Source organism: Odontesthes bonariensis, chromosome 22 (genome assembly GCF_027942865.1).
Source record: "Odontesthes bonariensis isolate fOdoBon6 chromosome 22, fOdoBon6.hap1, whole genome shotgun sequence".
Taxonomy (NCBI): domain Eukaryota; kingdom Metazoa; phylum Chordata; class Actinopteri; order Atheriniformes; family Atherinopsidae; genus Odontesthes; species Odontesthes bonariensis.
This window is the reverse complement of record NC_134527.1, coordinates 27,893,695-28,037,873: the sequence shown is the minus strand read 5'-3', so window position 1 is coordinate 28,037,873 and position 144,179 is coordinate 27,893,695. Positions and strand designations below refer to the sequence as shown.

The window sequence follows — 144,179 nt, the reverse complement described above, 5'->3', positions numbered from 1 at the left end:
GAGGCTGGAATTAGTGAAGTTAGTGCCTGGTGAGGATCAGATTATTTTTATTATATCTCGATACATAAAACTTTCAGATTATTTTAAGCACTAAACTGAGAAACTCAAGTTCAAGTTATTTTTCTTGTTGTTTTGAATTGATTTCTTTATGAAGTGACAGCAGAGATGCAGAAACTCTTGGTTTAGGAAGATTGTCCTCATAGATAAATAATCTTGTAACGCACCTTTTCTAAGAAGTTCCACAGGCAGAAATACGAGCCTCTCTGCTTTTAATGTTAACCTGTTTAGTCTGATTTGACTGGTTAAATGAATATTTTGATTAGATTTAGGTTTGATACATTTTCAAAAGGCTCAGATTTCTGTCTGCAACACAGTCAGATTCTGTCCTCCTTCATAGATCTGAAAAATCCACTTAAATCAGACGGCAGGATGTTTTCACGTTGATGTCGTCCTGTCGCTGTTTGTGTGTCTGCAGTTACAGCAGCGGAGCCGTCGTGCTGATATCCATGAACCTGAGTAAGAAACCAGCAAGGATCTCGCTTCCTGCTCTGGCCTCCAGCAGCACAGTGGACGCTTTTGTCCTCCAGTCCGACCAGCCAGGGGAGGAGGGACTCTACTCCAGGTGCCTGAGCCGCCTCAATGAGCCGTTTATGTCTGAGTGAGACTGTGGAGTCACGGGGAAATCCCGTTTATCTCGTCTGTAGTGTGATGTGCATCTTAACTGTGACACTTTAAACCTTCCTGAGGTTATATTTGCATTGAAGCCGGTTCTTTTTGGGCTCTGAGGTTATCGTTGATGCTGTAAATCCACCTCAGCATGCAGAGCTTTGAAAAGTTTTCACAGTCGGGTTGGCGCATTGTTTTCCACCTGGTACAGATGTTGAGTTTCAGCAGTGTGTGTTTTCAGAACTGAATCAGGCCAACTGCAGCCGCCTGTCAGGAAGCGCAGCGTCCTCTTTCTATGAGATTGATGTCGTAGTTTTGGTCCGTGCTGAGCTGGTGATCATTTTCACGTTTAGCCTCACCCCCCATAAAACACTACCAATATACCTCTGTGTGTAACAGCAACGTCTCATCCTCATACAGATTTTTGATAATCCAGTAAATGTGTCATAATTTCCCAACACATCCTCCTCCCCAGACTCCGACTTTCTTCTGGTTTCATTGGGTTCAATTTAGTTTGTTCCACAACATTTACTCATTGCTTCTTTACTAACCAGACACACCTTATAGTTTATATCAGATTTGAAAGGATTTTGAAGGAATAATAAGTAGTTGTTTTTGTTCTTTTTTGCTTCCTTGCCTGTTTAGGTCACAACGCATCAACCAGGTTGTGACAGAATAGGGGCTCATCTGGGAGCTGAACCTCTTCCAGCCCGGTTCCAAGGTTTTGGCATAAACCAATAAAATGTACTGATTAAAATCTAAAATCATATAGAAACTGGCATGATCTCAGTACCCACCCTTGGCTCCAGGCCTCTGTTTTGTGGAGATATGGGGTCCTTTTTCTTTTAGGAATCATGGAGCCATTTAACGAAGGCATTGGAGGCCAAGGTTAGGATAATAAGATGACTTCTACTTCCTGATCTCCTAAGTGAACCTGATGGTTTGAGTGTGTTGAGTGCCAGCAGGGAATCATGGGGTTTGACCTGGAAGAATCTGTCAGTTTAAGCATCTCTGCAGATTTAGGTTAGTGACATCTGATGTGACAAACTGTAGTTTGAATGTTCACATCAGACCCCAGAATGGATGAAAGATGTGATCTGTGTATTTCCGAAGCTGTTGATCTGCTTGATGTTCATCACAAAAAGTCAGAGGTGATCGGAACAAAGTGAAAACATGAGATGAAGAAGCGGAGAGATCAGCAGCTGATGTGCTAAAATCTCAAAGGGAGGTTTCCAACGTCTTCATCGGAAGCCAGAAGCAGTGATTGAAATCCAGATAAACTGAACAGAAAATCGTTTTTTTCTTCTGAAGGTGGGTGAAACTGAACGGAGCCGTGCTGAAGTTGGTGGATGATAAAACCTTTCCTGACCTCGGTGGCGTGCGTCTACCTCCAGCTGAACACCTGCAGCTTCCTGCGTACTCTCTGGCCTTCTTCGTCCTCGTGGACGCCAAAGCGGCGGCCTGCCGCTGACACCTGGCGGCTCATCCCTCGTCTCTGACGGGACAGATTTGCTGCTGCGCTGTTTCTCTTGTTTATAGAGAAGTTCCATGATTCTATGACACTCAGGTGGGGACATTCGAGCCCTAAAACACTTTCGTGTCAAAATATTATTTGTAAGAAAATGTATTCTGTAATAAAGTCTTTCTACAGTCACATGCTCGTGGTTGTTGTAGCTGGGTTGAAACTGTATGAACACCTGAGTTAGAATGTTGTTACAAAGAGTAACAACCATTCCTACGGTACAACTTAAACTTAACAGATGTTATAAGCTATTGTGGATGATAACTCTGAGATGACTGAGCCAGAAAGGGGGGAAATAAGATGCAGTCAGAAATGTTCAGCCTCACCCAGGAGGTTCAGGGTAATCTCAAAAGTTAGCACCTCCATTTGAGGGCCATTTTCTGGGCTGAAATGTCTCCCCAAGATCTGTTTAGCTCCTTGTTCCTGTGATGGAAATGAACAGGCCAAGAAAGGGCCAATCAGCAGACTCTGGTTCTGTTGTGTAAAAAGATATCTGTCCAGTTTTGTTGGTGGACAATGCCTCCAATAACAGGGTTCCTTCTAAGTTTTTGGTGGATTCAGAAAAAGCGAGTCAAAAATCCAATGTAGTAGAGTTTATTCAGGAAAAAGGAATAAATCTGAGCCCCTTCCATAAAAAGACTGTTTTTACAGTTGCATTTTGCAGGCTTTTATTCACTCAGTTCCTGGTAAAGTCCTGCCTTTTCTTAAAAAAGAGAAAACTCTCTTTGACTGGAGTCTGGATGCACCTGCAGCCCTGCTTGGCCTTATCTTCGGGAAAATTCCCACTGCACCTTCTGAAACTTCCAATGCAGTGTTTTACTTCATAGTATAGTAACAATAAAGTGAATATTTTAACTTACTTCGGAGCGAGTACACACCATCTATAAAGACATATCTAGAAATCCCTTCTATATGTCCTGCAGTCAAAATCCAACTTTTAAAACCACTGCGAGTGCTGCAAACTCCTCTGGAGTTTGAAGTTTGAGCTGATTATCGGGGTCTTCTGGTAGTTTGAAATAACAAATCTGTCTTGCCTGCTTGTAAAAAGGAATTTTTCTTAAAGGGATATTCCAAGTTGTTTTAAGTGGGGTTGTGTGAAGTAGAGGGTTTTCTTGATAAGTGAGTCAAGCTAACAGCTGCACAGTTATCGCTATTTAAAACAAATTTTCTTAGTGATATTAGAAAATATGAAGTGTTTCTGCACTGTACTCCAACCTGGTTGACAAAAAAGTGACAAAGCATACAAAAGTTTACAGCTCTTGCAAAAGCCGGATCACCTTTCCGACAGCAGGTCCCCAGCTGAGGTTTGTGCATTTTAGAGGTCGAGCAAGTTGAAGTCTGTCCAGACACTTGAAGTTTTTAGATACAGCAGGGGTCTTCTGGGACCCTGCAAAGGTCCCCTGACACGGGCAGCAGGTTTGGTGAAAGCCTGGTTCTCCTGAGGTCCAGCAGCTGTGGCTGAGATCAGACCCACGTCGAATTAACAAATTAAGATGCTGCAAACAGGCATCATGAAACATCATCATCCTCACACTGGTTAGAATATCAACTCATCTTCTCATCTTTAACTCAATTTTATTCAAACAGTACATTTTTCTAAAGAAAAAAAAGTGGAATTCAAAGTGTTTTACATTGCAAGGACAATACTTAAAAGAAAGAAGAAGAACTAATTTAAAAAGGTGCTAAAATGTATAGCTAGCAATAAATGTTGTTTAAAAAAACCCCAAAGTGGTTAAATATACAAGCGATTTACAGGAGACAAAAGAAAATTAATTAAAATATGTATTAAAAGAAGTTGTAAGCTTAGTTTTAAAAGCAGAAAGTGCATCCACAAAAATTTTCATGGAGTTACAAAAATGTTTAATATGTGGAATAAAGATGACTCCAAGGTTTGTCACAGTGGAGCCAGGAGCCAAAGCAACTCCATCCAGAGTAATAAATGGTTGGATAATGACTGTCTATTTATTTATTATATTTTATTGTACAGCACTTTGGAAACCTTTGTGTTTATTTAAACTGTGCTTTATAAATAAAGTGGATTGGATTGGATTGGACTGTCTGAGGTTTTCATGGCTAAAAACAATGATCTCAGTTTTAGCTTGGTTCAAAAAGAGAAAATTATGGCTCACGCAAGCCTTTATGTCTTCAAGACAGGCTTGTAACTGATTAGTTTTGATAGATAAATAGAGCTGGAAATCATTGGCATAACACTGGAAATGTGTACAATGTTTCCTGATAATGTTATCCAGAGGGAGCATGTGTAGAGTGCACAGAATTGGCCCAAGTCCACAATCCTGCGGAAAACCATGGCTAACTCTGGCAAGTGTGGAGGACACACTGTTAATATGGACAAACAGGAAATTGATTGAATAAATATGACTGAAACCAATCCAAAGCAGTGCCTGTGACTACGAAGTCTTTGTAAAAGAGCAGAAAAAAGGCTAAAATGACTACAAAGAAATATGAAAGTAAGTTGAGGGCATTTGGAAACATTGAAGACGCTTCTTAAAATTCAGCCAAAGAAACCATCAAATGAGAGAATCTCTCCTGAAAACTGATCCACGAAAGAAAAAGCAAGAAGTTCATGAGAAAGCAGCTCCGGTGTCGTCCAAAGGTCCAGCAGCAGAATGACGTCAGCATCATGTTAGGGGGGGCTGTGAATCAGGTGTTCATGGTGGAACTGATGCGAAGAAACCACAGCTGAAGAACACCGAAATGAACAAGAAGAGACAGAAGGAATGGACTTAGACTCGAGGGGTTTCTGGTTGCTGCAGCCGCTTCCTGTGAGGCACAGAGAAGGTGAACCTCAGGTGTGACCGGTAACGTCTCAGTTCATCAGCACATCAGCAGCCACATGAGGGAGCTGTAGTCTCATTCTTCAGCTCTTTGTGTTTGCTCTCAGAGAAAATATGTAGCTGAAATGTAAGCTGAGTGCTGTATGGTGGCCCTGATGTCCAAAACACTGCAACAAAAGGAAACAACAACAAAAAGAAAACAGAAAGCACGTCTTCTTGCAGCCGAAAACACGAGTTTTAAGATGTTTCTTTATTTATTGTTTTTCATTTGTCTGTGTGTTACAGTTTGATCAGAGTGTTTAGTTGATTATATTTCTATTCCTTTCTTAAAAAATCATAATCAACAATTTGTTTGATTAGTTTTCCTTCTTCCATCCTTCTTTGCTAAAGCTTGGTAAAAAATAAATGCACAAAGTATATGAAACATTACCCTCCCCGAGTGCACCTGCAGTCAGACTGATCCTCAGTAAACTTAAAGTGTGGGAATGATCAACTTGTTTTGAGCTCAATTTATTTTAGTTGTAATTATCATATCAAACATTGGGCGAAAGGCAGGGTACACCCTGGATAGGCCGCCAGTACATCACGGGGGCACACAGACACAAACGAGACAAACAACCACACACACACACACTCCTGAGGACAATTTTAGAAACACTAATCAAACTAACATGCATGTTTTTTGGACAGTGGGAAGAAGCCGGAGTACCCGGAGAGAACCCACACATACACGGGGAGAACATGCAAACTCCACACAGAAAGGCCCCAGCCGGGAGTTGAACCTGGAACCCTCTTGCTGTGAGGCAATGGTGTGTAGCGATATTTGATCAAATATAAGGATTTATCAGACGTTCTCACTGTCTCAATAAACCTTAAACCTCGAATGTAGGCCACCACCTTCGAATGAAGGAAAAACACAAAATCTTACGATCCTGGTATGTTAAATTAATATTTCAATTAATAATCAGTCTCATATCTCGTTACTTTTGTGAATTCTTGTTTGGTTGGACAGACATTACGTAAAGAAAGCATACAACACAACCAGTGATTATACATTTATATAGATATATGAAATATTTATTAAAACGATATGACCAAAGACATGAACCTTAAAACAAACAGGAGATGCATTGAATATGGGTGATTACAATACAACACTAAGTGAATGGAAAATAAAATATGGGGAATGGAGAGATACTGGATTTATTCAAATAGTTTAGGTTGGTTCACTATTTGAAACTAAAGACTGACATCTTGGATAAACTTATCATTCTAATGGTGAAAGTCTCGAGACACATATCTTTTAACCGTCTGTAAGATGAAAACGCGTCTTTCTTACTTTACGTCCTTTTAGTCAGCTCAGAACACAGCAGGTAGTAGCCACGCGGGGTCCGAGGGGATTTCTCTTGGTTCCGCTCTCAGGGCCTTCCTTGTTGTGGATGACTTCAGCGGACTTCTCAGCAGTTGCCTGGGCGTTTCGCTTCTTTTCACCGGGAAACGGGAACGGGCCGGTATCGAGGACCTCATCGTGCAGGATGACAAAATCGTCCAAGTGTCAGAGTTGCTGGTTTCTGACCACTCTGATGAGGTGAACTGGAGTTCACAGAATGTTAACAAAAGTTGCTTGGCGTTGGCTTTCTTGGTAGGAAAAATTGTGATGTCTTTAGCAGCAGCGGAGGTTTAAAATGTGCGACGTAAAAAGGACATGGGTGACGATGGGCGAACAAAAACACAGAAAGCTTCTATCTTTAGACTACTTCATTCTGTCTCTATCTTTGTTCGGATTCTCTTCTTCTTCTTCCTATGAGTCTTTTCCATCTTCTTCCTCCATCCTGTCTTCTTCTGCATCGCTCATTCTCTCCGCATCATTCTATTGTCTCTCTCCCTGTTTCAAAGGGGATTATCCCATAAGATAAGACAAGAACTGCACTGGAACTGGAAACTCTCTCAACTCTCTGATACTCTCTGAAAACTCTGAAAACTCTGATTTTGGATCGCGGGTTCCGTGGTTTGACTCGCGGAGGCGGGGCATGACGTAGGCTTACGCTACTCTTTCAGCCAATGATATGCCTGAAACTGTGGTGACGTCTGCCTGGGTGTGTGTGTAAGGCGATCTGTTTTTCAACGTTTATATAGAGATTCCTGGATAAAACAAAGAAACTCTTATTTCTCCATTACTTCCGTCTCATAGAACATTTGTCTCGATGATTCTGAAAACACCACAACTTGTTAAGATATGCAGATTAAAGATATAACATAGTAGGCTTATGATATAAGGACATCAAATAACACATAACATGACATAGACGATTATGAGTCTCAAAATTCAGATGAATATCTCCAAAGTTGTGACATATGAATAGCGAACCACACAATGTTAATTTTCTGTGTTAACAATGGAGTACAAAAAAGATACGGAAGGGACATTGTTTAAGTTGCATTACTGCATATAATTTGTCCAGTTTACTGACTCTGTGTGGATTTAACTATTCAACACTACAGACCACTAGGAGGCAATGTGGTTCCATAGGTGGGTTGGTCACTTTTCAACAAGATCATTTCTTCGTCACACTTTAAGCCAGAATCGTGCAAATTGTCTCTATATGCATCTCATGACTTCGCTGGGAACCTGAAAGAACTTGTACAAAGTTATCAAACACATTTAATACAGTTTTAAGATTCGGCTGAAAGTGAATCTAGGTAACAGTCATTTCAGTCTTATTTAGGCATCTGGTTCTCTTATCTGGGGGAAATGAGGGTAGAAGGTCAACTTACATTTATTGGTCCAGATAAGATAGGGAATGGGTTAGTCTCCCATTTCTCCAAAAAGGGTTCTTTGTTTATTCAGTTTAAGTTGTCAATGCCTTCTCTTAACTTTTATGGCCAATGTCTGTTGCTAACTCCCCAAAAGCTTTCACAGGTTGAAGATTGACGTAAATTAGGCCATTTCTGTCCCTCTCCTTTGTGTAGACTTTCCACATCTGGTCCTTACCCAGAAAAACATCCCCCACAGGAATGCTTGTATCTTCCAGAGGTTTCCACACTGGAGCATGCTACAGGTGCTAACCACCACACCACCGTGCAGCCCTAGTTGTAATTGAATTGTAGAAAAGCAGAATTCAAAGTGTATTGTGTGTATGTAAATAAAACATTAATATGTTTGTATGTTATTATCAGTGTGCTCAATCATTACATTAATAACATCGAGTTCTTAATCGTAGCTTACAAACTTCTTACTTTATGGGTTTAAATACAGGTGTAAAAACTGCAGTTAAAATCACACTCAGATGTTTATTGTAAATATTCTAAAACTTTAGATGATAAAATACTAATTTCAGTTCAATGTTACAATAATAATTCTGTGAATACAATCTTAAATAACAGAAAAATATAAATATATTTGAATATGTTTGTTTAATTACAGCAACCTTAAAAGTCTGAGGTACATATCCTGTCAACAAAGAAAGATTGATCAAATCCAATATGGAAGTGTTGATTAAGGGGAAAACATCTGGTTGGGATTGGGTCTAAAATACAAGTTGGTGGTTTAGAAGAGACTATTGCTGTCGTTAGCTCAGAGAGATCAACTGGGCAGAAGCCGTCTAAATACAAATCAGGTTCTAAAGATACTTCTAAAGCTGCGTTACTTGATGATACATCAGTGATAATATTGGGAATTTTCTCTCTGATAGAAACAATTTTACTAGTAAAGAAGTTCATTAAATCATCACTGCTGATAAATTAAAGGAATACCTGGCTCAACAGAGCTCGGACTCTTAGTCAGACTGGCTACAGTGCTGAAAAGAAACCTGGGATTGTTCTTATTCTTTTCTATCAATGATCAGAATCAGAATCAGAATTACTTTATTAATCCCTTGCGGGAAATTCCTTTGTTGCAGTGCTCTCATTACAGGAAAAATGAGATGATGAATAATAAGCAGTTCTAGCTTTACGAAGGGCTTTCTTATACGTTATTAAACTATCTTTCTTGACTAATTGAGACTCTTCTAATTTAGAGGAACGCCATTTTCTTTCCAGCTTTCTTGCAGTCTGCTTTAAAGCACGCAGCTGTGAATTATACCAAGGAGCCAACCTCTTCTGACTGATTACCTTCATTTTCAGAGGGGCAACATTGTCCAATGTTGTACGCATTTACTATAATTGTTTAAAAATAGTTCAAAGTGTGACATCAGCATACTTCTCATATAGTTCACTTTTTGTTAGTACATTGGCTTCATATTGAAAATATAATTACAATTTATTTTTTAACCAGGGAAGACCATATCAGCACCGGTCAAAGTGCTCAGATCCTTTTTTAATTTTAATATCACACAATAAAGTGAATTCTCCCACTTTCGCAGCTCAGATTGACAACACTGAGGCGCTGATGTAAAAGCAGGAGATTGTTGCTATATATGTTCAACTGTTGGTTTTCCTCATCTGTTGTTTTGAGGTTTGGATGAAAAAAAAAAGAGTGGGAATGTGTTCATTTTGGACTCACTGTTGGATAATTATTTCTAGCAAACAAAGAAAATAATTTTCTCCAGGAAATCCTCACATCCAAGATATAAATGACCTGACTGATAATTTAAAGTGTTTGTTCCATCTTCAGATGTTGGATGAACAGATTTTAATTTTCAGTTCCTGACAGAAGACTGATGTAATCAGATCATATTCATATCGAGAGGCTGGAATCTGAGATGATTTCCTTTAATCCTGAAGAGAGTTTAGTTTTTATGTTTCTTTCCTAAAGCCAGATTGAATTATTTCCATTTATCCATGTATTTTAATGACAAATTTATGTAATTTTTGACTATTTATAGACTCAACTGGGCTTTTTTTCATGTAAATTATTAATTTTGGAGAGTTTTTAGATTGTAAATATCACCTTTTTGAGTGAGACTTGTATTTTCTAAGGGTAGATTTTGTATTTACTCATTTTGATTCAAATTAAACTTTACAGTAAGTAAAATAAAGCGCCTTGGCGTGTACTTGAGTAAATGTACTCGTTACTTTGCTGCTGGGTGTTCGCGGTTAACAATCTCATTAAAACTACACTACCCATAAATCCCAGCGTTGAGCCTTGTTGTAGGAAATCCGCTTGCGGCGGATTATTGTAATCCGACAGAGCGTCTGAACGACACATCGGATCACGACAAAAAAAAAAAAAACAAAGCGCAGCGGCCTGTAACAGATGCACCTCGTCCGAGAATAAAGGGATAAAGTCGGGATATGATCTGACGAGCCGCGCGGTGCTTCTGGAGCCTGTGATCGGCGCTGCCCGGGCCGCTTCCTGGACCATCGATTCATCCAACACAGTGACAGCGGCTCGGCGTCACTTCACCGCAGAGCGCAGCGCGGAGGAGCAGCTTGAATTCGCTGGATAAAGACACTCCCTCCCTCCCTGCTCCCTTCCCCGTCAGGGTTCAGTCCAGCTCAGCCTGGAAGCCGAGTCCGGTTGCCCTGTCTGCTGCCCCGAGCCACATCACTAGCTAGCGCGGCTAGCTCAGCCCAGCTAGCCTGCTAGCTAGGAAGGAATTTGTCAAGTTTGGTCCGGAATTTTGCTCCTTCTTCGCCTGCTGCCCAAAGGGAGGGAGAATGTCGGCCAAAGACCAAAACAAACTCTCCACCGTTGAACGACCCATCAAAGGTACGTGGCATTTATTTCTGTAATTTCCCCTCAGGGTCAGGAAGTCAGCGGGGGCTAACTGAGGAGCTAAGTGTAAGCGGAGCAGCGGGATGTTAAACTAGCCAGCCCCGCCAACGGCTCATTTACTCAGGGCTGTTGCATCAAGCTGACTGCCCACTCAGAGCGGAAAGAGGCCGCCAGGTTTATCAATCAGCCAGGTAATCAATCCAGCCGCAGCTAATGAGTTAGCCTTAGCTTAGCTGTCCAGAGCGCCAGATGTTTGACATCCTGCCTTGAAGGCACACAGGTTCAGGTTCACCCGGACAAATGGCTTCTGTTTTTGGAGCAAAACTGCAGGCATGTGGCTTCATGTGGCCGATAACCAAGCGCCTCGAGGGTGTAAATACTGCCTGCAGTTTTAGACTGAATGTGTGTTAAATTAGTCTGGATATAAAACACTTCACCTGCCAACAGCTGTTTGTGGAAATTACTTTAAACACTGTAATGGCTTGTAAGGCTGAAATACGGGGTCTGCATGTCTTAAAAATCCTTGAATTCTGGTCCATTAAAAGGCTTTGGAAAGCGTTAAATTTCCCCTAGGTTATGGGAATTTTGATGTGGATAAATACACAACTTAATCCATCACAATAAAGTAAATAAACCAATTTCAACTGGTTGATAAAACCATTCATTTTCCTTCACGTCTTTATTAGAAATCAGCCCCTTTGGACACAGATGGACTCTTAAAGAATCAAAACGCACAGTTCTTTATTAGTTTAAAAAAAAAACAAGTTAAAACTTCACTTGTCTCAAACCATTTGTCAGTTTTCTTGTAATTTCTTTGACATTTCACACACAACAAATTTGATTTAGGTGGTTACTTCAGTCTTGGAACTGGAAAATAAAATGGTTCTAATTTGTGGCGTCCAGAGAGGCAGCAGGTTGCGTGTCAGGGATGGTCAGGTATGATAGGCTCAGTGGGTTAGAAAGGCTTAAGAGAGCGTCTTATCATTAAATCTGCCATCTTAAGGCTGCAGGCGGCTCAGGAAGTCGATTGGCTTTACCTGCTCATTCAGCTGCAGCCTGTTTCTATAACAACAGACACTACAAGACAATTTCTACTTTTTTCTAACCTTTTATAGACAGAACAGTCAGTTGAAACTCAAAGAAAAATACCTGACAGGTTAAAATATTGATGAATATGAGATTTTTCTTAAAGACTTAAAATGCAGTGTATGAGTTAATGATTGTTGCCCACACCTTTTCCTATCACAGCAGCTGTCTAATCAATGAAATGTCTGACAATACAGATGATTACTCACATCTGCTTTCCAGAGCAGGCACCAAAGCAGTTTAAACCAGTTAAATAATTTCATGCTGGAGTTATATGCTCACATTATTTGAGTTTGATATCAAACTGATCATCTTTTAAACACCTGACGGAATCTGTTTACATATATTCCTGTTTTATTGCGCCTCTGATAGCTGGAGCTGTCCGTTTTCTGACATGTTTCGACATCTCAGCAGTTCGCAGCATTCTTTGTGTGTGTGAACACACTCATGGATCTGTTCTGGCTGCTTTGGTCTTTTGGCTTAGTTACAGATGGTAACTGAATCAGTTGGGCTGTTTGCATTGGCTTCCATGTGTAATGATTGTGTCTTCATTCATGATTGATGGAGCTGGACCTGAGGATGAGCAGGTTCAGTGTCCTGTTGTGGGTCACAGGACGGAGCTCCACGCCTACCTCAGCTCTGGGCTCCTGCTTGTTTTCATTCAGTGTTCACAAACCAAATGTTGAGTCACATGATTATAAAGTGATAGATGATGCTAACAGTTTTACAGAATCAGTCGTCCAGAATGTAGGAGCAACAGAAAAGTTTCTAAAATCCTTTTTACACGAGTAAAAAGGGGGGAAAAAACATTAACTCTTGAGGCTTTTGAGTACAAAGTGAAAGTGTTTGATCATCGTTCAGTCTCTTGTCTATTACATAGTAATTTGAATATTATATAACAGTCAAATTATGAGGATATTAATCACCACCAGTCTGATCAGCATATATGGGAATACAACATCCATACGTGCTAATTTTTACTGAGTGTTCTGCACACGAAGCTGAAAGGGTGATCACAGCTAAATTTTTCTGAGTTTTACAGGCTGTAAGGTTTCTAATGGAGGGTCTGAAACATAACAAATAACTCCAGTTTCATGTTTGCTGTGGCCCTCAGAGCTCTGAGGATCAACTCACTTCTCCGGATGATGGGTAAAGATTTAATCGTCTTGTTTTAGTGGGCATACTGTTTAAAGAGCCTGTTTAAACACATTACCTTTGGTGTGAATACACTGTAAGCGTTAGCTTAAGTGATACACCTCACTGAGATGTCAGTAAGGGTGGAGTGATGACTCAGTGGGAAAAGGGGATAGGGTTGAGGTGGTAGATTAATAACAGTACAAAGTTTTTTACACATTCCCGTCAAGCCTGGACATATATGAGGTTGTTGAGTCATGTGTGAAACTACAGGTTGAGGTTGATCCACAGCTTATCCACTTCTGAGGTTAGAGAAACCTTCTGTTTGGGTAAACTTTGCTGCTTTCACGAACGACGCTGTCATCATGCAGCTGATTATGTGACTCCGGCTTGATGTGTGTGAACACACACTGACGCTGGGCCGATCCACCTCATCTGGCATGTGTGAATCATAGAATTTTTCTACTGATAAGGACGGCTGCACAATTAATCAAATTTGAATTAAACGGACACGATTGTTTGATATTCAAAATGATCACAGCTGTTCTAGATGCTTCCTGGATGAAGTTTGGACTTGTAGCGACACAAGGACAGATCTACAGGAACAGAGAGAAGGGCGTGCAAGCAGAAACCAAAGAGCTGATCATCATCTGTTGTTTGATAATCCTTTGGATTTAGAGCGAGTGATGTTAACCAAGAACAGATCATCTGCAGAGAGAGCTGCAGAGTTACTGAAGCGTCTGAAAACAAACTGCATGAAGGCCAAGAAAAGCCGTCCAATGGTTGTTAACGTGAACGGTCCAACATCAACCAGCACCGACTCTGTTTTCTACAGGTTTGAGTTGTTTAAACACAAAGCGAAATCAGGGCCCCGTTTACAGAAAAGTGGAATAAAAACTTTTGTTTTCACTAAAATCGGTGAATAATCGTGATGTCCGTATTGATCCTGCACGATCCCTGCTCATAAACCACAAGGGGAATGTAGAAAAGGGTCAATAAACAGATTTACAGTTTGTTTTTTTTTTTTTTGTTTTTTTCTCCTTAAAGCAGGGCTCAGTAATACGGGGTTTGTTTACCATGCAATACACACCCCAAAGCTGTAGGGGGAGCTCCGTAGAAAATAGGCGACAGTCTAGCCAGACTGTCGTAAACCCACCAGAGGCAATTTACGGTTTATTTTTCAAGACACTGGCAGAGAGTTGGAGAAGACGACGGAGGTTCGCGATGTCTTCAAAGGTATGTAGTAAAAGTAATTATCAAAGCAGTATAAAAGCAAAGAATGAATTGTAAATTGTATCAGGCTACCTGGCTCGGCTCAGAGCCCTTTACGACCTGCCGTGAAGCAGTAGTTCTCGGCTCTCGTGTGTCGCGAGACTTCCAGAGCTAAACAAAGCACGCGGCGCCACAGGCAAAGTTGCAAGCGCTGTTTCGGGCTAGGGCCACCAGATGGAGATGGAAATGTCACTGTTTTCATCGGAACGGGTCAGCCAAGCAAACTGATAATTGCCAAGCAATTTTATGACTATGAAAAAGTTGCATAGCATGTCTTTAAAATGGCCCCTTTTTTTGATTGAAACTAAGTATTAACATCCATTAAAGAGTTCACGATCTAAACATGTAAAGAGACACTTTAACATGTCTGTTGGACCAATCCAACATGGTGTTGGATAAACAGTCAGTTAAACTGTGTATTTTTACCATAAAGTTTAAATACTTTACCATTATGCTGGTTTCACACTCACTGCATTGTGTGTGTGTTTCTGAACTGGTTTGTTGCCTGTGTGTGTGTGTGTGTTTATTCAACCTGGTCTCGTAAAAAAGGCGTGGTTATTGCACGCCAAGTCATTTAGCGTGTTATTTACGTGTCATTTTACGCTACGTATTTTGAGGAAATGACCTGCTGCCCTGTACCTTTGCACTAACCATTTGACATAACATTTGAACGGCGTAATATGACACGCCCAAAGCTTAAAATTAGTGTAAATGACCCGCAATGAGTGCCAAATGCGGTGTGCTGCTTAAATGCATTGCCATGAGAACTAACCACTAACATGAAAGTTACCCATAAACCTGCTTCATTTAGCACAGAAATTAAAATTAAATCCTCATCAAAACAGGTCAGTTTTACTCTGAATGTCTTTGAAACATGACAGAAACTCCAAAGCTTCTGGTTATAGGTGTGTTGTTGCTCATGTGTGGTCAGCATGATGAGTATTTTTTGCTTCGATCCAATTCCCTGATAGAAGAACAGGCAACAAGGCGAAACTTAAGATGTCATGCAGCTGTTCAAACCATGGCTTAAACTCTTAACACGGGAGCTGAGATGAAATCATGGTGCAACGCTCTCAACGCTCTCGCCGCGCAGCTTTTATTATTATTTTTTTGTTTTAAACTCCACCATGGCAACTAGCTGCTGAAGTCCTTCGGATTTTGCTGAAACCTCCCAACACAACCTCTTTGCCATCTGGGAATCACTGTGAAGGCTCATATACACACTGTGATGTCACTTTGTCGGACCTCAGTGACCAACAGCGAAGCTTTACACCGCGGCCTCTGCAGAGTTTATCAATGTGGAGCTGTATCTGTAGAGGTTGCATTGTGGTCAGAGTTTAAAAAAGAGGAAGTAACTGCTCTGACAGCAGCAGTGAATGTTACACACTAAACTCACAACCTAACTTCCTGGATCAATTCTAAAATGAGTAAAGTTGCTGGTGAAATGTTGCTAAAACACAGATGATACCTAGAAAAGAGGCTACAACCTAAATGAGCTGTCCTCTGTGCTGGCTGAATGACTGTGCAGGTATGCTTAAAAAAAGTCAATGACTTCAAGACTAAAATGAGCTTCCTGAACCACAGTCAGACACTTCAAACACCACCAGCTGAAACCAAAGCCAAGTTTCTGGATTCAGAGCTAGCCTCCGCCCGGGATGTGCTGCAGCGCAGGAGCTGTTGGACTGTTTGGAATTGCTGTGTTTGTGCAGAGCTGCAGATAAAGAAGTGAATCGGGCAGGAATCACACGTTGTTTTGCTTATATCTGACTGCGCTGCGTCCAACAGGGACAGAGTTCAACAACAAGTAAAGAGCCAAATTAAACAGCAGGATTAAATACTATCTCTCATTATTTACTCTGCAGGTGGAGGTTCATTATGAAGTGTTCTACTGGCTCTCGTGCCGTTGATTATTTGACTGCCTCTTCCTCCTGCGGTCGGTGAAGCCTTTTCCTCACAGCTGTGGTTTTCCTCATCAGAAGCTCGAGGCCTGCCTCACAGTTGTAGGGTTGATCGTGGCTGGTTTCCACTCTGCTGCTGATGATGAACCAGTTCAGCAGAGCTTTTGTGATTGGCTGAATGTGTGCGACCTGGTTTGGTTTCAGAGCAGCACACTAAAGTAGACCACTGTGTGTGTGTGTGTGTGTGTGCTAGACTGAAATGTTTTGTGTCAGGTTGTGACCACGTAGGACCCACAAAGGATTTTCTAGTTTGATGCACGTTTATCTGTCGGCTTTGAAAGCCTTTTTAGTGCTTTAATGAGGGAAATGTTTCTTAGTTTATGGTTTTCATCAGACTCTGAAAGGAAGAGCAGAACCCAACGGTTTCTGACCCGCTTTTCCCCACATCTGTTTTTGAGGACAGGAAACACTGTGACACTCGTCCTGTTGGGAAACTTTCTGGCACCGCTTCCTTCGTTACCGTCCACTGAGATTGGTGACTACTTTGAGTTTGGATTTATTACTGAACTGATAAGATTCTCACTAAAACGTGAAGGCTTTGTAGAACTATCCTGATTATTAGAACCCCCCTTTTCCCCCCAATAATTAGTTTTAGAGCAGGAATTAAGTAGGCTAAGTTTTCCTAAGAGCCTATTGAAGCAGGAGGATCAGCGTCCTCATCCTTTTCTCTGAGGTGAAACAGAAGATATCGTCACATTTGAAACCCTGGAGGTGGAGCTCGATTTTAATGTTAAAGCTAATTTTTCATCGCTGCCTCTTCCCGTCCGTTCTGCCTGACCATATCCTCAAGCTTAACACAAATTTAGATGTTAAACAAACAATATGTCATCATAAACTCTGCTTTGGTTACGGTTTTAATCTACGAGGTCGTCCAGTTTATCTTGTGAGACCTGTAAATGGTTTCCATCCGGTCTGCACGGCGAGGAGAACCAGCTGCAGGTCATTTGTTTTTTTTCTGCAGATCTCATGCAAGTTTAAAAAAAATTCAATTAAAACATAGGGCTTACATAGGCTTCGACATTTCGTTTCAATCGATTGTTTTTATTTGGACAATAAAATGAATGACAGCAAAGAGACTTTTTCCTCTGGGAGATTAACTGAGTTTCCCTTTGAGTTTAAACTGAAAACTTACTTTTCTGAACACATCTCAGAAAATACCACACATCCTGAATAGTGACACAGTGCACCTTCAAACTATCTTCAGAACGTAGGTAAAAGTGTCAGTTTTACGTAACTTTAACGTGCTCGATTGGATGATGTTTCAAAAACACGTTACGCTTGTACGGAAACACAACTACTTCCTCTAAATACTTCCTGCTTGGTAGCACATACCCGGGGTCCAAAGTGTTCATCCTGTGGATAAAGCCCAACTTGTCACAGTATAAATGTCCAACATACCTTTAGCAACATGCACGGAGACTGCATCTGTATTGTCTTCTCACCGGGTCCCCTCCCTGTCATACGGACACACTGAAAATGATTCCACTAACGTTACTTGCTTTGTAGCGGTGTTGGTGCTCGGAGGCGGTCTCTTGACATCCGTGGTTTGTTCCAGGTCTGACTCTGGAAAAACCAAACTGGTTCCAAACCACAGAAAAGACTGGGCCTTTCCCTACGGAAGCCCAGGGGGAGCAACAGCAGTAGAAGTTATAGAAAAAAATACTTTTTCTTTAAAAACCACAAAGTTGAATTATTTGATAAAATCTTTTTTTTTTTTGCCCAGCTCTGTGTTAAAGGATAAGACCGGTTTTTTGACATTGGGCCCTTGATTTCACATTATAACATGATGTTCTACTCACCCCTGCTTGTTGTTGGTCATTTGGAGCTGTTCCGAAGATATTCGAGAGGCGTCTGGCTGCTCTCTTGAGATATTCGGCCATGAAACGGTTTCCTATGGGCAAGCTTATACAGGCACAAACTATGCTGTTTATAATTTATTAATTACTGTACATTAGCACTGATAACGTGGAGGTGCGTCGCTTACTTAAAAAAATCCGGGTTACTGTAATTTTGATTTTTTTTTTTGTCGTAAAGTGGGTGTTACTGACGTCCTCGTCGTGCTACTGCCACAGACAGCCCACAGACCTGCTGCCTATTTATTCATTCGGCTAAAATTCAAAATTAGTAACCCGGATTTTTTTAAGTAAGCGACGCATCTCCACGTTATCAGTGCTAGTGTACAGTAATTAATAAATTATAAACAGCATAGTTTGTGCCTGTATAAGCTTGCCCATAGGAAACCGTTTCATGGCCGAATATCTCAAGAGAGCAGCCAGACGCCTCGCGAATATCTTCGGAACAGCTCCAAATTACCAACAACAAGCAGGGGTGAGTAGAACATCATGTTATAATGTGAAATCAAGGGCCCAATGTCAAAAAAACAGTCTTATCCTTTAAGCCAACAATGGTGTGACCACATACAAACTGCTTTGTTTCTGTCTGTAATCTACGTGGCCGTCCACTTCATCTGATTGAATCCTGTAAATAGATTAGCGCCACATTCTGCACAGCGTGGAGAACCAGCTGCAGGTGTCTCTTTGGTTTGATCTAAAGGAGCTTTAAGGTTTTTCTGCACATCTCACATTTAGTCAAAGTGGATTCCAGCATTTAAACAAAATGAGTGATGAGTGTCAGTGTGGGTCCACAGCATAATAAAGAGTGAGTGGCGTCTGCACGGCAGCCGGTTCACATCAGTGATTCCCTGGATGCTAACACAGCTAGCACAGCAACAACAACACACACGATAAAGACTGGTTGGGCGTCTTCGGGTTACACTCAGACCCCGATGGTTGTAAAATCCTCAGATTTGCTCCGCTGTGACGGTTCAGGTTTCAAAGCTGCTCGTGGCACACATCAGAGTGACGCTTCTTCTCTCTCTGAACCAAGCCGCCCATGAAAGTAAGGTGTGTCAGATTTCATATCTACAGTGTGTCGGGTCCATTCCTCAGTTTGGGCCTGATATTTGCAGACAAATCTGCTGGTCTGTACATTCATTCTCTCTCTCTCTCTCTCTCTCTCTCTCTCTCTCTCTCTCTCTCTCTCTCTCTCTCTTTCTCTCTCTTTCTCTTTCTTTTTCCATATAAAGAAAAATAAATGTTTTTCCTTTTTTTTTTTTTTTTTTTTTTTTTTTTTAAATTGGGCTGTGGCACTACCTCCTCCTGTTGGTCTCACAGATCTTTTGGTGAACCTGTGGATATTTCCAGGAGTTAAGGTGTTTGGTATTTACTCCAGGAGTTAGACTGCGCTCCTGAGGTGTCTGTTCAAGCCTCGACACACTGTCGTATCCTGAATTTTGAAAACTAACTCCTTGTAAATGGTCTTCGCTTTGGAAGCTGACTCAGAAATAGATCATCAGTGATACTAGATTTATTTTTAATTTAATGGACATTAACAGATCAGGGCCTACCGTGATCTGTTCTTCAGAGAAAACTGGTATATCTGTGATTTAACTTTATTGTAAAGTACCAATAAAAGTGGGGCGTAAATAACGGGATCGGAGTGGGTCAAATCTGAATCATTAATTTAATATAAAAGAAATAAACAACCTCAATTGTTTATTTCTTTTAAATTAAAAAGGGACCATGAAGAATATTCAATATAAATGCCACCATTTGATGCATTGTACCACAGTTGGCTTTAAGCTAATTTACATCTGCTGTCCCTTGGCAGGTTTCATTTAAAAAGTTACAGCAGTAAAATATCACAACACCACAGACGTGAATCAAATGAATACAGACATAAAATCAATAGACATTTGGTTTTTTCAGTCCAGCTCTTTGTGTCATCAGGCAAAGTCATGGATCAGTCTGTAGTGGAAGATGTTCTTGTGGATTTTATGGATTCCTCTGAGCAAAAGTTAATAAAGTGACACAGCGGAGGAGGAGCTGAGCCCTTTAAGATCTGAAACATTTATAAAAACTCATGAAACTCCGGTGACGGTGCTCCTCCAGCCTCCAAAGAGAGACGGCCGCTCGTGTCTGAAATCTGACAAGTTGGACTTGTTCTTATCCTGAATGATGCTCTCAAAGAGAAGATGTGATCCAAATTGGAAATTAACTCTTCAATAAGCCATTTAATTTGATGGCATCTTTCTGTAAAATGAAGGTTTCATGACTGCTGTGTCCACTTTTAAAAAGTTATTCAGTTTACAGTGATTAAACAACAGAAAATGAGACCAATATGTGCTCATTCTGTTTACCTAAAATGTCATTTAAACAATTTTTAGATTGTTTACAGATTTGAAGAAATAATCGTTTTCCATCCTGAAGGTTGGCTGTAACTGTTCTATTGTTCTGTTCGTATTTGGATCTGTTTCAATCTGAGTGCATCATCCAGCACTGTAAATACATTTGGTGACATCTGTATTTTCCTTTAATGGAAGATGCTGAATATTATTTATTTTGGGGTGTTATTGCCTCTTAAGTTGCTTGTTGCTTGCTTGTTTACATCTTTCTTGACACTTATTTATCATGTTTCAGTTATTTATCCAACAGATTTCCAGCTCCAGTTTTGCAAAAGGAGATATTAGAAAGTTAAAGCAGGAACGATGAAGGGGTCAAATTGGAAAACTATATTTTTGCTGCCTGACGGATGTTTGGTTTCCATCCAGCTTATTCACTTTTTTTTGTTTTTAGTTTTGTGTACAGTACAACATAAAAAAGAAAAGAGGAAATCAAAACCAGGAAAAACATTCAGAAATCAATATTAGACAAACGAAGGGCGTCTTGGTGCTTATATACGTTTTTTAAATTTAGCTCCTTGAAGCCTCAAAGAAAAGGTGATAAATGATATCCCACCAGTCCTCTGGTTTGAGACTTTTCTTCGTAAATGAAAAACAAGTATTTTATTTTATTATTTGCAGATGTTGAGTTTGGAGCCCCAAAAAGCTTTTCTGCTTTTTGAAACGTCGTTTTTATCCCAAATATAATTAATAGTTCTGTACAATGACTCCAGAGAGTTGGTGCTTTTGGGCGGACCCAAAATAAAGAAGAATAGGGCTGGGTATCACCGCCAAGTTCCTGGATCGATTCGATTTCGATTCTTAGGGCTTTAAATCGATTAATTTCGATTCGATCCGATTCGATTCGATCCGAATCGGTTCCATCTGCTTCTCTTGGCGCCAGGATTTAACCTCAAAATGTTGCATTTTGACATCAATATTTCAAAGGGCTGTGGCTTGACAGTGTTAACAGATTGTTACATTATATTAGTAACACCTGAAGCCACCCAGTGGAAAGAAGTATTAGCAAGATTTTACACTATATTCAACGTGACAGCCTACTTAATTAAATACATTTGTAGGAGCCATTTTAGTCTCACCTATAGGTAGGTTTTAGTGTAGTTTTAGATTTAGCCACTTGGGGGAGCACTTCTTTTATGGTAGCTAACTTAGTTCTAGGTATAATTACAGGTGCCCAGAATTAGTGGGTTGATGACTGCTTGGACTGGGGAACACATGGTTCTTACCGTAGCCGTGTGGATTGGAACCAGTAACTTCACGAAAAAAATCATTCATGAAAAAAAAAAAAAAAAAAAAAAAAAATCGATCTTATGCCCTACAAATCGATTATGCAAATTTTAAATGAAATCGATCCAAAATCGATTTAATCGATTTTTTTTTACCCAGCCCTAAAGAAGAATGATTGGCTACCTGAGATCTACAGACTCTTCTGGCCAAATGCTCTTTAAGAGATTGAATTTGGGATTTTCTTCCACATTATTTTGTCGTCCACTGTTCATTCGCCCATTTATGCCTCATGCAGGTTGTGCATGCACTTGTTTAATCTTTGACCCAGAATCGGCCGTACAGGCACTGTCTGCAGGGAGGACGCTGTGGTCGACTACTCTGTGTTCGTGTCCTTATTGAGAGCACTTTACTGATGAAATCTCCCCTGCAGAGCCGAGAATCAGACACGTTTCAGACATCTTAGTTCACCATGAAAACATGACAGAATGGAAGTCATTAAAAACTTATGTTGAATGTAGAAAATATATTAAATTAGCTCTATGTTTGAATCTGAATACCAGAAAAGATATTTTTTCAATAGCCTGCCTGATGTTTCAGATATCTGGTGTTGTGACAACCAAAAAAGGTAAAAACAGAAAGCCGTTTGGATAAAAGCTGCACAGCATCATTGTTCCTGCCTCTGTAAGGCAAAAACTTTGGAACAGGAAGTGGTCGTTCCTTTCTGTCCACGCAGTGAACCTCGGCTTTATCTCTGTGTTTGTGCTGGTGACGTCACATCTCACCCGCCTGTTTCCTCGTGTTTGCAGCGGTGCCATATCCTCCCGGTACTCGCCTGTCGGTCAAAGACCTGTATGTTGATGGGAGGCCCAGCTTGGAGGTGCTGAAGGCCCATTTGGTGAAGGAGGGTCGGCTGGAGGAGGAGACGGCCCTGCGGATCATCAACGAGGGCGCCAGCATCCTGCGCCAGGAGAAATGCATGCTGGAAGTGGAAGCTCCCATCACAGGTAAACCCCCAACCGTGGCGGTGGATTTCCCCGCCAGCTGAGGTCATTCGGAGGCAGTGTGAGTGAGTCGGGACTTTCTGGAAACAGATCCATCAGTCTATTTCCACAGCTGACCTTCCTGACATGTGGCTCAGCTTAGAGATCCATCCCTCCACACTCACACCCTCCAACTATTTTTATCTCCTTTTCCACTGTCCTCTGTTCTGTTTTAGTTCTTCAAACTTTGTCCAGTTAAAAGATCAACTCTGTTGGGATTATTTCCTTCTCTTTGTAAAATCTTGTTAAACTATCCAAGCAAACCATCATCAGATCCAGAGCTGCAGGGGCTTCACGCTCCTCCTTGTCATCATCACAGAAAACTTTGGGTTAAACTGAACAAACGAGACATTTCCAGACGTCATTAGCCATCGTTTAAATGTGACACTTTATGACAGGCACTTGAAAGACCAGGTGGTAAATTGGTGATTTCTAATATTGAAGACCCATATCAGGTAAAGGTCCCTGGCTAACGTTCCACTTTCTAACACTAAAAGTTTCCACGCCTGAAATCAACCAGGAAGAGTTTTTGTTGAACGGAAGTACCCACCTGATGACTAAAGCATCAAATAGCAAATGAAAGCATGCGTCGATTAAGTCATCCCACTAGACGCGTGTGTAGAAAGCTTCTTATAAGCCCCCGGATAACAACAACACGGCTGCTATGAGCTAACAGTGCAATAGTACGCGTTCATTCATTCATTCGTCTTAAAGTATTAGTGAAATAAAGACAGCTAATGCCTTTTTTTGGAGGCTGTGTTGTCTATGCCCCGTTCAGTCCTGTTATATGGATATATGCGGATCTCGAGTGATCTCGATATTTTCCGAAGGACGCCGACTTTCACCAAACTGTTATCGGTGAGTAGATGAAGGTATTTTATGCCAGAAATAAGATCCAGTCACTCTTCATAGATGTATATTATGGCGCTTTTCCACTAGCTCTACACGGCTCGCCACGGTTGTGTTTCCATTACACTTCGTGGCTCCTCGACGTGGGCGGGGTCGTCGTAACACAGCTGCGTGACCAGAACAACAACAACAACAACAACAACAACTTACGAGGAGGATAGCATTGAGGACATCGAGGCGCTCGTGTTGCTGCTCACCCTGTGGCTTTTTGTCGCACAGAAGGCAAGAGAAGAGAGCCAGAGAAGACTCCTGGCCCCCAGACAAAACAGTATTGAAAAGTACCGGAGAGTTTTGTTAGGAGCTTAAAAAAGAAGAGGTTTGGACGTAAGCTAACGGTTGCTAACGCTAGCTTTTATTATCCGCGTTATGACGCTTCCAGTGACGACACTCATCGCCCAATCAGTGGAAGGCAGTCGGCTGACGTCACGTTTTAGTAACGCTGCGGCCCGCTTGGAACCAGGGCTGAGGTGATACGAAAAATCGTCCCGGTTGCAGGTACGGCGTGCTAGTGGGAAACACGCCATTAGTGTTTTTATCGTCACCATCGCAGAGGTCGACTCCAGCGGATGTGTAAAACAACGTTTAAAAACTAGACTGGTGATTGTGTGTATATATATCAGAGCTAATAACAAGTCAAGCATATTTGTCTGCCACCATGTTGATAAGAGTATTAAAAAAATCTATTTATGGTGCATTTAGAACATATTAAGATGTATATTAAAACACATATTTTGTGATTAATCATGCCTTAACTATGGACAATCTATGGATTAATCGCGATTAAATATTTTAATTGATTGACAGCCCTAATAAATATATAAATATATATATATATATATATATATGTATATGTGTGTGTGTATATATTTATAACGATAGCATAGTGATAATGAATACTGCAGCAATATACTTTCCCTTTGAGGATTAATATAGTATTATTGAATTATTATTATTGTTGTTACAAACATTATTTGGATGATTATATGATAAATGGACTGTGCTTATGACCTCTCAAAGTACTTTTACATTGCAAGCCACATTCACACACTCTCACAGCACGTCTTAGGCTTCTATCACACACATTTGCACACTGATGGAGACATTAGAGGCAACGTGGGGTTCAGCTTCTTGCTGAAGGACACTTTGACATGCGGTCCTGGGATCCAGCTGTCTGATTTCCAGCTGCAGACTCCCAACTGTGGTTCTCTAAAGGCACATGTTAAAGGGATAGTTCGCCTCTTTTGACATGAAGCTGTATGACATCCCATATTAGCAATATCATTTATGACCATTTTCTTACCCCCTGCTGTGTCCTGTGAGCCTCGTTTTGGCGTTGACGAAGGTTGTCCGGCTAGTTGACTGGGGCCACAAAAAAAACACTATGTGTTCAAAAGACTAATACATTTGCATCACAAAATCTTTGTGTAGGAAAAAGTAAAGACCTCACAATCGCTTGGCGCTATTTTCTCTCCCTTCTCTCCCAAAACATTTTAACACTAAAGGCTGAGTTATACTTCTTTTAACTGCCCTTGCGCTTGCGTCTTGCACGTATGTTAATGGCTCGAGACGTTTATACTTCATTTAGCTTTGCCGGCGCTTGCGTGTGCTGCATGGCGATTCACTGCCAGGAGAGTAGGTGGAGTAGCGGGTTTTTTCAATGACAAGCCTACTATGATGAAAGGAAATTCACCGCCAGGACCTCTTCGAGTGATTCATGCTTCTTCTTCTTGTAACTAGCCGGTATTTTGTCAGATTTTCAACACCTTGGGGGTCTAAACGACTACTTTCTCGCCTGAAAATGTTTCAAATGTTGCTAAAGTTCTATATTTACAGAGTTTATAGCTTAAGGGAAATCAGCTTTTCAGGCTGGCTGATTTCGGCTCGGGCAGGAGTGAAGTGCACTGTGTGTAAACGCTCTGCATACTGTCTGATCGATGAGTATGTCGTTTTCAAGTAGTAGGCTTGCGTCTTTTCTTGCGTGAAGTTTAGAAAATTGAGGTGACACACGCAAGCTCGCAATGGGGGGCTTGCAACCGCGCAAGGGCTTGCGTTTCTTCTTGCGTCTTGCTTTGCGTCTTGCGTTACCGACTATAAACCAGGCTTTACACTAACCAATCAGAGGCAGGGGTACTCTGATTGGTTAGTGTTAGTGTTAAAGGAGAAAAAGAAAAAACAGTGCCAGTATTATCTTTGGAGTTTTTAAAATGTCTTAAAATCAAAGATTACGGCCATTTTACAAACCACTGGTCATAAAGATTTATTAATCCTTTAGGTTTACGGGATCTTCTGTAAAATTAACCAAAAAAAGAGCAAGGATTTCGTCTTTTATCACTTTCACTTTGGAGCAAAAACTGATTCTTCCACATTCTCTGCAGGTCCATTTTATGATGATGAAGTTTCCCCTTTACATATGCAGTTATATTTCCTCTCAAAGCAGCAATAAAACTAGGGTCTGTTCTTTCTTTAAAAGTAGATCTAGACCAGTTTTCTCCATGAGAGTAATAAATCTTAGGCTTAAAATGGCTTTGAAGTAACTTTACACCTTTACCTCAGCAGATAGAAATGGATCTGTGGATATGCAAATCAAACTCTTCCCCCTCTGGTTGGACTTTACTATCATGGAGCTACAAATGTGTTGTCAAAGCTTGTAATACATAAAAGTCTGAGGTGACAGGAATGGGATCCTTTGGTTTGTTAAAAAAGACATTAAATGGACACGTTAACGGGGAAAAACACTTAACAGGGATTTTTATTTACTTCCCTCTTTTGAGCACCTCTGATGATCTTTACTGACTGTCTGAAGGATCTGAACCAGCTTGTGTTTGTGTGTTCAGTGTGTGGAGACGTCCACGGCCAGTTCTTTGACCTGATGAAGCTTTTCGAGGTGGGCGGGTCCCCCAGCAACACCCGCTATCTGTTCCTCGGAGACTACGTGGACCGAGGTTACTTCAGCATCGAGGTAGGAGACGTATTCACTCATTTGTGGGGCTTCATCTGCTCATGTTTAGCTTAAGGAAGAAGAGTTAGTTTCTCTGAAATAAAACTCCAGCAGATGTTTGTTTTTATCTTTCAGCCACAAGGGGCTTGAGTCAGTTTTTGTACAAACTTGATGTAACAGAACTACTCTGACATCTTCCTTTTTCCAAGCTGAAACAGACACATCTCAGTGTTTCGAGCCTCTTTGTGGTTGATCTGTTTTTCACTACCTTCATGCACAGTCTCTGAGCCTTTAGGCCTTCTTGCCGTAAACTATACTCAGTTTACGCTCCTGTTGTTCACTAATCATCCGTTTTCGCTACTGAAGGTGGGACACGAGCTTTGTGTTGACTTGCTTTGCGTTAAAGGTGATTTTAAAAGTGTTTCTTTACTTTTGGGGAGCAGCGGAAACCTGCACAGAGTTGCAGAGGGTATTCATCAGAAATAAAAGACGTACTGTTGGCCTCCGCACCCTCCTGACTGCAACCACCCACACAAACACTGTTAACCACACACACACATGCCACGCTCGCAGCCTCCCCACTCAGGCTGAGTCTTTGACCGCTCTGCTGGCAGGGAGCCTTGTGAGCCTTGTGCTGAAGTTTTTATTGGCTGCTTCCTTGTTCAGGATTACTGGACATCCTGGAACTCTTCCTGGCTGTGGCTCAGAGACAAACATCACAAAACTTCACATTCAGACACAATTTGGAGCAGCTGATGCTTCTCTGAGTTGAGATAAAGTCACAGTTTGTCTTCAGGGTGACACGTTTTCCAGAGCCTGAGCGCGAAATGTCAAAGCCTTGAATCAGAGTTCAAGTTATTGCTTCATCAATCAATCAATCTTATTTGTATAGTACTTTTCATACAAAATACGTAGCACAAAGTGCTTTACATGAGCTATAAAAACAGCAAGATGGAGTCAAACAGCCACACCAGCCTCTCACATGGACACAAAAATCTACACATGCTCTTACAGTTGTGTAAAATTATTAAGTAAGAACTAAATACAAGTAAAATATTCTAAAGTATATAAATGAACAAGATTAAATTCAAAGCTTTACTAAAAAGTTACATCTTAAGTTAGCTTTTAAAATATCAACACCCCCAGCGGCTCTCAGGTCCTCCGGAAGGCTGTTTTATTCCTAACTGATGGAATGAATAAAAGACCAGCGTCTGAAGACCTGAGGGCTACAGGGGACTCGTAAACCAAAAGCAAAGCAGATAAATGGTTTTAACTAAGACCATTAAGTGCCTTAAAAACCAGTGAAAGAATCTTAAAACCGATCTGGAAACACACAGGTTATGACAGGGTTAAATGGGCAAATAGTAACTCAAGAGACAACAAGCATCATAACACCAGGCCAGTTGATGTTAATGACGGCTCTCTTATGTACATATCACATTATTGCTAAGAGAGCAGACGGAGGAGAGGTGCATCATGGGAGGTGCCCCAGCAGTGTCCTATAGCAGCATAACTATGGGATGTTTCAGGGTCACCTGAGCCATCCCTAACTATCTCTAACAGAATGAATGAATGAACGCGTACGATTGCACTGTTAGTTCAGAGCTGCCGTGTTGTTGTTATTGGGGGCTATCGGGGGCTTATTGGGGGCTTTCTACACACGCGTCTAGTGAGATGATGTCATCGCCGCGCACCGCTGGAGCACAGCTCATTCACTCCGTCGTCTGTGACAGTCGGCTAACTTCACACGGAGTTTGCTGCTGCTAGTTTTGTGCAACATTGGAGGATATTTATCAGATTTTGATGACGTTATCCCACTAGACGCGTGTGTAGAAAGCCCCGGATAACAACAACACGGCAGCTATGAGCTAACAGTGCAATGGTACGCATTCATTCATTCACTCGTCTTTTAGTATAGGTGTAATAAAGACAGCTAATGCCTTATTTAGAGGCTGTATGGTCTATGCTCCGTTCACTCCTGTTATATGGATAAATACGCGGATCTCGAGTGATCTAAATATCTTCCGAAGGACGTCGACTTTCACCAGACTATTATCGGTGAGTAGATGAACGTATTTTATGCCAGAAATAAGGTCCAGGTTTAAAAAAACCCGACCTTCCCCTTTAAGCGCTTTATATTCTATTCTGAATTTAACAGGGAGTCAATGATAAGAAGCTCCCAATAATAAAGTCTCACATTACACATTACAGTATGGTTTTATATTAATTTGTTGGTTATTCAAGGACAGCTGTGTGAGTGCATCCAGGTATTCAGAGCAGGTCTGTGTTTAATCCATCCTTCTATTTTCAGCTGATGTTGAAGCTGTCTTGTGTGTCTTTGTGGGTGTTGTGCATGTCTTTAATTTGATCTTAGATGGTAAATATCACAGTGTATCGTGGCTCAGTTTTCAACCTGGCAGAATGACAAAAAGACTCCATTTAATGTCATGACAAAGCCACAGCGTCTCAGAGATAAACCTCTGAGACGAGCTGTGGTCCGTGTTCAGTCCTGTAGAGTTTGATGGAGCAGTTCGTCAGATTTGACTCATTGTCAGCACCTTCAGAAAATAACAATTAAAGATTAAACGGGTGGTTCGATGCGGCACAGAAACACTGCGGCTGAAAAGAACTGTGGGCTTGTTTGGATATTCAGTCACTGAACAGCTGTTTTCCTGATGAAAAGAATGGTTTTAAGCTGGACAGGACTCTCATTCAGACTCTGACTGTTACAGAGCTCAGTTTGAGCTCCAGTGTTAATCAATCCTGAAGGTTCATTCAGCTCTGGTTACACCCTAGAGTCTGTTTTTTATCTCCAATCTTGTACCGATCAATGATCACATCGGCTCGATTAGATAATTACGCCGTCAGACTGGACTGCATACTGACCTGAAAACAGCCAGTGGTGCTTATCAGCATTAATTTTTTCACGGGACGTGTATTCCCCAAGTACAGCCTGCAAGACACCTGGGGCATTTGATTTTATGGAGGAAACCGGAGAAAACAACAAGGAGCAAAATTGGAGAAAAAGAGGAAAAATGTCTAAAGTTTTGGGAGCATTTTAAAGAAAAGAAAAGAGAAAATACAGTACAGTGTGTCTATTGTTAAAGCTTGTTAGCTTAGCACAATAGCACAACGTCAATGCTACAGCATCTCAGCAGAAAGCAGCCAGTTCACATATCGAGTCCACTGAGCGGAACAAACACCAAAGGGAACATTTCCCCGTTAGCATTTTAATGGAAATCTGTCGGCTTGTTAGCTGAGCAGGACGCTAGCAGAAAACAAGCTGAGGCTTGGGCTGGGTGGTAGAGACACCTTTTCAGCCTGTAAGCTGTTAATGTGAACTAATATTCTGACTCACATCAAAGTCCAACCAGAATAAAAACGACTCATTTTATCAGACCGTGTTGTATCTGTAAAATCAGCGACTGCTGGTTTAGGTGTCGGGTTAACTGCTGTTATCTCACTCTCTGTTTCTGAGTCACTGTGTTTTCTGATAACAGACAATAAAACAGGAAATAAGTGGCTTTATTAGGATTTCAGCTGCTTTAAAAAAACTGTTTATGAAAGCAGAGACAGTAGGAGAGAAGCTAACAGATGTTAACACAGCTGGATGTTAGCTAGAAAGCTAATAGCTTCTGTTGTTTAGTTCTGTTATCAATGGGAGGAGGAATGTTTGGAGAAAAATAAGTTTTTTGGGACATATCACCCAGAAACAACTGACTAAAAGCTGGTTCATGATGTAAATGTTTCTTTTTTGAATAGTTATTAACGCAGGAGAATTTCTTGTCTGATTACTCTTCGACTCGATGGAATAATTTTTAGAAGACTCAATTACCTTCTGCGGGCCTACGAGGCACCACGAGCACTTTGGTGCTCACAACGCTGCCTTCAACATAACAGTTATTACAGTTTAAGATCTTAAAGGCGGGGTAGGGGATCTTTTTCTGGAACTTTTTTTTTTACATATTGCTTGAAATACTCTTTACACCCCCATTGCAACCAATTAATTAAAAGTTTTGACACAAATATGAAACGTTTTAGTGGCCTCTAGAACGTACAATCTAGGAAAAACACTATCCAATCATACTGAACGGACCGTTAACAATGATTGGATTCTGATGCGGTCTATCAAACTGCAACCTGCTCCTCCCTCCCCCTCCTTCCCCCTGTGCACGTACCCTGATCCGTGAACGAATTACACGTCCAGAAGCTTGGCAGGAAGCTAAACTAGAGCCAGCTTGGCTAGCACTTAGCATTATTAAACGTATAGTTAGCATAAACTAAATACTAAATACTAAATACGGCAACGATCGATGCTTGCTGTCAGAACAGCGCTCGTGCACCTTCGTGCTCGGCCGCGTTCATGTACTCTAGAGGCGTGGCTTCGGGGGAAAGTGAAGAAAAGGGTTGGGACTTTTTACCTGTGTATTTTCAAAATGCAGCTTCGCTGGACTCAAAATCCAGGATCTCCTACCCTACCTTTAAAGGACTTTATTTCAGCTACATGACGATATATCCTCATTCTGAAAATGTCCTCTGAGATTTGTGTTGTATATTATTATGACTAAAGTGAGTTATTTCAGAGGAAATGTGGTTTTTGAGCTGCACAGGGGAACATTCAGCAGCTGAAGAGGCAGATAGTTCCCTCAGGAGTGACTGAATATTGAGCTTTGACCTCTCAGAAAGCTGCCTGTAACAGCTGGAGGTGTAGGACTAACCCTCTCTTGTGTTTTCAGTGTGTACTGTACCTGTGGGCTCTGAAGATCAACCACCCCAACACCCTGTTCCTCCTCAGAGGCAACCACGAGTGCCGACATCTCACAGAGTACTTCACCTTCAAGCAGGAGTGTGAGTGCCGCTCGGCTTCTGTTTGTCTTCTAACCGTTTAATCTCTCAGAGCAGCGGTGTTCAGTAATCTGACCTGTGTGTGTGTCCTCCAGGTAAAATAAAGTACTCTGAGCAGGTATACGACGCCTGCATGGAGGCGTTCGACTGCCTGCCTCTGGCTGCGCTCCTCAACCAGCAGTTCCTCTGTGTGCACGGAGGTCTGAGCCCTGAAATCACCTGTCTGGATGACATACGCAAGGTGAGAAGGAGACATGGAGGCATGTCTCTGCTGCTTCATATGAGAAGTGGCATGAATAGTAAACAGGTGACAAAGGAGAAGCTGCACACAGCTGGTTAAGCACAGGATGATGGGTTTGTTACTTACAAACAGTTGTTAAAACTGGGCCTCAAACACAGTTGAGCGGAGTGCCGGAATAAAATATCCTAAGATAGAAATATGGAACAGTAACGTCCCCTTCTCTGCTGCTGAAGTCCCTGAGTGTGTCTCACTGCTGATCCAGATGTTCAGTCGTGGCAAAAAGTTTTGAGGATGACACAATTGTTGTTTTTTCAATTTTTCTGTCAGATGTTTCTTTGGCAAACTGAAGTATAATTACAGACATTTCATAAGTTTCAAAGGCTTAGAGTTTAAGCAAAGAGTCAATATTTGTCCTGGCTGCTGTCAGTCGACTTTTGGGCCAAATCCTGACTGATGGCAGCCATCGCTGCATCATCAATGCTTGGAGTCAGAATTTGTGTGTTTTTGTTCGTCCACAAGTTCTCAGTGGTATTAAGGCCTGGGGGGCTTCCTGGCCATGGACCTAAGATGTGGATGTTTTGTTCCCCGAGCCTCTCAGGTCTCACTTTTCCTCATGGCACGGTGCTCCATCCTGCCGGAAAAGGCTTTTTTCTTGAAACTGTTCCTGGATGGTCAGGAGAAGCTGCTCTGAGGATGTTCTGGTACCATCTCAGGATGCTTTACTGTCTGCAGGACACAGGACGAACGTTCTCCACACTGTCATTTTTCTGAATGCTCAACACTTTGTGGACAACATCAGTCTGTCCTGATGTTTTTCTTGGAGAGAAACGGCTTCTGTGCGGTCCTTCTTGACACCAGGCCATCCTCCAAAGGTCTTCGCCTCACCGTTTCTGCGCCAGCTCCACCCTGGTGGCACCCCCATTCCACAGCTGGATCACCTTTAGGAGGCGGTCCTGGAGCTTGCTGGACTCTCTTGGGCGCCCTGAAGCCTTCTTACAACAAAACTGAAAAATTGTTATTTGGGTGGAGTATTCTCGCCTGTGAAGCTCTTTCTATGCAAAGCAGTGATGACTGCATGCGTTTCCCTGCTGGTAACCATGGTTACCAGAGGACAAACAATGATTTCAAGTACCACCCTCTTTGTAAAGCATCCAGTCTGCTGTGCTGACTCAGTCAGCAGGACAGAGGGACCTCTAGCCTGTCAGCGGGTCCTTTAGTTGCTGAAAGTCAGAAGAAATGGGTTTTTACTGGATTAAGTTCATTTTCATGGCAAAGAGGGACTCATCTGATCTGTTCCCATAAAGACTAAAGCAGCAGACTTTGTGGAGATTGATATTTGTGCGTTCCCAAAACTTTTGGCCATGACTGCATAAAAAATCACTTTAATTTCTCACATTTTAGTTTCAGAAAGATGGAAAACAGATGAGTTCAGATGCTCCTTCTGTTTGTGTGCAGTTGGACCGGTTTAAGGAACCTCCAGCGTTCGGGCCCATGTGTGACCTGCTGTGGTCGGACCCGGGGGAGGACTACGGCTCAGAAAAGACCCAGGAACACTTCTGCCACAACAGTGTCCGAGGCTGCTCTTTCTTCTACAGGTACGAGCCTCTGCTGCTGGGACAGCTGTTAATCTGAGCTGATTAAAGCTTTTCCAAACAATGGCTTATCTCTGGATAAGTGACCGCTGGTTTAATCCGCTGTCACGCTGATACTGAAAATAAATATTAGCGTTCTCTGCTCTGTCTTGATATTTGTTATGAGTTTGCAGTGTTGACACCACACGGAGGTCGGAGAGGAGAGAAATCTGCTCAGAAAGCTTCAGTGTGTTGGTGATTATAACCCTCTGACTTTAGTTTAGCTCACAGCTCCAAACAGCAGCCGCGATGGCAGGAAAGGTGAAACCGAACCACAGAAGCAGCAAAAAAATGTTGCTGTTTATTCTTAGAGATTTTACATTAAATTAATTAAATTTAACCTCAGAGAAGCACTGAAGCAAAAGTCAGATTTAGGGATGTAACAGTGCACAACATACATGGTTCTGTGCGCTTTCAGTACAGCAGAGGAAAGATGGACACTCCCTCGAAGAGTGTTTCTTACATTGGAAAGTAATTGCAGGGTATTTTTTGTGTGTAGAAGTAGCTGCGGTGTCGTGTGGGCTCTGAGTGTAAAAGGCATGCAGCGATAATCTTCTGAAGTGAGTCGACATCTTTGAGTGGATCAGATCGGCGCCTCCCCCACCTTCTGTGTCAAAGCCCCGACCTTAATTAAGCCCTAATTTTAGCACCATTTGCATCTCCTGTAACACTTTGGTTTGCATGGTTGCAGGTCTGAGCTTTGGGAAGCTTCATGTCCTCCTCATATGAATCCTGTTTGTGTTTTCAGTTACCCGGCAGTATGTGACTTCTTGATGAACAATAACCTGTTGTCTGTAATACGAGCACATGAAGCTCAGGATGCAGGGTGAGTCGGATCTCTCTCTGATTGGTCATAGCTTCTACTGTCTGCAGTCTGTTTCAGATGATGCTTTCGTCATGATTGAAGTGTTTGTGTCTGTCTTTCAGGTATCGAATGTACAGGAAAAGTCAGACAACAGGCTTCCCGTCTTTAATCACAATCTTTTCTGCTCCCAACTACCTGGACGTGTACAACAATAAAGGTATGAGAAGGGGAGGATGGAAACCTTGGCAACGGGTTAGAAAGTCCTTGGATGTGGAGATGTTGATGTGTTTGTTTTGTCCTCAGCGGCGGTGCTGAAATACGAGAACAATGTGATGAACATCCGGCAGTTTAACTGCTCCCCTCACCCTTACTGGCTGCCCAACTTCATGGACGTCTTCACCTGGTCTCTGCCCTTTGTCGGAGAGAAAGGTTGGAGCCATTTTTGTTTGAATTTAAAGTAAAATTCACTTCATAGATCAGTGTTCACAAATGTTTTCAGAGTGATTAGGTCTTATGGGGAGCTTTTTATCTGATCAAACCGGCTCTGGAGGTTCTGGAGTTTGAAAGTTTTCTGCACAGTGTTTTATTTGTGAAAGTTTGTGGTCTGATTTCACAGTGACTGAGATGCTGGTTAACGTGCTGAACATCTGCTCCGATGATGAGCTGATGTCTGAAGGCGATGACACGTGTGAAGGTAAGAAGGCCTCCCATCACCGACTCTTCCCACTTATTTCATATTCAATATTTAAAGACTCCCCGCTCTCTCTGAGTCTGTAAATCCGACACATTTCTGGTTTGGCAGCTTTGACATAGAAGCTCCTTTCTTTATTGGACTCCTGAAACTTCAGCGAATGCACACCTTTAATTTCTCTGCCTTCAAGTTGACTTGTGTTTATTGTTGCAACTGTGTGATCATCTTTTAGGCAGACCAGGAAATACTCTGTTACAGGAAGATATTGTTTTTGTTTAACTGAAGGAAACTCTGGATCATTCAGTTGTTTATTTGTTTAAGACACTTAATTAATGTTGGTAGGTGTGGTGATGTGGGTCATCTGCATAACGGTGGCAGCACATTTAGTTTTTTTAAATTTTTAACATTTAACATTAGTTATGTTCACGTCTTTAAAGGTTTGTATTGTGTCTCTGATGACTTTGCTGTGCTGGTTCAGAGGCAGCGATGCAGATAAAGAAGGAGGCATTTGTGTTCCACGCGCAGGTACCAACAGGTCATTTCATACAGTTTGGAACCTGTCTGAACAAAGAAAGTATTTCATCCAAGTGCGGATGTGAAGCAAGTCTGCTCTCTGTGCTCATCAGTTGATAAAAATCCACATATTTGGAGCGTTTGTGGCTGCAGGATGATGCATTTGTAACCACAGTGTGCCTCGCTGATGTGCGCTAACTGATTGCGGACATGTGCCCATATACCTCCGGTGAGCAGTCAGAGAAACCCTCAGTGTAAAGACTGTCATGTTTCCATGGTGACCTGCCGTGGGCGTTTAACACTGAATGCGATTAATCAAATGCAGTTAAGCCCGATGAGGAAGTGAAACCCTGAAGGAAGTCTAAGTGTTGCATAAGCTGCTAAAAGGGGTCGTATCTACAATCGTAGACAGCTCCACTGCCTTTTAGTCTTTAATCACGTGTGTGATTTCTGCCCCTTTTAGCATCAGCGGTCCTTCCTCTGTGTTAGTGACACCTCTAAAAAAGACTGATGGTATAATGATGCTACAGTTGCACGAAGATATGCATCACTTTGTGTTCTTGTTGAAACTGTTACATTTATTTAAAAATGAGTAATTCAGTAGTGCACAGGGAGCCATTCTCAGCTGATCAGAGAGCACTTTCTGCATACTTATAAATCAGTTGTGTGCACAAATGGACTGACAGAACGTTAACATGTTTTTCTATGACTTCGTAGTTCAGAACAGGTGAATGGTTTTATGGGTGGTGAATGACATATTAGATGTACCCAGCTGTAGCTGCAGACTTATAACATGAAGAGCCACCTTTCTCCTCTTGATGCAACCGACAGGCGAGTCGCTGCGTCTTTGTTTTCAGACAGTCTGTAACAGACACACCACCATTAGACGCTTCATTTGATTACATCCTGTCCCCTCCTTTCTGATGACATCATGCAGGTCGTAGAAGATTCTGACCAGAAACATCCGGCACAAGTTTTAAAAACGCATCTCCAGGAAGGAAATTGTGTTAAGTGGTTGCTGATTTGGTTTCGACTTTCCAAACCCTCGCGGCTCTGTTTATTCTGCTCTGCATTTAACCTGACTACAACAGTATGTGTGTACAACCAACTGACTGGACCTGACGAAACAACCTCCAATTTAATGTCAGAACACCATGAAAAAGTGCCACAGAGCAAAAATAATAATACGAGACAACAGTATGAAAGAGCTCTTATGATGGTTTGGAAGGCTTCTTCCTGCGTCTCGTCTCAGTTTATATGATCCACTTTTCTAGTCTCAGTGAGGACGGAACCAGTTGTCTGATAATCTTTCATTCTCCAGGTGATAGTCGCCTGACTTCATTACTGAGCTGATATGACTGTTGGAGTTCAGGTCTGAGTCCACAATAACACCCAGATTTCTGGCCTGGTTCGTGGTTTTAACATTACAAACTGAAGCTCCATTGGCTCCAAAGACAATGAGCTCTGTTTTGTTGTTTTCTAACTGAAGGAAATTCTGGATCATCCAGTGGTTTATTTGTGTAAGGCACTTAATAAATGTTGGTCGACGTTGTGATGGAGATCTGTGTGTCGTCAGGGATTAAGATTAGTTATGTTAAAGCCTTTAAAAGTCTGCGTTTTTATTCTGGTGACTCTTCTGTGCCGGTGCAGTGGTATCGATGCATTTTAAGCATCCTTAACAACGTACGATGATCATTGTATTTGTAGTTCATCCTCCAGCCAGAAGGGGGAGACAATGCTCCAGCACTTCACGTTAAATATTAAAAAAAACGATAAACAGAATCATGGGCATACAGATTTAGAAACACAATATTTCAATATTTTACATACTTGATTCACATTTGTACAAGAAAATGATTCACTTCTAAAATTACTTTTATAATTAACAAATTTTTAAATATTACTTGTATTGAAAAGTTTATCATTTCCTGAGCTGTGGGAAATAATGCAGTTAATAAAACGGATTCATGAGTTTAAATGTTTTAAACCGGAGTAAATTGAATAATTTGTTTGTGAAACTCGTGCTTGATTGTCATGTTTTTTCCTCACATTTTATTTCCTGTCCTCTCATTTCGCTCTCCAGGCGGCACTCCAGCCGTCAGGAAGGAGGTGATCCGGAATAAGATCCGGGCCATTGGAAAGATGGCCCGCGTCTTCTCTGTGCTCAGGTGTGTGTTGTGTTTCTGACTGTCGAGGTCAATTTTGATTGGAAAATTCCATTTTTATGTTTAACGTGAGGAGTAATAAGGATTGAATTGTTCAGACTCTTTAATTTTGAGTAATTTTACTATTCGATTGTTCCAATGAATGACTTTAAAGGACTGATTTGTCTTTAAAAGTCAAATGAATTAGGTTATTAGACAGAAAATACAGTTGTGTCCTTTTTCCAGCCTTTGCTCTACTTTAGTATAAGGCTAATGACTTCTTACTTGATTTACATGTGTCCTCCTTTAATCTTGCAGAAGTGTGTCAGAATAATTTGTCCTTAAACTGTGAGTGTTCCTGTTCTGAAATGAGTTATTTCAGGGCTCAGAACAGCATTTCAGACACGTTATTGTTGGATTGATCACTGTCACAGAGTGGCAGGAGCTGGCTGATTAAACAGTCTGTCTCAGCATCGCTTCATAAACCAGTGACTGGTTTTAAGGTCATTACACTCAAACGCCACTTTGTTTTATACCATACAAGAACTTCTGTTTCATTACACATAAGAACTGAAGTGCAGTCACATAAAAAAGTGGATTAAAAAAAAAGGAAAGCGCCACCCACACACTTGACACTGGCAGAGAAGCCACCTCCAGGATTTCAGACACCAACCGCAGACATAAACACGTGCAGTATCTAATCAGAAACCTGAGTTTTTCAGAACTGGTTTCGAACATTTGAGATGTTTTTATGTGATAAATGGTTTAAACTAGATAAACAGCAGCTTTCTGACCTCATCTTTGCTGGCAGCGGCTCGGGGTGAGGTGTTATTTTTTTTTTTTACCTATAACTGTGACATCAGAGGCATCACAGTGACGCACCTGGAGCAGACCTGTTTAAGACTTAGGTTAAACATCCAAACCTGGACGGTCTTTGTCTTAACGTGTGGACACCTCAAAAACACACATGGAAATTATTTCAGGGCTAAACGATTTACGGTAAACAAGTGTTCTGTCGATTAGTCGAGTAATCTGATAAGAAACATTTTCAATAGGGCTGGGCGCGTTAACTCGTTATTATCGCGTTAACTTGTTAATTATTTTACGCTGATAAATATTTTATTTACGCAGGTTTTATTATTGTAAAAGTCTGAATGCATCACATTCACACAGTTGCAGCAAACACCACGAAGCATGGAGTTATAAGATAAAAATAAATAAACTAGCAGGTAACATCACCGTTACAGGTGCTCCTCGGTCTCTGTGACTCACGGCGCTAACCGGCGCTACTTCCTGTTTTACTTGTTTCAACATAAAAGCACGTATTTCAAAATAAAAACTCCTGCGTTTACAGCCAAGTTGAATTGTCTTAGCACCGTAGTAGTTCCAGTCTAAAATATCACTTCAAGGCAAAACACACAACTGATAGCAGCAAGTCATTCAAGGAAACAGACAGTGGAGCGAGGCTTCTACATAAAAACTACAGAAAGATGCTGATGTTAAAAGTGTGTTTGCACAACAAATGTTATGGCACTTTCATTTATATGGCTGCACATTTCAAATAAAACTAAATGCTATGCACTACTTTTGAATTAATTTTTGGATTTTGCGTACAAATGCGATTAATCGTGATTAATCAGGGAAATCATGTGATTAATTAGATTAAAAAGTGTAATCGTTGCCCAGCCCTAATTTTCAATAAATGTTCAATAATAACTATTTAAAAGAGAAAAGCTTACATTATGAACTATCTTCTACCTACAGCTACTGTTAGGGCTGGATGATATGGATGTTGTTTTGGTTCGTTTGAATTAGTTTTCTCATGAGGTTTTGCATTAGAAAAGTACTTTAATTTAAAAAAAGAAAAGAAAAATTGATTTAAAGACTCATTCAAATTCAATTTGAAAATGCATCTGAAAGACGTCTGGAGGCCTTTTTGGAAAAGCTTTGTTTTGGTTTCAGTCTGGACGGCGTCTGCTCAGCTTAACTTTGTGTTGTTTTTGTGTTTTCAGAGAGGAGAATGAGAGCGTGCTGCAGCTGAAGGGTCTGACCCCGACGGGAACGCTGCCCATGGGAGTTTTATCCGGAGGTCGACAAACCCTTCAGAGCGGTGAGCACGAACGCAGCTGACCATCCCACCAAACACTAACCAGAGTCCAGCTAACACTAACTGCCCCTGCCTGCACTCACACCCCGAAACTAACCGCTGACAAACCGGCCCCCTCCACATCATCAACACTGCAGCACACACACAGGAACACACATGTCAGGTGGTGTTCAGAGAGCTCCACCATGCTGCCATAAAAAGACCCCCAGAGAGCGCGAAGGCACTTCCTGCTACTTCCAAACCTCACTGGCACTTTCCCCCTTACACAGCTCAGGTTTTACACATTTACACACGTTTTTTAACTCAGAATTAAAATATTTATCACAATCAACGTGGATTAAAAGAAAAAGTAGAAAACTTTCAGGAAGTTTTAAACTTGTCGATTCATGATGAGAAAAACCTCTCACTAGTGAAGTGGATGAAGTCATGTCAAATAATGCATTTAACAGCAGGGAACATGTGACTTTAGCTCAGAATCAAACATCCAGACTTAGAGGAAACATTAAGGTCGGGTCTCTTGGTAATTACATCATCATCATCTGTATGCAGAACTGTCAGCTGGTGTCTTCTGTGAGTGAAACAGATTTGACTTGAGATGCTTATCTTCTTACATTCACACAAATTTGTGCATGTTTTTCTTCAAAAACCAGATGGAACATAACAATAAATGAGTGTCTGAATAGGAATGTGACCGCATCAGATGAGGCTTTTTGATGGATGGTCTGTTAAAGTTTGAGCTGAGTGAATAGCAGAGATTTCCAGAGACAACACACTGAAACATCCAGCTCTGTTCAGATGACTCAAATCCTCAGCTGAATAAAGATGGCAGCGGGTTTTGAGGAGAACCGCTCTTCCTTGTCCTTTAACCCACTTTAGCGATATATGTGACCTGGAGCAGGAGCTAAACGAAAGCAACAATTAACCGTCCCAGTAGTTTGAATGATTAATAGATGGAGGATTTCAGATCCACATGAAAACATTTTAAACTGATCTCTTTGTTTAGAGACTATCATGATGATGAAACTTTATCAGATAGATCTGAAATGCGTTTATCACAAACTGACAGTAACTCCTCTTGAGGTGCGTTGGAATCGAAAGATGCACAAATGATCGTTTCAGTCTGATCCTCCTGATCACTATTAAGGACCTGATGGAGATCAGAAATAATGTTGTTTCCCAACAAGCTGATTCATAAAGTTTCTGTGATGGCTGACATTTGATTTAGTTTTAGGTTTTGTTGGAATAATCTCGACCAACACTTGCACCAAAAAGTACAATCGCAGAAATAAAACAGAAGAAGAATCTGATTAATTGCCCCAAAAGACCTCAGCTGGTGAATAAAATCTGTGATTTTGTCTTATTGCAGACAATTTTATAATGTCTCTGTCCAGGATAACAGATGGTCTGTCATTACACAGAAATACCTTCATCATGAATACAATATCCTCAGTTTGTGTTAATCTGAAGAACATTTTCTAATCATTCAACTGCTTTATTCTCACTACGTTGGTACAGCTCATGTCCGCTAGAGTTCCTCAAAGACATTAAATCTGTATCATGTGATTACTTCAGGATTTATTGAGTCGGTTTATCCGATTAACAGTCAAACAGCCCCGAGGTTCCTCAGTTCATCTTTACAAACCTGACTCTGTTGGTAACATACCGACCAATCACCAACACTCAAACGGCTGAGGAAAAGTCTAAAAACAGAGTAGGTGTCAGGTTTATGTAAAGAAATTGATATGAACCAAGGTGGCCCTGCTTTAAAAGCAACATATGAGGCAAATATAGACATCTTCACCCTCTTTAGGATGTTGAGTTTTGGATTTATGTGTCAAGTTTTCTATAAAATCTGTACTTCCTGCTGTAGTTTGTCTTTTCAGGGCAGCATGGTGTCGACACATCCTCCTGTTTTTGTTAACCATGATGACGATGACGATGATTGTTGTTGCACCTCCTCTGTGAATCATGTAGCTCTAACCTCTGAGATCAGGATGGTTGGAGGGAGGGATGGTGGGAGGTGGGGTGAGGGGTTGTATGATGATTGACTCCATGTTAACGTGACTGACTGAATGCATTGATATTTAACGTTCCCACTTTCTCTCCATTGGTTTTGGGCATGGCACTTCTACTCACGCTTACACAGCCACCGTAGAGGCAGAAGAAGCACGAGGTATGCAACCCTTTCTGTCTGTCTGTCTCCATCTTTGTGTGTCTGTCTGTGACTCTGGAAGCTTCTGTGTTCAGACAGAAAACTATTCAGATGTGTTGGAATAGACAGAGAGTCCACTCTGGAGCACCAGAAACGAATTGCTGCTGATCTGGAACCAGTTTTTCTGCAGCGAGTCAAAGTTTAAGGGCTTAAAATCATGTAAATACAGCTTCAGATAAATTTGCCATGTTTGTAAATGACTGGATGGATATAGCTGTCACAGCGTGACTCGCTGTAGTTTGTTGTCAGGTTCCTATGGAGGATTGAAACTGTCATAATTCACAAATAAATACAGAAAAAAAAAAAATATATATATATATATATAAAAAAATATGTAGCAAAATAAGTAAGTTTATATGATAATAAATACTACTAAAATAGATGCATAATTTAATCTTGTGTCAATGTTTATTCACTTAATTTTCAATTTTACTTTTTAAAACGTTTTAATTGGAATTTATTTAATTTCTTTCTTTGTTTATTTATTAGTCCGGTATTTATTTCTGTAATCATTTTCCTTTAAATCTCATCTATCATTTAGTCTCTCCAAATAATTAATTCCTTTATTTTAATGTAATTTCATCTTACATTTTTAAATAAAATTTTGGTAAATTTTATTTAAAATCTAACGCTGCTAGCCTTTCCACTTCCGGTGGCTGTGATGTGAAACGGGCCTCCTTGACATATGTGTACAGGAATGTTAAAACTAAAGAAGTAAAAAATGACAGAAGTAAATCTGTCTATAAATAAAAGAAATTACAAAAAAAAAATTCAAAATAATTTAGAGAAAATGAATAGATGTAAATGAAAATGATACCGAATTAAATACAAATAAAGAAAATAAATGTAATATATTCTAAATGAAATAAAGAATAGAATTGAAAACGGTGACAAAGTAAATTAATAACAACATTAACATAATATTAAATGAATGCAGTTTAAAATGAAAACATTTGTTTCACTTTGTATATGACTATAAATTAATTTATCGTTTTAGTTTAGTAGCATTTCTCATTATATAAAGTTATTCATATAGCCATTTATAGCATGTTAGTTAATCCAGAGGTGTGTAATATTTCCAGCAGGAGTTTTACAAACTGTTTCTTTAATAAAACAGAGCTGTTTTTTTCTGTCCAGTGTGAGCAGGGAAGTAGTAAAACCTGCAGTGAGTTCACACATCGTTACTCTGCCATCAGCTGAAACGGGACATCATGTTCTGTGTGGATCCGAACACAAGTTTCCACAGAACCAAATGTTCTGTTTCACCCAACAAATCACACTTAAACAAAGTAATGTAACAGCTGATTTAGAAACAGAAACTTTAACAGTAAATGGTGAGAAAAGGATGCAGTTTTTCCCCTCTGTGACATAAAAATGTGATCAGCTGTAATAACAGTGAAATAACTCGTCTGTTTCTTTGTCTTCATGCTGTCTTTGTCCTATTCTGAAGTAAGTTTCCTCTCTTGGTTCACTCAGTCACCCTCGTGCTGTGTTCTGTTTAATTCATGTATATTTAATAAGGATGATAATAATATTGATGCGAGCAGCAGAGTCAGAAATCAGCCAGTTGTCTGAAAATTGGTAATAAAAGAATATCATGAAAAATGTCTAAATGGTAATGATCAGATGATTATTACATTTCTTGATACATACAAATATAAAATATTTTAAAAGTAAATAATGATGGTAATAAATATCAACAATTATTATATATTTATAATTTTTTATTATACATTATACTCAAATGAAATTCTTAAGAGATTAATTGAATGAATAAAAAGTAAATGAACAAAAGCAGTTTTATTTATTTAGTTTTTACCTGTAATGTTTATGATGTATTATTTATTGTTTTTGTGCACTTTCGTCAAACTTCAGTTGTTTTTAAATGTGCTTGAATAAAAGATGACGTGACAATGATAATATATATATATATATATATATATATATACATACACACACACACACACACACACATATAGAGAGAGAGAGAGCCTAGAAATCTAGACACCCCTAGCGGCCGCAAATGGAATTTGCTCCGGGGCTATGTACAGCTTTTTGCTGTACGGGTCTGGCTTGCTAGGCTAATTAATATATATATATATATATATATATATATATATAATTAAAACAAATCCTATTGGAAATTTCTAAATTATGGATTAAATATGTAGATTCTTAAAAATAAGATTCTCATAGATGTGATTTAGGAGAAAATTTTACTGTATCAGAAAAATTATTAATATAATTTGTTTTGAAAAGGTTCCTTAGAAAATTAGAAAATCAAATTTGTTAGAATATTATTAAAATTTCCAAATAGACATATCTCTTGACTGGGTAAATCAATATTGATTTGAAAATATATTGAAAAGTCAAACATTATTGAGTAAAAATGACAGTAATAGTGATTCAGAAAAAATACATCAAAAAGTTACCATAGAGAAATCTGAAAATTACAGAGGATTAAGTAGGATGATAAAATAGTTTTAACAATTTTCAATAAAAATAAATGTATAAATAAGAATTGATTATTTTAAAGCTAACATTAATTTTCATTTAAAAGAAAATTTTGTTAACATTTGTAAAAACATTGAATCGTACATTGTTAAAGCTGCGGTCGGCAACTTTTTTTTAGTCATATTAGCTTGAACTGTCATGGGATTCTGGAAGTAGAATATTAAATAGGCTGTTTAGTAAAAATAACGAATTCTGTAGCTCCCTCTGAAGCCTGTAATCATGCTTGCAAAAATCGAGCGCTCCCGGCTGTTTTTAACCAATCAAGTTAGGGCGATTCGGAGCTTGTTAGAGGTTGGGGGAGGGACCTGAAAGTTGTATCAGTTCGAATTTTCCGACTTTAGACTCGCAATTTTGAAAACCTGCCGACTGCAGCTTTAAAATCTTACATTTAAGATTTTTTCATCTGAAAAAATATTAATACAATTAATTTATTCAATAATGATTCAGAAAATATAAGCAATTTAAAAAAACATTCATTATAAAATTTGAAGAAAAATATTAAGGAAACAAGTTTGAAATAATAAAATTTGAAACAACGTGACTAAAAAAAGAGAAAATAACAGAAATGTCCCAGCAGATGGTTCTGTTTGTACTAAACTTACACTAAGGATGTGCTTCTGGATGGGTTTGTGAACCGGGTCAGACCCGTTAAAGTCGCCTCCGTGCACTCTCTGACTCTGCTGTTAGCGTCCGCTCCTGGTTTTGGTCTCTCTGACGGTCTCCCGTGTCCTCACAGCCATCCAAGGCTTCAATCCGCAGCACAAGATCCAGAGCTTCGAGGAGGCCCGCGGTCTGGACCGGATCAACGAGCGGATGCCCCCCCGCCGCGACAGCAAGCAGCAGGAGGCTCCCCTCAACAACCTGCCGGCCAGCACCGGACCCCCGGACAAGAACGGCACCAACGCCCAGGCCTAGTTCCTCCTCACCTCGCCTCCTCTTCCTCTCCTCCTACTCCCCCTCCTGTCCTCCCCCGTCCTCTCAGAGCCGAGGGGACGCGGCGTTTCAGTCCGAGCGCTTATTTATTTTATCATCGAGTAAATATCATCGTTTGAGACTGAACAGAGACTCCAGGGCGCCGGTACTCCACCCACACCTGTGTGCCGGCCTCCTGTCTTCTTCTTTGTTTTTGTTTTTGATTGGGGAGGAAGTGACGCTCATTCAACGCTGTGTTTGTGCCCACACACACACACACACACACGCACACCTACCCACACACACACGCACGCGCGCACACACACACACACACACACACACACACACACACACACACACACACACACATCCTTTCTTATGCCAACGATAGTGTGACTGAGCTCCGCCGAGCGAGTATTGACATTTATACTATATATGTATATTTTAATTGTTCCCGCTTTTCGATGTGATGTTATTTTTGTTTGTTTTTCTTCTCTTTTTTTTTTGTTTGTTTTTCTTTTTTTTTTTTTTTTTTTTTTACAACACATAGATTTATTTACCCAAAGCTGAGGGGAGGAGGGGGAGGAGAGTTGAAGGGTCATTCCGCTTCATTACGACTCTGAAACAAATCTTATAGAAGCTGACGATGAGGGAAGACGACAGGATGTGGCTGAAAGCTTCGGGTCCGGCTGAATGTGGAGGGAGTGGCTGTAATTTCAACGTCATACTCGCTGAGTTCAGCTGCAGCACGATGGGGCGATAAAACAGACGCAGAGAAAAAGGGAAACAAAATCGAAAAGCTCGTAAAGCAACAACAGGATGTGAGAAAATCTTAAAATAAGTCGTGTTTTGGTTCTAAGATGTGACACAAGATTATCCAAAAAAATCAAGGAAATGTTCGATGCAACAAAACTAGAAAAAGTAAATATCATGTAGTTATCCAGAAAATATAAAACAAACGGAACAAAAATGTAAAAAAAAATAATTTTTTAAAATTTCATTAAAATTAGTAAAAAGTGTCATGAAAGTTTTGATTAAGTAACAAGAAAATATTCAAACTTATTCTGGGATTTTTTTTAGTTTAATAAAGACATTTTCTCTGAAAAATTATATTTAAATACAAAACTCAGAATTAAATTTAAGGAAAATGTAATTTGTTCATAAATTATTACAAAAATGTATCAGTTAATCAGAAAAAACCCCGTAAAATATCAAAACTTTATTAAAATCATTGTTTGTTTTTTTTTTCCATCTTATCCTGAAAAAGTAAGATGAAATCACAGAAATGGGAATTAGATCAATTTTAGCTTCTTAAAAAGTGTGAAAAGTCCCAGAAAAGATCAAAATTATTATCAAATTAAAGATCATTATTAAGATGTTAAATATATATTAAATCTCAGATTTTTGAAAAAGTTCTGAATATTTTCTTCATAAAGTTGAAAAATATTTTCTGAAACATTTCTGAAAACCTTCAAAGTGAACCTGTAATTTTAGGAGAAAAAAGAAGTTGAGCAACAAGCCTGCGATGCTCCGTGACGTTCGGACCTCTGCTGAAAGTCGAGTATTTTGTTATAATTACTGAAAATAAGTGTCTGAACATGAAGACGAAGCAGGTGGAGGTGTTTCTGGTGTGTTTCCGGTGTGATGGGGACCTGGGTGGGGTTGATCTGATCATGTGTTGTTTGATTTCGGGGTGGGTGGAGACTGCCGGGCCTCGTTTCTCAGAACATATCTCACAGAATGTACAGAACCAGTTTTTCTTTACAACTTCATCTGAAACTTTTGTGGAATTCATGTACTGCGAGGCCTCATTTATGTAGACGTTTCACTCCATTCAAATAAAAAATTGAAAAGTAGCCCGTTGTCAGTCTCTTTCAATGCTGCCAAGGACGCCGCCAGGCAGCCAATCAGAGGCTGGCGTGGGAGCTGCTGCTGCTCTCTTGTCGCTTAGCAACACGGGCCTCCTCATGGTTACCTGAAGGTCAGAGATGATGAGAACTCCGGCGGCAGGGGGCGTCTGAATGCAGCACAGCGGAGGCGATGAGCGTCGCCACGGAAACACGGAGGCGTGTAAGCGTGGCGTGTCGAGGAGCACACACACACTTTGTGTGTGAGGTCAAAGGTCAGAGCATACAAGAGCCCTCTGGAAAAAGGATGGAGGGAAAGCAGGATGAAGTGGAGATTAAGTGGTGAACCTTTCTGCCTCTGTGTTTGTTTTGTGCATCTTTGTGTGCTGGTTTTGTGTCAGATTGTGCTTCCCGTGTGTTTCTCTGTTTGTGCAGGTAAAACTGACTCTTGGGTTGCTGCTGGTTGAAGGCTCATTAAAAACTTCCAGGTTTTGGATGGTCGTGTTAAAAAAAAACGCAACAACCAAAAGTTTTTTACCAGGTTTATTTGAGTTGTACGACAGAAACGGAGGATGATGAGGTTGAAAGATGGACGGATGTCATCCACCTGTACAGGTGTCAGAGAGCCAGGTGAGGACAAACAACGGTGCTCAATATTAAGACAATGTTTTCCAGATAAATCAGCTCACAGTAAAAACACAATAAATAAAAGCTGCACACAATAAATAAAAACAATCAGCTGCTGAACGACTCGAGTAGAAGAGCAGAAATCAGCAGTCGGATCATGAAGAGAGTTCTGACTGTTACCACGAAGCTGCTGGCAGCTTACCGCCTCAGGTGAGTCCTCGGGTGTCTGCAATTTGCTTCTTTCAAGCCTCAGTATGTTGACAGTTGATCTGAGAGCGCCCTCTGCTGGACCGAGAGGAAAACTAAATCTTTAACACTTAAATAAATGTATTTCATTCGTCCAACATGAAACTTTCAGATTCAGACTTTTCAGCCCATACGGCTAATTAAATCAGTGAGATCATACAACCCTCAGCTTTTCTGAGTCTTTGATATGAACATTTCATGTTTCTGTATCTTCATATCTTAATATGTTACATGTAAATCAAATTAAGAGAATCTGAAGACATGCTGTTGCACAGAGCGCCCCCTGCTGTGTGTCCACACTTTGTTTCCATCACTGCTGTCACAGGCTCCAAAAACCAACAATTGAGTGTTAACTAGTTAAAATAATAAAAATAATGCTTTTCATTCGCGTCCTTTAGCGTCTGCATGTTTATCCCTGCTTTCCCTGCACTTTCTAAACTGTTTTTGACCTAAATGGATAAAGTTAATGTGAGTTGAATTGTTTAATAACAACTTTGCAGTCATTCTGTGTAAAATTTGTTCCTAAAAAATCTGAAAGCGGCTCGTCTGTTCATGTCAACATGACTCTGTAGGTTATTTCAGGAATAAACTTGCTTTTTAATTAGAGATATTTATTTATTTATCATGGCTGCCTCGTGTATCCTGTGTTTGTTTCGAGTGTTGTTTGTTAATTTAGGTAGTGTAGGGTCATACGGCTGACAGCGGTAATAAAGGCGGGAAGTTTTAAGGACAAGCTTGTAAAGAAAGTCCGTAATTACACGATTCTTTTTTTTCTGGTGTGGCCTCTAGTGGATTCCCACGTTAACGGACGTACCGCAACAGAGGAATTTGTTTACATGATTAAAAAGCAAATATATTCCTGGTCTTAAGTCTACAGGATCCCTGTAAACAAGATGGCCGAGATCTGCAAAATTTGGTGCACAAACACACCAAAAGTCACCAAAAATACAACACTGCATAACGCCAGCTTCACATTCTTTGTAACAGCCAATCAGATGACTGTAAACAACCGATGTTCTGTGGCGGTGGGCGAACATGTAAGTCATCAGTTTTGTTATCAATTCAGAGAAAGACAGAAGCTTTGTTTAAAAAAAAAACAAACAAAAAAAAACCCTGATCCTTGTTCGTCACTTTATCAAGAGCAGTTTAAAGTATGAAACAGCTTACAGCAACACTTTTTTCTAATGTGAAACATCTGAAAATGTTCATGTCTGCAGATTGAAAACATCTCACGAGGCTGCTCATTTCCCCAAAACTACTATCTGTATCATTTAATTATTAACAACTTGGTATTAACAATGAGGTTTCCACCTGTTTTCAGTTCACGAGTGGAAAAGTGAGTTAAGCTACAGTTTAAAATTTACCAGAAAACAATAAAAATATTGGTTAAAAAGAAATCTGTATTTCAAGTGTCACAAATCTGCATGCAGATAAATAGTTAACGGGATTTATGTGTGGAAATGTATTGGAACAAGCGAGTGTTTTAGCTGAAGCCATGATGCAAGGCAGAGTGATGTTTTTGGTTCGTTATGTGAAAATGGCTGCTGCAGGGGACGTTACAGTTCTTAGATACGAGTCGAGACAAACTAAGAAATAATCGACACGATCGCAAATCGTCTCAGGAGTGAAAGCCAAGAATTTGTGTGCAAAAAAAACAACAAATCAGTGGATGTATTTCAGGCGCTGGTCAGCGTAAACTGTGACTCTGTATTTTTGTTCCTGTCAGGATCCTGTAGGAAGTTCGTATAAAGAGCCAAATACCGGATCTCAGCTTTGCGTTGGATACGGTCGACCACAATTTACTGGGCGGGACCTTCTGCCACAGAACTTAACTGGTTTGAATCTGCATTAGAATGCAGAAAATACTTTGTGTCTGTAGGTGATCACACATCTGATCGGACAAACATGGCATGTGGAGATCCTCAGGGTTCTATCCTGGGGCCTCTTTTATTCAATGTTTACATGCTCCCACAGACTCAGATTATGTAAGCAACTAAATATGATGCCATAGTTATGAGGACCACACAGATCTACATCACCTGGGGATTATAATCCCTCACAAACACTCCTCAAGTGTCTCGAACAAGTAAACAACTGGATGATCCAGAATTTCCTTCAGTTAAAACAAAAAATAAATTGGAGCTCATCGTCTTTGGTCACGATTAATCTCAGGAAGTTGTGTGCAAACACAAACGACTCAATGGACGTATGTCAGGTGCTGGTCAACGTAAATTGTGACTCGGTGTTTTTGTTCCTATCAGAATCCTGTAGAAACTTCGTATAAATGGCCAAATACCTCTTAGATGAGCGCCCTCTGTGGCAGGTGAGCCATGTAACATAGGTTACCGCGGTTATCCTACCCCTGTTGCCATGACGACCAGCCCAACACCAAGTCCATCCCAAAGATAACCGCCAACATGCAGACCTCTCTTCAAGATGTCGACCTCTGGAGGTGTAACATCTGTGAGACTAAATGTCACATGGACTGTGATGATGATGATGATGATGATGATGATGATGATGATGATGATGTGGTGGTGGGGGGTGGGTGGGTGGATATATCATAGTGACGACTTGCAAGCAGTAGTGGTTATAAGTGCAGCACAGGTAATATGTCAGTGCATCAGTTAAGGTTAGTCGGAGTGGATCAGAACCGGCCGTCATCAAACGCTCCACGAGGGCCGGCGCTCATCCAGGGACGTGATCGGTTAGTACGATGGAGATGAATCGCTTGTCTGCTGATTGGATATCTGAAGTAATGGCCTGTTTTCGGTTTTCTCCTCTTTTTAAAGCAGGAGCTTCGTCAAGTATTTGTTGAGAATGAGGTCACTTCCTGTTAGAAAAGTTGGGCTTTCTTCTTCAGTTCATTTCGTCTCCATAATGACAGGCGGTCGAACTCAGCCATGGGCATCCCGAACAGCTGCTGGAAGTCCTCCGGAGAGAGATGTCTCTGACGGGACAGAAGAAGACCAAATCAGACCTGAATCAGTAGTTTGTTAAAGGAGCTGGAAGTGAAACCAAAACTAAAGCACTGTGTGCTTTCTACCATTTACTAGACAGAGATTGAACAGATTTGATCTAAATTGGACTTCCTGGTAAAATAACTAAACTAATCAAGTCAAACAAATGTATAAATTATATTTAAAACTAGAAAATTTCTGAAGAAATTTTGATGGGTGCCAAGCCGGACACATGCTGCTTGGCTCAATGGCATAAATAAGCAGTGGGAGAAAAGCAGAGGTAATAGTATACTTACTATTCTATCAGAGGTTAAATCCCCAGACAGAGGCTGTCATGATACAGTCAAATTATCATGAGTGGCTGGCATAAACCTGTTATAACACATAAAGCCTCGTTGATGTGTTCAGAATAGTGGGAAAATGTGAGTAAGTGCGCACTGTCGCGCGCATTTGTGTCGTGAGGGGCTGGCATAAACCTGTTATAACAGGTCAACCATGTTGTCTGTGTTGCTTAGTTGCCATGGGAGACAGTGTCTGTTAAAGGGTTAGTTCGCCATTTTAAGCCCTGTTTTTAGGTAGTCTGGGGTGAATTATAGATGTTCTGATCACAATTTGGACATTTGGTGCTGAACGGAGCATTTAGGTATCCACTGCTGCAGTCCCCCCACCTTTGCATTGAGTCAATGACCACTCAAGCAAACAATCATAAAACGGCATTAAACTTTCGTTTGAAAAGACATGGAACTCACCGTGTGGTCAGTGATGGACAGCGATAAATTGACCCGAAAATCGCAGCGAAATGTGCCTTCTAACAGTTGTTTTAGCATTTGGTGGACCTATTTTTCCGGACACCGTTGAATAGCAGCAGCAAGACATCCAGACATGAAGACGGACAATAATGGTAATATAACTTCTCTGGAAGCGTATTTCGCGGTGATTTTCGAGCCAACGTATCGCTGTCCACCACAGACCACACGGTGAGTTTCATGTCTCTGCAAACAAAAGTTTAATGCCGTTTTATGATTGTTTGCTTGAGTGGTCATTGACTCAATGCAAAGGTGGGGGGGCTGCAGCAGTGGATACCTAAATTCTCCGTTCAGCACCAAATGTCCAAATTGTGATCAGAACATCTCTAACTCATGCCAGAATACCCCCAAACAGGGCTTAATGTGCAAAATGGCGAATTAACAAGCTTGTTTTACAGTTGACTTGTCGCTCACAACGTGTGGTGTCAAAATGACGTATTTCTGCTTGGCGCGCGCCATGACAAGGCAACGCGGTACGTAGTCGTGCACCAGTCAAAATTTCTAACTTGCCGTGCGCGGAGAACGACAAACCGGATGGACCCATTCGAAAACGGGCTCAGCAAGGAAGTGCGTCTGTACAGGCAGCTGAACGACACTGCACTGAAACAGCATAATCAAGTCAAACAGCAAATCGATCTATTATTATTATTGTTGCATCCTGAAAGGCAACGATAATTCCCAAGTCTGTCCATTGAAGCACACTATTTCATAACAAACAAAAAAGAAAAGGTAACACAATACACTTAAAAGTCCTACAGTCCTCCTGTCTTTAAGATACTTTATTCCTTTATATTAGGTGGACACTTACAGAGCTCATGCTTTCAGGGGAGACTTTCTATATTATTTCAGTTTGTGCCTTGGGTTTGGGGTTGTTGTGTGTTTGTATAAAAGAACAAAACCTTAATAAAGAAATGTTTAAAAAAAAAAAAAGTCCTACAACAATATTCTAAGTACTATGTCAGACTATAATGGTGATAACACACCTATTGAATTTTCAACTTCTGCAGGCTGCAGACTTCTCAGCTATTATGTAAGTAGAGGTGAGAATGCTGATCATTGATGACAGTGCTACTCTTCCTGCTCTTGACGGGGGCATTGTTTTTCCACTTTCGTCGTTGTAGAGTAGTTACCAGTAGCCTTCACAAAGCAGCAACACCTATGATGGAGAAGATTGCAACTACTGGCACATCGACTTGCGCCACTTTATATGGCTGGCGCGACACGGTGACGTCATCAACCCCGCTTGCGCGACCATTGCAGCAACCATGCTGGGCCCTTAAGAAAGACAGGAGCCAACTAATAGACGCGGCCTCACTATGACCAACTGACAGTTGACCTTGGAGTTTAATACTGACTCGTATGTCTCGAACAAATGGTTGCTGTTCGAAAACTATAAGTCATATCTCATAAATTCTTGAACCGTGAGCGCTAGAAGGGATGGCAGAAGCCACCGGTGTAATCTTTATTCTGCTCCTATGTACGGTTAGTGTTTTATGGCAGTTTTAAAATCATCATTTGATAAGGAGATGAGTCGGCCTGTTTATAATGGCCAGGCATGGGAACTCGAGTGGTCGCTCTCTGCACACAGAGGTGATTTGAGAGAAAACTGTGAGGCCAAGCTCAATGAGGGTGACTTTGGGTGAAAGAGGACAAAAATGCCTACGTTTTGAAGTAAAACTTGTCTAGGTGAGGCAGATATTTTCGATGTGAGAGGCGTTTGTTCGAATTTTTTGGTTATTAATTTCAAGCTGGTCAAATTACAGTGTGAGAGGAGTTTGAGAGGAGTCCTGATTTTTTTCTAAAACTTAAACTGCCATTGTGTCAAAGCAATATATCAACAAAACTTTAGTTCAGTTAAAGTTGAGTCTTTCCTATCCCGTTTAAACTTTGAATGATGTCTCTGTGATGCCGTAAGGCTGAGATATGAGGCCTCCAAATAGGGCTGCTTTTGTCCCATTACTTATGAATTTCAATGCATTTACAAAATTCCCAGTTTTTCATCATTTTCCGGGATTCACTTCGAGTAATGAGAGAGAAAAATACAAGCACAATATTCTCTATCGCTGGACATGCGGGGATATACTTTTTATTACGGAACTAGTAGCATGCCGAAATTTGTGACGGAAACGGAAGAATACTAAGTATGCACAATAGTAATATGTGTGCTCTAATGCCTTTGGCATTGACACCCATAACAACTAGAAGATGCAGTATCATCTGCTATTAATAGAAACACAAACCCGTATTAAAAGTTACAAGTATGTAAAAACACAAAAGAAATGTATGTTTAAATAAATAAAATGCTAAGATATTGAGAGCAGTTAAAAGCCACGGGGAAAATAAATGTCCTTAGAAAGTGCCCTTGTTCAAACACGTTAGCGGTAACTGGATCTCAGCGCTGCGTTTGATACAGTACACAACATATTTACTGAAAAACTGGGCGGGACCTTCTCCCACAGAACTAAACTGGTTTGAATCTTATCTAAAATACAGAAACTACTTTGTGTCTGTAGGTGATCACACATCTGATCGGACAAACATGGCATGTGGAGTTCCTCAGGGTTCTATCCAAGGGCCTAAGTTTGCACAGGGACCATAGGGACAAGTCACAACAAAGTTTGGGGAAGACAGAGTCATCCCTACTATACCGATATTTTTGATAATATTATATTATATAAAAATATAACTTTTTTTTTTTTTTACATAATGCATTAAATATAATATTTTTCACGAACTCATTCGTAGCATTAAGCATTTGTAGAGAACTATTTTTCCGACGTGCCCGTCGCAATGTTCAGTGTATACTGCATTACAACAAGGTTAGCAGCCATTTCATTGGCTGAAAGGTCAGCACATGAAGGTATAAAGCCCCACTCGTCACCACTCCCGACAAGGAGTGTGCAGAGTTGCTGTAAAACGCTGGATTGACAGTAAAATATCAGATATGCTGTTGCAGACAGGCTTGACGCCACAAAATCATGAAAGTAAATCCTCACAGTAATATTTCGTTTGGTCTCAACATTTTTGCCCGTGTTTCTGCTTTGTAAATGGAAAATGTCACTGAAAAAGAAAAGAGACATCAAAAGTTATTTCACCACCCAGAGAGTAAGTAGTCGCTAACTACCCACAGTATGCTAGCCTTCTAGGCTAACGTAAACACTCATTCTACTATGGAAAAGTGTTATTAAGGTGTTATGATGTGAATGTAATGTAGGCTAGGAGGCTAGTTTTATTTTACATTAGCTTTTTTTTTTTTTTTTTTAAATCAGGAGATGTTTTTTTTTTCTATTTTTGAATTATAAACAAAGTTGGTTCCATAAAGCCAAAATCTTGGCTATTCCTGTTATATTCAAACGTTTTTCTAATAATTTTGAAAATTGTAATGCATATAGTCATCATATGCATTATTTCGAAATACATTCAGGAAACTCAGAGATCCAGTACAGATGTAGTGCAGGTTGAGGGAGCAGCAGCTGGACCGCTCATTGGACAGCTGGAGCTCATTGTTTTTGGAGCCAAAGAAGAAAGTTAAAAATCTGAGATCAGCTTCAGTTTGTAATGTTAAAAACTACGAACCAGGTCAGAAATCTGGGTGTTATTATGGACTTAGACCTGAACTCCAACAGTCATATCAGCTGAGTTATGAAGTCAGCCGACTATCACCTGGAGAATGAAAGATTATCAGACAGCTGATTCAGTCCTCACTGAGACCAGAAAAGTGGATCGTATCCCTCCATCCTGGGGTCTCTACACTGCTTCCTGTCCATCAGAGAGTTGATTCTAAACCCTACTGTTGGTTTATGAAGCTTTTAATGGTTTGATCTCAGATCTTCTGGTACGTTCTGAACCTTCAGGAACAGGTTTGCTTTGTGTCCTCAGAGTTGTAGCCTTCCCTACATTAGAGGTGCAGAACTACTACAAGTTTATAGCCTCAACTGCTCAATGGTCTGCATTTTGTCCAGTTTACTTCACCATGGTTCTACATCATTAAAGTAGAACCGAATCCAACTCTGAGGGAATTCAACTGGAACTGAAAAGATCTGTGAGATCTGAAACTCCGACACACATCAGAGTTGGATCATTAATGATATCTTTCAGACGGATGAGCCGATACTCACCTCCAGCCGAGTGCGGTCGACTCCTGGAGGCAGCTTGCTGCGCCCCCTGTGGGTCACAATCAATGCTTCGTACGGATAAATCTGAGCAGCAAACAGAAACACAAAGAGCGTCATTTCCCAGACCAGGAAGTATCCATAAAGCCCTGCATCTAAAAATTATTCAAGTTTACTCAGGCAAAAGTGTTCAAAGCACAGAAGAAGACAGAAACATGTTTTATTTGACTGAGATATTACATAAACTGTTTAAATGTCAAATTTGATCATACTCAGATGAGAATAGTCAAAATTGTTCAAGAGAAGCTTGAGAAGCTGGAATCTTGAAATTTCAGGTATTTTAGCCCATTTCATGCTTTCCAGACTAAAGTTGACTTTTTTGTAACAGTTAACTGTCCTGACTCTGACGCTTGTTTCACGCCTTGTTCTTGTTGATCTGGATTCAGCAGATCTCACCTTCTGCTCCAGGATGCTCGGCAGAGAGTTTCCTCTGTCCATGCGCTCCCTCCGAGTTTCTCCGTTCTACACAAACACATTTCAGACACACTCTGTACACAGATGCTGAGACGTGTTGAACACAAAGAGCACCACAGAGAAGCTGAGCCATCCCGAGCAGGATGAAGGCACCTGGCGAGGTCGTGAGGATGCAGATTTCACACAAACACGCATCTGTTTAATTAATGCGCCTGTTGTCTCTACAGGTCAGAACGACTTCACTCCTAGCCTTCGTCCACAGAAATGAGGATCCTGACGCCAGAGTTTATCAGAGCTGGGATTCGTCTTGTTGCGATCAGGAGCGTAGTCTCTTTTTTCCTCCGTCGCAGCATTATTTCTACGGACTCCGGCTTCCGGAGTCGGACTTGAATAGAAACAAACGAAGTGCATGAATGAACCCTTTAAGATGTTTTATGGGGGAAACCTTAAATTTTGACAATATTTCAAAAGGCTGCAGCTTAAAAATGGTCAAAGATAAAGAGATACCAAAGTTTATGAAGGTAGTAAATGTAATCACCTAATTTGTGTGTGTTGACATCACTGATGACATCACTGCGCGGTGGCGTCTTGGATTCAAAAACTCCACATGGTTTTCTTTAATTTTTTCCTTCTTTGATCCTTTTCTGAATTCATGTAAACGACTATGAACAAAACTATTCCACGTTCTGATCTTTTTGATGTTATTTTGTCATTTTATCCACATAAAATGAAAAGCATGGAGACACGACTGTTGTTACTGGTGTTACTGACCCCATGTCCTTACACTGTTTTGTTTCCTTAATCGGAGGTGGAGAAAGCGATGTCAGCACGACCCAGAGACAACAGACTCATTAAGAGAAAATAAAGCAGGCTGAAATGAACCACAATGATCCTCTCAATTCTGCATGCAGTGAATCCCTTGTTGAAACTTTTATTCATATTCTAGTTTAGTGAGTTTTGACTCGCCGACATTAAGCAACAATAAAACATGGTGGACAACTGCAAATATAAATGCAGGTTACATTGAGTGAAAAAACATCCACACTTGAACATGAGTTTATTCACTGAATAAACAAACAAAAAATGTTATATCTGATTTATCTGCTTATCTGATTTATCTGAACAATAAATCATCTTAACTTTGTTTCTGTGGAACCTTTTCTACAAAATAAATACAATTCAAAGGATTTAGAGGCGACAAACAAATAGAGGAAAAAAAAGATTTTAAAAAGCCTCTTTTAGGAAAAATAATTGAATAATGCAACAATAAAAGATTAGTGAATGTTAGAAAGCAGTTCTGGTTTCGATTGAATGAAAAAAAATATAATACATGATTAATGTTTGTGTCAATGAGCCATGATGTTTTTTTAAATAGTTTAAAGTTTAAATTACCAAAAGGGTTGTTAAAAGTCTATGTTGACTCAAGTTACACAAAACGTGCATCACCTGTTTTCTTCTGTTAAATAAAAACAGAAAATCTGTATAACACAAAAAATAATAAAAACTGTGACAGAAGAAGAAAATAAATAAGTAAAAAATAAAGACTAAACCAACGCTTACTTAAATTGGAATAAATAGATTGAAGGAAAATGAAGGAAAATGTTTTTTTAAAAACGGATCATATCTGTGTTTAAAAACTCCATATTTTTCAGAAAAAGATTTTTCTTCTAATTTTATTCTTTCCTTGGTTTCTTCTTTGTTGGCACTTGTGACATTCCGTACCAACAAGCGCAGAAAAGGGGTTCAATTGGGGATTCAGACTGATCAGAACAGGATTCAGCAACATGCTGAGACAGCGTTTATGCAGGAGTGAGCACAGCATCGCAGCAGCTTTAAGTGGCCATGCACATGCACGCACGCACGCACACATGCACGCACACATGCACGCACACATGCACGCACACATGCACGCACACATGCACGCACACATGCACGCACACACTTACCTGAGCAGCTGCAAAACATGACAACACGACAGGAGGGTCACACAAAGGGTCTACGGTTTCACTGATAACACATCTGCAGCTGATTTATGAGAAGAAACAGATGTTCTGCAAGCTGCTGAGCATCTTCCTCTTCAACAGGAGTTCTTAAATTAAATTCAGTCATTTTCAACAAGTTTGTACACAAAAATGTTATACCATAAAGATTTAACAGACTAAGTAAAATCATGAAAACCAGTGAGAATTAAAAGATTTATGTCAGCGTTCTGTTGCTGTGTATGAAAACCAGAGTGACAGTAAGAGCTGAACTGATTTTGTGTTTGAATCTGCAGGAGTTTCTCCAGTTTCTTTTATATCGGCTGCATTTATGTGAGTGAGGATTCCTACCTGGCTGTCCTTTGTCTCCGTCTGTGGAAAACTCTGCCGACTGCATCTGAAACACACAAAATCCATTAGTGTGAGTTTGATTTACACTAATTCAGGTTTTAACTGCTTATTTCCTGTCAGAACACAATATGTTAAGTGGGATCATTTAGTATGGAATGCCACTTCAGTCATTATCGAGATTTTATCAACTTTTGACTACAAAATAAATACTTTAAAGGAAAGCACAAATATACTCAATATAAATATGTAGATGAGTTGATCTGGATCAATAAGAGGACAACTTTTATTCATTTTTTTTCTTATACTGTGACAACCACATCCTTCATGTGAATAAGTTATTTTTCACGAGTGTACTCTGTGTTATTGGTGAATATCCATCCATCCATCATCTTCCTCTTATCTGATGTCGGGTCTCAGAAGCAACGAGTCCAGGAGGGAAATCCAGACATCCCTCTCCCAGCAACACTCTCCAGGATTTATAATTCTTCCAGAGAGTTCTGGGTCTGCCCCGGGCCTCCTCCCAGTTGGACGTGCCCAAACCTCCAAACCTCCAAAGGGAGGCAACTAGGAGGCATCCTAACCAGATGAACCACCTCAGCTGACTCCTTTCTGTGTGGAGGAGCATCGGATCTACTCCGAGCTCCCTCCGGATGGTGGAGCTCCTCCCCCTATCTCTGAGGCTGAGCCCCGCCCCCCTCTGAAGGAAACTCATTTCATTGTATCCACGACCTCATTCTTTGGGTCACTACACAGATCTGTGACCACAGGTGAGGGTTGGAACAAGGATTGAGCGTTAAACTGAAAGCTTCTACTTCCGGTTCAGCTCCCTCTTCACCACAACGGACCGGAGCAGCGCCCTCATTGCTGCTGACAAAGCCCCAATCCGTCTCTCCATCTCTAACTCCAACTCACCATCACTGACTACAAGATCCAGAGATACTGAAACTCCTCCACCTGAGGCAGAGACTCATCTCCGACCCGGAGGAAGCACTCCATCTTTTCAGAACCACAGCCTCAGATTTGGAAGAGCCGACTTTCATCCCGGCTGCTTCACACTCAGCTGTGATTAAAAGACCTCGACTGAGTGGCACCAGACAGTTAAAGTCACCTCGCCTAGATAAAGGAAGCTGCCAGAGCTAGGCCTGGGAGGGAGTGAGCTGGCGTCCCTGGTGGCTGAGCCTTGACTCCGGGGGCTCGGCTAGGCTCAGCCTCAGCCCAAAGAAGAAACAGGATAGCACCTTCACGTGGGCTCACCACTTGCCAATTCCAATGCCAATGGAGGTGTTGGGGATGGGAATGAGTAGCTGCTGACCTCAACAAAAGGACGGGGTAGAGCACTTGCTAAGTCTCCACCCTGAAAACAGACTGTTTAAAGTAACTCAAAATGTATTTTGACCAAAGTCTGTCTCATACATCTCAATAAGATCCTCAGAAAATTGTGTCAAATTGTTCAAATAAGGCAGAATATGACACCTTTAGATAGGTCTGTGAATGTGGGAATATGACCTTACAGTCAGTTATCTGAGACAGTGGCTTGTTTCCAAAGATCCGGTTGGTTGGCGACACTGATCCTGCTGAGCTGATGTCACCTCGGTCAGGCACACCTTCAAAGTACACACCACAAACACTGTGTGCTGACTGACTGGAGGCTTCCAGATGTTGGCCAATCAGAAGAAAGTGGGATTTTACAGGCGGGTGGGCCTTAAAGAGATAGGAGCTAAAACGGCTAATTTCAATAAATGAAGTGAAAATGGTCAATTCATGGTCAGAATGGGATAAATACATTTTTTTAAAAGATAAAATCATAGAGGAACATAGATGCAACATGTTGAAAATAAATTGTTTTTCATTGTTTCAGGCCTCTGGATCTCAAAAATGTAGATCACAGAGTAACACTTACTCTGGTCAGGCCGGAGCGTGAAGGAGACTTCGATGCACCTGCTGACAAACCTGCCGGTCAGAGAAGAAAGAATCAAATGTGAGAGGAGATTCATCCTGAGGCTGAGACGTCTGAAGACGCCTGACCGACTTACTTCCGTGCATGTGAGTTCTGTCGGGCAGCGACTGCGTCTTCCGCCGGAAGTCAACGGCTTTCTCCTTCTCCTCCTTCAGGATCAGACGGCCCAGGTTGGACTTTATCTGAAATCGCCAAAAACAGAAGAAACGCAGTGCTGTTTAACATCAAGGTGGAAATGATGTGGAACTATTACATAGTCTGCATACAACTGGGTTCCACAGGTAGGTGGAGACAAGGTGTTGGCTGGCAGACCTTCTCCAGTTCCTGCTCCTGCAGCGTTTTGGCTTCCTCTGTCAGGTCTTCAAACTCGTCTTCCTCTGGCAGCCCCTTCTTCTTTCTCCACTCGATCTCTGTAAAAGTTCAGAGTTTAAGTGAGAGCGCTCACAGTCTGAGCAAATGATTACTGTGCACGTGTTTAATATATGCGTCACCCATGGCGGCCAGCGACGGGGGGCAGGGCCAGTACTCTGTCTCGATCTTGGAGGGCTGGTTGGGGTCTGGAGGCTGAGCTGCTGGAAACTTTGCAGACTGAATCACTCCGCTGCCTTCCACGTGTTTGTTAAGTTCTGCGCAACAGCGAGAATCAGCTGAGTGACAAACACAGAGGCGAAGAAAAGGAAAGAAACGGTTTGTAACTCACCATGTTTGTAGATGGGAGGCTTCCTGTAGATGTTGGTGCCGTTATCTGAAACAGAACGAGGACTCCGTTTAGAAAACTCAACAGTTTTTCTCACAGAAGCTGAATGCAAACGAAAATATACTAATGGAACCTGCAAATAAATCATATTTTATAATAAAAACATATTCATCTTAGTTTCTATTCTGTTTTTAAATGGTTTTAATTTAATTTTAAAACCAAAAATTTCGAATCTTGAAGTTATATTAATTATTATAATTAATATTATTATATTATAATTAACTTATAATTAAGTTATAATAATATTATGTTGTTTTTTTTTACTTCATAAAGTTTTTTTGTTGATTCATTTCATTAAGGCTTGATTTGTTTTGTTATATACAAATAATGTAAGTTATTCTGATGGAAACCTGCTAAAAAGTTTTGTGTGTACTTGTTCTCTTCATGTTGTGGGGACATAGATCTAGGTTTAGTTGAGGTTATGATGACATTTGGAAGAAAAACACGCCAACACGATGTCCACCAAAGTAACACAAACAAAACTTTGGGTTTGTGTGTTGTTGTTTTTAATATCTTATCAGAACCTTTTCTTGTATAATCAATGACCATGTCTGGTCCAAACAAGGACTGTAAGGAATACCCAAGGACCGGAAGTCCCACATAACACCTCAAATCTTGTTTCTGCTCTCTACCACTAGATGGCAGACATGTTTTATCTGAATTATTCCCTGAATTAAGGTGATACTGTATCAGTGACGGCCATTAGCTCATGCAGCTCAGAGGAAGTGTTTATATGGAAGATGTCCGGGTGAAATTTAGAGGAAGTGAATGAAAATATTCAAGAAGAGAAGATGTTTTGGTTCAATTCTTTGATGAAGATTCAGAGGGTGAGAATTTCCCTCACAGAGGATAGTGAGGGTGACAAAGTGGTATTTACTGGGAAAAGGAGGACATAAATTGAAACCAGTGTGTCAGCAGTCATAAGGACTGGGTTTTTCTGAATACTGATGAAGTGTACCCGGGGGGATCAGACACTTTGATGAGCCTGTTGGCTATCAAGGAGACAGAGATGTGACAAATGCTGAGCTCACTGAGTTGTTGTCCCTCTTCCTAACTGATGATTTCTGGACTTTGAGAACTGAGAATGCAACTAACAGATATGAACACCAGTTCTTGGCCACTCAAACACTAAAGCCAGAGTCAGGATCTGATTGAAAGACATTTTACTGATTCTTACTGACGTTCCTTTACTGATTTTCCATTGTTTTAATGTGGATAAAATGACAGAAAAACATGAAAAAGATCATAACTTGGAACAGCTTTGTTCATAGTTGTGTTCATGACTTCAGAAAAGGATCAAAAAAGGAAAAATAAAAGAAAACCATGTGGAAATGTGTTCAAAATCCAATGTTCATGAGAAGTTTTGGAATCCAAGATGCCATCACGTCATCACTGATGTCACCAGGTGTAAATTAGGTGATTAAATGTACTACCTTCATAAACTTTGGGTCACACTAAACATTTTTCCCATTTCCCATTTCCCTTCAACTCTGACAGGTTTTAAGCTACAACCTTTTGAGTATTGATGTCAAAATATGGTTTTCTTACAAGGGATTTTTCAGGATTAAAACTTGGTTTTAGTGTCAAAGGGGCCTGCTGCTGCACGGCTCATTGGTACATATCTTTTAATAATTAAATGTTCTACAACAGAGGCTTTTTATTATGATCTGACCCTGACCCCCTGGTTAATAACACCACAGACCAGCAATCAGACTCACCAGGAAGTTTTATTTAATCAGATGTGCGCACATACTCCCTCCACAATGGAGCGCACCATTGGCATCTTTGAAGGTGGATGCTGGATGTGTTTGCAGGAGACCTTTCAGATTCATGCCCTTTTATGGGCATTTCCAGTTGTTTACTTATGCAAATCAGGGACAGCTGCCACGTTCTTTCAATTTACAAAGAGATTGGCACTCATCGATCTAAGAACATGTTCATGAATCTGACAGTAAGAACGTTAAGAACAGTTTAGGAAATAATTTCAAATTTCTAAGAAGATATTGGTAAATGAGGCCCAAAGTTAGGATTGGGGGTCAGGCATTTGACATCCAGCTATGAGGGTTAAGGGTTGTGTCAGTGGAGCGTCCCCATCATGATCCGAGCACAAACGTGAGTATGGTTTGTTACCTGGTCGGTGGAAATGCTGCAGGCTGGTGCTGATCTTGCGTCCGGCATGCAGCTGCAGTGTGGATCCTCCAGGTGATCCACTGTCACTCTCTGCTCTGCGACCCTTCACCTGATCAACAGACAGTCTGGTTAACCCTTCACCTGATCAACGGACAGTGTGGATAACCCTTCACCTGAACAACGGACAGTCTGGTTAACCCTTCACCTGATCAACAGACAGTCTGGATAACCCTTCACCTGAACAACAGACAGTCTGGTTAACCCTTCACCTGAACAACAGACAGTCTGGTTAACCCTTCACCTGATCAACAGACAGTCTGGTTAACCCTTCACCTGATCAACGGACAGTCTGGTTAACCCTTCACCTGATCAACAGACAGTCTGGATAACCCTTCACCTGAACAACAGACAGTATGGTTAACCCTTCACCTGATCAACAGACAGTCTGGTTAACTCCTCACCTTATCAACAGACAGTCTGGTTAACCCTTCACCTGAACAACAGACAGTCTGGTTAACCCTTCACCTGAACAACGGACAGTCTGGTTAACCCTTCACCTGAACAACGGACAGTCTGGTTAACCCTTCACCTGAACAACGGACAGTCTGGTTAACCCTTCACCTGATCAACAGACAGTCTGGTTAACCCTTCACCTTATCAACAGACAGTCTGGTTAACCCTTCACCTGAACAACAGACAGTCTGGTTAACCCTTCACCTGATCAACGGACAGTGTGGTTAACCCTTCACCTGAACAACGGACAGTCTGGTTAACCCTTCACCTGATCAACGGACAGTCTGGTTAACCCTTCAGGTGATCAACAGACAGTCTGGTTAACCCTTCAGGTGATCAACGGACAGTCTGGTTAACCCTTCACCTGATCAACGGACAGTCTGGTTAACCCTTTACCTGAACAACAGACAGTCTGGTTAACCCTTCACCTGATCAACAGACAGTCTGGTTAACCCTTCACCTGATCAACGGACAGTCTGGTTAACCCTTCACCTGAACAACGGACAGTCTGGTTAACCCTTCACCTGAACAACGGACAGTCTGGTTAACCCTTCACCTGAACAACGGACAGTCTGGTTAACCCTTCACCTGAACAACGGACAGTCTGGTTAACCCTTCACCTGATCAACAGACAGTCTGGTTAACTCCTCACCTGATCAACAGACAGTCTGGTTAACCCTTCACCTGATCAACAGACAGTCTGGTTAACCCTTCACCTGAACAACAGACAGTCTGGTTAACCCTCACCTGAACAACAGACAGTATGGTTAACCCTTCACCCCTCAATCTGACAGATTTATCACTCAGAAACACCAAATTTCTGTCGATGGATCGACATAAAGTCAGATGATCCTCTTAACTTTACTGAGCACTTTCATCAGGTGAACATGACGCCAACACTCCCATCAGCCCCTGCTGCACCCTGCTCACTGATAATTCAGAAAGAAATCTCTGGTCTTAACTCGAACATGGGTCATTTTACTGAATTGAGGTGAGAATGAATTAGTAAGATAGCGTCATGTAAGCATAAAGACATCTCTGTGTGAGCTGTGTTGAAGCCAGACATTAAACTGCTGAAGAAACCAGCAAAGATTCAGTCATCTCAACAAAGAAACTTTCTGTTGTCAGTGGCTGCAGGCAAACTGAAGCAGCAAATGTCACATTTTAACACTGTGAGGAAGACAAAGCTTCGATTGAAGCTGAAAAACCAGATGAGTCAAGTCAAACTGTAGTTTTTCCAAATGTTTGAGGTTGAGACCCTCCAGTGAGGCATGGAACATTTCTCAGGGTGCGCTCAGTGAAAACTCACTAACTGACCACTAACTTAGATGTTTGTTTTATTGTCAACCAATCAAGAAAAATAGCATCCTCTGAGTTTTAAGTATACGCGGTGCCACTTTGAGAAGAGACTTGAGTTAATTTATCAGGACAAAAAATCATCTTGTGCTCCAGTCCAAACAAAGACATCATTGTACTTAAATATAAACCCCTGAAAATTTTGAACGTTTACTTACACGTAAAACGGAATCAATTTATTCAAAACTGTATTTAACAGACACAAAGAGTCCTAAGAAAGTGAAGAGTCTTCACTGACCGACTTCTTTGTATTAGAGACTAAAATGTATTTTGTGACTTTGGGTCAGATTTTCTTGTCCTGTTTTTTCTGTCTTTTGTGTGATTCTGTTTTCAGTATTTTGAAGTTCTGGATTTATTCTCCGTCTATATTCGTCTGTTCTTCATGTTCTTTTTGTTTCTAGTCTCTCTTTTGTCATTTGCCGGAGCAGTTGTTCCGATGCAGTCTTATCTTTCAGTCCTGGTCTCAGTTTAGTTTTTTAGTTTATTTTGTTTTAGTTTCCCATCCTTCCCAGTAGCAGGTCCAAGTTCCCTCGGTTTGCTTTCCTCAGCTCTCCTACACACCTGTCTCTGGTTAATTGGTCTCAGCTGCTGTCTCATCGGTCCCTTCAGTACTTTGTTTGCTCCCGTTTGCTGCCTGTTTTCCTGTCTCCTGGTTATCATCTGGTTAGGTTGAGCTTTCGTTTTTTCTCATGAGTTTAGTTTCTGGTTATCCAGCCTGGCTGCGCTTTTCGTTTCAGCTTTATATAAAAATGTAAGTTAGTTTTCAATCTACCTCTGGTCTGCTGTCTGCACCTGGGTCCTCAACATCAACAACCCACCAATCTACAACAGCTAGATCTCTGGACACCTTCAACCAGACCGATCTGTGTCTGTTAAATACCCCAAATCCCCACAGCAGATACATTGTGTTGCCATGAGTCATGCAAAAAGTTGTACTGTAACCAGCCTGAGACAGCCTCAGAGTCTCAGTCCAAAGCTAAAGTGAAACTGAAAGTAAAACCAAACCTGGAGCCTGGAGCCTTCAAACAGCTTCAGAACAACCAGATCCACATGGACAAAAATATTGCCATAGATATTGCACAAAGCTGTATGGCAGACTGGAGCATTTATGGAAAGATCTCTGACTTAATTGATGCAAAATGTTACACTACAGATATGAAAACAACATGAATTGATGTTAGTGGAGGGCATGTGAAGCAGCTCTTACCTCAGGAGACATGGTGGGAGACGTTGGGGGAGGAGACAGCGAGCGCTGCAGAGACAGACACAATCAGTTCATTTTAAAGTCAGGAAAAGGCTCTGCTGCGAAGTCCAAACTTTATCTGTCGCACACCAATGCGGAGCAGAAGGTTTTTTGACAAAAGTGACGAGCGTTTGGCCTCAGATTAAGAACAGGATGACTCAGAACTTCCTGCTCCTAAACTCAGACCAAACTGAAGTCGTTATCTTTGGACCTGAGCACTTCAGGGAGAAACTGTCTCGTTTCCTCAGCTTCCAGTAGATCAGTGAGGAACCTTGGAGTTATTTTTGACCAGGTTCTGTCCTCTGACTCACATATAAAACAGGTTTCTAGGACTGCCTTCTTTCACCTCAGTAATGTTGTTAAAATCAGGAACATCCTGTCCCAGAGTGATGCAGAAAAACTGCTCCATGCATTTGTTACTTCAGGATTGGACTACTGTAATTCTTTATTATTGGGCTGTCCCACATATTCTCTGAAAAGCCTTCAGTTGATCCAAAATGCTGCAGCCAGAGTTCTGATGAGAACTAACAGGAGAGATCATATTTCTCCAGTTTTAGCTTCTCTTCATTGGCTCCCTGTTAAATTTAGAATAGAATTTAAGATTCTTCTCCTTACATATAAAGCTCTTAATGACCGAGCTCCATCATATCTTAAAGATCTCATTGTAAGATATTTTCCCAACAGAGCACTTCGCTCCCAAACTGCAGGTTTACCAAGAGTTTCTAAAAGTAGAATGGGAGGCAGAGCCTTCAGTTATCAGGCCCCTCTCTTGTGGAATAAGCTGCCAGTTTGGGTTCAGGAAGCAGACACCCTCTCTACCTTTCAGATTAGGCTTAAAACTTTCATTTTTGATAAAGCTTATAGTTAGGGATGGCTCAGGTGATCCTGAAACATCCCATAGTTATGCTGCTATAGGCCCAGACTGCTGGGGGGCCTCCCATGATGCACCTCTCCCCCCTCTGCTCTCTTTACTCTTCATGTACATGTGACATTATTGTTGTCATTAACTTGTGTTTCTCTTTCTCAGCAGGTATCCCTGGCCTGGTGTTACGGTGTTTGTTGTCCCCTCTTTCCTGTCCTCTCAACCCCCAGCTGGTCGAGGCAGATGGCCGCCCTTCCTGGTTCTGGTTCAGATGGAGGTTTCTTCTGTTGAAAGGGAGTTTTTTCTTTGCACAGTTGCCTCGTGCACAGTCAGGACGGGGGATTGGATCGAAGAGAAGTTTCAGTGAAATGTATTGGTTTCCTTAGCTTGGCTACTTTATTTTTAATTGGCTCTGTATGAATTGAACTAATTTGAAATTTAATGAATTGGATTGTATCTTTGAAGTGCTTTGAGATGACATTTGTTGTGATTTGTTACTGTATAAATAAAACTGAATTGAATTGTTCTGGTCCATGGGCTGCTGTTTCTGTCCTCTATTTATGGGACAAAGAGTCACCTGCTGTGTGTGAAGTGTGCTTGTGTACATGCACTGTGTGTACCTCTCTGCGCGGCGGGTCGAGTGGCGAGAAGCTCAGATGTGGTTTGTAAGTCATCAGGTCGGGTCTCTCCACCTGCAGGATGGCTTTGTCTCGGGGCAGCGCAGCCAGGTCTCTGTAACCCACCACCTGGTCGTTCACACGGGCCTGAACACCAAACCGCACACATTCACATCTTTACTGAAGAACTAATACCTCACCATCAAGTACTACACCGATATGTCACAAGTAAGTGTGAAGTACAACTTTAAGTATCAAAAGTAGGGCTGGGCGAGTTAACTCGTTAGTTATTTAATGCCGATAAATATTTTATCGCGCATTAACGCATTTTTTTTATATATAATTTTTTGGGCCTTTTGTGCCTTTAATGGAAGCAGAGAGAGGGGGAACGACACACAGCAAAGGGCTGTCCGATGTGGGACTCGAACCAGGGCCGGCTGCAGCGAGGACTGTAGCCTCTTGTACATGGGGCGCCTGCTCAACCCACTACGCCACGGACCACCTCTATTTTATTATTTATTTTATTATTGTAAAAGTCCTTTGCTCACAGGCTGTTATTTTGTAAAAGTCTGTTGCTGTCTGCTGCGGAACCGGAAAAGAAAGTAATCGGCGGATCCACCAAACATGGAGAAGGGTACGGAACTTTTACTCTTCCATTTTCATTTTAAAGTTCTTCCAGACGGTGGAGTCGACAGAACCAAAGTCATCTGTAAACACTGCCAAGTTGAATTGTCTTCTCACCGTAGTAGTTCCAGTCTAAAATATCACTTAAAGGCAAAATACACAACTGATACCAGCAAGTCATTCAAGGAAACAGACAGTGGAGCGAGGCTTCTACATAAAAACTACATAAAGATGCTGATGTTAAAAGTGTGTTTGCACAACAAATGTTATGGCACTTTCATTTATATGGCAATACATTTAAAATAAAACTAAATGGTAAAAGCTATACACTACTTTTGAATTCATTTTTGGATTTTGCGTACAAATGCGATTAATCGTGATTAATCAGGGAAATCATGTGATTAATTAGATTTAAAAAATTTTAATCGTTGCCCAGCCCTAATGAAAAGTTAATATAAAATGCAGAAAAACATCTTCTGTTCCTGATTTTTGTTAAATCTTATCATACGTTATAAAAGTACTTTACTGTTAAAGCTGGTAGAGCTCATTTTATCAACAGGACAGGAAATTAATCAGAAATATATTCTAATAGAAAAATCTGCAGACATTTCAAAATGCATTTGACAAGTCATTGAAAGTTTACCATTGACATAAAACAAACATTATCATTTAATTTGACTCAACATTTAAACTGTGCACTTCTTATGATTTGTATTAAAGTCTCAGTTTGTACAACAACTGTTAACTAAAGCTGTCTGATAAATGACAAAGGCAGGAAATTTGCTCCTGAACTGAAGTAAAAGTAGAAACTTGCAGAAAAAGGAAGGATTGAGATACACATAACATGAATATGTACTTCAGTAAACATTTCCAGAAAGGTTAATTTATTTTCAGTCTTCACTGACCAACTTCATAGAACCAAATGTAGAATCGGTTGCAGCAACACACTCAGTAAAAGTTGTTCTGGAGTCAAAGAAAGACAGAAAAGTTTATAGAATCTACAGTAACAGATTTCTGGATGATTCTTCAATCGGCAGATTACCTGGTAACAGGTGAGGGTGTCAGGATTGGCTATAAAAGGAGCATCGTCTTTCCATCAAGGATGGGTCGTGGCTCATCACTTTGTGCCAAACTCCATCAGAGAATCCTCAATAAGTTCAACAAATATTTCTCAGTGTAAGATTGTAAAGAACTTTGGTCTTTCAGCATCTACTGAGCAGAATATTGTGAAAAATTTCAGGGAGTCCAAGGACAGAAACCCCTGTTGGATGAGCTCGGAGCCCTCAGGCAGCACTGCATGAGAAACCCTCATGCCAACATGATCAATAAAGCCACATAGGCTGAGGATGAGCTTGGAAAACCATTTTCACTCAACACAGTCCACGGCCAGGTGGTGATCAGTTGACAGCTCCGCCCCTCTCTTCACCCGAGTGTCCAGGACATACGGCCGCAAGTCCGACGATACAACCACAAAGTCGATCATCGAGCTGCAGCCTAGGGTGTCCTGGTGCCAAGTGCACATATGGACACCCTTATGCCTGAACATGGTGTTCGTTATGGACAGTCCGTGACGAGCACAGAAGTCCAACAACAAAACACCACTCTGATTCAGATCGGGGGGGCCGTTCCTCCCAATCACGCCCCTCCAGGTCTCACTGTCATTGCCCACGTGAGCATTGAAGTCCCCCAGCAGGACGAGGGAGTCTCCCGGAGGAGCACTCTCCAGTGCCTCCTCCAGGGACTCCAAAAAGGGTGGGTACTCTGAACTGCTGTTCGGTGCATAAGCACAAACAACAGTCAGGACCAGTCCCCCCACCCTAAGGCGGAGGGAGGCTACCCTCTCGTCTGCCGGGGTAAACGCCAATGTACAGGCGCACAGCCGGGGGGCAATAAGTATGCCCACACCTGCTCTACGCCTCTCACCGCGGGCAACTCCAGAGTGGAAGAGAGTCCAACCCCTCTCCAGGAGGCTGGTTCCGGAGCCGAAGCCATGCGTCGAGGTGAGTCCGACTATATCTAGCCGGAACCGCTCAGCCTCGCGCACCAGCTCAGGCTCCTTCCCCAGCAGAGAGGTGACGTTCCACGTCCCAAGAGCCAGCTTCAGTAGCCGAGGATCAGACCGCCAAGGTCTCTGCCTTCGGCTGCCGCCCAGCTCACACTGCACCCTGTAAGGAGGAGTTTCAATTCCCACCTCCGGCAGAGCTTCAACCATGTCCCGGGGGAGGTGGGGGACATTGAGCCCGAATGGGCCATGTTCCGTGCCTCCATTGTTGAGGTGGCCGACCGGAGCTGTGGCCGTAAGGTGGTCGGTGCCTGTCGTGGCGGCAACCCCTGAACCCGCTGGTGGACAACAGTGGTGAGGGAAGCCGTCAAGCTGAAGAAGGAGTCCTATCGGGCCTTTTTGGCCAGAGGGACTCTGGAAGCAGCTGATGGGTACCGACAGGCCAAGCGGAACGTGGCCTCGGCGGTTGCTGAGGCAAAAACTCGGGCTTGGGAGGAGTTCGGGGAGGCCATGGAGAACGACTTCCGGACGGCCTCGAAGAGTTTCTGGTCCACCATCCGGCGGCTCAGGGGGGGAAGCGGTGCACCGTCAACACCGTGTATGGTGAGGGCGGGGCTCTGCTGACCTCAACTAGGGACGTCGTGAGTCGGTGGGGGGAATACTTCGAGGGCCTCCTCAATCCTACCGACACGCCTTCCGATGAGGAAGCAGAGTTGGGGAGCTCGGACGTGGGGCCTCCCATTTCTGGGGCTGAGGTTGCCGAGGTGGTTAAAAAACTCCTCGGTGGCAAGGCCCTGGGGGTGGATGCGGTCCGTCCTGAGTTCCTCAAGCCTCTGGATGTTGTAGGGCTGTCTTGGTTGAAACGCCTCTGCAGCATCGCGTGGACATCGGGGGCAGTGCCTTTGGACTGGCAGATCGGGGTGGTGATCCCCCTCTTTAAAAAGGAGGACCAGAGGGTGTGTTCCAACTATAGGGGGATCACACTCCTCAGCCTCCCTGGTAAGGTCTATTCGGGGGTACTGGAGAGGAGGATCTGCCGGATAGTCGAATCTCAGATTCAGGAGGTACAGTGTGGTTTTCGTCCTGGACGTGGAACAGTGGACCAGCTCTATACCCTCGGCAGGATCCTGGAGGGTGCATGGGAGTTCGCCCAACCGGTCTACATGTGTTTTGTGGACTTGGAGAAGGCGTTGGACCATGTCCCTCGGGGACTCTTGTGGGGGGTGCTCCGGGAGTATGCAGTGCTGGACTCCTTGATATGGGCTGTTCGTCTCTGTATGACTGGTGTCAGAGTTTGGTCCGCATTGCCGGCAGTAAGTCGGACATGTTTCCTGTGAGGGTTGGACTCCGTCAGGGCTGCCCTTTGTCACCGATTTTGTTCATAATTTTTATGGACAGAATTCCTAGGCACAGCCAGGGCGTTGAGGGGGTCCGTTTTGGCGACCGCAGAATCGGGTCTCTGCTTTTTGCGGACGATGCGGTTCTGTTGGCGTCGTCGGGCCGTGACCTTCAGCTCTCACTGGAGCGGTTCGCAGCCGAGTGTGAAGCGGCTGGGATGAAAATCAGCACCTCCAAATCTGAGACCATGGTCCTCAGCCGGAAAAGGGTGGAACGCCCTCTCCGGGTAGGGAATGAGATCCTTCCCCAAGTGGAGGAGTTCAAGTATCTCGGGGTCTTGTTCACGAGTGAGGGAAGAATGGAGCAGGAGATTGACAGACGGATCGGTGCGGCGTCTGCAGTGATGGGGGCTCTGCACCGGCCCGTCGTGGTAAAGAAGGAGTTGAGCCAGAAGGCGAAGCTCTCGATTTACCGGTCAATCTATGTTCCTACCCTCACCTATGGTCACGAGCTGTGGGTAGTGACCGAAAGAACGAGATCGCGAATACAAGCGGCCGAAATGAGTTTCCTCCGCAGGGTGTCTGGGCTCTCCCTTAGAGATAGGTTGAGAAGCTCGATCATTCGGGAGGGGCTCGGAGTTGAACCGCTGCTCCTCCGCATCCAGAGGAGTCAGATGAGGTGGCTCGGGCATCTGGTTAGGATGCCTCCTGGACCCAGGACACGTTGGAGAGACTATGCTGGCCTGGGAACGCCTCGGGGTCCCCCCAGAAGAGCTGGAGGAAGTGGCCGGGGACAGGTACGTCTGGGTTTCTCTGCTCAAGCTGCTGCCCCCGCGACCCGATCCCCGGACAAGCGGCAGATAATGGATGGATGGATGGACAGTCCACGGCTGCATCCAGAAATGTAACCTGAAACTGTATCACACAAGGAGGAAGCCATATATCAGCTCTGTGCAGAAACACGGCCCAGTTCTCTGGATACCAGCTCATCTCAGATGGACAGAAAGACAGTGTACATGTGGTCTGTGGTCAGAGGAGTCCACGTTTCAGCTGCTTTTGGGAAAAACTGACATCTGCTTCTACAAAGATGAGAAAGAGCATCCAGGCTGTTATCAGAGAAAGGTTTAAAGCCAGCGTCTGTGATGGTATGGGGGTGCTTCAGTGTCCATGGCATGGATGGCTTCATATGTGTGAAGGTACCACTGATGCAGAGGTGGATGTTGGAGTTTTGGAGAGACATATGCTACCATCAAGGTGACGTCTTCAACAGGACGATGTCAGACCTCATTCTGCAGGACTTCCAGCAGCATGGCTTCATACACACAGAGTGTGTGTGCCTGACTGGCCTGCCTGCAGTCCACATCTGTGTCCTATTGAAAATGTATGGAGCATCATGCAGAGGAGAATCAGACAACAACAACCACGGACTGTTGAGCAGCTGAAATCTTGGATTCAGCAAGAATGGACACAGATTCCTCTGAAAAACTGCAACAATCAGTATCCTCAGTTCTCAAACCATTAAAAAGTGTCATTAGCTGATGGAACACAATGGGAAACATGACTCTGGAACAACTTTTACTGAGTGTGTTGCTGCTTCAGATTCTACATTTGGTTCTGTTTTCTAAATATGATGAAGGTGGTCAGTGAAGACTCGGAAAATCCCTTCTTTGGACTTTTATCTGTTAAATAAAGGTTAAAAAAATTGACAAATTTAACAACTTTTCCTGAAATTGAGTTTTTAAATTCCATTCCAAGTGTCTTTGTGTAGCTGTGTGTTTACCACAATGCCAGTGGCAGGAGACCCAGGGGCACTCGGGCCCCTGGAGGATGGCAGGTTGACCGGGGTAACTCGTCCCTCCACCTGTGACAAAATCAGAAATATTCAGAGGGTTCATCTGAAGCAGTTATTCCTACCTGAGTCGTGTTTTCATAGTTCCTGTCAGTAATATCTCCCTAACAACTTCCTCTCCAGCTAAGAAAAAATAAAGTATTTGATTCTCAAACTTCAATCTTGTTTCCGAAAGTTATCCTCATTTGATTTATGTGACATCAAAGAGGATTGTCATGCCAGTAAATGTTTGTTTTTCCTTGAGCTGTGATGATGCATGATGATCGATTACCTTCTGCATTGCTGGAGAGAAACCGTCCTCCTGTTTGGTTTAAAGCAGCTGAAGAGACAGAAGAGAGACAGAGGGAGTAAATGCATTATTCATTACACAATATCTCATCCCAGGCTAACATTTTAGTATGAATTAGTATGGGAATGAATGTCTCAGCTGGATCCCAAGTCAGAGTAAAAAGCTCATTTAATTTCTGCTGCTTGATGTTTAAAAGGAAGAGTTTAAATAATCTCCATGATTTCTTTAAAAAGCTGAACCTCTGATGATTTTAACCAATAACAGGGTGATTTGTTCATCAGACACGTAATATTCCCAGGAGTGGATTAACCCGTGTTTGCTCATTCATGAACATCACCACACTGACAGTTTCATATATCAAAGCTGTCAGTTGGTTAAAGGTGACATATTCAGTAAAAATCCCTTCTTCCTGTTACTGGGAGCATATATTAGGGTGTCTGAAGTCACCAGTCAGTGTAAATCTCCCAAAACACAACCCTGGTATTTATTTTAGTTCCCCATTGTTTGAAAGTTCCTCATTTAACGAGCTGTTCTGATTTACATTTCAAAAGTACGTCACTCTTTAAGTTGACACCACCTCCTTTGCTAAGCCCCGCCCACTCACATCCACCCTGCTAGACGGATGAAGCCAGCTTCTGGTTCTGTTGTCACCTGTACTGAGGAGCATGCATCTTCCATCTACCAGCAGCCTCAGAGGATATAAGAGCTCAGTGGATAAACTATATTTGAGGGAAATGTTCCAGCAGAGTTAGCTAAAGACTGTCAATGTGCAGCAATTTTAGCAAGCAGACTGTTTTAATAACTTGGTCCAGTTCAACGCTGGACTGAAGAAACTGAGCTACAAAGAGGGATCAGTTCCAGCTCTCAGAGCCTGAACTTCAGAGCAGGGAAATGGAAGTATCTGAGAAATAATTCCTCATGGTTTATTTATTGATTTATTTTTTCCTTTTAGCTAATGTTTAGCAGTTTAGCTAATGAAGATGACGCACACCAGCTTCTAAGGAGTTATTGCTGTTACTTTCTGAAAGATGAAACATTATTGTTCCCACATTACTTTGTTCACTGAAGCTTTCTATTTGAACGGTTACATTCTGTAACTCATCAACCTGCAGCTGTGTGGATAAGGTGTGTTTTCAACACAACACCGGTCCTCTCCTCACTCTCGTTGTTACATTGAACGCTGTGTACCTCTCGGTGTGTTAACATTACATTACATGTTTCTGATAAAGATGTAGGTCTCCAAGTACAATTGTTAAATGAGGTTAATATATACAAAATATTTAAACGCAGTAATTAACGGTAGACATGCATTACTACGAGTTACACTGTGTACATGTCTGGCTTGGTCCATTACTGTTGATGAGAAAGCATTGTTTACTAGCATCTGCTGCTAACTTACAGCTACACTGCTAAAATATTTCCCTCTGGGATCAATAGAGTAACTATCTGTATCTATATATAGAGCTGGAGGGTTTTTGGTATGACTGGAGGAATAGCTTCATTATGTCTGTGTTACTGCATTACATTACACAGCAGATGTCCAGGTTTTGATGGCAGGTATCGTACGTAAACACAGCAGCATGGCAGTGTGTCCTTAGCCAACGTACAAACATACAGAAACTAACCCTTCACCGGTGTTCTGTTGAAACCTTGTTGGTTGAACCTCTCTGAGAGATCTTTGACTCCTGTTCAAACTGATATAATTCCACAATTCTGTCACAGACGGTCATTTTCTGTTCAGAAACTTTCTTCTAGATAAGAGCAACTGGGCTTAAACCAACAAGTATAGTGTCTCTCATACACCCAATAAGACCTCAGAAGGTTGTGTCAGATTAGAAGGTCAGAATATGTCTCCTTTAAAGTAATAGTTGGTGTAACCTCAGGCAGACAATATCGACACGCCTACGATGGAGTCAGGTTACATGTTACTGTGTTTATGGCCCGTTGAGGATTTAGTTAGAGAACACTAACTGTCAAAGTCACGGAGTTTGTAGTAAAATAGGAGAGATCTGAACATGACCTGTGTGGTGGTTTACATCCCATAAAGGAGAATATTCAATAGGATTTAAACACAAGGAGAATCATGATGGAGGAGGATTCTCCACTATCTGGCAACACAGATGATGTTTTTTAGAAGCATTAATAAATGCTGTGTTAGCCTGCTTAGGAACGCTGTATAGCTGGTGCCTGTATGTCCTCTATTTGAGTTGTTTTCAGAACAAATGATTCGGTTTCAAACCTTCATCCCAGACATAGTTTGTCTCTCAGGGGGAGGACTGGACATGATGGGACAAGGAGACAGAGGCACCGGAGAGTCATATTCAGGCCTGGCTGTTATCAGAGCCTCCTCAGGGATGGCTGGTGGAGGAGGGTGGAGGGACAGCCGTGCACACAGGAAATACACCTTGTATCTTGCCCACATGAAAGCCTGTGTGCTAATGCTTCTGCTGGGGAGGATTTCCTCCGCTAAAATATCCCGACTTCCTGTGAACCGGCCTCTTTCACGTGCCTCCTCCTCATCCTCCTCCCCTCCAGTTTATCAGCTCCCCCAGCCGGGCCAACGCCCAGCCGCTCCTCAACTGTTACTGCTGTGGTTACACTCCTCCCTCCAGAGAGTCTGCACAACCTTGCCACAAGCTTCATCTATTTCCAAACATCACATGTCGCCGGCTCAGCCCTAAAACAGACACCAGATCAGCCAGAGAGGACATCCCTGCTGGCCGTCCTCAGCTGAACTTGGTCTGAGCAGACTGGGAAGCAGCTTTATTCGAACTCCTGAACATCTTCCTGCCCAACATTCAGTACAAATACCACACTGTGCAAATATTACACGATGAGTAAAAGAGCTGCATTCAGGCTGTTACTGAAATGTTTAACAGGTCAGCTTAGCTCAGCACAGAGACTGGAAACAGTTGGAAACATTCAGTCTGTGCATGTCAAAATGGACCAAAATTCACCTGGCAGCACCTTTAAACATCAGCAACACCTTTATGGTGTATTTTTGTTGTAATTTTGTTTCTCTTCGTGATTGCTTTGTTTCTTTTTGTGATGTCTACTTTTTTTGTGGTCATTTTGTTTCTCTTTGTGATGTTTTGTTTCTCTTTGTGATTGCTTTGTTTCTTTTTGTGGTCATTTTGTTTCTCTTTGTGATTGCTTTGTTTCTTTTTGTGATGTCTCGTTTCTTTTTGTGGTTATTTTGTTTCTTTTTGTGATTTTTTTGTTTCTCTTCGTGATTGCTTTGTTTCTTTTTGTGATGTCTCGTTTCTTTTTGTGTTTTTTTTGTTTCTTTTTGTGATTTTTTTTTTCTCTTCGTGATCGCTTTGTTTCTTTTTTGTGGTTATTTTGTTTCTCTGTATAGTTGTTTTTGATTGATTGTTTTTGTGTCTCTGTGATGTCTGTAGTTGAGTTGTGTCCCTCATTGTTGTTAAGTGATAGTGTGATAGTTTTGCATCTCTCTATCGATGCCTCACATATTTGTGGTTATTGTCTCGTCTTATTTGTTATTGTTTTGTATCTCTTTGTCATCATTTTGAGTCTTTGAGGAGCTGTTGTACCTCTTTACCATCAGATGTCTGTTTCAGTTACATCTTGCAGGTGAAGGTCCTGTTTTTTTGAGCTGTTAGCAAGGCTGCAGACTCCAGTTTAAATCATCAATATGAGAATTGATTGCTTATTGGCTGGTTTTCACTTGTCACAGTTTCAAACCGTCAGCTGGAAGGTAACAGGAGGTGTTTTCTGTCAGATAAACGTGTACAGCAGAAAATACACTGAGCTGAGCTTCAGAGTGGTGGTACTGGAGTAAAAGTACTCAGCTATTCTGCTTATGTGTGTGTGTGAACGTGTGTGCGCATGTGTGTATCTGAGCGGCATTAGTCTGAGTGTCTGTGAGTCTGATAGTCTTATCACTGAGAGCTTTTAGCTGCCAGAAAGCCATCAATGGAGCTCAGCTCAGTGTGTGTGGTCATCTAATGGACCTCACGCACACTTTACAAGTGATCGGCTGAATGTACAAAATCCGACAGGATCAACAACAGCGTAGTGTATGTTTCTGAGCAGGAAATAATACGATTTTTGACCTATACTAACGATTGCTTCCATTGATAACTAAACTACATTTTAGTTACATTAACAGATTAACTGATTGCACAAAAATACTCAAATGCGGGCGGCGCTTTCAGATGTTCAATTTATCATCACAAGTGAGAGAGGGAAAAAATAATTAATTCTTCACATTTATAAATCAAACAAAGAAAAATGTGATGTTTTTGTTTCAAATGTGTCTAAAAAATTTTATCAATGCAGCTCTGCTGAAGAGAAGATTATCTCAAGTGAAAAACATTTTACAGGAAAATATGTTTTTAAACATGTTAAAAATGATCTGAGAATGGACGACATTGTTAGTAATTTCTGACCACTTATCAGTTATTCAAGTTGTTTCTGTGAGCCAAAATGTTAAAATATCATTTTTACTCATTACTCAACAGTAAACTGAAGTTCTTTGGGTTTAAGGCCTCAAACAGGGTGAAATAAGACATTCAAAAACATAAAACTTGGGCTCTGGGGACCTTCCATTAAAATTAATGGAATTAATCGGTAAAACAATCAGCAGATGTGTCTCCAGGAAGTCCCATTTGCTCATTTCAGACTGTTCAGAGTGAAGATTTGCAGCTTTTATGTCTGATTTTCAACACTGTGGATTTAATTTGGACTGTTCGTAAAACATTCTTTTAAATTTTACTGACGCCAGTTACTTTGAGCTGCAGCCTTTAAAATATAAAACTGATGACACTTGAGATTTGTCTATTTTTAACCAAAAAATGCTTTTTTACTGCTCCACTTTTCACTATATTGTGGCATTTCATGTTTATTTAATTATAACTTTAATTTAAGACTTCCAAAAACTACAAATGTGCAAATATTTGGTTTTAAATATGAAAATTAGCTGCTTCTTTTTGTTTTATATCAATCTGAACAGAATATGTTTGTTTGTTAAACTGCAGGTCAACAGAAAATTCAGTCACAAGCATTATTCTAAGACTTAATGAAGGACATATTCCTCAGAACAACTTGTTTAAACAATATCTTAGAGACAGAAAACGACAAAACATCACTAATAATTCTAGCCTTTGAAATTAATCAATAATTTTGACTGTTTGGTCATCAAAACGAGAAATGATAATGGATATATATTATCTTTCATAAAGCAAAAAGCATAAAGCTTTAATTATTCATCCCAGTTGGATAAACTATGATTTACTGGTTCTTGGAGTTATTTACTGTAAGTATTTTGGTTTTCAAGTAAATTTAAAGGGCTCCTCTTCATCTTTGATGGGTCGAAGCTGAATTTGGATTTTTTTTTTTTAACAATTTAAAGACCCAGCAGTTAATTAAGAAACGCCTTCGTGATGGAAACGGGAGCTCTGTTTAGTCTTACATGAGCCTGACTGCATTTGAAAGGAGCTTCATCCCTGAATTTCCATCAGAAACAAACTGAGGAGGCCGAAAATAAACACCAGTTCCCTAAAATCAGCTGTTTTTACAGACACGGGGTAAAGACGACGGTAAGGCGGCATCTGAAGGCGCTGCTGCGGGTCATGTGGCCTACAGGATCCGAGGCTTCATTATGGATGAAGGGGAGGGTGGGGAGACAAGTGCGTGTCCATCGATAGGATGAAAACAGAGCACAAACCCCGGATAAATCAAGAGGATGATAAAGATGGTCCTACCTCCAAACAGCGACGCAGAGAAAGCCGCCGGAGCTCAGAGAGAAAACATCCAGAAGAAAAAAGGGACGCTCCGAGCGAGGAGGAGTAGGAGGAAGGAGGAGGAAGGATACAGGGTGGAGGAGGAGGTGCAGGCTGCCTTTAAAGCCCGAGCTGCTGTGACCCCAAGAGGAAGAGGAGGAGGAGGAGGAGGACGCTGTTTTCCTGTTGCTCCAGCGGGTCGGTCCACTCTGATCTGAGGAGAGGGGAGCGAACAATCAGCTTGCTTATTGCGACGCTGCGTGGCGTCAACGAGCACGCGCTCCGTCCTCCTGCAGCACACGCATCTCACGCAAACACTTTGGAGGGTCCCGGTATGTGTGTCGGAGACAGATCTAAACACACAAACATGCATTCAGTGTGTTGTTTTTAAGGATGTACAGCTTAAATCTTTAACAAGAAAATTGTGTTTTTCTTTCATTGTGTTTTTGGTTATTTTAAAGCTGATAAAATAAAGAAACACCCTGACATTTAGATTCTGCCGTACTAGGATCTTTGTTTGAACCTTTTTAATTGGAGAGGAGAGGCAACTTTTTATAGACTCACTTTGCACATGCGCAGTAAGGTAATTTAGCCCAAAAACGACCCTAACCCGAAAAGAGCGGGAAAAACTCCACCACCAGAAGTTTTCTTTATAAAAACGTTTAAAAGTTTAAAAGTAACAATGAAAACGTTTTTTTTTTACTGCTACTGCCTAAGATTTAAATCTACGTTTAAACTATGTAGAATGTATCTCTAGCCAATTGACTGAAAATATATATAAAAATAACTTTAGCTAATATAGCTAAATGTTTTTGATAGCATCGTCATGAGGAAGAATAGCCACTTTCTTTATGTTTTAAGCTTTATGGATGAAGACATAACAAATCATATAAAAGATCTGTTTCTTACCAGGTCTTAAAATTATAAAAAAAATCCAACCTCAGATTAACAATGCCACATTACATTGTGTTAATATTTTTTGACAAAAAACTGTTTTTCACACACTGGAAATGAAATTCTTATAAGAAGGACAGAGAGGGACAGCAACATTTGCATTAAAAAAAAAACACACAAAATGGGCCAAACTTGTAGGATTAAAGACATGGTTAGTAATCCTGTTCAGAAACACATTTTGTAATACTGGGTGAAATGGTCCGTCTATCCTGAGAGAAATCTATACAAGATGTATTTAGAAAAAGGGACGAAAATAATCAGACCTCTGTGGCAGCTGCAGGACTGAGAAAAAGCTGACCAACAAAAAACCAATCAGATGCCTCTGCTTTCTGCCTATGCCCCCCTCTGCCGGCTCCCTGCTCCATGTGCGCAAGCGGTTCTACCGGCTTTGGATGAAGCACTGACGGAATGGGGAGGGGGGGGTGGAGCTTAGAGGAGGGGACACTTTCGAATCTTGCTAGCTCTCTAGGATTACCTACCATAGCTTTAATGCACATAGCTTTTGTCCCTTCATCGTGTAAAAGTATTATAGTGAAAGTGTGTCACCAAATTTGTACACTCAAACAAAATGAAGAATAAATGTAATGCTCAATTAAGTGTTAATTTAATAAATAAGTCTGAAATAAATAAATGAGATTAAGTTAATTTGTTCCTTTAGAGTAGCTTCAGAATAAACATCATGAATAGTAAGGTAATGCCATATGAAAATCAGCCTTCGTACATTTTGGATTTATGTATGTTTGGTGAGGATATGCAATCCGATTCATTGAAATAAAATCATATCAAATTCATTGAATTCCAAAGTAGTCCAATTCACACATAGTCAGTTAAAAAATTAAATAGCTAAGGAAACCAACAGATTGCGTTAAAACTTTTCTTCGATCCAATCCCCTGTCCTGGGCGTGCACGAGGCGACTGTGGAGAGAAAAAAACTCCCTTTTAACAGGAAGAAACCTCCATCAGAACCAGACTCAGAATGGGGGGCCATCTGGCTCGACCAGCCGGGGGTTGAGAGGACAGAAAAGAGGGGACAACAAGCACCATAACACCAGGCCAGGGATACCTGCTGAGAAAGAGAAATATAAGTTAATGACAACAATAATGTTATTTACATGTACATGGAGAGTAAAGAGAGCAGAGGGAGGAGAGGTGCATCATGGGAGGTCCCCCAGCAGTCACTATGGGATGTTTCAGGGTCACCTGAGCCATCCCTATCTAAAAGCTTTATCAAAAAAGAAAGTTTTAAGCATAATATTAAAGGTAGAGAGGGTGCTGCTTCCAGAAACCAAACTGGCAGCTGGTTCCACCGAGAGGGGCCTGATAACTGAAGGCTCTGCCTCCCATTCTACTTTTAGAAACTCTGGGAACCTCAAGTAAACCTGCAGCCTGAGGGCAAAGTGCTCTGTTGGGAAAATATCCAACTATGAGATCTTTAAGATATGATGGAGCTCGGTCAAACTCTTCAAAGAGATGAAATAGCAATTTTGGTTTGATGTGTGTTTGATGATGATATAATTTTAATTGCATTCTTATGTGTAAAATGCACAATTGCATTATGGGGATGTATTGTCATGGTGTATTAACAGGGAAAGGGTCATATCAATCAGAGGTAAAAACTGTTTTTTCATCCTGACTTTTTAGTTAAAAAAATAATTCTATTATTTCAGATGAAACTCATCTACTTTATTTGAAGTACTGTGATGAAATAAACATTTTAGGAGTTTTAGGAGAACACAACAATTAATAATTAAACTAAAACTGGATTTATTTACAAAGGGATAAAAAAGAGAAATCAGACAGTATTTCAAACATAAAACAACTAGTGTAAGAAAGGTTAAACACACTTCCTGCTCTCAAACACAGCAGCTCCACTCTGCCCACATATCTCCTTGTTCCCTCCCCTTCAGATCTGCAGGTTGATGATGGGTGTAACCAACACGTGGTGAACTGGCAGGCTCTGATCTCTGCACTCTGATTTGTAGGTCAGAGCTCACAGTAGCTTCATTCTTTGAGGAAGTGTAACAGACTCAGTCACTGTTGTGGAGAAATGGCTCAGAAAGGAGTTCAGCTGGACCGAGAAACCTTCTCTTGTTCAATATGTCAGGATCTACTGAAGGATCCGGTGACTATTCCCTGTGGACACAGCTACTGCATGAAATGTATTAAAGACTTCTGGGATGAAGAGGATCACAAGGGAATCCACAGCTGCCCTCAGTGCAGGCGGACATACAAACCGAGGCCTGTCCTGGGGATAAACACCATGTTAGCTGATTTAGTGGAGCAGCTGAAGAAGACTGGACTCCAAGCTGCTCCTGCTGATCACTGCTATGCTGGACCTGAAGATGTGGCCTGTGATGTCTGCTCTGGAAGAAAACTGAAAGCCATCAAGTCCTGTTTAGTCTGTCTGGCCTCCTACTGTGAGAAACACCTTCAGCCTCAGATTCAGCTCCATTCAAGAAACACAAGCTGGTGGAGCCCTCCAAGAAGCTCCAGGAGAACATCTGCTCTTGTCACGGTGTGGTGATGAAGATGTTCTGCCGTACTGATCAGAAGTCTGTCTGTTACCGCTGCTCTGTGGATGAACATAAAGGCCACGACACAGCGTCAGCTGCAGCAGAAAGGACTGAGAGGCAGAGAGAGCTGGAGGGGAGTCGGCAACAGATCCAGCAGAGAATCCAGGACGCAGAGAAAGATGTGAAGCTGCTTCAGCAGCTGGAGGAGGCCATCCATCAGTCTGCTGATGAAACAGTGGAGCACAGTGAGAACATCTTCACTGAGCTGATCCGTCTCATCCAGAAAAGAAGCTCTGATGTGAAGCAGCAGATCAGATCCCAGCAGGAAGCCGAAGGGAGTCGAGTCAAAGAGCTTCAGGAGAAGCTGGAGCAGGAGATCACTGAGCTGAAGAGGAAAGATGCTGAGCTGAAGCAGCTCTCACACACAGAGGATCAGAGCCAGTTTCTGCACAACTACCCCTCAGTGTCAGCCCTCAGTGAGTCTACGCACTCATCCAACATCCATACCCGTCCTCTGAGGCACTTTGAGGATGTGACAGCAGCTGTGTCAGAGCTCAGAGAGAAACTACAGGACATCCTGAGAGAGCAATGGACAAACAGCTCACTGACAATCACTGAAATGGATGTTTTACTGTCAGGACCAGAACCAGAGCCAAAGAGCAGAGCTGACTTCTTAATATATTCATGTGAAATCACACTGGATCCAAACACAGCACAAACACAGCTGTTACTGTCAGAGGGGAACAGAAACGTGACAGTAATTAAACAGCATCAGTCTTATTCTGGTCATCCAGACAGATTCACAGAATGGTTTCAGGTCCTGAGTAGAGAGAGTCTGACTGGACGTTGTAACTGGGAGGTGGAGTGGAGAGGGAGAGAAGTTTATGTAGCAGTTGCATACAAGAACATCAACAGAGAAGGGGATGAATGGGGATTTGGACGTAATGACCAATCTTGGGCATTATATTGTTACCAAAACAGTTATACATTTTGGTACAACAACAAGAAAATCTCCATCTCAGGTCCTCAGTCCTCCAGAGTCGGAGTGTATCTGGATCACAGAGCAGGTATTCTGTCCTTCTACAGCGTCTCTGAAACCATGACTCTCCTCCACAGAGTCCAGACCTCATTCACTCAGCCGTTCTATACTGAACTTTGTATTTACTGTGTTGGAGCTGCTGCTGGGTTCTGTGATCTAAAATAATTTCTCTGTTCGGTGCTTCTTCCTGTGTTTATGCAACCATGGAGGATTTCACTGCTAATGATGAGTTTTATTCACAGAAACATTTCTCCACATGAAAATCTAAACTTCTCTGAGCTCTCAATATTATTTGAATGAGTTTTGATGTATTTGTATGTTGTTGTTTCTCTTCCACTTCATGGAGCCAATCATAAAAATCTTTATTACTTTTAAATCTCATCACTTTGTAAATATGAAAATAATTCTGGAGTTACACTTTGATTTGTTTCAAAGATCAAATGTTGTGGGTGTTCAGAAAGATCCTTCATCATGTTTAATGTGATAATAAATGAAGATTTTTATATCAAATACAACTTTTGAGGAACAAACAAAGTATTTTTTCGTCTTCTTTCTGTGAAACCTTATTCAGAAAGTGTCAAAGTAATATGAGGCTATAGCTTTTTTGGTCAGTCTGTTTCCTTTTGACTTTCTTCAATAAAACAGCTTCATTACAAAGTAAGATTTTTAGTGATTATTGTTGTTGTTGGTTGTTGGGTTCGTTGAAAAACAAAATTCCGTTTGAAGTCTAGTGTGAAAACATCGCGCTTTTCTTCAACTTTGCATGAATAATAATTAAATGTAGTCAGTAAAATTAAGACTGGTTGCTCAGCTTTTAAAAATGACACTGGCCCTTTAACAAACATGACGTCATGAGATGTGACCTTTTTACAACAGAGATTGTACATAGTTAAGAGGACTCACTCTGCCCTCGAAAATGTTTGGCCACCTGGACCATCAGTATTGAGAGTTTGGCTCTCTGCATATAATACAAAAATATCTTATTTTTATTCTTTCTTTCTTTATAATATAAATTATGATCATCATCGTTTTATTGTTGTTTTTATCGATAAAATAAAGTTTATACGTGGATAATTTAGAAATAATTTGGTATGTGGAGGAAAAGCGCATGCGTAAAGTTCATATTCCATCACTGTAGTGATACATCTATGATTAGAGGCGATATTCGTATCGGAAACATGGCGTCGGACAACGGACTGGCCGCGCTGGTAGGTCTTTAAACTCAAACTATTAAGTCTTCGTCCACTGTGTGTCAGAGTTGTGTCTGTGAGCGGCTTGGGTTCAGTAACTGAAACGAACCTGAGACACAAAGACTAACAAAACTCAACGTTTTAAGGAAGAAGCGCGAGAGTTAGTCGGCAGTGCTAACGTTAGCTAGCAGCGAGGAAACACGTGTAGAAACTGAGGAGAAACATTCATCTCTGATGGGTGGCGTTTATTATTCATGACATGACCATTAATTGATTTGAACCGTGTCTGTGTCGTCAGCTGTTTTCAGATCAGCTGTTTGGTTTCAAGTCACGTGACAAAACACGAATAAAAACGCGGACAAGCACTGAAGAGTTTCTGCACGTCTGAAAGGTGTTTGATATGTTTAACTTAAAGTTGGTTAAAGACCAGTGCTTGGTTTCTGTTAGTTTGGACCTTCCTGCATCATACCTGAGTTCAGGTTCGCGCGGAATGCGAAACAACAGCAACAGAGACATTTCAACTGGTTTTGGTTCCGTGTGGATCCACACCACGTTGTTTCTGTCACTGACAGTTAAAAGTGAGCAGAGCTGCATACATAATGACTCAAGCTGACAGCTGACTCAAGCACATATAAAACCAAACCTGAGTTTAAACGTCCACCTGAGTCTCAGTAGCTTCAGCTTCAGCTCTGGATTCATCACGAAGCTGATTCTCTTCTTACCAGGTTGTATCACCATGGCAACTGATGCTGGAAATTGAAGGGATGTGCACAAAGGGCTGTTTCACAAATTACTTTTCTTCTTCTTCTTTTTCATGTTTTTACTGGCAGCTGTTTCCTACCCACATGCTGATCACCTGTGTTGTGTCACATTTAGTTAACGCCACAGACAGAAGTGTGTGTGACTGTGTGTGTGTGTGTGTGTGTGTGTGTTTGCAGGGTGCGGAGGGAGCCTCAGCAGCTGCACACGCTCTGTCTCTGCCGGCGGAAGCTTATGGAAACGATGTGAGTGCTCATCTTGGTCATCTTCATCAGGGTGTGGATGAAGCTGAGGTTTCATCAGAACACTTAAATATAAACTGCAGCATCATGGAAATCTAAATTCACATAAAACTCAAATTAAAACTGATTTCTGGAGAATTTTTAATTTGTCAAAATGTTCCAACTTTGTTTTCTTTCAGCCGCGGCTTGAAGCCATGTGGGCGATGAAGGCGTATAACCATGCGGAGGTTTACTTCAATGTAACGTACCTGTTTGTTTTCATTCACACACAGACACACGCTCACACACACACACACACACACACACACACACACACACACACACACACACACACAAGTCCACCAACCAGTCTGCTTTAGTTTTAACATAAAATAAAAGTCTTGATCCATCCCTCATTTGCTCATATATTTCCAGAAAAACAGGATATAGTTGCAGTGATTTATTGAAACATGGTCCAACATAAATATAAATATAAATATAGAATATGAGGCAGAAACAGAGTTTGTTCAGTTCTGAGCAGCTTTAAAGTGAATATCAGGTCTGAGCACCTCTATTCTCCAACACACCCTGAACCCTCTCAGACGAGCTTTCTTTAATTTCTTTAAGGTGTCTTCGGGAATAGTTCTCCAGGCTTCTTGAAGGACATCCCAAAGCTCTTCTTTGGATGTGGGCTGCCTTTTGTTCCGTTCTCTGCCAACATGATCCCACACTGCTTGAATAATGTTGAGGTCCGGGCTCTGGGGAGGATTCATCCCTCCATAAGATCTGTTGCCACTGATTTTCAGTCCACTTCTTGTGTCCTTTGGCACAGCTCAGCCTTTTCTCCCTGTTTCCCTTCCTTAAGAACGGCTTCTTGACAGCCACCCTTCCATGGAGCCCATTTCTGATGAGGCTTGGGCCAACAGCAGATGGATCAGTTGAAGGTCCAGATGCATCTCTCAGCTCCTGTGTCAGGTCTTTGCTGGATGTTTTCCTCTTTCTTAAGGACATCACTTTCAGATCCTGTTCATCTGCTGGAGATAGTTCTTTAGGCCTGACACTTCTTCTTTTGTCCTTCACTTGTCCAGTTTCCTCAAATGTTTTAAGGACACACTGCACACCATGCTGAGATATGCCAAGTTTTCAGCTAACAGCTCTTTGGGAATCACCTTGTTGCTGCAGAAATCCTGTTTTCTGTCTGTCACACTGTGTTATCTTTGCTGTTTTTCATAGATGCAACTAAAGAAATGGGAACAAATTATGTGTCTTTGTTACAGGCTGCTGGTAACAAAGTGCCTAAAGACAAAATTTAAAATGGCTTTAAAATGGTTGTCTGTTATGTGTGGACACAACACTGGTCAATCCCTTGAGTTAGGAGCCTTTTTTCTGCTTGAATGATTCATAGATCAGAGGTTCTCTGAAAATGGTCAGGTACAAGGACTGGACTGAAAATGAACTGAAAAAAATATCAGAAGAAAAATTTAGAAAGACCTTCAGAAAGTCTGGAGAACTATTGATCAGACCACTTTGAAGATTACAGGAAAGTCAGAACTCTGGATCTCTAAAGCTCCTTAAAACAAGTGATCACAACCATCTTATTTAACACTGCTGTTTAAATGAGGACTTTATTCTTCCAATGTTAATTTCCTACAGATGAACAGAAAGCAGATTTCTTCTCGGCTGCTTCTCCTCCTTTAATTCCAGCTGTTCCAGCCTTTTATCCTTATCTTCATCAGGGTGTGGATCACTCCTGTGATGTTCCTTTTAATCATTTAGTTCAACGTTTCCAGCTTTCATAAACTTGGTCATCACAGAGTTTATTCTTTTTTTTACGGAAGTAAACTGCTGAAGCTGCTGTGTTGACTCTTGTTTCTGTTTCACAAAGACTGTTTCCACACAGATGTGATGCACACCTGGATCCGCCTCCACACATACACTGTAAAAACTCACATTTATTCAGATTCCAACCCTCCAGGTTGCAGTCTGTGGAAAATAACTCATGTTTGAGCTCATGAGGACTGACGTCTGTTCTACTTTCAGCTCATTTCATCCGTCGATCCGAAGTTCCTGAAGCTGACGAAGCTGGACGACCAAATCTACTCAAGCTTCAGAGAAACCTTCAAAGAGCTCGATGTGAAGCGGCTGAAAGAAGATGACCTGAAGTCTGACGAGGCCAAAGAGGTCAGTGGGTCTTGTATCGTTCGTTACAGCTGTTCAGTTTCTGTTATTCTGTCCCTCACATTCACGTCAGTGAGGCTGGAGGGCAGAAACGGCTTCTGTATGAGGCAGCTACGTCCTTCATGAAGGAAGCAGGTGAACCTGAGAGATCAGCAGAAACATCTGGACACGCTGGTCAGCTCAGATGAAAGGTCACATCGGAGCCGTTAGTTTAAAAATACGACGGATCAAGGTTTGATTCAGAGAGTGGAGACTCCTGAGTCCCACCTTCAGAAGTGTGGGTGTAGGTTCTCAGTTATACAGTAATAAGACTGCCTGAGCCTACCAACCAACATAATCTGATCTATAGTACAAAAGGTGAAGAAGCACCAGTACAGAACCACCCCTGCATGAAAAGATCATTATTAATTGAGCAGTTTCTTAGAGACTCTGCCTCTCTAAGGTGCTCCGCGCTACTGACCTGTTGTTAAAGGAGAACTGCGGTATTTTCAACATTAAGCCTCATTTATGAGTCGTCTGCAATGTTTTAGAACCCCCTTCACCGCTTTTTTGATGTTTACTGCTGTCTCCGGTATTTGCCTAATTTTGATTCATCTCAACCTGCTTCAGAATGGCAAGTCATGCGCATGTCCAAAAAGGTCCGTAAAAGCACCATAAACGTCCGTTTTCAAAATCATCAACTCACCGGAGTGGTTACTGGTGTGCACTGGTAATCCATATCAAATTTCATTGCGAAAAGTTGCTTCTGTCGTGTTTTATTTGGCAGCTCGTTCATGCTCGCACTATTTTCTTAGCCACCTCACAGCCGTGGATAAACTTCCGCTCAGCAGTTGAATCTGACTTGCTATACTCCACACTTGATGGTTTCGGTGACAGAGTAATATCAACGAACATCCAGTCTTCAATAGAACTCAATGGGATTTACAAAATGTCAAATAAAACACGACAGAAGTAACTTTTCGCAACAAAATTTGATATGGATTACCAGTGCACACCAGTAACCACTCCATTGAGTTGATGATTTTGAAAACGGACGTTTATGGTGCTTTTACGGACCTTTTAGGACATGCACCATGACTTGCCATTCTGAAGCAGGTTGAGAAGAATCAAAATTAGGCAAATACCGGAGACAGCAGTAAACATCAAAAAAGCGGTGAGGGGGGTTCTAAAACATTGCAGACGACTCATGAATGAGGCTTAATGTTGAAAATACCGCAGTTCCCCTTTAAGTGATGTGATGTTTGTTTTTAGCACCTCTTACTTTTCCAGCTCTTTGTTGTTCCCATCAGAAACATTTTTAAGACGTGTTGCTGATATTAGTCATCAAGTAGTTAAGTTTAACTTTCAACATGCGATACGTTTTCTTTGCTCTGTTGGTTTATGAGATTCAGTAACAAAACTATGTGAGGCTGAGGGGAAAAAAAAAGAAACAATACATTTAGTTTTAGCCTAAATATACTTAATGTTTTGTCAAAGGTTGGAAACGGTCATGGAAATGCTATTTTTAAGGTTTAATCCTTCAAAACTGAGCTTCATAACTTCCACCTTTACGTCCCATCGGAGGGAATCGTGTTCATGTTGATGCATCTGACAGAAACGAATGAGAGAAACGAGTCGTCAGTGTTGAGATGCAACAATAACGCGGCGAACTGTTTGCAGAGGTGGCGTCCATTCTGCAACCAGTTCGAGGGACTTGTGGAGGATTTTAACTACGGCACTCTGCTGCGTCTGGACTGTGAAAAGGATTACACGGAGGAGAACACCATATTTGGTGAGTCTGAACTTCAAAATGGACGAAACATTCATGTTAAACACAAATTAAGTTTTCTTTTTGGTTTTCAGCCACCAGAGTCCAGTTCTTTGCCATCGAGATCACCCGAAACAGAGAAGGCTACAATGACGCTGTGCACATATCCAAACGGTCACAGAGCTAGTAAAGAACCAGTGAAGACCCATCCAGCTGTTATGAGTCCAGATGAACTGTCAGTCTGCGGCTCCTGAGGATTCATCAGTGAAAGTCGGAGCTTCTGAGATAAAGGCTTGGCACTGATTACGAACCTACTCTTCTGTATTTACTGTAAATTTTTTCACCGTGCCAATTTTTAAAGGTTGTTTATTTTAAGTTGCATTTGTTTGAAACAGAAGAAATTAATAAAATTTCAGCTTCAATCAATTTCTGATGTTCAGGAACTGGAATCGTAACAGAAGCATTAATTAGTGAGCTCACATTTAAAAGAGCAAGAGTTTCATGACATGTAATATACATTTGTTCATGCCTAATGTTAGTGACGATTCAACAGAATTCAACTCAGTAAGTTTTCAGATAATGCTTTATTAATCCCCAACAGAAGTGAGACTGCTGCAGTATAATTTATTATTTAAGATATTGTCATAGGTAGAGAACAATAATTTAAAGAACAGGGAGCCCACGAGTAAAGGAAGAAGAGAGCGTGAGGCAGCGCTGTAAAAATCAATGAGGTTTATTTGCAGTCACAATGCTTACACTATATGTAGCAGACATCCAAACAACTCAAACAGCTATTCACTCTATGGACCCAACACATTCACATCAGGGACACAAACCAAAACTTAGGAACATCCGTGAGTGCTGACATGGTTAGAGATGAGCTAGTTGTCACAAACAGTTAGCAGCAACATCGTAGAGAGTAACACGTTGCTAAAAGACTCCTTTACACTGTTCTGACTTCTACCGAGGTTCTTCAGGTGTTTCATGCTAAACTGGACTCCTTCAGGCGATCCGATGTCTCCACGCTGGTTTCCCCTCATGATTATTGTGAGTCTGTCCTGAACTCTGGCACACACACGCTCACACACACACACGCACGCACCTTGGCTGTTTGAGCTCCGTCGCAGGTTCACCTTGAGACACCACACACACACACACACACACACACCAGGCAACAGAGAGCCACTCTTCACACACAAACACACAACAACGCACACACCAAAAGGACTCCGCTGCAGGACCTGAAGGGGGGGGGACGTCCCGAAACTGGTCCGAGGAATCCAGAGTGTAAACAAAATGGTGGAAACTGCACCGAGCCTACCAGAGGGGAACATGTAGCCACGACCATGTTGCTTACACGTCGACAAGCAGCAGGCGTGTGCGCGCGATATCTGCAGGCCACCGACGCGCACGTTAAAGGGAAGTTCTGCTGGTTTTTCTAACCTCACAGCTACATTTTTTTTTCTATACTGTTTCACACGAATGAGCTCAAGTCAGAGAAAAGAGAAATATTTAGAAAGAACTTCAAATGTAAAAATTGTGGAATGATCGGATGTTTCATTTCCTGCTATAGGTTTTCACTTTAAACAGACACGCTGAAGTGAAACAGCTGCATTGCACATCAGCATTTTATTCTCTGAGCTTTAGCCAAGTCCTTCACTTCATTCGGTTATTCTGACAATTGTTTGGTGGTTTGGGGCAAATACTTTAAAAGTATCTGTTTCAAGCTTTTCTGATGTGAATTTATCAGATTCCAGTAACGCTGTGAGTTCAGTTTCTATGTGAAAACAACCATAAACATGTTTTTGGGAATAATCAGAACAGCTTTAAGCCCACTGATGTGCGGCTCTGCCTGCTAGCCACTACTCGTGTTTCCTTCTGATCCATCAGCTTCAGGCCATAATCTGTCAGTTAATCAGACTGAAAGCAGAGGACTTATCCAACAGAAGCTCCTGTATTTAAATGAAACCACGGTTGTGCAGTACAGCTGATTATGGAGACAGAAAATTAGTTCTGAACTGATTTCTGAAGGTTTAAGCTATTTAAAGACCAGATCCTGATGTTTTACATGCTTTAAAATCCAGTCTGAACACCGACTTTTATTATAGGAATGATTGCGGAATGAGTCCACAATTATGCACCTTTACCGCATGTTTTGTCCTTTTAAGGCTGTTTTGTCTTTTACTGCATGTTTTGTACTAAACTGGTCTAAAGTTATTTAGTTTATTACTGCTGAAGAGTGTAATGGTTGCCATTTATTGGCCAGTCTGAAGAGTTTTAACACAGAAACTTATCAATTTTATATTATGATTATTTACTGCATCTTTTTTCCAGTCGGAATTTGAAAGATATTCAGTTCAGAACCACTGAAGGAAATCAGGAAACATTGTGATTTTTAACACCTTTCTGTGGGATCATTGCTGTCTGCCACTGTTTTTTTGTGAAGAAGATAACTCAAAAACATCTCTCCTGAATCTCATTAAACCTGGGGAGTTGGAGCATGAGCAAAGGAAGAACTGATTACATTTTGGTAGAGATCATTACCATTTGCATCTTGAGATAATTTATTTAGTCAAACAGTTCAAAATCCAAAGATTTCAGTTTAGTATCTTGTCGCCAGAAAGAGCCGTTAATACAAGAAGCTGAAGATTTGTCGAAAAATGAACATAATTTCAGTTTCCAGAGGCTAAGTCTGGCAGAAACTCTGACGACCCCCCAATTGGACTCAAAAACAGCAGAACTGTCCCTTTACGAGCCGCCAGCCTGCAGCTGCGGGACTATTTACATCACTTCAAGCAGAGACTAAGAAAAATGTACAACATGGGTGCTCTGACTCTCCCTTTCTGTTAGTGTGTGTACCTCCGCTTCGTGCTCACGGCGGCAGCTCTGCAGCTGGAGTGCTCACCCCCCCCCCCCCCCCCCCCCCCCTCCCACGTGACTCACCCGTCCTCCCATGGAAAGTTTGCTCCCCACGCAGACAGACAGTTTGCACTAACTCACTACACTGTAAAAAGCTCAATCACACGTGTTTTTTGTTTGTTTTTGTTTGTTTTTCCTCAACTCATCTTCGTGTTTTTAAATTCGATCATTATAAACATTGTTCAAAATGTTACGAAAAGAAATGTACACTTGGTTTTGTGTGTTTTTCTATACAAGGCAGGCAGAAGCGGATTACTACGTTTACCGGCGTTCGTCCCCGTCGTCCCGTTCGCCTCTGCTTACAGCCACAGCACTCTCGCCTTCTTCATCAGTGATTTAGAGTGCTTAGACATGCAACCCCCCCACCCCCTCCTCCCTCCCTCCCGCCCTCCCTCCTCTATGAGAACAGCCAGACAAGTCAGAGCAACGCAGACTGGCTTTAAAATAGATCTGTATATATTTATATATGCTTATATCAAAACTGGAGGCGGGGAGTTGAACCAACGTCGTGTCGGAGGTGAGAAGATGATCCCTAGGCATCCGGGCCCGGGGAGGGAGAGAGGGAAGGAGGGGGGGAGGCGGATGCAGAGAGGGGGGAGGCTGTGGAGCAGCGAGGGAGGGGTGAGGGGAGGGGTGAGCTCGGTCTGCAGCTGGGTGAGACTCTGCCGTGTGGAATGTCAGCTCATCATGTCGTTGCTGTTGACGCCGTACGTCGAGTTCTTCATGCTGTCGTTGACTTCCCTCCTGAACACCGACAAATTCTGCGTGAACCTGCGAACAAACACGGACACACACACACACACACAGGTGTTCACAGGTGCACAGCAGTAAAGCCGGATTTATGGTCGTCTACGGAGAGTGACGGAGGACGGGGACCCTCCCGGAGACGCTCTCCGCAGAGACTGCAAGGGTTGTGATTGGTCAGCCAACAACGTCATTTCCGGAATCACTTTTCCGGTTTAGCTCCTTCCTCTCAGAACAACAACACCGCCATTTTTGAAAGAGTTTACTGTGTGCCGGAAAAGGGTGGAATGCCCTCTCCGGGTCGGGAATGAGATCCTTCCCCAAGTGGAGGAGTTCAAGTATCTCGGGGTCTTGTTCACGAGTGAGGGAGGAAAGGAGCAGGAGATTGACAGACGGATCGGTGCGGCGTCTGCAGTGATGGATGGATGGATGGATACTGTGTGCCGCTCAACATTTGGTCAAAATTATTTGCATTTCAATTTCAACATGCTCCTACTCCAACAACAGCCTCTCTCTCTCTCGCCATCGTTCGCTGTGAGGAGTGGAACGGAGCCGGAAGGCAAACAATCAATCAACGACGTCGCGAGATTGGGTCGTCTAACGTAGCGACGCCTACTGATCGGGAGGTGAACTGCCTTGCGTATCCGACATCCCGACGGAGAACTTTGAAAGGTTTAGTGACCACGGAGTCGGATTGACGGAGAAGCATACCGAGGCCTTAAGACTCAGACGGGATGGGAAGAGGAAACGGCTCCGAGTTGGACCGTTTCACCTTCCAACGGAACCACACAAACTGGCAACAAGCTTCCCACCTGCAGGGAGGAAGGAGCTGGAGCCATTTTACGCTACATGTCCATGAGGTCTAAATGTTGTCAGAGGTTGTGTGGAAGCTCTCTGTGGACAACATTACCCTCCGACTGTGTGTATGTGCTGCAGACCTCTTTCTGTGCAGGGCTACAGTTCTCTGCATGGACGTCTGAAACGGGGGATAATCACTCTGTTACGCTTCCTTCAGGCCTCTCTCTCTCAGGCCTCTTTTCAGCCCCTTAAATGCAAATTGAGGACAGAAGAGGTTGGCAGAGGAGCTCAGAGTGAGAAGTCTTTACTCAGAATTTCTCTCCACAAGCAGAACAGAACAAAGCTGCAGAACTGCGACAGGAGACATCAACCCTCTGTAAACTATCACTTACTGCCTTATCAAGTTGACCTCTGAGACGGTTATCTGACAACTTCTCATTGTGTGATGGTTTGGACTTCCAGCCCCCCCCCCCCGACCACATGTCGAAGGGTTATTGGGCAGGACGCTGAACCCCACACACTAACAACGCGTCCAGGGGTGTGTGAATGTGTGCGATAGAGAAAAAGCATTTTGTAGCCTGAAAATTGTACAGACTGAGGTGTGCTGTATGAGTGTGTGAATGGGTGGAGTTTGTAGGGTAAAAGCGCTTTGAGTGGTCGACTAGAAAAGCTCTATATACATAAAGTCCATCCATCATCTTCCTCTTATCTGAAGTCGGGTCTCAGAACCAACAGGTCCAGGAGTTAAACCCAGACATCCATCGACACTCTCCAGCTCCTTCTGGGGGATCCCGAGGCGTTCCCAGGTCAGATGGGATATATAATCCCTCCAGTGAGTTCTGGTTCTGCCCCTGGGCCTCCTACCAGGAGGCATCCTAACCAGATGAACCACCTCAGCCGACTCCTTTCTGTGTGGAGGAGCAGCGGCTCTACTCCGAGCTCCCTCCAGATGGTGGAGCTCCCCCCCCTATCTCTGAGGCTGAGCCCAGCCCTCCTCTGAAGGAAACTCATTTCAGCCGCTTGTATCCACAACCTCATTCTTTTGGTCACTACCCAGATCTGTGACCACAGGTGAGGGTTGGAACAAAGATGGAGCAGTAAACTGAAGGCTGTAGAAGCAGTGCTGGTAAAAGTAGTAGAAATAAATGATAATAAAAGATATTTTTCTCGATCAACAACAATATCCAGACACTTCCTGTTTGTACATCGAACTAAAGATTTTTAAACATTCCTTAAATTAACTCAGGAGACATCAGACTCAGTCTGACCTGACAGCAGTGTGTGTTGATGGGATTCGTGTTGTTCTAACGGTTATTTAACACATTTGACGTCTGAACAAACACTGGATTCCTACTGACCACCAATGAAGCACTTTTCTGACGACAATGAGCAAATAAACAACGTGACCCACCTGTCCCGATTCTTCGTTAGTAGATTTCTCTCTATTCCCTCCATCAAGTTCTCAAAACATAAGTGCATGGCTTGCTGCTTCTCAGGAGGCTGACTGTTGACGATGCTGTTCCTCAGGTCAGCAAAATACTGCGGGACACCCAAACACACGTGTCAAAACGTTCAGCAAAGCCTCAGAGGCGAGGCGTACCGGCGGCGCTTACCTTCTCGTTGAGCAGGATGAGGCCTAACAGAGGCCGCGACATCGACCACTGGTTCCTGCAGTCCTCGAAGATGATGATGTTCAACACGGTGGACAGCATCTGCGTGACAATCACAGTTTTAACTCGGAGTGTGTGTGTGTGTGTGTGTGACGGAGAGGAAACGTGTCTCAGGTGTGAGCTCATCACCCCACCTGCTGGATCATCTCCGGGTGCTGCTGCATGATGTGCAGGAACCGGTCATCCGACGCCATGGGGGCGGGGCGCTTCTTGGTGGAGCGCGACAGCTGCTTGAACAGGTAGGTGACGATGTGGTCCAGACTGGAGCAGCAGCCGGTGCACACCATCGTGTCTGAAACACACACGCACACATGTAGCAACCACAACAAACGCACTCCTCAAAGTCAAAGCTGAGCGCCGGCCGCTTACCGAGTGCCGTGAGACCTTCCGATATCGAAGACAGGATGTACATGACAACGTGTGGCTCCAGACTGGCGATGAAGTTCATGTGGTCCTGAGTCAGCACCTCCAGCAGAGAGTAGAAGGACTGGCTGAGCTTGGGATAATCCTGCAGGGACCAGAGCAAAACGTCCGGGTCAGAGGTTCCTCCACGACTCCATCAGAGATCTCAGCGGTTATTTCTCAGCAGGATTGGATTTTATGCTTCTAATTCTTACGTTCCCTCCCTCTTTGTCTCACACTCATGCAGCACTTTGAATGATCATTTGTGAGAAGATGTTTTTCTTCAAAACATCTGAAATGGTTAAGCAGCTGTAACCATAGTAACTACGCACAGCAAAGATGGCGGCTGTAGCCTGAACGTGTTTAGAAGTTACTGAAAACTTTCATCACATCTGAGGTTTTTCTTATGTTACACAAAACCCCTTTTACAGACATTTTGCAACGTTAACATAAATCAAAATGAAGCAGGTTCGAAAACAGCCTCGACTGTCTGATAATGAACGACGGTGTGGCTCGACGTACTAGTAAGTCACTGTGAGGGATGGACAGCAGTAGTTTGATGAAGGTCTGTAAGGCGTTGTCCAGAGCGTCGTCGCCGTACAGACGGAAGACCCCGAAGTTGACGTAGTTTCCGCTGAGCACCGCCTTCAGCATGGCGAAGCACACGCTGACGCCCTTCAGCTTCACGCCGTACACCTGGTCCTTCGGGACTTCTCCCAGCGTCAGGATGCGATTCCCTGGAAATAAAAAAAGGGCCGGATTTCAGGACATTTCACAGCATCTGTTGCTTTCCATCAAGTTTCCCGGACTGAGAGTCTCCGGAGGCGAGAGGAACGAAGCTGGGTGTGGACTCTGGCCTCAGTACCGTAGGTCGTGATCATCTTGCTGGTTTCCCTGAACAGCAGGATGCCGTTTGGTGATGACACGTCAAACTGAAGCCTCTGGGATCTGGAGGAAAAAAAACAAACGACTTTTATCACATCATCACAGTACAGCCTACCTGACTTACCCAATGAGATTATTCCAAGAGAAACTCTTTTTTTAATAAAGGTTGTGAAAATATCGGGTGAAGGGAAAGGAACTTACACATTTCATATTAAGTTAAAATAAACATTTAAGACGTAAATTCAAAGTACATCTAAAGGTTTAACTTTAAGTTTTAAGGATAAGCGTTAAAGGAACTTTGGGAAATGATCAACTGGCTGACAGGTGGAATCAGTAACTGCTCATCTGATTACAATTCAGTGTTGGAAAAATTCCCCTTTTTTTGTTCTTGGGAGAATATATTAGGGTGTCTGAGGTCACCAAGAAGTGTAAATCTCCACCCAAAAAATGTAGAACCCCCCCCCCCACACACGCACACAGTTAATGGCCAAAGACTTTAGGTTCAACCAGTTGGGATCTATTCCAAACGTCCTGGTACCAGGATACCCTCACTGTTCACATCAGAGCTGCTTTAGCTGAATGAGGAAAACCTGCTTAATATTAGACAGGTGTTTGTGATGTTACAACATCTGTGTGGATAAAATAATCCCTCTGACTACATCAACAACAAGTTTCTGGAGAATTCTGCATTAAAATGAGTTTAATGGGACTCATCACCTCCTCAATCTGTGACATCAATAAGCTCAAACAGAGGAGAAGCAGCTGTTGGAGCGCCCTCTGCTGGAGCTGTGTGTTACCTGTTGTGCACAAGCTCCGCCATGAGTTTGAGGACAGGTGTGGTGCAGGCCGGGTCGTGGTACCAGAGCTCGATGGCCCGCTGAAGGATGGGCATGTAGGCTGGATATCTGCACAGCTGGTTAAAGACACTCCTTCACACATGTAAAGTTAAAGTTTCAGATGATTCATTCAGGTCACCTGCTGCCAGCTGTAAGGATACATCCAGTCGAACAGCATCATGAAGCTGGTCTTAGCGTTGAAGGCGAACGCGATGCCTCGCAGGTCTCGGACCAAACCCACTAAAGTTCTCTGCAGACGGGGAGACGGTTACAGCTGAGCCGAACGTTCACATCCAGCCTTTTTTTTTTTTTTTTTTTTTTTTAAATAATTCACATTAAACACACCTCTTTGTTCTGTGGTGATGATGTCATTTATGACAGTATAAAGGCCGAACACATAGGCCATTTGACTTTTTCTTCTTCACAGAATTTGTTTTAAACGTTACTTTTCATGCAGTAAATGTGAAGTTCATCCATCTCTCACGTGAAGCAGACTGAAATGTGTTTCTGTTGACTAAAACTTCAATTCCTCAGCTGATATTCGTCTAGAACTGTGCAGCCGTGCGTGCGGTGACCACGTGGCCTCACCTTGGCTTCCTGCTCGTTGAATGTGTTTGTGCTCAGCATCTGAGCCACCGTTTCAAACGCAGCCGTCAGAGGCAACATGAACTGTTCAAACTGGTCCTCGTCCTCACCTGAACACACAAAATTCCCAATAAAGAAATGCACGCTTCTGCTGCACAAAGCCGCTCCAAGATGTCACGGTATTTTCAGCCCACGTGTTCAGAGTGAAAGCTCGGAGAAAAGATCTGCATGGAAACATTTCAGATGTTCGTGGTGCAGTTGAACTATTCAACCGACTTTTACCGATGTTCTGTCTTCACGAAACAGTGGAGAATATGTTTAAGCCACCCCTAACACTGTGATGTTATAGATAAGAAAACACACGAGCCAATCATGATGTCTTGCCAACTGTTCTGCCGAACTTGTGACAGAAATGCATCTTTCCTGGACATCAGACAGCTTCCTCCACCTTAATAAAGAGAAAACGGAGTCCTTGTCTGTGCCCCACAGATCTGGGTTGAAGCTCATGGAAACTCTGGGTCCCCTTTCTTCCTCTGCTAAATCTTCTATCAGGAACCTTGGGATAACTTTCCACTCAGCATGTCAAATCTCAGTCCCAGTTCAGTCCCATTGTGTCTGAACTGGAAACTGTTCTTCCTGCATTTATTTGATTGTAAAACTCTTGTTCAGAACGCTGCTGCGAGGCTTCTAACGAAGTCCTCTAAGTCCTCACATGTCACACCATCAACCTCAGAGTCCATGGTTTGGACTTTCAGAGCTCTGCATGGACACATCACAGAACTTTCCCATCCTCAGCAGGTCCCTGAAGTCATGTGACCAGGGCCTGAGATCTCTGGACTCTGTTTTGGTCAACTTCTGTTTTTGTGTGAAGCAGTTTGTGATATTTATCTTGAAATGTGCTATACTAATAAATATCCATTTCATTTTCCTGATATGACACTCTTTCCTTTGTCCTGACGTCGTCCACAGCCGGAAATATTCCACATCAACAATGTTTGTGTCAATAGGTTTATATGATAAATGCCACTGTAGTAAAAAAATAATAATACAAATCATCATATATATGTGACAGAAATGAACTTTTCTGCTTTATTCTTTAGTTTCAGCTTCTGTTATCATCGACATTTTTTTTTAAATTTATCGCTCAGTTTTCAATTTGTTCTATTTTTGTTTAGTATGAATATATTTAATTTCTTTCTTTGTTGATTTTCGGCCTTTATTTCTTTCCTTTGCACCGTATTGATCTATTTATTCACTCCGAATGATTTTATTTTGACTTCATTACACATTATGTTTTATGTAAGTTTTGTAATTTCCCAGCATGCTCTTTGATGATTGCTTTGTTCATGTTTGGCTGAGTTGTTCTCAGTGATGTGACAAACTCTGAACACCTAAATGGTCAGATATCAAACTGTGTGTGTCTGTGTGTGTGTGTGTGTGTGTGTGTGTGTGTGTGTTTACCTAAGTCGACCATCAGCAGGCGCCCCAGTGCCGTGTAGAAGGTTGTTCGACACCTCATGTCACTCAGGTTGGACTGGTTGTTCACCCCCAAGAAGGAGAAGTGTTCGCTCTGCCGCAGAAAGACACAAAAACACACTTCTTACACAGAATAAACACAGAGAGTCTGTTCAGAGTCTGAACTGCGAAGCAGTGAGCTGTGAAATGAGCTGGTTGACCACTGGATGGAAACACTCACCGTGTGGTTGTTCAGCATGAACTGGACCGCGCTGAGCTTCACCAGCTTCCTCACACTGCTGTACGTGCACGGAAAATGTCAAGGAGAAAACACACACACCTGTAGGAGAGCGTTCAACACGTGTTCACTGGCAGATTTAAAGGACTGAGTTCTCGTGGAAATATTTCTTTGACGCTGAATCAGCTGGCTGAAGGAGCTCGTCTTCATAGTCGAGGTGTTCCACGTCTCTGTGGTTGGAAAAAGAAATGTCCAACACGCACGAAAGCTCTAAGAACTTAAAATGTCCTCTTAAAGTATGTTTATACGCAGCTTAACTACGCACGAGGAGCCCGTTTGTTCAGGATCCTCCATCTGTTGCTTTCACTGTGGAAATGAGTGTATCGGAGGTGTGTTTTAAGTCCAAAACATAGCTGTCAGTAAACGGTTGTAGATGTTCTCTTTGCTTGACGCTCTTCATCCTCACGCTTTTTAAAATCCGGTTCAAAATATATCAAGATGTTCTACAAGTGCAAGTGTAAACCTGACCTTTGGCGCTCCTCTAAAACCAGATTTAATCTTTGCACGAGTGAGATGTAACAGTTTATATGGTTAAATGTGACACTGCTGCAGCAGGAGGAGTCCCACAAAGTTCACCATTCATACAGATAACTACAACTACCAGTATTTTCAACACTCTTCCGTATTTGTATCGTTTAGTTTTTTTTACTTTTTAAGGAGTCCTTTTACCTTTTCTGATCTGTAAATGTCAATCTGTTATAAAAGTGTGGTGTTTGCTGACCTGCTGCCAAATGTTTAAAGTTTAAGAACATTCTTCTTCTCTTGTCCCTGCTCTCTGCAGCTGTTAGCTTGGCTCAAACTTGAGACGTCCTCCTGCTTCTCCAAACAGACGACGCTCTGACCGCCGCCTACTGCAGGTAAGCTACCGACTGCTCAACCCCAAAACATTTTTTAAAATAAATGTTATTTCTGTTCCGATTTAACCTGTGAGCTTGTTTTTCCTACTGTTCCCACCACACACACACACACACACACACACACACACACAGTAAGGATATCCTAACGAGAGGTCGTTCAGCAGCTGGAGTGTCTTGGAGGTGATTGGTTCACACTGGCCCCAGTACTTCAAGTTTGTGATGCTGAAGGAGAGAAAACGATTCATCAGTGATCCAAACGGGTTGTGAAAGATTCATTAAAACAGATTTGATCCAAATGAACCCGAACGCTCAAGAGACAAACTTCCTGGAAGAAAACAAGCTCCCCCCACAGTTCTGGACAGGCTTCATCATGAGGTGGAGTTTACCCGTTACCGTGGAGACTGAGAGCATCACATAACCGAGGTGAAATATAGGGCAAAGGACAGCAAGCGATTGATTAGGTAATAGATTGATTGGATAACTATTTAAAAGGAAAACATTTACATCGTGAACCAGCTTTTAGTCCAAAAAACCTATTTTTATCCAAATGTTCCTCCTCCTGATATTGATAACAGGACTATCGAACAGCAGCTATTAGCTTTCTAGCTAACATCCAGCTGTGTTAACATCTGTTCGCTCCTCTCCTACTGTCTCTGCTTTCATAAACTGTATTTTAAAGCAGCTGAAATCCTAATTAAGCCTCTTATTTCCTGTTTGTCTGTTATCAGAAAACACAGTGACTCAGAAACAGAGAGTGAAATAACAGCAGTTAACACGACACCTTAACCAGCAGTCGCTGATTTTATAGATACAACACGGTCTAATAAAATGAGCCGTTTTTATTCTGGTTGGACTTTGATGTGAGTCAGAATATTAGTTCACATTAACAGCTTACAGGCTGAAGCTGCTCTGATGGGCAGAGGCACATTGATGGTGTGCTTGTGCTAGTGGGGTAGTTCTGGTGACATTTCAACAGAAATTAGCCACCATTTGTCCAACACACACAAAAAAAATGCCCCAGCTTCCTTCTGTTCTCTGCTAGCGTCCTTCTCAGCTAACAGGCCTATTGATTCCCATTAAAATGCTAACAGGGAAATGTGAACTCGATATGTGAACTGGCTGCTTTCTGCTGAGATGCTGTAGCATTGACGTTGTGCTCTGGTGATAGGCTAACTGGCTTTTACAATGGTCACACTGTTCAGTATTTTCTCTTTTCTTTTCTTTGAAATGCTTCTAAACTTTAGTAATTTTTCCTCGTTTTCTCCGGTGTCCTCCATCAAAGCAAGCTGCTACAGCGCGTGCGCATGTTGTGCGACAGTAATAACTGTCCGTGTGAAACAGGGCGACCGCTGAGCAGAACATGTTGGTGGGAGTTAAATGAAGCATCGAAGCTGATCATTTACATCGATGATTCAACAATTTCAAGATTTCTAAACTTTAATTATCTGATTTTCTTCCTCACAGACCACATCCATATCCACAAATAAGAGTGAATTTACTCACATTTTCCCTATAAAGACACTGAGTACCATCGTCTCGTCGTTCAGCCCCAAAACTTCTGATAATCGTCGATAAAGCTAAGAAACAAAAACACAAACAGTTAAAATAATAAAAAAAACATACAACTCACAAGTAGACAACACATCGCATGACCTACACTCATTACATCAACTGAGGTCAGCTTGGACCACCCAACATAAAAGATATTCAACAGCTCTGCTGATGCTGCCTTCTGTTTTTTTACTTTAAGACTGAAACTGTTACAGCTGTGAAAAACAAAGTAGATCCTCTTTAAAGGTGACATATTCTGTAAGAACCCCTTCTTCGTGTTTCTGGGAGCATATATTAGGGTGCCTGAAGTTTTAGTTCCCCTTTGTTTGAAAGTTCCTCATTTAACGAGAAATTCTGATTTACATTTCAAAAGGTATGTCACTCCTTAAGTTGACTCCACCTCCTCTACTAAGCCCCGCCCAATCACATCCACCCTGCTTGATGGATGAAGCCAGCTTCTGATGGAAATGTTCTGCTGTCAGCTGTACTAAGGAGTATGCATCTTCCATCTACCAGCAGCCTCAGAGGGTATAAGAGCCCAGTGGATAAATTATATTTGAGGCTAATGTTCCAGCAGTTAGCTAAAGACTGTCTATGTGCAGCAACCACTTTTCATCCCACTGTTTTAACAACTTGGTCCAGTTCAACGCTGGACTGAAGAAACTGAGCTACAAAGAGGGATCAGTTCCAACTCTATGAGCCTGAACATGATTTATTTTTTCCTTTAGCAGTAGCTAACGCTAACAGCTTAGCTAATGAAGATGACGCACACCAACTTCTAAGGAGTTTCGCTGCAATCTATTGGTTTCCTTAGCTAGGAAATTGTTTTTGAATTGGCTCTATATGAATGAATTGGATTATTTTGTAAATAATTATGATTACAATGAATTTAATTCCAATTGGCTTTAATTGGACTATACTATTTGCGAAAAGTTGCTTCTGTCGTGTTTTATTTGGCAGCTCGTTCAAGCTCGCACTATTTTCTTAGCGGTGGCGGAGTAATATCAACGAACATCCAGTGCAAAATGTCAAATAAAACACGACAGAAGCAACTTTTCGCAATGAAATTTGATATGGATTACCAGTGCACACCAGTAACCACTCCGGTGAGTTGATGATTTTGAAAACGGACGTTTATGGTGCTTTTACGGACCTTTTTGGACATGCACCATGCTTGCCATTCTGAAGCAGATTGAGAAGAATCAAAATTAGGCAAATACCGGAGACAGCAGTAAACATCAAAAAAGCGGTGAGGGGGGTTCTAAAACATTGCAGACGACTCATAAATGAGGCTTAATGTTGAAAATACCGCAGTTCTCCTTTAAGTGCCTTGAGATGACATTTGTTGTATTTGGCGCTATATAAATAAAACTGAATTGAATTGAATTGAGTTGAGTTATTAACATTGCATTATCGGTATGTTTCTGATAAAGATGTAGGTCTCCAAGTACAATTGTTTAATGAGGTTAATATATACAAAATATTTAAACGCAGTAATTAACAGTACACATGCATTACTACGAGTTACACTGTGTACATCTCCGGCTTGGTCCATTACTGTTGATAAGAAAGCATTGTTTACTAGCATCTGCTGCTAACTTACAGCTACACTGCTAAAATATTTCCCTCTGGGATCAATAGAGTAACTATCTGTATCTATATATAGAGCTGGACGGTTTTTGGTATGACTGGAGGAATAGCTTCATTATGTCTGTGTTACTGCATTACATTACACAGCAGACGTCCAGGTTTTGATAACGGGTAACGTACGTAAACGCACCATAACGTTGGTGGGTCACTGTGCTTAAACCAACAGGAATTTTGACCAAAGTCTGTCTCATACATCTCAATAAGACCTTTTTTTTTTTTAATTTTCTTTAACCTTCATCTATACAGGTTAGCCTCATTGAGACCTGTACCAGGTTTTAAATTGAAGTAAAAATAATCTCAGATGAACAACAACACATGACATATTACACTGTGTCATAATTTATTGAACTAAAACTGAGAAAAAACACAGAAACAGTGGAATACGGTTATTATTCATTTTTGTTAGTTTTTAATAATATAACTTGACTGTTTTGGTGTAATACCTGACAGATTCCTGGGATGTTCTCTGAACACAGTTTCTACTTTTCACCATTTATCTGAGATTTTTTTTTGCAGTTTCTGCCTCAAACAAAGAGAAGCTCACATCAACATGGAGCCCATATTTAACAGCACAGCAGTAACAGACTAAAGGTGTGTGTTGCTCTGTAGAATCTGCAGCAGGGTTAATCTCCCTGCACAGAGCTCACCTTTGATGATTTCTGCACCTGGTCGCCGATGTAGATCTTTCTGAACTGTTCAAAGAAACTGAGCATGGCCAGCTCCAGCCTTTCGTTGCCGGCCTGAGCGAGCCGCGAGTCCGTCAGGTTCATCAGCTGGAGCACTCTGACGTAAACACAGAGACCAGGTTGAAAACATGGCGTGCAGTCGGGACTCTTTTCTTCAGTTTAACACCAAGAAAACAGAGAAACCCCACAGGAAGTGGCTCAGCTCTTAAACAGACTGATGCTGGCATCACTTGTTGTACGTTTCCACCTTAATAAAAGGTGAATTAACCATCACGGTTTTCTCTCTGCCTTCTGGTCCCTGACAGGAACTTACCGACAGACTAACTCTCCGTCCATGGCGTCCTGCTCGTCTGTACTCGCAAACGACACTCGTCCACCGATCACGGCTCCGATTATATAAACCAACCATGTTAACCGACCTGCACGCAGAGCAGAGGAGCAGTGAGACCTCACAGCAATAAGAAAAAACTAACAAAAAAACTGAAAACAACATAATAAAGTCGGCCGAGCGTACCTTCCTGCACCGTGATGTCAGCAGCGCTCGAGTTGGTGGACTGCAGCAGCTCCTGGTAGGTCTGCGCCGCCTGGTCGAACAGCTGGACGAGCAGAGCACACGTCTTCTCGTACTCACACCTGCCAATGGTGGATAGCTGGTCCAGCTGCTGCTGGACGAGGCCGGTGTCGTCCAGAGGGTCCTCCAACCCGTCTCTGTTGAGAGAATACACTCGGTTTGTTTCCTCTGATCACCACTTTCTTCATCTTTAAACCCAAACCGACGTTAAACTCAGTCTTCTGTAAAGAACCACAACTTTCTTCAACATGTTGATCCATTTGATAAATTAACTCCTAACTGGACATTCAAACCCTTGATGTAAATTATCTGCTTCGATGCTTCTTTACATCCACACAAACGTGTTCTGTGTGAAACACAGATGTAACGTGTGCCAGCGCTTCCTGCTCCACGAAGGCGGAGGTGTCTTTTACAACAACATCTTCACAGCTCATCGCTACTTCAACTCTAATAAATATGATAATTAGGGCTGGGCAACGATTAAAATTTTTAATCCAATTAATCACATGATTTCCCTGATTAATCAAGATTAATCGCATTTGTACCCAAAATCCAAAAACTAATTCAAAAGTAGTGTATAACATTTAGTATTTAGTTTTATTTTAAATGTACTGCCATATGAATGAAGGTGCCATAACATTTGTTGTGCAAACATACTTTTAACATCAGCATTTTTATGTAGTTTTTATGTAGAAGCCTCGCTCCACTGTCTGTTTTGTTGAATGACTTGCTGCTATCAGTTGTGTGTTTTGCCTTGAAGTGATATTTTAGACTGGAACTACTATGGTGATAAGACAATTCAACTTGGCTGTAAATGCAGGAGTTTTTAAAAAAAAAAAAAAAAAAAAAGATTTTGAAATACGTGCTTTTATGTTGAAACAAGTAAAACAGGAAGTAGCGCCGGTTCGCTCCGTGAGCTTCACACAGAGACCGAGGAGCACCTGTAGCGGTGATGTCCAACTTTAAAATGAAAATGGCCCAGTAAAAGTTCCGTACCCTTCTCCATGTTTGGTGGATCCGCCGATTACTTTCTTTTCCGGTTCCGCAGCAGACAGCAACAGACTTTTACAAAATAAAAGCCTGTGAGCAACAGACTTTTACAATAATAAAATAAATAATAAAACCTGCGTTAATGCGCGATAAAATATTTATCGGCGTTAAATAATTAACAAGTTAATGCGATAATAACGAGTTAACTCGCCCAACCCAAATGATAATAAAATAAAATGAATAAAATAATGACTCCACTTTGCTTAGTATTATTTATTTATGTAGTATTTGTCTACCATATTTGTCCAAATCGCCCGATGCTCGATCGATTCATATCACCGCTGGATGAGTCTGATACAAACTTAATCTCACACAACACAGTCCATCACAGACATTTGATTACCAGTATAAAAGCGACAGTAAAAGTTTAGAAAGTTCAACTGGAAACTCTTTAAAGAGGTCACCCCAAAAAAAAGAGAGCTTTGCTTAAGGTGCCGGGGCAGAAACAACTGAAGCTCGGAGAGAGAAAACCGTTTCATGGCCGGCAACGCATCCAGTCCAACATACACAAAGGAACGTTTAGCATTTTTAAGCCTTTAGCTTCTGCACTGAGAAAAGAAGCAAAGAAAAAAAAGATTTCTTTGCAGTTTTTATTTCCTTGGAGCAACAATCCCTAAATCAAGTTTTAGAGATGGTTCATTAAGGTCCACTTCCACTAATCTCTGATCACACAGCGAATGGTCAGTGAAGAGAGTGGAATGTAAACCTGTAGGTTTGATAGTTTAAATGGACTCTTTTAAACTTAGTTAAGAACAAACATACCCGTTTACTCGAGTAATCAATGGAATAATCGAACGAATACTTACTTAACTAAACCAAAAACCACCGCCTTCAGCTGGTGGTTGCCTCCTTCCTGTTCACACCCACACAGAGCTACATGCTAACTTTCTCTGAGTACACACACCACCACCATCAAGGAAGAAAACGCTTAGTGTTGGAGAGGAAAAATATTGGCGCTTTTCCACTAGCTTGCTTCGGCTCGGCGCGATTGGGTGATGAGTGTCGTCACTGGAAGCGTCATAACGCGGATAACAAAAGCTAGCGTTAGCAACCGTTAGCTTACCTCCAAACGTCGTTGTTTTTAAGCTTGTAACAAAACTCTCCGGTACTTTTCAATACTGTTTTGTCTGGTGGCCAGGAGTCTTCTCTGGCTCTCTTCTCTTGCCTTCTGTGCGACAAAAAGCCACAGGGTGAGCAGCAACACGCGCAGCCGTGTTACGACGACCCCGCCCACGTCGAGGAGGCACGAAGTGTAATGGAAACACAACCAAACCGAGCCGTGGCGAGCCGTGTAGAGCTAGTGGAAAAGCACCATAAGAGTTGGGAAGGTTTTGATCATCTGCTCCACAAACTAAAACTCCTTCTGTTGAGGAGCTTCAGTAAGAACTGAGAAGATGTGAAGTTCAGCTGATATGTTTACATGGCACTGCAAAAACCTACTAACTATTGTGTTAGTTATACCAAAACTAGACTTTTCAAAATACATGCACTAAATGTGCAGCTGTTTCAACACTTTGTGTTGTAGATCTGATATAAAGAAACTGGGTTCTCCACACAATCACCCACAATATGAAGTGAATGATAAGCTCAATTCTGGGTAGGGATGTAACGGTTACCGGTATGATGGTAAACCACGATAAAAAGTGTTGACGATAACAATTACAGCGTTCATTTAAAATATCATTAATATCACGGTTAATAACACGGTATGAAAACCGTGAGTTTAATCCTTCCCAGCCTCATCCGAGTTCTTAATTTGTCGCGCATGCTCACTGCGCAGCCTACAACGTGCATTTCTTGAAGTTGGAATCATGGCCGAAGGTGTAGATGACAGCACTCAGAGTCAGGACATTTATCAGCCCTCTAAGAGGACTAAATCCGAAGTATGGGCATATTTTGTTTTTTATAAGAATGCCGGGGGGACAGTTGATAGAAGATGGTTATCCTGTCTGCAGAACATGCAGGAAAAAAGTTTCCGCTAAAGGTGACAATACGTCAAATTTCCTTGCTCATCTCCGTGATCATCACCCACAACTGTATAGCCAATGCAACGTAAGTTAACGTTTCAGCTCAAATGCATAAATAAATGCATGGTGTGGGGACATCGGGTTGAAGCAAAATGCAATGATCCGTCTGTCTAACTTTTTAATAATGTGTCAATAATCTAAACAGATGCCTATGGCACATGCACATGTTCGTTCAGTGGTGTTAGCGTGGAGCTAATCGGGACACATCTTTAACGTTAGCCTCAGAGCTAGACGGGTGCACATTTGAGTTGCGTTTATCATACAGTTGTAGGCTACAGTATCTCTTTGCATGCATAGAGCCAAAGATTTTCCGCGATAACGGAAAACGGACGGAAATTGCGGAATGTACCCTTTGAAACGGAATTGTAACTTTCAGACGGAAAAATAATTCAAAATCGCCCAAATTCACCTATGTTTTGGCCTGTAAGATTGTATTTCACCCCGTTAGCCTGTATTTCGCTCTGTAACACTGCATTTCGTTTTAAAATAAACACAACAACATTCGCAGTCTGAAACTGTGCAGACTTGCTGCGGCCAAAACGCATGATAGCAGAGGACTGCACTCGGGGCAGACCACAGTAATATCAGATTCGGAAATAGTTCAAAAGCCGATGTTTTTGATAAGATTTTGCAATATAATAAACACGGTTGCACTTTTTTCAGCTTGTGTATGCCTATCAGTGCTTTCTGAACAGATTGAACACACTTTTAAAAATACCGCGATAATACCGAAAACCGTGATCATTTTGGTCACTATAACCGTGAGGTTAAATTTTCATACCGTTACACCCCTAATTCTGGGTGTTATTTAAAGCTCTTTTGTGTCCAGTTTAGGATAAAAAAATAAAAAAAAAGTCCAGTAGGTCAGGTTGTAGTGGGGCGTCCCGTCGGAGCGAAGCTGCAGCAGGTCGTACCTGAGGATGACATGGACCGACTCCAGCCGTGATGTGATGTAGGCCTTGGTCACCTCGGGGGTGTAGGTCTCCAGCAGATGAGGCTCGGTGGCTTTGACGTAAGGGACCGACGCCGCCAGCCGCTGCCACAGACTCAGCAGGTAGTGAACGCTGTTGGGGGCAAACTCCCAGTGCTGGAGGACAGGAGGGCGACAGGTGAGTAACGAACGGGACTTTAAACTGGCAGCGCGGCAGACACCCACCCACCTGCAGACTGGTGACGGTGAAGTTGGCGATGAGCCGGATCACCTCCGGGTAGTTCTCCACTTTCACCAGCTCCCCCAGCTGGTAGTTACTCTTCAGCCTCGCCAGCAGACGGCAGAACTCGTGGTAGTTGTTGGGATCTGGCAAACACTGCGGATTGGCTAATATCCTCTTGACTCCATCCACCAGATGTGAGAGGAACTTCGCTCGCTCCGCGTTGTTGAAGAGAGACCGTCTGACGGAGGCGATCTGAACTAGACATGACAACACCTGCACAGATACGCCCACACCAGACAGACATCAGACAGGAAGCTTTTAAGGTTATTCTGACGTTCTGTCACCAGTGCGGCCACTTACCAACGGGGAAAGGGATGGAGGGATGGAATGATACAAATTGAAAAACAGCTGCAGGGTGGAGGAATCAAGAAATGCTGCAGGAGAGAAAAAAAAAAAGATTTTTATGTTAAAGACAAAGAAGCAAAGTGACACGAATAAGAGCTGCTAATGATCCTCTTTCTGACTGAGATGGTTTCAGTTATAATTTAAACAATGAGAAAGCAGGAACCTGTTTACTGAGAAGTGGAAGAAACCGGTGAATAATTTGCGATCTCAATACTGATCAAAATATATCTTGTATTTTATTATTTATATATTCCACATCTGGGAGTCTGTTCCATCAAAATGTTATGGTGCCTGCTGGGACCATAAACAGCATCTTTAAACAGATCTTAACCTTTTTAAAACGGCATTTAGCTTTAAGCGCGTGTGAGCGAATCAGCTTTCATTTTACAAACACCTGAAAACATTAACAGATGCAGGCAAACTATATCTGAAGGACTGATGTGAATCTACGTGGTTCTGAAGAGCTCCAACTGTGGATGAAAGAAAAGGAACTGCAAGTACACCCTGTAAACTTGGATATTCATATTTAAAGGCTACAACTTTTAAATAAAACAATAAAATGTCTTTCATTGTCATCTTTCTTCAACTGTTGTTCCTCCTGAGAATTTAAAGAACTATGGGTGAATATTTATAGTAATCATGTAATGTCATATCCATGCTGTCCATGGAGTCTATAGCAAGATACACCTTTAAGATCATATCTCCCAGCAGGGGTGTCAACTAAAGCTCTGTCAGGTTTAAAGACAACAGAGCTGGTGTAGCATCTAGTTAGCAGTGGACGTTCAGAACCTGGTTCAGGTTGGTGGAAAAGAGACACTCGGAGCCTGGTTCTGTGAGAGGAATCGGACTTTCTCCATATGAATATGGTTCTGTGTAGTCAACAGCAATTTAAACATGCTGACAAATGTTACTCGTGGTTTAGTAAGAGATTACTGCTCTGAACTTTGGTGTTGCTAAAAAGTTCTGTTGAGAAACAAGTTGCTAACTTCATGTTAGCATGGTAGCCTTTAAAGTTCAGGACAGAGAGTCCGAACTGAACCCGAATTAATCTGTGCCGATTCATTCGAGTCTTTTGGAGGAAGAAACATTGAACCTTGTTGGCTGAAGAGAATCAGTTCACTCGTCCAAAAAGAACAATGGGCCTCATGCAACAACCGTTCGTACGCACAGATTTGTTCTTAAGTCATGCGTATGAGTGATTTAAGAGAATTTGCGCATTCACCAATCTTTTCGTATTTTACGTTTTCTTTCAGGTACGAACAGAATTTACGAGTGATCCAGACCTGTCATAGGAGTTTCCTAAAATAGTCCGCTGTTATTCGAATCAAGTTTGCTTGACTAATGGAATGTATATTTAATTACTTTGAAGCAAACATAAATAAATATATACACTGTACCCCATAATGACGCTGACATTATTCTGTTTGACTTAAATGATGCACTAATTGAAGGTTAATTTGACTCTGTATATAACAAAGTCAATGGGAAGCGTAACCAGCGGCTGACTTGCTACTTTTGGATGCCTTAGCGCATGTGTGCTCCGAGACGTGTAGACAGACAAATGGCTGACATCGCGATTAAGACTGCCAAGGACTGTGCTGCTGCAAATATGCAGCTTGCTAGAGCCACAACTCCAGGGAGAAACACGCCGATCAAACCCAATTCCACCACACGTCCAGCTCCTCACCACCCTTGGATTTTTGGCCACGGGAACCTTTCAGATGGAGATTGGAGACAGATCGGGGGTGTCCCAGTCCTCTGTGAGTCTTGTACTCCCCTTGGTCATCAAAACTTTCATCAGATTATCACCCATGGTACATCAAATTCCCATACACCGCTGTCCAATATGACGTGGCATGTTCGTACGAGACCTCCGTAAGAGAAATTTAGAATAAAAATACGAAAATTTTCTTGCACGAGGCCCATTGATATGTGTGACATTTCTTTCCTGAGCAGCTTCCCTGCCGGGTTTCAGATACCTGATCTCCATGACGTGGGGATCTGTACGGTGCAGAGGTCGTCTGACGACTCGTCTGTGGAAGTTCCTATAAAGTCGAAGTTGAGGCAATTATAGCTGAGTTTGAGGAGCTGCATCAGCAGGCCGTGCTGGGATTCATCGTTCAGGTTCAGGTTCTTCCCCGAAGCCTGAAAACAAGCAGACACACGACATGAACTGCCGATTCGGGCCCTCAGTGCTGCCCCCTGCTGCTCCATCTGTTCATGATGCTCCACCTGTGGGAACAGGACACCCTGGAACAATCCCAGTTTAGCTCTTTGTTGCAGTGGAACTGTGATCACAGCTTTCCAACATGTTCAGGAAACAGACCGATCACACAGTGACTAACTTGTTCACCAAAGCTGAACATTAAACTGACGGAACAACTTAATGATAAAGAGTTTCCTCAGGCTTGTGGCTGGTTCCAGTTCTTCCAGTAAAGCTGGATTTTAAAGTCTCCTGCCTCTAAAGCTAGAAGCTGAACAGTAGCTGTTAGACATCAGACCTTCATTAAAAACTATATTAGCATCTTAAAGTCTGTAATAAACTGTTTGTTTGTGCACGACTCAGTTTTCTACTTGTTTACAGTCTGCTGCCTACATGTGGGAGCTTGTTATGAGAAATTAAAGGGACAGTTCGCCTCTTTTGACATGAAGCATTCATACATGACATCCCATATTAGCAATATCATTTATTAAATTTGACTTACCCCCTGCTGCGTCCTGTGAGCCGAGTTCCAGCCTCGTTTTGGCGTTGACGAAGGTAGTCCGGCTACTTGGCTGGGGCTTAAAAAAATAAAGCGGCTTGCTTCTCAAAATAATATGTGTTCAAAAGAGTAATACATTTGTATCTCAAAATCGTTATCCAGAAAAAGTCAGATCTTACAATCGCTTGGTGCTATTTTCTCCCCCTTCGTATCACTGCGTGCTGCCACTTGCCGACAGCCTGCTCGGAAGCAGGGGACTGCTCGGTCTGCACGGTCTACACAGCACGCAGTGATACGAAGGTAGAGAGAAAATAGCGCCAAGCGATTATGAGGTCTGACTTTTTCTGGATGAACGATTTTGAGATGCAAATGTATTACTCTTTTGAACGCATATTGTTTTGAGAAGCAAAACGCTTTATTTTTGTGGCCCCGGCCAACTAGCCGGACTACCTTCATCAACGCCAAAACGAGGCTGGAACTTGGCTCACAGGACGCAAGTCAAATTTAATAAATGATATTGCTAGTATGGGATGTCATACAGATTCATGTCAAAAGAGGTGAGCTATCCCTTTAACCCTAATTTATTCCAGGAAGCTTTTATTTCCATCTCTTGTTGGTGTAGATTCTCAGTCATCCAGGTCATGTTAAATATTAATATTTAAGTGATTAAGGAAGAGTAACTGGACTTTTCACAACTTTTAAATAAAACAATAAAATGTCTTTCATTGTCATCTTTCTTCAACTGTTGTTCCTCCTGGTGATTTAAAGAACTATGGGTGAATATTTGTAGTAATCATGTAATGTCATATCCATGCTGTCCATGGAGTCTATAGCAAGATACACCTTTAAGATCATATCTCCCAGCAGGGGTGTCAACTAAAGCTCTGTCAGGTTCAAAGACAACAGAGCTGGTGTAGCATCTAGTCAGCAGTGGACGTTCAGAACCCGGTTCAGGTTGGTGGAAAAGAGACACTCGGAGCCTGGTTCTGTGAGAGGAATCGGACTTTCTCCATATGAATATGGTTCTGTGTAGTCAACAGCAATTTAAACATGCTGACAAATGTTACTCATGGTTTAGTAAGAGATTACTGCTCTGAACTTTGGTGTTGCTAAAAAGTTCTGCGAAGGCGTTCCACACGGATCCGCTGGAGCAAACCTGTTTGAGGAGGTTGCAGGACAGAGTGAAGATGTCGAAAAGGGAGGAATCTCTGAATGATGAAGCTATCTTCCTATGTTTGGTCAGGGGGTGCGTCGTGTCGGCCTGAGGAGGAAAAAAACAGGGCTGATTTAATGTGGGTCGTTGTTCATTCTGTGGCGTTTTGTGTTTGATGCACAGATGCGGCGACTTGTTGTTCAGAACTGCTCATTTTAACAACACGTCCTCTGAGCAAATGTGCAGAAAACTAAGAAAAATATTCATCCCATCAGGCAAACGAGCAGAAAAACATTCACATTTAATGAGCTGATATTTAACAACAGACACACAAACAGAGAAGGAGGTCAACAACACCTCTATGTGATCAATAACTCTCCCTCTGTACAATAACAGCTGAGAAATCTGCATTAAGCTGATCGCCATCATCCAATCACAGCAGCCAAAACTATCTGTAAATTCAATACTTTGCTTGCAATGTTGTTAAGAATGAATAAATGGCTAAATAGATAAATGAAAGGCTTCAAATGATCAGTGATTGGCTCCAGAAATCCTGATCAGAGCACCTCAGAACCTGTGACCCGCTCAGCTGCCTTTAAAAGACAATTTGAATCCACCCTGTTTCTGTGAATGAAGGTGAAGGTAAAAACTTACCTGGTTAATCTCATTGGTCAGCTGAGACAGGATGGTGACGCCTATGATGCAGTGCTCCACGCTGTCCTGTAAACACACCACAAACCTAATCAGCACCCTTACTGGTCCTTGAACGACTCCAGATGGATCCGAACAATGATGCAGTTTCATCAATGAGACACAATATGTGCCGTGTCACATGGCCACAGACTCCCACCTGTAGGAAGCGCGTCACGTCAGCGATAACGTTTCTGAAGACGTAGTCATCTTTCTGACAATCGAACCAGCCCAGTTTGGTGATCCTGGCGTACAGCTGGATCAAAGCCTGAGTCACAAACGCCGCCAACTTCGGCCGTGTGGCCAGATAATTTAGCACATAGTTCCCTGTACAGCAGGACGATAACGTCATGACACGTTTGAGACAAACAGCATCGCATAAACCTCCGAGTTTGGAAGCCAACATGCCTGCATCTTAATGTATACAGCATTTTAATTAGTATAGAGTATAACAGGGGTTAACACAACATTCTGGAGCAAGAGCGGTGATCATGAGAACAAACCAGGGGAAAAGAACAAAAACTGTAACTTCCTGGTTAAAAACAGCACAGTAATCTACCGTAAAAAGTAGGACTGGGCAACGATTAAAATTTTTAATCTAATTAATCACATGATTTCCCTGATTAATCACAATTAATCGCATTTGTACGCAAAACCAAAAATGAATCCAAAAGTAGTGTATAGCTTTTAGCATTTGGTTTTATTTTAAATGTGCTGCCATATGAATGAAAGTGCCATAACATTTGTTGTGCAAACACACTTTTAACATCAGCATTTTGATGTTTTTATGTAGAAGCCTCGCTCCACTGTCTGTTTCCTTGTATGTCTAAGTGATATTTTAGACTGGAACTACTACAGTGATAGGACAATTCAACTTGGCTGTAAATGCAGGAGTTTTTATTTTGAAATACGTGCTTTTATGTTGAAACAAGTAAAACAGGAAGTAGCGCCGGTTAGCTCCGTGAGCTTCACACAGAGACCGAGGAGCACCTGTGACGGTGATGTTACCTGCTAGTTTATTTTTATTTTATTACTCCATGCTTCGCGGTGTATGCTGCAACTGTGTGAATCCGCCAATTAATTTATTTTCCGGTTCCGCAGCAGACAGCAACAGACTTTTACAATAATAAAACCTGCGTTAATGCGCAATAAAATATTTATTGGCGTTAAATAATTAACAAGTTAACGCGATAATAACGAGTTAACTCGCCAAGCCCTAATAAAAAGCCCTGAGAACATTTAGACAAAATGCTGCTTTAAAGGGGAAGTTCGTTTTTTTTATTTTTAAACCTGGACCTTATTTCTGGCATAAAATACGTTCATCTACTCACTGATAACAGTTTGGTGAAAGTCGGCGTCCTTTGGACGCAATTTAGATCACTCTAAATCCGTGTATATCCATATAACGGGAGTGAACAGGGCATTGACAATACAGCCTCTAAATATCTGTCTTTATTGCACCAATACTTTAAGACGAATGAATGAATAAACGTGTACTATTGCACTGTTAGTTCGGAGCTGCTGTGTTGTTGTTATAGGAGGCTTATCGGGGGATTTCTACACACACGCGCCGTCAGATTTCCTGTTAGGAAAGCTTTGCTACTTTCGTCCATTTATATAGCAACTTAGCAAATGTTAGCTTATGTTGATCTTGAGAATAATGATGTTCAGCTGATAATACAGCGCCCTCTGGTGCATCAGAAGTCACTTCACTTCTAACAGTCTGATCCACCAGGATATGCAGCCTATCACCTCATCCTGACTGAACGCGAGCGAGCGATTGATAAAAAGTGATTAGAATGCGTACCGGTACTTTTCAATCAGCCTGTCCTGACATGCCGCGAGCGATGTCGCTCCGTCCAGCGATGACGCCGACCCCTTATAAAATCGCCCGCGCCGTCTCTATTTGGACGACATTCCGCGGCGGTGTCCCGCCACTAAACACCTTTTATTGGTTAAAATGAACACGCTGCTTCCTGTTGACAAGCAACAGGTCAGCATCACTCAGGGAATAAGGGACGAGGAGAAGCTGATCTTTACCGTGGAACAGTACCCAATGGTTTATGACCCCAAACACCCATACCACAAAGATCTGAACCGAAGGGAGCCAGAGAACTAGGTGTTTCAAGTGAGTACTTTCTGAACCAATAGAATCACTCCCGACAAAATCGTCACGCTGCATATCAAGACACACCTCCACACCGGTGGACACCTGTGTCGCTCGCTCGCTTTCAGTCAGGATGAGGTGTATGAGCAGACATTCAAGGTGTGCTTCAGCTGTATAAACGAATAATCTGTTAATGCTCCATATTTCTGTGGGTTTTGTGTGTTCACAGTGTAACTAATGGAAAACACAGTAGTTTTGGTACTCAAGTATCGATCATTCCATCGACTGCTTGAGTAATCGGATCAGTTTGTTCTCTGCTAGCGTCCTTCTGAGCTAACAAGCCGACTGATTTCCATTAAAATGCTAACGGGAAATATTCCCTTGTGTTTGTTCCGCTCAGTGGACTGGCTGCTTTCTGCTGAGATGCTGTAGCGTTGACGTTGTGCTATTGTGCTAAGCTAACTGGCTTTTACAATGGACACACTGTACAGTATTTTCTCTTTTCTTTTCTTTGAAATGCTGCCAAACTTTAGACATTTTTCCCCTTTTTCTCTGATTTTGCTCCTTGTTGTTTTCTCCGGTTTGCGCCATCAAATCAAGCTGCTACAAACGCAGCACGTTGTGCGACAGTAATAGCTGTCCGTGTGAAACAGGACGACCAATGAGCCGAACATGCTCGTGGGAGTTAAACAAAGCATGAAAGCCGATCATTTAAATCAAGGATTTTTTTTGTTAATGGAGGAATCGTTTCAGCCCTAAACAAAGTTCATGATTTTTCTTCTCAGCTGATTGAAGCTTTACAAAAGTTTACAAATGGTGAACAATGTTCCTGTTACACAACTATTTCACAGTTTACAGATTTAACAAACTATTACTATTGTGGAGATTACCGAGACGAAAAGTTGGAAAGATGCTGGAAAACTATCTAAAAAAACTATTTCAATCAGAAATGTTCACCACATGTTCAGCTCCAGGTTCCTGGTGTGGAAATGGACCCTGGAAAAGCTTCTTTATAAAACATTTTAGCAGGAATCTACTTTAAAGTCAAAGGTACTCACGAATGTCAATACGTTGCTCGAGGGGTAGAGGGTTGCTGGTCCGAGACACCAGTTTAGATAAACAGGTTGCGGCGAGCAGCTGAGAATATGAAGACTGCAATGAGGGCAAAAAAAAATATAACATCAGTGGAAATATTAGAGACATTTAAGTAGTACTTTATCTAATAGAAAATATAAATCCGTCAGTGAAATTTGTAGCTTTTAAAAATCTCTATTTTAGCTGTATTAATTTTTAAAAGTCCAACCAGAACTAAACAAAGCAAACTGGTGTGTTGAGTTCTTTCATTGGGACCATTGAGGACCAATTTCTGAACATTTTGTCACATAGAAATGCTCATCAGCTTGTTTGTAGTGAATAAACTCTCTCAAATGAACGCAATCATTTAAATTAAATTAATTTGATACAATTTAAGGTCATGAGTCATGACTCAGTCAGTCATTGTCATTTGGTAACAACTGTTTGAAATGAACATGGCTTAAAATACGTTTAAATCAATATAAGTTTATCAGATTTTTACCTTTCAAACATCAAACATCATTTTAAGAAATTGCCTGAATCTCAAAGAAAGCTGATATATTTGCTACACTGCAAAATAAGTTTACATCTATCTAGCTGTGAGGATAAGTTATCAAAGCAAGTGGAGAAGATGGAAGAAACTAGATTAAATTTCAGTCGGTGATCAGCTGAGCCAGCTGCGTCTCCCGCAGCACACTCCAGTCCACTAGGTGGCACCTCTGAGCTGGTTGACAACTGCCAAGGAAACCCAAACGGAAAAGTAAATAAAAAATACAAAGACGTATCAGTGGCGAAGAAAGCAAAAGCGAAGAGAGCAACGAAAGCTGGGAGGCTAAAACTGAGCTGACTTTTTTATTTTTTTCTACTTCAGGGATATGGAAGTGGTGTGGATTCGGTAAAAATAATGAAGAACAGTTTAATGCAACGTGCAAACTTTGCCGTCGGTTGTTTAACGCCAAAACGGGAAACGCAGCCAATTTGTTTAATCGCCTGTAAAGGTGTCACCCCAACAGCTACAGCGTCAAACATCATCTGTGGCTTTATTCTTTAGGCTGATATCTGTATTTCAGCCATAAAAATCTCTACAGTTCTGATCAACGACAACTTCAAAACTGTGACTTTAAAACTAACAACAGTGGGATCTTCTAACTGAGAAGTTAAAAAATATCAAGATAAATAATTATGTTTCCATCAGGTTTATTAACGGTTGGTGATAAGAGCCAAATAAAAATAAAAATAAAGTTTTTAAGTGCTTTTTGACTTTTTGCTGAAAAATATTTGATACTCATGAGTCACATTAGTCCCAGAAACAGCTCCGGTCTTCATTTCAACGCAACCAAAAGACCTCCCGGCTCAGAGTAACACTCACGCTGCCTCTCTCAAGCAGCAGCTGACATTTGCTGAGACAGTCGGGGCTGTTGGTGAACTCCACCAGAGCTTTCTCTGCCTGGTGTCGGACGGTGGTGTCGGTCGTCTCGTACAGCTGCTTACACAGGATCTCCAGCTGGGCAAGGCCCTAGAGAAACACAGAGATATTGAAGACACAGACTTATCAGCAGCCAGCAGGCACGTGACACACAGGAGATCAATACTTTCAGGATTTTAGAACAAAACAGGGGAACGGCCTTCCTGAACAATCATGATGAATGAATATGAAACATGTCAACAGTTCAGCTTCATTCTACCCGTCATTCACCAAAACTTGAACCAGTTTTTTTTTCTAGTTAAAACACGATATAAATATAAACATTTATTTTGTTCTGCTGATATCAGGCTGCATGAATGTGGCAGACGGGCAGCAGAGTGCTGAGTCACGCACAGTCGCAGCGAGATGCCGGTCACTGATAAGCTCAAAATGGAGGTGCGGTCAGGTTAGTGAACACCAGCAGAGGAGGAGGAGGGGGGTCTGCTCATCACATCCGAGCGGCGGTGCGTTCGCTGCCCATACCTGAGTGTGAGGACACTGCGGCGCATCATGCGCGGTCGCTCTGCAGAGCGCAGATAAGCGCTCAGCACCAAACCCTGCCTGCACGTGACATCTGCTGCACGAGATGAGCACAAACACATTTAACTCCCACTGATAAAGTTCCAAAAAAAAAAAGATTATTTTGGGAGTATTTGTCCTGAGCAGGGTGTTCGAATCTTGTGAAATCTAAAAACCTGTCGGAATTGAAGCAAAAACAAGGAAAGATGCACCGAAAACAGCTCATCTAAGATGAAATGAACAGCTCTGTTGACAGCTCAATACAATGATGACAAAGCGGCTCTGAAGCCGACTCTGCACTCATAAAAACAACCAAAAACTACAGCAACATTACACGTTTGGACACATTCAAACAAGCAGTTTCCTGGATTCAACAGAATTACACATTTATCAGAATCTTTGGGTCCAGGTTAAGGCACAATAAGGTCATCTTTAAGGTTATCAGATGGGAATGTGAACAAGAAAAACAAGCTTTTATGCAACCACAAATCTGGAGCTGTGCAGGTAATCAAATTTCAATCTGGATTTTGACTCCCAACAATCTAACGGACACAATCACCTGATATTTGAAATGCAACTCAAACCAAGCGCTCCCTGCTGACCACCTGCCTGCGTGAGTTGAGCGGTCCAACATCAAGCAGCACCGACTCGGTTTTCTACAGGTTTGAATCATTTAAACACAGAGAGAAAGCAGGGCCCCGTTTTCTGAAAAGTGGAATAAAAACTAAATTAAAAAAAAATTTAATCGTGATCTCAGAATTGATAATCGTGCAGCTCTGTATAGAAGGCAAACATATATAAGACAAGCTGCGTGAGTGTTTGTATGAAGGAGAAATACTTGAAGTGTGGACTGTGGCTGTGTTCGAAACCGCATACTTCTCCTATTTCTCATACTAACTTTTTGAGTTAGTATGCGAGTTTGAGTAAGCAAGAAGTTCCCGGATGCATACTAGATTCCCCGAAATGTTGGGTATGCATCATGAGGTTACTACTCATACTCAAACTACCCAAGATGCAACGTAACCGATTGTCATTTCCTGTCAAAACAGCAGTTTAAAGCTAGCTACAACGAGGGTAGGTTCACTTCCTGTTTTCATAACAAAAGCACCAATTGTATCGTAATGGCTTTCTCTATGATAAAAGGCAACGGGTGTTTTATTTTGTGAAAATAACCAGAAGTGCGTTGCTCACTGCGGCTAGCTTTAGTAGCGCCAAATTCGTCGGAACAAAATTGTAAATAGCCGGTATTTTGTCAGATTTTCAACACATTGGGGATCTAAACGACTACTTTCTCGCCTGAAAATGTTTCAAATGTTGTTAAAGTTTACAGAGTTTAGAGCTTAAGTGAAATCAGCTTCAGGTTGGCTGATTTCGGCTCGGGTATTGTGGGTAAACGCTCTGCATACTATCTGATCGATGAGTATGCAGTATCGAACACAGCGTGTGTCTCCTGTTTGGTGTGCTGTTGCCATGGCGGTCTTTCTGGAACCAGAAGTGAAAACATCTGGACATGAAGGCTGAAGGGTGATGTTTCTTTAAAGCAGGGCTCAGTAATATGGGGTTTGTTGTTTACCATGCAATACACACCCCAAAGCTGTAGGGGGAGCTCCGTAGAAAATAGGCGATTTTTCAAGACACTGGCAGAGAGTTGGAGAGGTAGAGATGCTTAACTCGAATCTTTTGGGCAATCCGGGCTGATTGGATCATTTCGAGGAGGGGATTCGAGTTGGTTATACGGACCACTTGAATCACTTGAGTCACTTATTAAAAAAAAAAAAAACAAACAAACAAAAAAAAAAAAACAACAACCTTTCTGCCGTTTAGTGGCTATGCGCCTCGCCTTTTTTTTTGTCCCATTTATCAATTCATTTTGATAAATCAAAGAGCAGCCTACGGCTACAAGTTCATTCATTTATTTTTGTCAAGTAATAATTCAATGCCATTTTATCTGAAAGCCAGACAACAGCTAGTGTGTGCATTTACACAGCGACAAATGTGGTAGCATTAGGTGAGGCAATGCTGAGTTTAGACCTACAAGTAAACAACATGGAATGATCTTGCCCTCCCTATATCACTAAATGATTATTTTTCAATGACTGTACAAGATGCATGAAGCCACGCCAACCGAGCCTGTAGCTGCCGACTGGGCGCTCACTCGTCAAGTCACGAGACAGAATCGAAACTTAAAAAGCTCCGAGTTGGCATGGATCCGCTACTTGCCCGTCTGACCGCTGAATCGCTGGCTCTGGGTGACTCAGCGGTCAGACGGGCAAGTAGCGGTGGTTCTGCCATCACGATATCTATTACAAACTATATTACAACTCTAGAAGCTAACCGCATTCAATTTAGCCGTCGACAGCTAATGGAGAGGGGGTGTGTCTCTCAGGCTACCTGGCTCGGCTCAGAGCCCTTTACGACCTGCCGTGAAGCAGTAGTTCTCGGCTCTCGTGTGTCGCGAGACTTCCAGAGCTAAACAAAGCATGCGGCGCCACAGGCAAAGTTGCAAGCGCTGTTTCGGGCTAGGGCCACCAGATGGAGATGGAAATGTCACCGTTTTCATCTGAACGGGTCAGCCAAGAAAACTGATGATTGCCAAGCAATTTTATGACCACGAAAAAGTTGCATAGCATGTCTTTAAAGGGGAACTCCGGGTAGGGCTGGGCGATATGGACCAAAAGTCATATCTCGATATATTTAGGTTGAATATCGATATACGATATATATCCCGATATTTTTTTCCGCAAAGTGAGAGCTGTGATATTAAATGCTCAGTCAAAGTCAAAGCCAAATACGAGTAGTTTTATTGAAAACTCACTATAAAATGTAAACACTGTATAACAAAGCTCCGTAAGGTGCACATAAAATAAAAAAAATATCTTAAATAAAATTAGCCTATAAAATAAAATAGGTAAATCTTTTTCTGAGGGCAGCATTTATATATAAAGAGATAACAAAATAAAGTGCTCAGTTTAAGAAAAACGTTTTTAAACATCAGCTTGAGATTACCTGTTTATTTTTATTAATTTAATAGCTTATCTGAACAGGTCAACCAGTTGCCAAGCTGTTTTCATCTCCCAGTCTTGCATGAAGTGAACTGTCACGCTCATATTAGGTTCGCACAGGTTCTGCTTGACCACATATCGCTGGTCAACGCAAAATGGGTGACGTTAGCGAGCCGGCCCGCAACGTTCTGTCTGACTTCACTATACATTTGCGGCAGTGCTTCTCGTGCAAAATAGTTGCGACTGGGAAGCTCGTATCTCGGGCCCAGCTTTTTAATAAGCTCTTACCCGACCTGTTCCACTGTTGCAACAGGGACCATGTCTTTGGCAATGTGAAAGGACACTTGTCGCTTTTCTTCTCATACGGCACACAGCGGGAAAATGAAGCTTGCAGTGAGCTTTGTCAGTTTGGGGACGGCTTGTGCCTGTGGCTTCTGCAGCGCGCAGTTTCACACACTCTTCATATTGCACTTTGTGCCACGTTTTTAAGTGATAAAAAAAGATTCGTAGTGCTTCCACCACTGGCTGCAATGTGCTTATGGCACTCCCTACATATAGCTTGGTTTTGTTTTGTTGCTCGTCTGACAATTTGTATCCGAACCATCTCCAAATGACTGAGCCACTGCTTTTTCTTTTACCAACCAAGGGGCTCTCCTCCGTATGCTCCGCAGGTGTTGTTGCCTTCTCCATGTTTGTTTAAGAGTGCCGGAGTGTTCCTCCCCCTCCCCCCTCTGTGCATGAAAGAGGAGGGGCGGAGCCGGAGCGAGGGAAGCAGTGCAGAGAGCTCTGATCAACGGCTTGCCTGAAGCAAGTATTACAGCGCAAATTTGAACTATATCGATATATGCGATATGGTCTAATTCTATATCTTATTTAAAAATCTATCGATATATCTTAAATATCGATATATCGCCCAGCCCTAACTCCGGGGCATTTGAAGCGCATTTCCATTGCTAGAGGTTGTCAAATACTGACGGTAGGACACATCCATCCATCCATCCATTATCTTCCGCTAGACCGGTGCAAATCGGCGTTCCCAATACATGCCCAGTAATATTGTTGTAATGTTATAAATACTTGAACGCAGTTTTTCTAGAGAAGATAATTGTTTTGTATATGGGATTATCGTCCATTGACTGTTTTGGGCTTTAACATGCGCGCGCCTACCGACAAGAGGTAAGTGACATGCTGTTTCTAAAGTTGTTTTGTAACGTCCCCATGACAGTAATGTGAGAACCATGCATATGGTTTTGATGGTAAGGCTTGTGACTTTATTGTCGGATGGTTTATAAAGTGGTGTGACGTTTCTGCAGTGTGCAAGTTGTTGTTTTACGTGGAAGGTTTAGCGCTTGCCCCTAGCCACCACGTATTTGGTTAGCATGACAGGCTGCGCAAACAGCGCAATCGCCGCACAGGGAGCGCCGATTTGCACCGGTCTGTGTCCTACCGTCAGTATTTGACAACCTCTAGCAATGGAAATGCGCTTCAAATGCCCCGGAGTTACCCTTTAAGGGCTTAATTCAACTTTGTGTTTAGGATACTTTCTTTTTTCCCCAACGAAAATATGTTTTCTCTTTAACTTCCTCTGGGCTTCCGTAGTTCAGGAAGCCTCTACATTTCCTTCCCACATGGAGCCAAACAGCAACATGTTGGGAAACCCAGTGAAGGCCCAGTTTCTGCTGCTGTTTGGAACTGGTTTGGTTTCCCAGAGTCAGACCTGGAACAAACCGTACTCCAATGCACAGTTTGTTCAAAGGTTGTTGCAGCTCTAATTTATTTCCGCATCTCAGACAGAGGCATCCGGCCCAGGAGGAGAAATGTGTCTCACGACCAGATGCTAAAGACCGCCACCTGCTACAAAGCAGGTAACGTAAGTGGGATCATTTTCAACCTGTCCTTATGACAGAAGGGGTCCCCTTACAATGCAGTCTCCATGCATGTTGCTAAAGATATGTTGGACATTTATACCGTGGAAAAGCCGGGTTTATCCACAGGATGAACACTTTGGACCCAGGTATGTGCTACCAAGCAGGAAGTATTTACAGGAAGTTGGACACCTGTACAGGTGATCTCAGAGAGCTGAAGGGGTCATTTTACTCTGCTACAACAGACCTCTGGTCCAGGTGAAAAAAAAAACTAAAAACTTGTTTTCAATCATTTCTTTGTTATTTGTAGTTTTGTTTTAACAAAATAAACAAAACCATCGATTGAAATTGAAATTCCAGTTTGGGGAGGAAAGTTGGAGCCAGAACCATCGGCGGACGCCACAGTCCAAATAAAATCTACACCCGCTCATCCACTGTGCACCAACAGCTGTGAGATACATGTCAATAATGTCATAAAAACGCAGATTAGTGACCGTTTCCAGCCCCTTTTATGAGAATATCGGGGTAAGTTTATAAGTTGCTGAAATAATCAGCAAACGCACAGTTTTATCTGGGAGGAGATCCCAGACTCTACGTGAGGATGCAGGTCAGTGGTTACTCATCTGGATGAAGCATCAGTGATGTCTGTTGAGCAGCTGTTTCCAGCAGCTGGATGTTAGCTACAGTTAATTTAATCAAAAGATGAACATCTCAACAGGTTAATATATCGATACATACGTGTAGCTGATAAATAAAGTCCTACATACTATTATTATCTTGCCATGTGACGAAGGAAAACTCTTTGAATGGTCTCAGATGCACCGAAGTTTGAAGCTGGTGACAACAGTCTCTTAACCCTCTGGGGTCCACGGTATAATTGGTTGTTTTTCACTCCTTTTAATTGAACTTAAAAGCCTTTTCTCTTGCTGTGTTTGGTTTGACTTCCTCCCATGTGACTTTACAGTTATTTTGACACACTGTATTAACTCTTTGGACCTAAAAAAATAAATACTAAAAATAAAATAATAAATAAATAAATAAATAAAAAAAATAATTTTAAAAATGACAAAAAACAGCAAATCTGAGTAGGAAAAAGTTAGATTTTTTTTTTTTTACTGTGTATTACAACGTCCACCTGAACCCGACATGATCCATAGCATCCGTTACAGGACGCCTTAACCACGACTGACTCCTCCTCTTCTTCAGTTTCTTCTATCCACATACGGAAAGGCTATTACTCTGTAGTTCAATAATACACATTATTCCTGGAGGTTTCTGTTAAGCTCTTATTTTTAGGCTGAAACATTTTCTGTTATGTTCAATCCTCACGACTCTTCTCCACCTTCTAGTCCAAATTCGATCACTTGTAGCCTGAAAAGATATCGATGAGCAGAGGTTGAAACGGAGGCTTCAGAGCGGCTTCACACAGACAGATGGAGCTCCACTCCGTCACCTCAGTCGTCATTTGGGATCATTTACTTGTCCTTTAAATCACTTGTTTCCTCAGTCGCAGCGCCTTAACGCTCCATCGATGCTGAAGCTGACAGTACATCGTTGCAGGATAAAAACTGCACTGTTTTTAACTTTAGTCACTGAGAACGTAATGTTTAAATCCTGTTCCCATATTGCAGTTGTTTGGAGAAAGACTAAAAGTGAAAATCATTCCTAAACTTGGAAAATGTTAGAGGCGTTTTTGAGCTGCGCTTCTCAACAACGCGTCTTAACACCCACAGAGAGGCGGACTTCATTCATAAGAACTTAAAGGAGAACTGCGGTATTTTCAACATTAGGCCTCATTTATGAGTCGTCTGCAATGTTTTAGAACCCCCCTCACCGCTTTTTTGATGTTTACTGGTGTTACCGGTATTTGCCTAATTTTGATTCTTCACAACCTGCTTCAGAATGGCAAGCATGGTGCATGTCCAAAAAGGTCCGTAAAAGCACCATAAACGTCCGTTTTCAAAATCATCAACGGAGTGGTTACTGGTGTGCACTGGTAATCCATATCAAATTTTGTTGCGAAAAGTTACTTCTGTCGTGTTTTATTTGACATTTTGCACTGGATGTTCGTTGATATTACTCCGCCACCGCTAAGAAAATAGTACGAGCTTGAACGAGCTGCCAAATAAAACACGACAGAAGCAACTTTTCGCAATGAAATTTGATATGGATTACCAGTGCACACCAGTAACCACTCCGGTGAGTTGATTATTTTGAAAACGGACATTTATGGTGCTTTTACAGACCTTTTTGGACATGCACCATGCTTGCCATTCTGAAGCAGGTTGAGAAGAATCAAAATTAGGCAAATACCGGAGACAGCAGTAAACATCAAAAAAGCGGTGAGGGGGGTTCTAAAACATTGCAGACGACTCATAAATGAGGCTTAATGTTGAAAATACCGCAGTTCTCCTTGAACTGTGAACGGTTCTGTATAAACCGGCTGCTGAGTAACAGGAAATGGTTTACTGTTTCTTTGGAAGTTCAGCCAATGGATTACAACTCACGAGCATCAGTTTACAGATGGACGGCTTCAGGAGAGAGAACCTTCAATTTTCAGATGCAGAAACGTTTGCCGACTTCCTGTATCAAAGCATCCAGAACAAGTTGAGCGAGTCAGGTTTCCTAAAGACAACGGCCCCTTTTAGAAGGATCCAGCAGACCACCTCAGTGAATGAAGAGGTCCAGATGAACTGAGCAGGCCACATTATTGAAGGTGGAACTTATGTTGTACACAATGTGCCTGAAAACTCAGTAAAACCAGAGTGTCCACATGTGTGATCAAGCATCTGTTCGCTAAGAGTTCTCCGATCGATCAGATTAGGATCGTTATTCTGATATTCGTCTTAATAATTCGACAGGTGGTCAATAAAAAAAGAAAAAACAATCAGACAGATTGATTTTTTCCCCCCCTAATCGGAAGAAAGCTGCAAGTAGCACTGAAAGCGATTCATCGAGTAGCTCAAATACAAAACAATCCTCAATGTAAATTATTTGCTTCGATGCTCCGTTTAACTCCCACCAACACGTTCTGCTCAGCGGTCGCCCTGTTTCACACGGACCGTTATTACTGTCGCACAAAGTGCGCACGTGCTGCATTTGTAGCAGCTTGATTTGATGGGAGGAAACAACGAGGAGAAAAATCTGACGAAAAATTACTAAAGTTTGGCTGCATTACAAAGAAAATAAAAGAGAAAATACCGTACAGTGTGTCCATTGTAAAAGCCAGTTAGCTTAGCACGATAGCACTACGTCAATGCTACAGCATCGCAGCAGAAAGCAGCCAGTTCACATATCGAGTCCACTGAGCGGATCAAACACAAGGGAACATTTCCCGTTAGCATTTTAATGGAAATCAGTCGGCTGGTGGCTAATTTCTGTTGAAATGTCACCAGAACTACCCCGCTAGCACAAGCACACCATAATTTTGTCCTTAATGTGCCTCTGCCCATCAGAGCAGCTTCAGCCTGTAAGCTGTTAATGTGAACTAATATTCTGACTCACATCAAAGTCCAACCAGAATAAAAAACGGCTCAATTTATCAGACCGTGTTGTATCTGTAAAATCAGCGACTGCTGGTTAAGGTGTCGTGTTAACTGCTGTTATTTCACTCTCTGTTTCTAAATCACTGTGTTTTCTGATAACAGACGATAAAACAGGAAATAAGAGGCTTTATCAGGATTTATCTGCATTAAAATACAGCTTATGAAAGCAGAGACAGTAGGAGAGAAGCTAACAGATGTTAGCACAGCTGGATGTTAGCTAGAAAGCTAATACCTGCTGTTCGATAGTCCTGTTATCAATATCAGGAGGAAAATTTGGATAAAAATACGTTTTCTTTTTCACATATCACACATAAATAACTGACTAAAAGCTGGTTCACGATGTAAATGTTTTTCTTTTAAATAGTTATTAACGCAGGAGAATTTCTGATCCTATAAAATCGATAGAATGCTCGATTACCTAATCAATCGTTTGTTGCAGCCCGTTAGAGGCCAACGAGAACACTCAGAATTTGGAGTTAAGTAACTTTTTTATTTTTAACTACTGAGGCTTTATGTCAAGGTCAGAAAACACAGATTTTAATCATGTAAACAAAAGTTCAGTAACTTCACTGGAGATGACTCAATAATTAAGTTCAATAAACATTTACAAACGGTCGTTAATCCGGCTAAAACAAAGCAAGGGCACACGTGGAGATTATATCCTTCCAACAAAACCTCCGACTAGAGACAGATGTTCAACATAAAGCTATTAGCACAGGGCTAATCACTACATGGCTACAGACAGCATTACCAAAGCCATTTCTCAACCTCTAGAGATACATTTCTGTCATTAATACTACATTAGTACACGCAGCTCTCATTTTCCCTAACGTGGATAAAACCAACGTCACTGAATAAGTGACATCCTGTACAATAAAGAGATGAAGAGACAGGAAATGCATACCCATCTCCATTAAGAAACTAAACCTTAAATGTCTGATTTAGTTTCAAAATGTGTCGTTTTAGCCAACAAACAGCCCAAAAACAATAAAAACAGCTCCAGTTAATATGACTCTTCTTCTCTGGTGAGTCAGGAACATCTGGAAAATGTAGCGAGGCATATTTACACTTTTAAAAGTTCTACTTTCTTCCATTTCTGATTAACTAATATGTTTCTGGACTCAGATGATGTTATCAAAAGGAACATTTACAGTTTGGGAAGTTGTCATCAGCCAAAATTCTAAAATAACTAAAACCTGCAAATTAGTCACTGAAACTACAAATCAAAGACAATGATCGTTCATTTTTAAGCATCGACGAATGAAGTGCAGTAAGAAGAGAAAATACTGACAGTCATATCTGGAATAGCGAAGCTGCAGGTTTGAATACAGCTGTGAGGACATCAGTTTTCTATATGTGTCTCTTATCTCTGTCACACCCAACGAAGCAGCAGCTGTAACTGATTGTCTGAATCCAGCCAGAATGCCGTGAGCTGGTTGCTGCGTAAAATCTAAAAATACATCAGGATGTAATCTATACTATTTCAACTTTTACATTTATTAACTTTAGGGCAACTTAGCCAAATTATTTCCGTTATTCTACTCAGTATCTGAGTTCAGTTATCTTTCCATTCATATAATGTCAGATAACTATAAAAAGGTTTCCTCCTGTCAGATGTGATGGCTTTAAATGTCTAAAAAAAAAAAAAAAAAAACAATTCAAGTTTATACAACAAAGAACGAAAAATTCCATCTCCAGAAATATCAAAGTTACAGATGAACGAGGAAAAATATTATATTAAAAAAACTAATTTTCTATTCACATCTAATCCATTTCTTGAATGAATTGTTCTGTTTTTATGAGCAAATATATCTGCGCAGCGGGTTCTTCTACATTAACAACATCGACAATGTCATCATTAAAGGTGCATAGAAGAAGAGGACAGTTCAAAGAGCAACAAAGAAGAAGAAAGAGGGCACCAGATGATGGCGTGTGATTTCAGGACCAACCGAGGCAGAGAAAAAGAACAAAAATCCATGTAAATTAAGATAAAAATAAGATAAAGTTGCAGATTTTCTTCAATAGAAGCAGTCTGTTTTTAAGTGGCAGGTGAATGGATTAAAAGATGGCTGCCATTTCTAACTGGACCACTATATGTCAGTAAACTAAACACAAAGTTAATAAACTGTGACAAACACAAACCATGTGACAGACTTTTGACTGCTGCTGCCTTTAAACAGAAAAAAAAGACAACTGGAGACATCAGCATGGCCTCGGTGACGCTCCAACGCGAGGAAAAATGTGATTTCTTACAATTATCTGACAGTTTGGGGACTAAACCATCCGTCAACTGACTGGATTATAAAATATCTGTTGGGTGAAGCCTCAGATTTGACCAGATCGTCATTATTACATCTCTTATTGTGTGGTCACTTGTTGAAAACTCAATACAGCTTGAAGAAAGTGGAAACTGATTTAATTTTAAAAGGTGGACAATGTACTTCAAAAATGTGTGTTTTGATTGAGCAATGTAACTTTCAGCTGAATCTTACCTGTTTCACGATGCAGATATACTCATTATGCCATTTTCATATCAGAAATAATGTGTTTAAAAACCCGCTGAATGAAAAACAAAGCTGATTAAACGCTTTCCCATCACCAGCACCAGTGTGTTTACACTCACTGATCTGAGGGCTACAGTGTATTCACAACCGGTCCAGTGAGTACCACCACGGGGATGGAATTACACTGTGTCCCAGACAGAAGACGGTAAAATCCATCAGTCGGGTCTCTTTTTGTCCCTGAGTTGTTGCCGTCAGTTTCAGAGCCTCCATTAGAGTTGGTGAACGAGTTTCTGTAAAGAGAAACTGAGCTGTGTTCACTCTGTGAGCTGAACCCGGGTATCGTGCTCGAAAGGCAAAAATCTGCTACCAATGTGGAGTCGTTTGATCCAGGACTGAATGTCGATTAAACACTTTCTCAAGAGCCAGATGTTAGCAGATGTGAGTTGTTTAATAACACCTGGAAAAGGGGCTTTATTTTCTGTATTCTCCAACATCTACAGTGTGAAAGCAGACCAGTTTTTGCTATTTAAGTTGCGAGAATGTGATACTGTTTACGATCATAAACTGAACACAACTTAATTGTAGGAGATTATATAAATGTCTTATTTGCACTTTTCTCACATGTACTGGCGAAACAACTGCTTACTAACTAAATAATTTGCTTTTAATTTTGACTGAACAGTTACAGCCATCCTTCAGGATGGAAAATGATTATTACTCAAATCTGTAAACAATCCAATAACTGTTTAAATGACATTTTAGGTAAACAGAATGAGCAAGTGTTGGTCTCATTTTCTGTTGTTTAATCACTGTAAACTGAATAACTTTTTGAAACTGGATACATCAGTCATGAAACCTTCATTTTACAGAAAGATGCCATCAAATTAAACGACTTATTGAAGAATTTATTTGGCCCCCCATCTTCTCTTTGAGAGCATCATTCAGGATAAGAACTCCAACTTGTCAGATTTCAGACACATGAACGGCCATCTCTCTGAGGATGTTGCCATGACTTCCATGATTCTGTCTCCTGTATCATATTGTATAACATGCAGGGGAAATGCCTGGAAACAGTCATCAAACCTCTATAGAGTCTCTATAAACTAATCTGTGCAACACCACCACTGGAAGAGTCTGGAGGAGCACAGTCGCCTGAGTTTTATGAGTTTTTATAAATGTTTCAGATCTTAAAGGGCTCAGCTCCTCCTCCGCTGTGTCACTTTATTAACTTTTGCTCAGAGGAATCCATAAAATCCACAAGAACATCTTCCACTACAGACTGATCCATAACTTTATCCGTCATACAGCTTTTGGAGCATCAGCTTCCTCTGCATGATGATACTAAGAGTTGGACTGAAACCACTAAATATCTATTGATTTTATTGTTTTCATTTGAAGAACATGTCTGTGAATGTGTGTGATCTTGTGATATTTTACTGCTGTAACTTTTTTTAATGAAACCTGCCAAGGGACAGCAGATATAAATTAGCTTAAAGCTAACTCTGCTAACTCCTCACTTATGTTGAATATTGGTCTCTTTTCATATACAGTTCTATCACATAGGCAAATGTTGGGCTGGATTCCAGAGGAAGTCTGTAGCTCCTGCATGTTACACAGCCTCTTTACATTTCATCTCTGCTGTGTTTGGCTGCTGTTTCAGTTAAAATAAGATAAGGCTGTCAATCTTATCAGTTAACTTCTAGCTCTCACATTAAAAACCCAGCCTGGCAAAGCAGCAGCATCGTGGTGCTCTGAATCCCACACAGCAAGGTCTCTCTCAGGACATCATGGAGGAACAGCCGGGAAACAGAAAGTTAAACCATGTTCTGCCTGAATTCCCGCACATGTGTCCGGATCTAACCATGGAGCAGTGAAGCTAGCTTCAGGGAGGCTAGCCGAACCGAGCATGGTTGCGTCCATCAACTACATAAGTGCAAACTCTCCTAGTTATCCTTAATCCGGTGCTCCCTGTATCCACAAGCCGTGGGCATGGAGCCCATTTCTCGGGCCAACAGTTTAACAGACCGAGTCATGTTTTCAAACGGGCTCGGGCGGGAGAAGTTGACGTCTGGGCTGGTGCTAGCGTTAGCCTAGCACGCATCAGAGCTCAGCTAATGGTAACAGAAAACAGAAAATAAATATTTACACATCCAAGTGCATAAAGCTCCTCAGTAAGAGTCCGGGTCCTGGGGGTCATAAATGCCCCTAATATGGACCACACTGGCGCCAAATGACAGTACAACAGTTTGTGTTAGCTTGACAGCTACCAGTCCGCCGCCAGCCGTATGTGTTGCAATGTTTACTTCACAGAAACATGTAGATAAAACACGCCGTTAACCCACGGCGATGAGCCTCCAACCGACATGGGCACTGGGAATCACACAGGTTGAAACCCGCGATGCTCCCCGGTGTTTGTTATCGTCCCCCCCTCGCAGCTAGCTCAAGCTAACGCAGTGACAGCAGGCCACGAGTCAACACAGGCGGCCTCATCCTTTCTTTTACCACCGACAGCCCGCTAACCGCCGCCTGCTGCACCCAGCGGCCGCACACCAGCTCCCTGCCGACAACACCGCACCCGGATCCGCGTTCAGCCTCATCCATGCGCTCCTGGACGAACTGTCGGTAACAAAAACATGAAACCTCCGCTTACCTGCACATGATCCGCCATTTTTCTCCATTTCATGCACCTCTCACTCCCCCGCTTATGGGTATGGAAGGAGACAACAGCGCCCCTGCTGGAAGCGGCTGGGAACACTCCTAACTCATGGCCAGCCAGTGGACTCAAAACAACACAAATACACCAAATAAACTAACTGAACGCGTGCTATACAGAATATAGCAATATTAATCTATATAAGATACATACATTACCATTTAACCAACACAAAGTAAACCACAAAATACCACAAAAACACAACTGAACTCAAATAAACAAAGAAAACAAAACTGAACTCAAATAAACAAAGAAAAAAACAGAAAAGACAAAAATAAACTAACAAACACAAATAAACCAACAAAACTAGTCATAGAAAATATAACCATGTTATTTAGCTATATAAGTACAGTCCATTTACCATTTAACAACACAACTGAACACAAACAAACACAACACAACTGAACGTAAAAGAGGCAACATGACACAACTAATAATTTGAGCTTATTGCTCAGACCTTTAAGCAGTTGTTCTGTTTTACTGTTTAATTCTGTAATTTCCTTATTTGTCTTGTTCTGTTTGTCACAGAGCTGATGTTCAGGTTCACGCAGTGTTTTAGATTGTAAGACATATTTATCAGGTTAATTTATTGTTTCAGAGACTTTTCTACCTGTAAAAGTGTCTCTGACTCACAGAGTCAGGGGCCCCTGTTCCATTTCCTTCATTTAAACTGTCGTGGAAATTAAAAATGTTTAGTTCATTTTTACAATCATGAACAGATTTGAAAAATATGGTTTTAGTCATCTTTACTCCAAAACTTTGCTTCAGTTTACATGAGAGACACGAAAAGGGGACACAGAATACTCAGTAAACACAAAGAAACACATAGATAGATAGATAGATAGATAGATAGATAGATAGATAGATAGATAGATAGATAGATAGATAGATAGATAATACCAATAAAAAGAAACATAAATATTTGCCTGACTGACTGAAAACAAAGCAAACTTTTTACAAAAAACACAAAACAAGCACAAATCATATTTCATATGATTACAATGAATTGGACTCTAATTGTCTTGAATTGGACGGTATCGTTGAAGTGCCTCGAGATGACGTTTGTTGTGAATTGGCGCTATATAAATAAACTGAATCGCACGAATTAGACCTCTTATAATTAATATTCGGTGGACTTTTACAATTAAACTCACATTTTATCTGCTAAAAGAGGTTGATGCAAAAATCTTGAAACTCTAAGACTCCTGTGAAATGCTTAATTTTGTCTCTGATAACCGTCATTACATAAACTGTGTTGTAATTAATTTTGACTTGTGAATAAAATCTAATATTTCCACGCCAATGTAAATTGTTCAGATCGAGTTGTGAATAAAGTTTTGGGGAAATAAAGCCGTTGTTCTGTAGCCGTCAGCTTGTTGCAGCTCATGCAGTTCCTGCTGTGGCCACCGGGAGGCAGCAAACCCACTTCCTATCAGGACAGATGCAGAAGTCGAACTGAACAACGTGACAACGTTTAACTGAAGTAAAGGTTTGTCACCACAGGTCACAAACGTTCTGTTTGAGTCATACATATTTCAGTTTCCTTTTCTGATACTTTTTATCAAACAAATTGTGTTTACTTTCTCTTTGTAGCGGTGTGTGTCTGAGGTCATTTTGTGTGGTTTATGCTTCTTTTGCATGTTGTTACAGATATTCTTCAGTTATCTTATTTTCTCTGTTTGTTTCTCTGTGGTTGCTTTGTGACCACATACTTGTTTTGTTTAATTCTGTGGCCCTTTGTTTGTGGTTAATTCACGTCTGCTTTTGTTCATTTCTTAGTTCTTCTTAGTTCTTTTTGGTCATTGAGTTTCTGTTGTTTTCTATTTATTATCTGTCACTGTTTTGTATTATTTCACTGTGTCCCTCTGTGGTTCTTTAAGGTATATTCTTGGTGGTTCACTTTGTAGATTTTTTCATAATTTGCATAATTTTGCATTGTTATACAATTGATTAGTGTCCATTTTTAGTTGCTGTGTAGGTTTTTGTGACCATTTCATTTCACTTTGTGGTTACTTCATTGGTGTTTTCAGTTACTCTCTTTTTTTCTTTCTTTCTTCTTTTTGGTCAATAAATTTCTGTTGTTTTGTATTTCTGACTGTTTTGCATTATCTTATTGTGACCCTCTGTGGTTCTTTAAGGTAATTTTTGATGGTCTTCATATCAGTTTTGGATATCTGGTTAATTGTTCATTTATTTGTTGTTGTTTTGCGTGTTTTTCCTGGTATTTTCAGTTATGATGTGTTTATAATATCTTTTGCATAATTTTGCAACAATTTTAGGCCTATTTTTGTTATTTAGTTTTTTTCTTTGTGGCCTCTCTTTTCATCTCTTGTTGAGTCTTTAAGTCTATTTTAGTCTTTTTTGTTGTTTCTTCTCTGTTTTTATGGTGCCTGTAAGTCTCTTCTGTTATTTCCCTGAGGCGGGGCTCCAGGTTTGCTCTCTGCTGAGTGGTTAAAATCCTGCTCAGGTCACACTTTAACAGCAGGCTCCTGCATTGTAACACAGCCTGCTTTGTGCTGAGCAGCTTCACCTGATCCCACATCAGTCAGATGCCTCTGGATGTGCTCTTCCAGCTGACTGGACCGGCCGCCTCCTGCTGTGCTGTGTTGGTCCGATGAGTTAAACATTTCATCATCACAGAGGGGCTCTTCTACTCAGTCACTGTTTTAGGGGAAGCTGAATCTAAATCTCCTCTTTGATGTTTAGAAACTGCACTGCTCTGTGTTGGCACAGAACCTCTCAAAACACACGTGTACAGTGCACACACACCTTTATTAACCTGAAAGTCAACTGGAGAGGACTTTTCTGTCGACAGTTGAGGTGAGAAGTGGCTGCAGGGGGCAGCGTTGCCTCAGATATCAGAGTTTCAGACAACAAATCAACGCTGTATGCTTTCATGCTCCACACGGATGTGGGTGCACAGGTGTGTGTTGGCACCCACATGCCTGCTGGGTAATTCATTAAAGAACAGAGGGTCTCTGCAGGAGGACGCTCCGGCATGACAGAGTCCGAAGATGAAAGTCAGCGGTTTGCCTCACATGAGGAAGATGCGTACATGCTGTTTGTGAGGAGACAGCATAGAATGAGAAAGAGTAAGGTCGGTGTGGGTGGCTGAGAGAAGACGAAGAGTAAATAGAAGGAAGAAATGGAAGTGAATGAGGTTAAGAGGAAATAATAAGTGGAGGAAGAGGAGGGGGAGGACACAGGTGGCTCCTCAGACTCCATCAGGGGGAGCAGATTGTGATGGAGGAAGAGGAGAGATGGGGGGAGGAGAGACAAAGATGAAGCCGTCCTCCTCTATCTCTTCCTCCTCTATCACCAGCAGTATTTACTCCTCTTCTTCTTTGTCTACAAAACAATGTCAACACCACGGGAGAGTCCAGTAACTGAGAAGCACTCGTGTTCCAGTGGGAGACAAAACAGACCCCCAAAAACCAGACAGAGTAACACAATCACTACAAAAAAAAGAAAGAAAAAGCAAATAAAAGACAATAAATTACCTTAAAAGGACTCAAAAGAGACAAAATACCAGAAATAAAACAACAAAGGTACTCAAATCCCCACAGACAGAAAAGAACAATTATAAAGAAAAAATAGAAGCACAAGACAAAGACAGTTATACACAAAACCTAAGGAGATACTTTCCATAAAATGTAAAGATAGTGTTTCTGAGGTTTCTGTGACTCAACTCTCCTCATCATGCGTCATGAACACAGGCTTAAAACACATGAAACACAAACAGAAGAAGAAGTGAATGTGGCTCATACAGCATCATACAAAGATCGTATGAAGTGCAGCTCTCTGTTGTGTGTGGTGTTCCTCAGGGTTCTGTCTGAGGCCGGTTCTGTTTGTTTCCTCCACATGGATGATGACTGCTTTTTAATGACTTCTGTCACCACTCTGCAGCGAGCGCTGAACAAACTCTGTGAGAGTTAAATATATATTTTATACACATAAATGCTGACACTGTAAAACTGATGACAAAAACTAAAAATGTTTCTCTGGAACTCAGCTTGAGCAGCTTCTGAGTTTTAAATAGCAGCTGAATTGTTTGTTGGAACCTCACATGTGTATTTCTGCACTGTTTCACCTCCTTGTTCAAACACAAGCTGCTCCCAGAGGTTTCTGAGCACCGACTTGCTGTCAGATTCTGCTGCATCCTCAGAGTTAACAGAGCTGCTGCAGCAGATCTGAGTACTGATCAGTTCTTTGCTTCAGGCTACAGACAACAGGAAGCTGTAGCTCCTAAACGTTGGATCTGTGGACACATTTTTTTGTGTGTCGTATGTTCAGCATTCAGTGATCTCTTGAAATCTCACTGGTTTGATTCCACGACTGTTTCAGGCATCTGAATGCTGTGTTGCATGTATGTGAATGAGTCTCACAGAGGAGGCGCACACAGCAGCTAACAGAAACAACACGTGTCTCCTGGGGCTCTGATGATGTGTTTTTCAACCTGCTGGGGGAGCTCAGTGTGTATTAAACCTTCTGCTAGCTTTAAATACCTAAGAAATGTACACAGTACTCGGCTGACAGTGTGTAGGTGTGTGTGTGTGAAAACAGTAAAATCATGTCTCAAAATCGAATGAGAGAAGACAGAAAAATTAACAACATCAACAAGGCAGTAGACACAACATGGCAGCAGAAAGAGAGAAAATAAACAAAGAAACATTAAATGGCCACAATTAGAAACAAGAAAATGAAGAGAGACAAATCCAGAGGCACATGAAAGCCACAAAAAGATATAAAATGACTACAAAGGAGCACAAAATTACAACCCCAATTCCAAAAATGTTGGGACACTGTGTAAAATGTAAATAAAAAAAAGAATGCAATGATTAGTGAATCCCACAAACCAATATTTTATTCACAATAGAACATAGAAAACATATTATTTCATCAAAAATATTAGCTTGAATTTATTGAATTTCATGACAACAAAACAACAGGTTTTAAAAAAGTTGGGATGGGGCAGAAAAAGACTGAAAACGAAACAGCTGGAGGAAAATGTTGCAACTAATTAGTTTTAATTGGCAACAGGTTGATAACATGACCAGGTATAAAAGAGCACCTCACTCCCCATTAACAGGAAGAAACCTGACACAGACCCAACTCGACTGGCTGGGGAAAGAGAAAGAGAAAGAGAAAGAGAAAGAGAAAGAGAAAGAGAAAGAGAAAGAGAAAAAGAAAAAGGAAAACCTGGTTAGATTACTATAACTCAGTCATCCTTTGTTACGGTTTTGAGTGTTAAAGCTGCCGTTGGCAGGTTTTCAAAATTCCGAGTCTAAAGTCGGAAAATTCGAACTGATACAACTTTCAGGTCCCTCCCCCAACCTCTAACAAGCTCCGAATCGCCCCCCCAAACCCCTCCCCCTCTGTGGACGAGGTTGTGCACGTGAGTTCACACCAGTGTGAGCGCACACAAGCTGGGGCAGACTCACGCTCAGCAGCGTGTGCACAAGCTGTGATTGACAGGTAGGATTCCTCCACCCTAACTTGATTGGTTAAAAACAGCCGGGAGCGCTCGGTTTTTGCAAGCATAATTACAGGCTTCAGAGGGAGCTACAGATTCCGTTATTTTTCCTAAACAGCCTATTTAATATTCTACTTCCAGAATCCCATGACAGTTCAAGCTAATATGACTAAAAAAAAAGTTGCCGACCGCAGCTTTAATAATTTGTTACCTTCAGCACCATGGACAGAGGAGCCACAGAGGCCGCAGCTGAGGGTTCATTAAAGGCATGGTTGGTAATCCTGTTCAGAAACACATTTTGTAATACTGGGTGAAATGGTCCGTCTGTCCTGAGAGAAATCTATACAAGATGTATTTAGAAAAAGGGACGAAAATAATCAGACCTCTGTGGCAGCTGCAGGACTGAGAAAAAGCTGACCAATCCGAGATCAGTCCCGCTGATCTCGGATTGGAGCGCCTACAAAAACCAATCAGATGCCTCTGCTTTCTGCCTACGCCCCCCTCTGTCGGCTCCCTGCTCCGTGTGCGCATGCGGTTCTACCGGCTTTGGATGACGCACTGACGGAATGGGGAGGGGGGGGTGGAGCTTAGAGGAGGGGACACTTTCGAATCTTGCTAGCTCTCTTGCTAGCTCTCTAGGATTACCTACCATAGCTTTAAGGGCTGATGTGCAACACCTGCGAGCAGCCACACAGAAACGCCACTCTCGCCACCAGAGAACTTTTACCACCTACCCTTTCCCCTGATTTTATATAGGAATTTGTTAAGTAAATAAAGTATCCATTTTTATTCTTCCAAACCTCGACTCCTCATATGTCCGCATCTAACATCCTGTGAGTCCCTGCACAGCCAGGTCCCATGAAAAAGCGTTGCTTTTGCACGACACGTCTTCTGGCGTGTTATTACAACTCTTTTTTTGTACTTTTGTGTTTTACGCTACGTATTTTGAGGAAATTATGTCCTGCCCTGTACTTTTGCCTAAAACCCTAACCATTTGCCATGTTATTTGAACAGCGTAAAATTACTCACCAAAAGCTTAAAATGAGTCTAAATTATGCCCGAAAAGTGCTGGAAGTTATTTATACGCAGGGGCGATTTTAGGATCTGGTCTTTAGGGGAGGCTGCACGGTGGTGTGGTGGTTAGCACTGTCACCTCACAGCAAGAAGGTTCCAGGTTCAACTCCCGGCTGGGGCCTTTCTGTGTGGAGTTTGCATGTTCTTCTAGCCTAGAAATCTAGATGCCCCTAGCGGCCGCAAATGGAATTTGCTCCGGGGCTAGTCTAGTCACTTTTGGTCGTTTTGCAAGGTTCCAAATCAAAACTTAAATCGAGCCAATCAAATCGTGAGGCGCGGGGTCGGAGGCCGGGCTACCTAGTGACGACAGAGGTGCGACGTTTCAGTGTGTAGTTCCAGAGAGAGGTAAAACAAAAAAAAAAAGTTCCATGAGCTAGCTCTCTTTAGATTTATAGGGAAACAAAGTAAACTTACATCTGAGAGCAATCCCCAGTCAATTGCGAGCATGATGTACCAAAGACAGCGGGCCGATGTTCGTCTCAGAGCTGACAAAACTCTCCGGTAAGGAATTTGAACGGTTAAATTCCGTTAACGGGACGAGAGTAGTCAAAACGGCAAAACCGGAAGTGCGTTGCTCACTGCGGCTAGCTTTAGCAGCGCCGAATTCGTGGGAACAAAATTGTAAATAGCCGGTATTTTGTCAGATTTTCAACACCTTGGGGATCTAAACGACTACTTTCTCACCTGAAAATGTTTCAAATGTTGCTAAAGTTTACAGAGTTTAGAGCTTAAGAGAAATCAGCTTTTCAGGCCATAGACTACTGACCACAATGTACATTCCGTCGCGTTGACTACGTAAAACTTCTTCATCGCTCTGATTGGTTGTTGCGCCATCCTATTGCGTGGCGTTGAACTTGACAGACAGCTGTTTATCCCGCCCACACTGCTATCCAGCATCACTAGACCCCTGTACAGCTTTTTGCTGTAAGGGTCTGGCTTGCTAGGCTAATGTTCTCCCTGTGTATGCGTGGGTTCTCTCTGGGTACTCCGGCTTCCTCCCACTGTCCATAAACATGCATGTTAGGTTAATTGGTGTCTCTAAAAAAATTGTCCTTAGGAGTGAGTGTGAGCATCTATGGTTGTTTGTCTCGTGTGGCCCTGTGATGGACTGGCGGCCTGTCCAGGGTGTACTCCGCCTCTCGCCCAATGACTGCTGGGATAGGCTCAAGCCCCCCCGCGACCCGACCGACGGATTCAGCGGTAAAGAAAATGGATGGTCTTTAGGGGTGCCCAGCCCCCAGTGCTCACAGAGGCACATTATTTCTCACTAATTGAGGCGAACTAGTACATTTATAAATTTTGGAGCCATATTAGTTTTGCTTTGAGTAGTGTTTTCCCCTACAACATTCAATTTTGACCTCTTCATTTCAAAAGACTGTGGCTTGACAGGGATAACAGAGAGCCTGAGACAAATATTGAAGATAACTCAACATTTATTTTGGGAGTAAAGTGTTAAAACAAAAACAAATGCTAGAAAATAAATAAAATCGTCACTAAAATAATGCATCCTTGAGCAAAAAAAAAGGTGTTTTTGCATAATATAATATTTTAAAAATGTGCTGAGCCAGGGGGTGCCAAGCTATCTCACGGTGGTGCCTTGGCACCACTAAAAATACCCTAGCCTCGCCCCTGTTTATATAGCCTAGCAAGCCAGACCCGTACAGCAAAAAGCTGTACACGGGTCTAGTGACGCTTGATAGCAGTGTGGGCGGGATAAACGGCTGTCTGTCAAGTTCAACGCCACGCAATAGGATGGCGCAACAACCAATCAGAGCGATGAAGAAGTTTTACGTAGTCAACGCGACGGAATTTACATTGTGGTTTGTAGTCTATGGCCTGAAAAGCTGATTTCTCTTAAGCTTTAAACTCTGTAAACTTTAGCAACATTTGAAACATTTTCAGGCGAGAAAGTAGTCGTTTAGATCCCCAAGGTGTTGAAAATCTGACAAAATACCGGCTATTTACAATTTTGTTCCCACGAATTCGGCGCTGCTAAAGCTAGCCGCAGTGAGCAACGCACTTCCGGTTTTGTCGTTTTGACTACTCTCGTCCCGTTAACGGAATTTGACCGTTCAAATTCCTTACCGGAGAGTTTTGTCAGCTCTGAGACGAAGATCGACCCGCTGTCTTCGGTACATCATGCTCGCAATTGACTGGGGATTGCTCTCAGATGTAAGTTTACTTCGTTTCCCTATAAAGCTAAAGAGAGCTAGCTAATGGAACTTTTTTTTTTTTTTTTTTTTACCTCTCTCTGGAACTACACACTGAAACATCGCCCGGCCTCCGACCCCGCTCCTCACGATTTGATTGGCTCGATCAAGTTTTGATTTGGAACGTTGCAAAACGACCGCAAGTGACTAGACTAGCCCCGGAGCAAATTCCATTTGCGGCCGCTAGGGGCGTCTAGATTTCTAGGCTACTGTTTATACGCATTGTCATGAGAACAGGACTACATACATTCACTTTACAGACTGATTTCAATGTATAATTCCTTATTAGGAGCAGGTTTAAACTTGTGTCAAATCTTAAAAAGGACCAAGTAAAGCAGTCAGCGGGATCTTTCCCTGAATCCACGTTGCAGAGGATCAATATTGATAATGGAGGAAGCCTTCCACACAACAGTCAGTCCTTTTGTGTTTGTTTTTTCTTTATCTCCTGTGTTCTGGAGCAGGATACTTCTTTTGGCTGGGACAACATTATAGATCCACATTGTTTCCCAGCCAAAGGAGAATTAGCAACCAAGCTCAGAGGTCAGCGTGCACAGCTGGTTCAATTAGCTGTAAGGGTTCATGTTAAACAGAAGAACAGCACCACCTGCTGGCAGAGTGAAACTAAAATGGCCAACGTTTGAAAAGCTTTGGAAACAGTTACTTGCTTCATACCTGGTCACATGTGTGGAGGTGATGGAGAAGGTTTAAAAGTCTCCTCCAGATGTTGTTTTTTGGTTTATTTTTATAACTTTTCCATCACTTTCTCTGTGAACTTCCTCAGGAGAGACTTTTTGTTTCCCAACATGTTTTTAGTTTAAAGTTTTTTCATGACTGGAGCAAACAGGATGCTGTTTGATGCAGTGCAGTGCCTTGAGGAAATTATGCTATTTGTGATACTGAGCTGTGTAAACAGAACTGATTTGGTTCAACATATTTAAACATCCTCCCCCTCTGACCCAGGAGGACCTCAGAGTGGAGCCTTTCTGAATAACCAATCTCAGTTCAGCCATCAGAGCAGTGTAGCTAATGCTTTACTTTACTTCTTTAAACTGCTGAATGTTTAGGAATCCCAATCAGCATTACTGTCTAATCAACAGTTTGTTATAGTTGCTTTTGTCTTGTTTCCTTTGCTGTGTTTAGCTGTCTGGAGGAAGGGTTGATATGTAAGTGAATAAATTAACATGAAGCTTTTGCGTAAC

The 144,179-nt window shown here is 41.8% G+C and overlaps 5 protein-coding genes and 1 pseudogene across 8 annotated transcripts in view; 4 read left to right on the top strand and 2 right to left on the bottom strand.

Annotated features, from left to right (window-relative positions):
• The window catches only part of hpse (heparanase), a 20,204-nt gene extending 17,884 nt beyond the window's left edge, over window positions 1-2,320 (top strand). The window contains exons 11-12 of the mRNA XM_075456020.1: window positions 476-622; window positions 1,978-2,320. Of these exons, the coding sequence (XP_075312135.1) occupies window positions 476-622; window positions 1,978-2,137 (307 nt within the window). The 3' untranslated portion in view covers window positions 2,138-2,320. The remainder of the gene's footprint in view (window positions 1-475; window positions 623-1,977) is intronic.
• Window positions 2,321-10,049: 7,729 nt separating this feature from the next.
• On the top strand, window positions 10,050-46,914 carry ppp3ccb (protein phosphatase 3, catalytic subunit, gamma isozyme, b). Of its 3 annotated transcripts, none has more exons than XM_075455508.1 (14): window positions 10,050-10,633; window positions 22,363-22,560; window positions 26,340-26,464; window positions 31,180-31,291; window positions 31,384-31,529; window positions 32,985-33,124; window positions 33,909-33,986; window positions 34,088-34,182; window positions 34,269-34,394; window positions 34,582-34,659; window positions 37,253-37,337; window positions 39,326-39,423; window positions 41,567-41,593; window positions 44,892-46,914. In XM_075455508.1, exons 1-14 carry the CDS (start codon window positions 10,582-10,584, stop codon window positions 45,059-45,061), a joined length of 1,530 nt encoding a protein of 509 aa, XP_075311623.1. In that variant the 5' UTR covers window positions 10,050-10,581; the 3' UTR covers window positions 45,062-46,914. The 3 variants fall into 3 exon arrangements, with proteins under 3 accessions (XP_075311623.1, XP_075311622.1, XP_075311624.1); XM_075455507.1 differs by having other exon boundaries at window positions 44,883-46,914; XM_075455509.1 differs by lacking the exon at window positions 41,567-41,593 and having other exon boundaries at window positions 44,883-46,914.
• Window positions 46,915-48,870: 1,956 nt separating this feature from the next.
• dmtn (dematin actin binding protein) lies at window positions 48,871-80,034 on the bottom strand. Of its 2 annotated transcripts, XM_075455510.1 has the most exons (15): window positions 79,723-80,034; window positions 73,979-74,026; window positions 73,639-73,719; window positions 67,899-68,042; window positions 66,381-66,425; window positions 63,305-63,413; window positions 61,118-61,162; window positions 60,909-61,043; window positions 60,730-60,827; window positions 60,494-60,599; window positions 60,361-60,410; window positions 58,461-58,506; window positions 56,113-56,178; window positions 55,663-55,743; window positions 48,871-50,728 (listed from the first exon to the last, which is right to left on the bottom strand). In XM_075455510.1, the coding sequence occupies exons 2-15, from the start codon at window positions 73,985-73,987 to the stop codon at window positions 50,676-50,678; spliced, it is 1,068 nt and encodes a 355-aa protein (XP_075311625.1). In that variant the 5' UTR covers window positions 73,988-74,026; window positions 79,723-80,034; the 3' UTR covers window positions 48,871-50,675. The 2 variants fall into 2 exon arrangements, with proteins under 2 accessions (XP_075311625.1, XP_075311626.1); XM_075455511.1 differs by lacking the exon at window positions 66,381-66,425.
• Window positions 80,035-82,733: 2,699 nt separating this feature from the next.
• On the top strand, window positions 82,734-84,411 carry LOC142372532 (tripartite motif-containing protein 16-like; annotated as a pseudogene).
• A 991-nt stretch (window positions 84,412-85,402) lies between these two features.
• On the top strand, window positions 85,403-90,767 carry pbdc1 (polysaccharide biosynthesis domain containing 1). Its single transcript, XM_075456368.1, has 6 exons — window positions 85,403-85,454; window positions 86,375-86,440; window positions 86,617-86,676; window positions 88,457-88,597; window positions 90,254-90,365; window positions 90,437-90,767. Exons 1-6 carry the CDS (start codon window positions 85,425-85,427, stop codon window positions 90,526-90,528), a joined length of 501 nt encoding a protein of 166 aa, XP_075312483.1. The 5' UTR covers window positions 85,403-85,424; the 3' UTR covers window positions 90,529-90,767.
• A 291-nt stretch (window positions 90,768-91,058) lies between these two features.
• Window positions 91,059-134,214, bottom strand: xpo7 (exportin 7). The gene is made up of 27 exons (XM_075456367.1): window positions 134,161-134,214; window positions 119,980-120,126; window positions 118,595-118,688; window positions 115,590-115,756; window positions 115,394-115,459; window positions 114,743-114,847; window positions 112,864-113,029; window positions 110,840-110,913; window positions 110,486-110,752; window positions 110,240-110,412; window positions 106,192-106,385; window positions 105,991-106,096; window positions 105,639-105,774; window positions 103,294-103,367; window positions 101,932-102,012; window positions 100,877-100,940; window positions 100,642-100,750; window positions 99,184-99,290; window positions 98,757-98,845; window positions 98,557-98,664; window positions 97,740-97,822; window positions 97,397-97,611; window positions 96,842-96,980; window positions 96,607-96,764; window positions 96,416-96,514; window positions 96,214-96,341; window positions 91,059-94,031 (listed from the first exon to the last, which is right to left on the bottom strand). The coding sequence occupies exons 1-27, from the start codon at window positions 134,191-134,193 to the stop codon at window positions 93,938-93,940; spliced, it is 3,276 nt and encodes a 1,091-aa protein (XP_075312482.1). The 5' UTR covers window positions 134,194-134,214; the 3' UTR covers window positions 91,059-93,937.
• Between the last annotated feature and the right edge of the window lie 9,965 nt (window positions 134,215-144,179).

What these genes read in the sequence shown, in the direction of transcription:
- xpo7 (XM_075456367.1), bottom strand. Translation starts at nt 134,193, where the DNA reads ATGAAATGGAGAAAAATGGCGGATCATGTGCAG. An exon ending in TCATCCTGCTCAACGAGAAG is followed by an intron (nt 96,342 to 96,415) that starts GTAAGCGCCGCC and finishes GGTGTCCCGCAG; the next exon opens with TATTTTGCTGACCTGAGGAA. An exon ending in CTAACGAAGAATCGGGACAG is followed by an intron (nt 94,032 to 96,213) that starts GTGGGTCACGTT and finishes GTTTGTTCGCAG; the next exon opens with GTTCACGCAGAATTTGTCGG.
- pbdc1 (XM_075456368.1), top strand. Translation starts at nt 85,425, where the DNA reads ATGGCGTCGGACAACGGACTGGCCGCGCTG. An exon ending in ACAACGGACTGGCCGCGCTG is followed by an intron (nt 85,455 to 86,374) that starts GTAGGTCTTTAA and finishes GTGTGTTTGCAG; the next exon opens with GGTGCGGAGGGAGCCTCAGC. An exon ending in CGGAAGCTTATGGAAACGAT is followed by an intron (nt 86,441 to 86,616) that starts GTGAGTGCTCAT and finishes GTTTTCTTTCAG; the next exon opens with CCGCGGCTTGAAGCCATGTG.
- dmtn (XM_075455510.1), bottom strand. An exon ending in GCCTCCCATCTACAAACATG is followed by an intron (nt 61,044 to 61,117) that starts GTGAGTTACAAA and finishes GCTGTTGCGCAG; the next exon opens with AACTTAACAAACACGTGGAA. An exon ending in CGAGCATCCTGGAGCAGAAG is followed by an intron (nt 55,744 to 56,112) that starts GTGAGATCTGCT and finishes TTTGCTGCTCAG; the next exon opens with ATTTATCCGTACGAAGCATT.
- ppp3ccb (XM_075455507.1), top strand. Translation starts at nt 10,582, where the DNA reads ATGTCGGCCAAAGACCAAAACAAACTCTCCACCGTTGAACGACCCATC. An exon ending in CTTCACCTTCAAGCAGGAGT is followed by an intron (nt 31,292 to 31,383) that starts GTGAGTGCCGCT and finishes TGTGTCCTCCAG; the next exon opens with GTAAAATAAAGTACTCTGAG. An exon ending in AGAGGCAGAAGAAGCACGAG is followed by an intron (nt 41,594 to 44,882) that starts GTATGCAACCCT and finishes GTGTCCTCACAG; the next exon opens with CCATCCAAGGCTTCAATCCG.